Source organism: Oncorhynchus gorbuscha, linkage group LG19 (genome assembly GCF_021184085.1).
Source record: "Oncorhynchus gorbuscha isolate QuinsamMale2020 ecotype Even-year linkage group LG19, OgorEven_v1.0, whole genome shotgun sequence".
NCBI lineage: Eukaryota > Metazoa > Chordata > Actinopteri > Salmoniformes > Salmonidae > Oncorhynchus > Oncorhynchus gorbuscha.
In genome coordinates, this window is record NC_060191.1 from 6,813,755 (window position 1) to 6,941,699 (window position 127,945).

Below are 127,945 nucleotides of genomic sequence, written 5' to 3' on the forward strand. Positions count from 1 at the left end.
TGTTTGGAGGAAAAAGGGGAGGCTTGCAAGCCAAAGAACTCCATCCCAACCGTGAAGCATGGGGGTGGCAGCATCATGTTGTGGGGGGGCTTTGCTGCTGGAGGGACTCGTGCACTTCACAAAATAGATGGCATCATGAGGATGGAAAATTATGTGGATATATTGAAGCAACATCTCAAGACATCAGTCAGGAAGTTAAAGCTTGGTGGCAAATGGATCTTCCAAATGGACAATGACCCCAAGCATACTTCCAAAGGCGTGGCAAAATGGCTTAAGGACAACAAAGTCAAGGTATTCGAGTGGCCATCACAAAGCCCTGACCTCAATCTTATAGACAATTTGTGGGCAGAACTGAAAAAGCGTGTGCGAGCAAGGAGGCCTACAAACCTGGCTCAGTTACACCAGCTCTGTCAGGAGGAGCATTTAAAGTTAATGCTACCAAATACTAATTGAGTGTATGTAAACTTCTGACCAAATGGGAATGCGATTAAAAAAATACAAGCTGAAATAAATCGGTCTCTCTACAATTATTCTGACATTTCACATTCTCAAAATAAAGTGGTGATCCTAAATGACATAAGACAGGGAATTTTTACTAGGATTAAATGTCAGGAATTGTGAAAAGCTGAGTTTAATTGTATTTGGCTAAGGTGTATGTAAACTTCTGACTTCAACTGTATGTTAACATTGCCAAAGCAAGTGAAGTAGATAATAAACTAAAGTGAAATAAACAATACAAATGAACAGTAACAGTAACTCACAGAAGTTCCAAAAGAATGTCAAATGTCATATGTCTACATACAGTGTTGTAACGATGTGTGAATAGTTATTGTACAAAAGGGAAAATAAATAAGCATAAATATGGGTTGTATTTACAATGGTGTTTGTTCTTCACTGGTTGCCCTTTTCTTGTGGCAACAGGTCACAAATCTTGCTGCTGTGATGGCACACTGTGGTATTTCACCCAGTAGATATGGGAGTTTATCAAAATTGGGTTTGTTTTCTAGTTCTTTGTGGATCTGTGCAATCTCAGGGAAATACGTTTCTAGTATGGTCATACATTTGGCAGGAGGTTAGGAAGTGCAGCTCAGTTTCCACCTCATTTTGTGGTCAGTGTGCACATAGTCTGTCTTCTCTTGAGAAGCAGATCTGCCTACGGTGGCCTTTCTCAATAGCAAGGCTAGGCTCACTGAGTCTATACATAGTCAATGTTTTCCTTAAGTTTGGGTCAGTCACAGTGGTCAGGTATTCTGCTTCGGGCCAAATAGCATTCTAGTTTGCTCTGTTTTGTTAATTCTTTCCAATGTGTCAAGTAATTATATTTTTGTTTTCTCATGATTTGGTTGGGTCGAATTGTGTTGCTGTCCTGGTGCTCTGTGGGGGGTGTTTGTGCTTGGGTCATGCGGAGCGGAACAGGTGAACCCAAGAGCAGACTCAGACGAGGAGACTGGGATGAGGTAACCAAGTTATTTATTGAAATACGGGGGGGAGATTGAGTGCAGACCAGGGGAAGCTCGTTCGGGTTGCTGGAAACCAGGTGCGGAGGCTGAGGCTGGAGTGAGAGGTGTGGGGACAGGGTAAGCAGATCCGGAGGGGAATCCAAGGGAGCGTAGAGTGGGGAATCCAGGACAGAGTAGCAGGACTGATGAGAAGTCAGACTGGAGACAGGGACCAGAGTCAAAACGGGCAGAACTGTAGCGGAGTGGAAAACAGTGTCAGCCAGGGAAACCAGGAACAACAGGAACAAACGGCTAGAAACATGGACTGACTGGGCAGAGATTACAATCTGGCAGTGTGGAACTGGCAGGACTGAGTATTTGTAGAGGTCTTGATTATGGAACAGGTTGAAGCTGGTGGGAATCTGCTCTGACTCCAGCACACCTGTCTCCGCCCACACAATCACACACACACACAGAGAGAGAGAGCACTGGGGCAGTGGCGGCAGGTCAAGGAGACACTGGATGAGCACTAGTTGGCGTAGCAGGAGCAGATGTGACAGTTCGTGAACAGAGGACCAGCTTGCTTAGGGGACTCTTCTCCAGGTTCATCTCTCTGTAGCTGATGGCTTTGTTACGGAAGGTTTTGGAATCGTTTCCTTTTAGGTGATTGTAGAATTTAACATCTCTTTTCTGGAATTTGATAATTTGCGGGTATCGGCCTAATTCTGCTCTGCATGCATTATTTGGTGTTTTACGTGGTACACAGAGGATATTTTAGCAACATTCTGCATGCAGATTCTCAATTTGTTGTTTGTCCCATTATGTGAATTCTTGGTTGGTGAGCGGACCCCAGACCTCACATCCATAAAGGGCAATGAGTTCCATAACTGATTCAAATAGTTTTAGCCAGATCCTAATTGGTATGTTGAATTTTATGTTCCTTTTGATGGCACAGAAGGTCCTTCTTGCTTTTTCTCTCAGCTCGTTCACAGCTTTGTGGAAGTTAGCTGTGGTGCTGATGTTTAGGCAGAGGTATGTATCATTTTTGTGTGCTCTAGGGCCACGATGTCTAGAAGGAATTTGTGTTTGTGGCCCTGGAAAGTGTACATTTTCTGGAACACCATTATTTTTGTTTTACTGAGATTTATTGTGCTCTTGAGTGGCGCAGTGGTCTAAGGCACTGCATCTCAGTGCTAGAGGCGTCACTAAAGACCTGGTTCAATTCCAGGCTGTATCACAACCGGCTGTGATTGGCACTAGGGCCCGCACACAATTGGCCCAGGGTCGACCACGTTAGGGTTTTTGCCGGGGTAGGCTGTCATTGTAAATAAGTATTTTTCTTAGCTGACTCGCCTAGTTAAATCAAATAAAATACTGTCGGGCCCAGGTCTGACAGAATCTGTGCAGAATATCTAGGTGCTGCTGTAGGCCCTCCTTGGTTGGTGACCGAAGCACCAGATCATCATCAAACAGTAGACATTTGACTTCAGATTCTAGTAGGGTGGGGCCGGGTGCTGCAGACTGTTCGAGTGCCCTGCCAATTTGTTGATATATATGTTAAAGAGGGTGGGGCTTAAGCTGCATCCCTGTCTCACCCCACAGCCCTGTGGCAAGAAATGTGTGTTTTTTGCTCATTTTAACCGAACACTTGTTGTTTGTGTACATGGATTTGATAAAGTTGTATGTTTTTCCCTCAACACCATTTTCCATCAATTTGTAAAGCAGACCTTCATGCCAAATTAAGTCAAGGGCTTTTTTTAAATCAACCAAGCATGAGAAGACTTTGCCTTTGTTTTTTACATTTATTTAACCTTTATTTAACTAGGTAAGTCAGTTAAGAACAAATTCTTATTTACAATGACGGCCTACCCCGGCCAAACCCGGACGACGCTGGGCCAATTTTGTGCCGCCCTGTGGGACTCCCAACCATGTGTTTCAGCCTGGATTCAAACCAGGGACTGTAGTGTCGCCTCTTGCACTGAGATGCAGTGCCTTAGACCGCTGCGCCACTCTGTATGTTTGTTTGTCAATTAGGGTGTGCAGGCTGAACGCATGGTCTGTCAGACGGGAATTTGGTAAAAAGCCAATTTGACATTTGCTCAGTACATTGTTTTCACTGAGGAAATGTATGAGTCTGGTGTTAATGATAATGCAGAGGATTTTCCCAAGGTTGCTGTTGACGCATATTCCATGGCAGTTATTGGGGTCAAATTTGTCTTCACTTTTGTGGATTGGGGTGATCAGGCCTTGGTTCCAAATATTGGTGAAGATGTCAGAGTATGATGATGTTAAAGTATAGATAGTTTAAGTATTTATTTCGTTGAGGATACCATCAACACCACAGGCCTTTTTGGGTTGGAGGGGTTTTATTTTGTCCTGTTGTTCATTCAATGTTATTGGAGAATCCAGTGGGTTCTGGTAGTTTTGAATAGTTGAGTCTAAAACTTGTATTTGATCATGTATATGTTTTGCTGTTTATTCTTTGTTATAGGGCCAAAAAGATGGGAGAAGTGGTTTATCCATACATTTTAGATAGATAACTCTTTGTGTTGTTGTTTGATTAGTGTGTTCCAATTGTCCCAAAGTCTATGGATTCTTCAATTACATTGAGCTCATTTCTGACATGATGTTCCTTCTTTTTCCGTGGTGTATTTCTGTATTGAGCCCCGCCTTATCTCAGCTCACTGGTCACCATAGCAGCACCCACCCGTAGCGTGCGCTCCAGCAGGTATATTTCACTGGTCACCATAGCAGCACCCACCCGTAGCGCGCGCTCCAGCAGGTATATTTCACTGGTCACCATAGCAGCACCCACCCGTAGCGCGCGCTCCAGCAGGTATATTTCACTGGTTACCATAGCAGCACCCACCCGAAGCACCCGCTCCAGCAGGTATATTTCACTGGTCACCATAGCAGCACCCACCCGTAGGGCGCGCTCCAGCAGGTATATTTCACTGGTCACCATAGCAGCACCCACCCGTAGCGCGCTCCAGCAGGTATATTTCACTGGTCACCATAGCAGCACCCACCCGTAGCGCGCGCTCCAGCAGGTATATTTCACTGGTCACCATAGCAGCACCCACCCGTAGCGCGCGCTCCAGCAGGTATATTTCACTGGTCACCATAGCAGCACCCACCCGTAGCGCGCTCCAGCAGGTATATTTCACTGGTCACCATAGCAGCACCCACCCGTAGCGCGCTCCAGCAGGTATATTTCACTGGTCACCATAGCAGCACCCACCCGTAGCGCGCGCTCCAGCAGGTATATTTCACTGGTCACCATAGCAGCACCCACCCGTAGCGCGCGCTCCAGCAGGTATATTTCACTGGTCACCATAGCAGCACCCACCCGTAGCGCGCGCTCCAGCAGGTATATTTCACTGGTCACCATAGCAGCACCCACCCGTAGCGCGCGCTCCAGCAGGTATATTTCACTGGTCACCATAGCAGCACCCACCAGTAGCGCGCGCTCCAGCAGGTATATTTCACTGGTCACCATAGCAGCACCCACCCGTAGCGCGCGCTCCAGCAGGTATATTTCACTGGTCACCATAGCAGCACCCACCCGTAGCGCCCGCTCCAGCAGGTATATTTCACTGGTCACCATAGCAGCACCCACCCGTAGCACGCGCTCCAGCAGGTATATTTCACTGGTCACCATAGCAGCACCCACCCGTAGCGCGCGCTCCAGCAGGTATATTTCACTGGTCACCATAGCAGCACCCACCCGTAGCGCGCGCTCCAGCAGGTATATTTCACTGGTCACCATAGCAGCACCCACCCGTAGCGCGCGCTCCAGCAGGTATATTTCACTGGTCACCATAGCAGCACCCACCCGTAGCGCGCGCTCCAGCAGGTATATTTCACTGGTCACCATAGCAGCACCCACCCGTAGCGCGCGCTCCAGCAGGTATATTTCACTGGTCACCATAGCAGCACCCACCCGTAGCGCGCGCTCCGGCAGGTATATTTCACTGGTCACCATAGCAGCACCCACCCGTAGCGCGCGCTCCAGCAGGTATATTTCACTGGTCACCATAGCAGCACCCACCCGTAGCGCGCGCTCCAGCAGGTATATTTCACTGGTCACCATAGCAGCACCCACCCGTAGCGCGCGCTCCGGCAGGTATATTTCACTGGTCACCATAGCAGCACCCACCCGTAGCACGCGCTCCGGCAGGTATATTTCACTGGTCACCATAGCAGCACCCACCCGTAGCACGCGCTCCGGCAGGTATATTTCACTGGTCACCATAGCAGCACCCACCCGTAGCACGCGCTCCAGCAGGTATATTTCACTGGTCACCATAGCAGCACCCACCCGTAGCACGCGCTCCAGCAGGTATATTTCACTGGTCACCATAGCAGCACCCACCCGTAGCACGCGCTCCAGCAGGTATATTTCACTGGTCACCATAGCAGCACCCACCCGTAGCGCGCGCTCCAGCAGGTATATTTCACTGGTCACCATAGCAGCACCCACCCGTAGCGCGCGCTCCAGCAGGTATATTTCACTGGTCACCATAGCAGCACCCACCCGTAGCACGCGCTCCAGCAGGTATATTTCACTGGTCACCATAGCAGCACCCACCCGTAGCACGCGCTCCAGCAGGTATATTTCACTGGTCACCATAGCAGCACCCACCCGTAGCACGCGCTCCAGCAGATATATTTCACTGGTCACCATAGCAGCACCCACCCGTAGCACGCGCTCCAGCAGGTATATTTCACTGGTCACCATAGCAGCACCCACCCGTAGCACGCGCTCCAGCAGGTATATTTCACTGGTCACCATAGCAGCACCCACCCGTAGCACGCGCTCCAGCAGGTATATTTCACTGGTCACCATAGCAGCACCCACCCGTAGCACGCGCTCCAGCAGGTATATTTCACTGGTCACCATAGCAGCACCCACCCGTAGCACGCGCTCCAGCAGGTATATTTCACTGGTCACCATAGCAGCACCCACCCGTAGCACGCGCTCCAGCAGGTATATTTCACTGGTCACCATAGCAGCACCCACCCGTAGCACGCGCTCCAGCAGGTATATTTCACTGGTCACCATAGCAGCACCCACCCGTAGCACGCGCTCCAGCAGGTATATTTCACTGGTCACCATAGCAGCACCCACCCATAGCACACGCTCCAGCAGGTATATTTCACTGGTCACCATAGCAGCACCCACCCGTAGCACGCGCTCCGGCAGGTATATTTCACTGGTCACCATAGCAGCACCCACCCGTAGCACGCGCTCCAGCAGGTATATTTCACTGGTCACCATAGCAGCACCCACCCGTAGCACGCGCTCCAGCAGGTATATTTCACTGGTCACCATAGCAGCACCCACCCGTAGCACGCACTCCAGCAGGTATATTTCCCTGGTCACCCCCAAAGCCAATTCCTACTTTGGCCGCCTTTCCTTCCAGTTCTCTGCTGCCAATGACTGGAATAAATTGCAAAAATCACTGAAGGTGGAGACTCATATCTCCCTCACTAACTTTAAGCACCAGCTGTCAGAGCAGCTCACAGATCACTGCACCTGAACATAGCCCATCTGTATATAGCCCATCCAACTACCTCATCCCCACACTGTTATTTTTTTGTTTGTTGCTCCTTTGCACCCCAGTATCTCTACTTGCACATTCATCTTCTGCACATCTATCACTCCAGTGTTTAATTGCTAAATTGTAATTACCACTATGCCACCATGGCCTATTTATTGCCTTACCTCCCTTATCTTACCTCATAGGCACACACTGTATATATACTTTTTTCAATTGTTTTATTGACTGTATGTTTGTTTACTCCATGTGTAACTCTGTGTTGTTGTTTGTGTCGCATTGCTTTGCTTTATCTTGGCCAGGTTGCAGTTGTAAATGAGAACTGGTTCTCAACTAGCCTACCTAGTGAAATAAAAAATAAATGGTTTTTAGTGAGACTCAGGTTTTCTGAGTATCTATGTTTTTAGTGAGACTCGGGTTTTCTGAGTATCTATGTTTTTAGTGAGACTCAGGTTTTCTGAGTCTCTATGTTTTTAGTGAGACTCAGGTTTTCTGAGTATCTATGTTTTTAGTGAGACTCAGGTTTTCTGAGTATCTATGTTTTTAGTGAGACTCAGGTTTTCTGAGTATCTATGTTTTTAGTGAGACTCAGGTTTTCTGAGTCTCTATGTTTTTAGTGAGACTCAGGTTTTCTGAGTATCTATGTTTTTAGTGAGACTCAGGTTTTCTGAGTCTCTATGTTTTTAGTGAGACTCAGGTTTTCTGAGTCTCTATGTTTTTAGTGAGACTCAGGTTTTCTGAGTATCTATGTTTTTAGTGAGACTCAGGTTTTCTGAGTATCTATGTTTTTAGTGAGACTCAGGTTTTCTGAGTCTCTATGTTTTTAGTGAGACTCAGGTTTTCTGAGTATCTATGTTTTTAGTGAGACTCAGGTTTTCTGAGTATCTATGTTTTTAGTGAGACTCAGGTTTTCTGAGTATCTATGTTTTTAGTGAGACTCAGGTTTTCTGAGTATCTATGTTTTTAGTGAGACTCGGGTTTTCTGAGTATCTATGTTTTTAGTGAGACTCAGGTTTTCTGAGTCTCTATGTTTTTAGTGAGACTCAGGTTTTCTGAGTATCTATGTTTTTAGTGAGACTCAGGTTTTCTGAGTATCTATGTTTTTAGTGAGACTCAGGTTTTCTGAGTATCTATGTTTTTAGTGAGACTCAGGTTTTCTGAGTCTCTATGTTTTTAGTGAGACTCAGGTTTTCTGAGTATCTATGTTTTTAGTGAGACTCAGGTTTTCTGAGTATCTATGTTTTTAGTGAGACTCGGGTTTTCTGAGTATCTATGTTTTTAGTGAGACTCAGGTTTTCTGAGTCTCTATTTTTAGTGAGACTCAGGTTTTCTGAGTATCTATGTTTTTAGTGAGACTCAGGTTTTCTGAGTATCTATGTTTTTAGTGAGACTCAGGTTTTCTGAGTATCTATGTTTTTAGTGAGACTCAGGTTTTCTGAGTATCTATGTTTTTAGTGAGACTCAGGTTTTCTGAGTATCTATGTTTTTAGTGAGACTCAGGTTTTCTGAGTATCTATGTTTTTAGTGAGACTCAGGTTTTCTGAGTATCTATGTTTTTAGTGAGACTCAGGTTTTCTGAGTATCTATGTTTTTAGTGAGACTCAGGTTTTCTGAGTATCTATGTTTTTAGTGAGACTCAGGTTTTCTGAGTATCTATGTTTTTAGTGAGACTCAGGTTTTCTGAGTATCTATGTTTTTAGTGAGACTCAGGTTTTCTGAGTCTCTATGTTTTTAGTTGGATATGTTTCTCAATTGCTTTCTTAGGTTTTTGCATTGTTCATCAAACCATTTGTCATTGTTGGTCATTTTCTTCTGGTTTTATGTTTGACATTTTTAGATGTGATGGGCAAATTTACTGTTTAGGTTTTCTAGTGCCAAGTTTATACCTTCACTATTTTTTGTCTTTGTCTGAAATTGTCTGAAAGGAATTTAATTTGTTATTGCCTAATTGTTTTTTGGTATATTTCCACACTACATTCCTTCCATCTAAAGCATTTCTTAATAGTAATTCAGTTCCTTTGGCTTTGATGCCTCATGCTTGATTATTGCTCTGTTCAAATAGACTGTGATTTTGCTGTGATCTGATAGGGGTGTCAGTAGGCTGACTGTGAACGCTCTGAGAGACTCTGGGTTGAGGTCAGTAATAAAGTAGTCGACAGTACTACTGACAAGAGATGAGCTATAGGTGTACCTACTCTCTCCCACCCTCCACCTCTCCCTCCCTTTCCATCTCTCTCTCCCTCTCACCACTTCTCTCTCCTCTCTTTATTTCTATCTACCCAGGCTAACGTCCTGTCCCTCTCTAGAGGGACTATATATTTATGATGGGCTGTTTCTGTTTCTATAAGTGTTTGTCTGCCAAATGACGCAGGGCTAGCACAAGCAGCAGGCATGGCCAATCATGTTTCCTTGAGTTCACACACACAGAGGAAGGCAGACAGAGGGAGGAGAGAGAGGGGGAGGGACAGATGGAGACAGAGAGCATGAGGGAGGCAGATGGGGGGAGGTAGTGAAAAAGAGCGGGGGATGCTTTGAGTCATGGAAGGCTGAGCAGAGGTGAAGACGAGACACTCAAACTAGTATTCCAGGTGGGATGGAGAGAGGGATGGAGGGAGAGAGGGAGGAGATAGGGAAGGAAAGAGGGAGGGAGGGAGGGAGGGAGGGAGGGAGGGAGGGAGGGAGGGAGGGAGGGAGGGAGGGAGGGAGGGAGGGAGGGAGGGAGGGAGGGAGGGAGGGAGGGAGGGAGGGAGGGAGGGAGGGAGAGAGGGAGGGAGAGAGGGATGGAGGGAGGGAGGGAGAGAGTGAAGGAGGGAGAGAGGGAAGGAGAGAGGGATGGAGGGAGAGAGGGAAGGAGAGAGGGATGGAGGGAGAGAGGGAAGGAGAGAGGGAAGGAGGAGAGAGGGAAGGAAAGAGTGAAGGAGGAGAGAGGGAAGGAAAGAGGGAGGGAGGGAGGGAGAGAGAGAGGGAGGGAGAGAGGTAAGGAGAGAGGGAAGGAGGAGAGGAGAGAGGGAAGGAAAGAGGGATGAGGGAGAGAGGGAAGGAGAGAGGGAAGGAGGAGAGAGGGAAGGAAAGAGGGAAGGAGGAGAGAGGGAGGGAGGGAGGGAGGGAGGGAGGGAGCGTTGGACTAGTAACCGAAAGGTTGCAAGTTTGAATCCCTGAGCTGACAAGGTACAAATCTGTCGTTCTGCCCCTGAACAGGCAGTTAACCCGCTGTTCCTAGGCCGTCATTGAAAATAAGAATTTGTTCTTAACTGACTTGCCTAGTTAAGTAAAGGTAAAAAAATACAAATACAAATAAATGTTATTTTTATTTTGTGCAGTTAAACGTGTGTTAAGTGTGTGTGTTTGTGTACAGTGGAGACAACCAATTTACAGTAAAGGGTAATGTGAACTGCTAGATGGAGGAAGGTTGGGGTTAGATGTGATGTCACAAGGTGACCACGAGGGGGTGAATAAGGTAGGAGTTAAATGTGATGTCACAAGGTGACCACTAGGGGGTGAATAAGGTAGGAGTTAGACGTGATGTCACAAGGTGACCACCAGGGTTTTTTTGTGGGTTTTTTTTCACCTTTATTTAACCAGGTAGGCTAGTTGAGAACAAGTTCTCATTTACAACTACGACCTGGCCAAGATAAAGCATAGCAGTGTGAACAGACAACAACACAAGGTTACACATGGAGTAAACAATAAACAAGTCAATAACACAGTAGAAAAAATAAAAAAAGAGTCTATATACATTGTGTGCAAAAGGCTTGAGGAGGTAGGCGAATAATTACAATTTGGCAGATTAACACTGGAGTGATAAATGATCAAGTAAATGTGCAGGTAGAGATACTGGTGTGCAAAAGAGCAGAAAAGTAAATAAATAAAAACAGTATGGAGATGAGGTAGGTAAATTGGGTGGGCTATTTACCGATGGACTATGTACAGCTGCAGCGATCGGTTAGCTGCTCAGATAGCAGATGTTCAAAGTTGGCGAGGGAGATAAAAGTCTCCAACTTCAGGGATTTTTGCAATTCGTTCCAGTCACAGGCAGCAGAGAACTGGAAGGAAAGGCGGCCAAATGAGGTGTTGGCTTTAGGGATGGTCAGTGAGATACACCTGCTGGAGCGCGTGCTACGGGTGGGTGTTGACATCATGACCAGTGAACTGAGATAAGGCGGAGCTTTACCTAGCATGGACTTGTAGATGACCTGGAGCCAGTGGGTCTGGTGACGAATATGTAGCGAGGACCGGCCGACTAGAGCATACAGGTCGCAGTGGTGGGTGGTATAAGGTGCTTTAGTAACAAAACGGATGCCACTGTGATAAACTGCATCCAGTTTGCTGAGTAGAGTATTGGAAGTTATTTTGTAGATGACATCGCCGAAGTCGAGGATCGCTGGATAGTCAGTTTTACTAGGGTAAGTTTGGCAGCGTGAGTGAAGGAGGGGTGAATAAGGTAGGAGTTAAATGTGATGTCACAAGGTGACCACCAGGGGGTGAATAAGGTAGGAGTTAGACGTGATGTCTCTCTCTCTCGCTCTCAATTCAATTCAAAGGGCTTCATTGGCATGGGAAACATATGCTTACATTGCCATAGCAAGTGAAATAGATAATAAACAAAAGTTAAATAAACAATAAAAAAATAACAGTAAACATTACACATTTCAAATGTTATAATATTGGCTAAGTACAGTGTTGTAACAATGTGCAAGTAGTTGAAGTATGAAAAGGAAAATAAATAAATAGATAAATATAGGTTGTGTTTACAAAGGTGTTTGTGCTCCTCTGGTTGCCCTTTTCTTATGGCAACGGGCCACAAATCTTGCTGCTGTGATTGCGCACTGTGGAATTTCACCTAACGTATTGGAGTTTATTCATGTTTGATTTGTTTTCTAATTCTTTACGGGTCTGTTTGATCTGTGGGAAATATGTGTCTTTAATGTGGTCATACAGTTGGCAGGAGGTTAGGAAGTGTAACTCAGTTTCCACCTCATTTTGTGGGACATGGGCACATGTCTTTTCTCGAGAGCCAGGTGTGCCTATGGCGGCCTCCCTCAATAGCAAGGCTATGCTTACTGGTTGGTGAGTGGACCCCAGACCTCACAACCATAGAGGGCAATGGGTTCGATAACTGATTGAAGTATTGGGATGTTTTATGTTCCTTGTGATGGCATAGAAAGCCTTCTGGCCTTGTCTTTTAGATCCTTCACAGCCTTGTAGAAGTTACCTATGGTGTTAATGTTTAGGCCAAGGTAGGTGTAATTCTTTGTGTCCTCTAGGGCAAGTGTCTAGACAGAATATGTATTTGCTGTCTTGGCTACTGGACCTTTTTGGAACACCATTATTTTAGTCTTAGATTTCTGAGATTTACTGTCAGGGCCCAAGTCTGACAGAATCTGTGCAGAAGATCTAGGTGCTACTGTAGGCCCTCCTTGGTTGGGGACAGAAGCACCAGATCATCTGCAAACAGGAGACAGTAGACAGTAGACAGTAGACAGTAGATGCCAATTAGACATTTGCTCAGGACATTGTTGTCACTGAGGAAATGTTGGAATCCAGTGTGTTCTGGTGGTCTTTAATAGCTGATTCTAAGTTTAGTAAATGATCACGTATATGTTTTTGCTCTTGGTTCTTGTTATCCTCTTTGGCCAAGGAGGCGACCCACCTTGACAACATCTGGTGAAAGTGCAGAACGCCAAATTCAAATTACAGAAATAGTAATACTAAACATTCATGAAAATACAGGTGTTATACATCGGTTAAAAGATTAACTTCTTGGGCCTCCCGGGTGGAGCAGTGATTAAGGGTGCTGCAATGCAGCGTCAGCTGTGGCACCAGAGACTCTGGGTTCGTGCCCAGGCTCAGTCGTAACCGGCCTTGACCGGGAGGTCCGTGGGGCGACGCACAATTGGCCTGGCATCGTCCGGGTTAGGAAGGGTTTGGCCGGTAGGGATATCCTTGTCTCATCGCGCACCAGCGACTCCTGTGGCGTGCCAGGCGCAGTGCATGCTAACCAAGGTTGCCAGGTGCACAGTGTTTCCTCCAACACATTGGTGCTTCTGGGTTGGATGCGTGCTGTGTTAAGAAGCAGTGCGGCTTGGTTGGGTTGTGTATCGGAGGACGCATGACTTTCGACCTTCGTGTCTGTACGGGAGTTGTAGCGATGAGACAAGATCGCTACAACTCCCGTACAGACACGAAGGTCGAAAGTCATGCGTCATGCGTCCTCCGATACTTGGTTGGAAAATGTTTGTAAGCGGAGCGCTGTCCTCAGCATCGTATGCTTTCTCTGTAAAGCCTTTTTGAAATCTGACAAATCAGCTGGATTAACAAGAAGTTAATCTTTTTTTATTTTATTTATCCAATTGTTAGTAGCGCGTTTTGTTCAGTAATCCACTGGCTCAAAGAAGGTCAAAACATGCAGACGAATACGTCCTAATAGTACCGGTAAAGTTCGTCAAAACATGTCAAACGATGTTTATAATTAATCCTCAGGTTGTCAATTATCTAAATAATCTATAATATTTCAACCGGACAATAGCATATTCAATAGAAAGGAAAAACAATGAAGAGTGCGCACACTGTCACACTTGTAAACCAGTACTGCATAATTCCGTAGTCCCCTGGCCAAAAGGTCTAATTTTTCTTAATTTTTCAGAAAACAAGCCTGAAACCATGTCTAAAAACTGTTGACATCTAGTCCAAGCCATAGGAACTGCAATCTGGGCCCTAACCACTTACATAGTCAATAGGCTTTCAATATAAAACCACTCACATAAAAAACAATCTCATTTCCTGGATGGATTTTCCTCTGGTTTTCACCTGCCATATCAGCTGTGTTATACTAAACAGACATTATTTTAACAGTTTTAGAAACTTCAGAGTGTTTTCTATCCAAATCTACCAATTATATGCATATCCTAGCTTCTGGGCCTGAGTAACATGTAGTTTACTTTGTCCTAGCTTCTGGGCCTGAGTAACATGTAGTTTACTTTGTCCTAGCTTCTGGGCCTGAGTAACATGTAGTTTACTTTGTCCTAGCTTCTGGGCCTGAGTAACATGTAGTTTACTTTGTCCTAGCTTCTGGGCCTGAGTAACATGTAGTTTACTTTGTCCTAGCTTCTGGGCCTGAGTAACATGTAGTTTACTTTGTCCTAGCTTCTGGGCCTGAGTAACATGTAGTTTACTTTGTCCTAGCTTCTGGGCCTGAGTAACATGTAGTTTACTTTGTCCTAGCTTCTGGGCCTGAGTAACATGTAGTTTACTTTGTCCTAGCTTCTGGGCCTGAGTAACATGTAGTTTTCTTTGTCCTAGCTTCTGGGCCTGAGTAACATGTAGTTTACTTTGTCCTAGCTTCTGGGCCTGAGTAACATGTAGTTTACTTTGTCCTAGCTTCTGGGCCTGAGTAACAGGTAGTTTACTTTGTCCTAGCTTCTGGGCCTGAGTAACAGGTAGTTTACTTTGTCCTAGCTTCTGGGCCTGAGTAACATGTAGTTTACTTTGTCCTAGCTTCTGGGCCTGAGTAACATGTAGTTTACTTTGTCCTAGCTTCTGGGCCTGAGTAACATGTAGTTTTCTTTGTCCTAGCTTCTGGGCCTGAGTAACATGTAGTTTACTTTGTCCTAGCTTCTGGGCCTGAGTAACATGTAGTTTACTTTGTCCTAGCTTCTGGGCCTGAGTAACAGGTAGTTTACTTTGTCCTAGCCTCTGGGCCTGAGTAACAGGCAGTTTACTTTGTCCTAGCTTCTGGGCCTGAGTAACAGGTAGTTTACTTTGTCCTAGCTTCTGGGCCTGAGTAACAGGCAGTTTACTTTGTCCTAGCTTCTGGGCCTGAGTAACATGTAGTTTACTTTGTCCTAGCTTCTGGGCCTGAGTAACATGTAGTTTACTTTGTCCTAGCTTCTGGGCCTGAGTAACATGTAGTTTACTTTGTCCTAGCTTCTGGGCCTGAGTAACATGTAGTTTACTTTGTCCTAGCTTCTGGGCCTGAGTAACATGTAGTTTACTTTGTCCTAGCTTCTGGGCCTGAGTAACATGTAGTTTACTTTGTCCTAGCTTCTGGGCCTGAGTAACATGTAGTTTACTTTGTCCTAGCTTCTGGGCCTGAGTAACATGTAGTTTACTTTGTCCTAGCTTCTGGGCCTGAGTAACATGTAGTTTACTTTGTCCTAGCTTCTGGGCCTGAGTAACATGTAGTTTACTTTGTCCTAGCTTCTGGGCCTGAGTAACATGTAGTTTACTTTGTCCTAGCTTCTGGGCCTGAGTAACATGTAGTTTACTTTGTCCTAGCTTCTGGGCCTGAGTAACATGTAGTTTACTTTGTCCTAGCTTCTGGGCCTGAGTAACATGTAGTTTACTTTGTCCTAGCTTCTGGGCCTGAGTAACATGTAGTTTACTTTGTCCTAGCTTCTGGGCCTGAGTAACATGTAGTTTACTTTGTCCTAGCTTCTGGGCCTGAGTAACGTGTAGTTTACTTTGTCCTAGCTTCTGGGCCTGAGTAACGTGTAGTTTACTTTGTCCTAGCTTCTGGGCCTGAGTAACGTGTAGTTTACTTTGTCCTAGCTTCTGGGCCTGAGTAACGTGTAGTTTACTTTGTCCTAGCTTCTGGGCCTGAGTAACGTGTAGTTTACTTTGTCCTAGCTTCTGGGCCTGAGTAACGTGTAGTTTACTTTGTCCTAGCTTCTGGGCCTGAGTAACGTGTAGTTTACTTTGTCCTAGCTTCTGGGCCTGAGTAACGTGTAGTTTACTTTGTCCTAGCTTCTGGGCCTGAGTAACGTGTAGTTTACTTTGTCCTAGCTTCTGGGCCTGAGTAACGTGTAGTTTACTTTGTCCTAGCTTCTGGGCCTGAGTAACGTGTAGTTTACTTTGTCCTAGCTTCTGGGCCTGAGTAACGTGTAGTTTACTTTGTCCTAGCTTCTGGGCCTGAGTAACGTGTAGTTTACTTTGTCCTAGCTTCTGGGCCTGAGTAACGTGTAGTTTTCTTTGTCCTAGCTTCTGGGCCTGAGTAACATGTAGTTTACTTTGTCCTAGCTTCTGGGCCTGAGTAACATGTAGTTTACTTTGTCCTAGCTTCTGGGCCTGAGTAACATGTAGTTTACTTTGTCCTAGCTTCTGGGCCTGAGTAACATGTAGTTTACTTTGTCCTAGCTTCTGGGCCTGAGTAACATGTAGTTTACTTTGTCCTAGCTTCTGGGCCTGAGTAACATGTAGTTTACTTTGTCCTAGCTTCTGGGCCTGAGTAACATGTAGTTTACTTTGTCCTAGCTTCTGGGCCTGAGTAACATGTAGTTTACTTTGTCCTAGCTTCTGGGCCTGAGTAACATGTAGTTTACTTTGTCCTAGCTTCTGGGCCTGAGTAACATGTAGTTTACTTTGTCCTAGCTTCTGGGCCTGAGTAACATGTAGTTTACTTTGTCCTAGCTTCTGGGCCTGAGTAACATGTAGTTTACTTTGTCCTAGCTTCTGGGCCTGAGTAACATGTAGTTTACTTTGTCCTAGCTTCTGGGCCTGAGTAACATGTAGTTTACTTTGTCCTAGCTTCTGGGCCTGAGTAACATGTAGTTTACTTTGTCCTAGCTTCTGGGCCTGAGTAACATGTAGTTTACTTTGTCCTAGCTTCTGGGCCTGAGTAACATGTAGTTTACTTTGTCCTAGCTTCTGGGCCTGAGTAACATGTAGTTTACTTTGTCCTAGCTTCTGGGCCTGAGTAACATGTAGTTTACTTTGTCCTAGCTTCTGGGCCTGAGTAACATGTAGTTTACTTTGTCCTAGCTTCTGGGCCTGAGTAACATGTAGTTTACTTTGTCCTAGCTTCTGGGCCTGAGTAACATGTAGTTTACTTTGTCCTAGCTTCTGGGCCTGAGTAACAGGTAGTTTACTTTGTCCTAGCTTCTGGGCCTGAGTAACATGTAGTTTACTTTGTCCTAGCTTCTGGGCCTGAGTAACATGTAGTTTACTTTGTCCTAGCTTCTGGGCCTGAGTAACATGTAGTTTACTTTGTCCTAGCTTCTGGGCCTGAGTAACATGTAGTTTACTTTGTCCTAGCTTCTGGGCCTGAGTAACATGCAGTTTACTTTGTCCTAGCTTCTGGGCCTGAGTAACATGTAGTTTACTTTGTCCTAGCTTCTGGGCCTGAGTAACATGTAGTTTACTTTGTCCTAGCTTCTGGGCCTGAGTAACATGTAGTTTACTTTGTCCTAGCTTCTGGGCCTGAGTAACATGTAGTTTACTTTGTCCTAGCTTCTGGGCCTGAGTAACATGTAGTTTACTTTGTCCTAGCTTCTGGGCCTGAGTAACATGTAGTTTACTTTGTCCTAGCTTCTGGGCCTGAGTAACATGTAGTTTACTTTGTCCTAGCTTCTGGGCCTGAGTAACATGTAGTTTACTTTGTCCTAGCTTCTGGGCCTGAGTAACATGTAGTTTACTTTGTCCTAGCTTCTGGGCCTGAGTAACATGTAGTTTACTTTGTCCTAGCTTCTGGGCCTGAGTAACATGTAGTTTACTTTGTCCTAGCTTCTGGGCCTGAGTAACATGTAGTTTACTTTGTCCTAGCTTCTGGGCCTGAGTAACATGTAGTTTACTTTGTCCTAGCTTCTGGGCCTGAGTAACATGTAGTTTACTTTGTCCTAGCTTCTGGGCCTGAGTAACATGTAGTTTACTTTGTCCTAGCTTCTGGGCCTGAGTAACATGTAGTTTACTTTGTCCTAGCTTCTGGGCCTGAGTAACATGTAGTTTTTTTGTCCTTTGTGGGCCTAGCTTCTGGGCCTGAGTAACGTGTAGTTTACTTTGTCCTAGCTTCTGGGCCTGAGTAACGTGTAGTTTACTTTGTCCTAGCTTCTGGGCCTGAGTAACGTGTAGTTTACTTTGTCCTAGCTTCTGGGCCTGAGTAACGTGTAGTTTACTTTGTCCTAGCTTCTGGGCCTGAGTAACGTGTAGTTTACTTTGTCCTAGCTTCTGGGCCTGAGTAACGTGTAGTTTACTTTGTCCTAGCTTCTGGGCCTGAGTAACGTGTAGTTTACTTTGTCCTAGCTTCTGGGCCTGAGTAACGTGTAGTTTACTTTGTCCTAGCTTCTGGGCCTGAGTAACGTGTAGTTTACTTTGTCCTAGCTTCTGGGCCTGAGTAACGTGTAGTTTACTTTGTCCTAGCTTCTGGGCCTGAGTAACGTGTAGTTTACTTTGTCCTAGCTTCTGGGCCTGAGTAACGTGTGTAGTTTACTTTGTCCTAGCTTCTGGGCCTGAGTAACATGTAGTTTACTTTGTCCTAGCTTCTGGGCCTGAGTAACATGTAGTTTACTTTGTCCTAGCTTCTGGGCCTGAGTAACATGTAGTTTACTTTGTCCTAGCTTCTGGGCCTGAGTAACATGTAGTTTACTTTGTCCTAGCTTCTGGGCCTGAGTAACATGTAGTTTACTTTGTCCTAGCTTCTGGGCCTGAGTAACATGTAGTTTACTTTGTCCTAGCTTCTGGGCCTGAGTAACATGTAGTTTACTTTGTCCTAGCTTCTGGGCCTGAGTAACATGTAGTTTACTTTGTCCTAGCTTCTGGGCCTGAGTAACATGTAGTTTACTTTGTCCTAGCTTCTGGGCCTGAGTAACATGTAGTTTACTTTTGTGGGCCTAGCTTCTGGGCCTGAGTAACATGTAGTTTACTTTGTCCTAGCTTCTGGGCCTGAGTAACATGTAGTTTACTTTGTCCTAGCTTCTGGGCCTGAGTAACATGTAGTTTACTTTGTCCTAGCTTCTGGGCCTGAGTAACATGTAGTTTACTTTGTCCTAGCTTCTGGGCCTGAGTAACATGTAGTTTACTTTGTCCTAGCTTCTGGGCCTGAGTAACATGTAGTTTACTTTGTCCTAGCTTCTGGGCCTGAGTAACATGTAGTTTACTTTGTCCTAGCTTCTGGGCCTGAGTAACATGTAGTTTACTTTGTCCTAGCTTCTGGGCCTGAGTAACATGTAGTTTACTTTGTCCTAGCTTCTGGGCCTGAGTAACATGTAGTTTACTTTGTCCTAGCTTCTGGGCCTGAGTAACATGTAGTTTACTTTGTCCTAGCTTCTGGGCCTGAGTAACAGGTAGTTTACTTTGTCCTAGCTTCTGGGCCTGAGTAACATGTAGTTTACTTTGTCCTAGCTTCTGGGCCTGAGTAACATGTAGTTTACTTTGTCCTAGCTTCTGGGCCTGAGTAACATGTAGTTTACTTTGTCCTAGCTTCTGGGCCTGAGTAACATGTAGTTTACTTTGTCCTAGCTTCTGGGCCTGAGTAACATGTAGTTTACTTTGTCCTAGCTTCTGGGCCTGAGTAACATGTAGTTTACTTTGTCCTAGCTTCTGGGCCTGAGTAACATGTAGTTTACTTTGTCCTAGCTTCTGGGCCTGAGTAACATGTAGTTTACTTTGTCCTAGCTTCTGGGCCTGAGTAACATGTAGTTTACTTTGTCCTAGCTTCTGGGCCTGAGTAACATGTATTACTTTGTCCTAGCTTCTGGGCCTGAGTAACATGTAGTTTACTTTGTCCTAGCTTCTGGGCCTGAGTAACATGTAGTTTACTTTGTCCTAGCTTCTGGGCCTGAGTAACATGTAGTTTACTTTGTCCTAGCTTCTGGGCCTGAGTAACATGTAGTTTACTTTGTCCTAGCTTCTGGGCCTGAGTAACATGTAGTTTACTTTGTCCTAGCTTCTGGGCCTGAGTAACATGTAGTTTACTTTGTCCTAGCTTCTGGGCCTGAGTAACATGTAGTTTACTTTGTCCTAGCTTCTGGGCCTGAGTAACATGTAGTTTACTTTGTCCTAGCTTCTGGGCCTGAGTAACATGTAGTTTACTTTGTCCTAGCTTCTGGGCCTGAGTAACATGTAGTTTACTTTGTCCTAGCTTCTGGGCCTGAGTAACAGGCAGTTTACTTTGTCCTAGCTTCTGGGCCTGAGTAACAGGCAGTTTACTTTGTCCTAGCTTCTGGGCCTGAGTAACAGGCAGTTTACTTTGTCCTAGCTTCTGGGCCTGAGTAACATGTAGTTTACTTTGTCCTAGCTTCTGGGCCTGAGTAACATGTAGTTTACTTTGTCCTAGCTTCTGGGCCTGAGTAACATGTAGTTTACTTTGTCCTAGCTTCTGGGCCTGAGTAACATGTAGTTTACTTTGTCCTAGCTTCTGGGCCTGAGTAACATGTAGTTTACTTTGTCCTAGCTTCTGGGCCTGAGTAACATGTAGTTTACTTTGTCCTAGCTTCTGGGCCTGAGTAACATGTAGTTTACTTTGTCCTAGCTTCTGGGCCTGAGTAACATGTAGTTTACTTTGTCCTAGCTTCTGGGCCTGAGTAACATGTAGTTTACTTTGTCCTATGTAGTTTACTTTTCTGGGCCTGAGTAACATGTAGTTTACTTTGTCCTAGCTTCTGGGCCTGAGTAACATGTAGTTTACTTTGTCCTAGCTTCTGGGCCTGAGTAACATGTAGTTTACTTTGTCCTAGCTTCTGGGCCTGAGTAACATGTAGTTTACTTTGTCCTAGCTTCTGGGCCTGAGTAACATGTAGTTTACTTTGTCCTAGCTTCTGGGCCTGAGTAACATGTAGTTTACTTTGTCCTAGCTTCTGGGCCTGAGTAACATGTAGTTTACTTTGTCCTAGCTTCTGGGCCTGAGTAACATGTAGTTTACTTTGTCCTAGCTTCTGGGCCTGAGTAACATGTAGTTTACTTTGTCCTAGCTTCTGGGCCTGAGTAACATGTAGTTTACTTTGTCCTAGCTTCTGGGCCTGAGTAACATGTAGTTTACTTTGTCCTAGCTTCTGGGCCTGAGTAACATGTAGTTTACTTTGTCCTAGCTTCTGGGCCTGAGCAACATGTAGTTTACTTTGTCCTAGCTTCTGGGCCTGAGTAACATGTAGTTTACTTTGTCCTAGCTTCTGGGCCTGAGTAACATGTAGTTTACTTTGTCCTAGCTTCTGGGCCTGAGTAACATGTAGTTTACTTTGTCCTAGCTTCTGGGCCTGAGTAACATGTAGTTTACTTTGTCCTAGCTTCTGGGCCTGAGTAACATGTAGTTTACTTTGTCCTAGCTTCTGGGCCTGAGTAACATGTAGTTTACTTTGGACACGTTTGTCATCCAAACCTCTAAATACTGCCCCCTAGCGCAGAGAAGTTTTAAATGACTGAAAAGGTTGGAGAAGTGGTTTATCCATACATCTCCATTTTTGATAGATAGCTCTTCGTGTTGTTGTTTGTTTAATGTGTTCCAATTTTTCCAGAAGTGATTTGATTCCATGGTTTTTTCAATGAGCTGTTTTCTGAACTCCTGTTCCTTCTTTTTCTGAGTGTATCTTGATTGTTTTAGTGTTTCACCATAGTGTTTGTCTCTCTCTCTCTGTCTGTCCATCACTCTGTCTCTCTCTGTTTGTAAGATAGTGTTTCTGACTCCTCTCTGTCAGTCTCTTTCCTTTCCCCTCCAGGTCACACCTCTGAGACCTTTATCCTCTCTTTCTCCTCTCTTAATCTCCCGTTATCTCTCCATCAGTCTGTCTCTCTTTGTTTGTAAGATAGTGTTTCTGACTCCTCCTCTCTGTCAGTCTCTTTCCTTTCCCCTCCAGGTCACACCTCTGAGACCTTTATCCTCTCTTTCTCCTCTCTTAATCTCCCGTTATCTCTCCATCACTCTGTCTCTCTTTGTCGATAAGTGCGTGTGACTCTTCCTTTATACCTCCATCTTGTTCTCTCACTCTCTCTCAATGTAGGATATATCATGTGTTTAATCCTGCTGGTGGCGGAACATGCACCCAAACATTGCTGTGACAGTGCTGTGATCTACAGTACGACATGGCTGCTGTTACTGTGAGGCAAGGTCAGCCACAGAGGGAACAAAGACTTGACAATAATCTCACCTGTAATGCATTTGCCCATGCAAAAATGGCCATCACACACACACACACACACACACACACACACACACACACACACACACACACACACACACACACACACACACACACACACACACACACACACACACACACACACACACACACACACACACACACACACACACACACACACACACACACACACACAGAGGGATGAGATATTCCACCTGCATGGTTAACACAGCGAAGGTTAAAACACACTGAGTGACATTGCAACTGGCTCTGCAACATCCAACACAGATGACTTCCACATACCTGTCAGTCTTATTGAGCCTGTGTGGAGCGACAGTTGTAACAGTCTTTCAGCGTGCTTCCTGTTTAGAGCAGCGTGCAACATGCTTCTAATCATTGGTTGCCATGTTCCTGTTAATCTGACTGTCATGTTCCTGTCAATCTGACTGTTATATGTGCTGTTTGTGATGTTGCTGATGTTGAATGATAATGGATTGCATTTGAGTGCTGCGTATTTCTTAACATCCAAACCAAATCACTCACGTATCTCGCTGTCTCTCTCCATCAACTGATGGAAGGGGATGTTCTTGACTGCTTTCATGTTTTAAGACAATGTGTTCATTCATTTTAGATATGACTTGTTGAAATCAAAGATTAACAAATGTATTTATATAGCCCTTCGTATATCAGCTGATATCTCAAAGTGCTGTACAGAAACCCAGCCTAAAACCCCAACCAGCAAGCAATGCAGGTGTAGAAGCACGGTGGCTAGGAAAAACTCCCTAGAAAGGCCAAAACCTAGGAAGAAACCTAGAGAGGAACCAGGCTATGTGGGGTGGCCAGTCCTCTTCTGGCTGTGCCGGGTGGAGATTATAACAGAACATGGCCAAGATGTTCAAATGTTCATAAATGATCAGCATGGTCGAATAATAATAAGGCAGAACAGTTGAAACTGGAGCAGCAGCACGGTCAGGTGGACTGGGGACAGCAAGGAGTCATCATGTCAGGTAGTCCTGGGGCACGGTCCTAGGGCTCAGGTCAGTTGAAACTAGTAAATTATCTCCCTCTCTGTTTCACTCTTTCTAACTTCACTTTCTCCCCATCACTATCCCTTACTCTCTCTTCTTCTCTCTATCACTATCCCTTACTCTCTCTCCTTCTCTCCATCACCATTCCTTACTCTCTATCACTATCCCTTACTCTCTCTCCTTCTCTCTATCACTATCCCTTACTCTCTCTCCTTCTCTCTATCACTATCCCTTACTCTCTCTCCTTCTCTCTATCACTATCCCTTACTCTCTCTCCTCTCTATCACCACCACTTACTCTCTCTATCACTATCCCTTACTCTCTTTCCTTCTCTCTCACTATCCCTTACTCTCTCTCCTTCTCTCCATCACCATTCCTTACTCTCTATCATTCTCTCTATCACTATCCCTTACTCTCTCTCCTTCTCTCTATCACTATCCCTTACTCTCTCTCCTTCTCTCTATCACCATCCCTTACTCTCTCTCCTTCTCTCTATCACTATCCCTTACTCTCTCTCCTTCTCTCTATCACTATCCCTTACTCTCTCTCCTTCTCTCTATCACCATCCCTTACTCTCTCTCCTCTCTATCACTATCCCTTACTCTCTCTCCTTCTCTCCATCACCATCCCTTACTCTCTCACCTCTCTATCACTATCCCTTACTCTCTCTCCTTCTCTCCATCACCATCCCTTACTCTCTCTCCTTCTCTCTATCACTATCCCTTACTCTCTATCACTATCCCTTACTCTCTCTCCTCTCTATCACTATCCCTTACTCTCTCTCTCCTTCTCTCCATCACCATTCCTTACTCTCTCTCCTTCTCTCTATCACTATCCCTTACTCTCTCTCCTTCTCTTTATCACTATCCCTTACTCTCTCTCCTTCTCTCCATCACCATCCCTTACTCTCTCTCCTTCTCTCTATCACTATCCCTTACTCTCTCTCCTCTCTATCACTATCCCTTACTCTCTCTCCTTCTCTCCATCACCATCCCTTACTCTCTCTCCTTCTCTCTATCACTATCCCTTACTCTCTCTCCTCTCTATCACTATCCCTTACTCTCTCTCCTTCTCTCTATCACTATCCCTTACTCTCTCTCCTTCTCTCTATCACCATCCCTTACTCTCTCTCCTCTCTATCACTATCCCTTACTCTCTCTCCTTCTCTCCATCACCATCCCTTACTCTCTCTCTATCACTATCCCTTACTCTCTCACCTCTCTATCACTATCCCTTACTCTCTCTCCTTCTCTCCATCACCATCCCTTACTCTCTCTCCTTCTCTCTATCACTATCCCTTACTCTCTCTCCTCTCTATCACTATCCCTTACTCTCTCTCCTCTCTATCACTATCCCTTACTCTCTCTCTCCTTCTCTCCATCACCATTCCTTACTCTCTCTCCTTCTCTCTATCACTATCCCTTACTCTCTCTCCTTCTCTCTATCACTATCCCTTACTCTCTCTCCTTCTCTCCATCACCATCCCTTACTCTCTCTCCTTCTCTCTATCACTATCCCTTACTCTCTCTCCTCTCTATCACTATCCCTTACTCTCTCTCCTTCTCTCCATCACCATCCCTTACTCTCTCTCCTTCTCTCTATCACTATCCCTTACTCTCTCTCCTGTCTATCACTATCCCTTACTCTCTCTCCTTCTCTCTATCACTATCCCTTACTCTCTCTCCTCTCTATCACCATCCCTTACTCTCTCTCCTTCTCTCTATCACTATCCCTTACTCTCTCTCCTTCTCTCCATCACCATTCCTTACTCTCTCTCCTTCTCTCTATCACTATCCCTTACTCTCTCTCCTTCTCTCTATAACTATCCCTTGCTCTCTCTCCTTCTCTCCATCACTATCCCTTACTCTCTCTCCTTCTCTCTATCACTATCCCTTACTCTCTCTCCTTCTCTCTATCACTATCCCTTACTCTCTCTCCTTCTGTCCATCACCATCCCTTACTCTCTCTCCTTCTCTCTATCACTATCTCTTACTCTCTCTCCTTCTCTCCATCACCATCCCTTACTCTCTCTCCATCACTATCCCTTACTCTCTCTCCTTCTCTCTATCACTATCCCTTACTCTCTCTCCTCTCTATCACCATCCCTTACTCTCTCTCCTTCTCTCTATCACTATCCCTTACTCTCTCTCCTTCTCTCCATCACCATTCCTTACTCTCTCTCCTTCTCTCTATCACTATCCCTTACTCTCTCTCCTTCTCTCTATAACTATCCCTTACTCTCTCTCCTTCTCTCCATCACTATCCCTTACTCTCTCTCCTTCTCTCTATCACTATCCCTTACTCTCTCTCCTTCTCTCTATCACTATCCCTTACTCTCTCTCCTTCTGTCCATCACCATCCCTTACTCTCTCTCCTTCTCTCTATCACTATCTCTTACTCTCTCTCCTTCTCTCCATCACCATCCCTTACTCTCTCTCCATCACTATCCCTTACTCTCTCTCCTCTCTATCACCATCCCTTACTCTCTCTCCTTCTCTCATCACCATTCCTTACTCTCTCTCTCCATCTTATCTCCCTGTTCTCGCTCACTGTATGTGTCCTGAGGACAGAGTGAGTGTGTGTGTGTCACATATGGTGCTGGTGGTGGGAGGAGGGAGGTTTGTCCTTAGGCTCTGATGTATCCAGAGGAGGCTGGTGGGGGGAGCTATAGGAGGATGGCTTAATTGTAATGGCTGGAAAGGAATAAGTGGAACCGAGTCAAACGTGTGGTTTCCATATGTTTGATGTATTTGATATCGTTCCATCGATTCCAATACAGCCATTACAATGAGCCCGTCACACCAAAGCTCCTCCCACCAGCCTCCTCTGGATTTAACCTCACACCACCATTTGGAGAGGGAAAAGAAGGACGAAAACAGCCCTTGGGAGGGAGAGAGGAAGATGGGAGGGGAAGGAGAACTTGTAGTAGGGTCAGAGGGGAAGGTGTGTGAGAGAGAGAGAGAGAGAGAGAGAGAGAGAGAGAGAGAGAGAGAGAGAGAGAGAGAGAGAGAGAGAGAGAGAGAGAGAGAGAGAGAGAGAGAGAGAGAGGGAGAGAGAGAGAGAGAGAGAGAGAGGAAGGAGGACAGTGAGAGAAAGAGGGGAAGTTGTTGTGTTATTGGGGAAAGAGGCTGTTTATGTCTGATAAGCTGTTCTGTTTTGCCTGGCCATGCTAATGGAAATATGATTGTATGAGTCTGGTGCAATGTAATCTATGTAACGTTTCTCGAATTTATATCATGTACTGGTATGTGTAATATTTGGGGTTAGTTTTCACCTTGTAAATGTGCAATGTTTGAGTGTGATTCATGTAAATGTCAATGAGGGCATGCAGTATGTGTGATGTGTGTAAAGGTCTTCGAGGAGATATATTAAACAGGCTGGCCCACACCAGACAGCTCTAATAGACAGCACACATGGCAGTGGGCGGAAAGCACACATAACTCATGTCACGTGAGTAAGTCTCAAGGTCTCTGTGTGTGTTAAGAGATCCCAGTTCTCTTCTATAATTCAGTATTATTTTCTCTCTCTCTCCCTCTCTCCTCTTACCCTCATCTCTCTCTCTCTCTCTTTACTCTTACCCTCATCTCTCTCTCTCTCTCTTTACTCTTACCCTCATCTCTCTCTCACTCTCTAATCTTACTCTCATTCTCTCTCTACTCTTACCCACATTCTCTCTCTCTCTCCTCTTACCCCATTCTCTCTCTCTCCTCTTACCCTCATTCTCTCTCTACTCTTACCCTCATTCTCTCTCTCTCTCTCTCTTTACTCTCTCCCTCTCTCCTCTTACCTTCATATCTCTCTCTCTCTCTTTACTCATCTCTCTCACTCTCTAATCTTACTCTCATTCTCTCTCTACTCTTACCCACATTCTCTCTCTCTCCTCTTACCCTCTCTCTCTCTCTCTCTCTCTCTCTCTCCACTTACCCTCATTCTCTCTCTCTCCTCTTACCCTCATTCTTTCTCTCTTAACTCTTAACCTCATTCTCTCTCTCTCTCTTTACTCTTAACCTCATTATCTCTCTCCCTATCTACTCTTACCCTCATTCTCGCTCTCTACTCTTACCCTCATTCTCTCTCTCCCTCCCTACTCTTACCCTCATTCTCTCTCTCTACTCTTACCCTCATTCTCTCTCTCCCTCTACTCTTACCCTCATTCTCTCTCTCTACTCTTACCCTCATTCTCTCTCTCCCTCTACTCTTACCCTCATTCTCTCTCTCCCTCTCTACCCCTACCCTACATTCTCTCTCTCTCTCCCTCTCTACTCCTACCCTCATTATCTCGCTCTCGCTCTCTCTTTACTCTTACCCTCATCTCTCTCTCTACTCTTACGCGCATTCTCTCTCTCTCTCTCTACTCTTACGCGCATTCTCTCTCTCTCTCTACTCTTACCCGCATTCTCTCTCTCTCTACTCTTACCCGCATTCTCCCTCTCTCTTTACTCTTACCCTCATCTCTCTCTCTACTCTTACTCTCATTCTCTCTCTCTCTCTACTCTTACCCGCATTCTCTCTCTCTCTCTACTCTTACCCGCATTCTCTCTCTCTCTTTACTCTTACCCTCATTCTCTCTCTCTCTCTTTACTCTTAACCTCATTCTCTCTCTCCCCCTCTACTCTTACCCTCATTCTCTCTCTCTCTCTTTACTCTTAACCTCATTCTCTCTCTCCCCCTCTACTCTTACCCTCATTCTCTCTCTCCCTCTCTACTCTTACCCTCATTCTCTCTCTTTACTCTTACCCTCATTCTCTCTCTCCCTCTCTGCTCTTACCCTCATTCTCTCTCTCTACTCTTACCCTCATTCTCTCTCTCCCTCCCTCTCTACTCTTCCCTCATTCTCTCTCTCCCTCCCTCTCTACTCTTCCCTCATTCTCTCGCTCCCTCCCTCTCTACTCTTCCCTCATTCTCTCTCTTCCTCCCTTTCTACTCTTATCATACATTCTCGCTCCCTCCCTCTCTAGAAACTGAAGATCTCGTACAACGTTGTGTACTACTCCCTTCACAGAACAGCGCAAACTGGCCCTAACCAGAATAGAAAGAGGAGTGGGAGGCCCCGGTGCACAACTGAGCAAGAGGATTTATAATGATAAATTAGCCTTTTAAAATGATCAACTTGGATTAGCTAACACAACGTGCCATTGGAACACAGGAGTGATGGTTGCTGATAATGGGCCTCTGTATGCCTATGTAGATATTCCATACAAAATCAGCCGTTTCCAGCTACAATAGTCATTTACAACATTAACAATGTCTACACTGTATTTCTGATCAATTTGATGCTATTTTAATGGACAAAATGTTTTGCCTTTCTTTCAAAAACAAGGACATTTCTAAGTGACCCTAAACTTTAGAATGGTAGCGCATATACTATAGATGTTTTGAAATCACAGAGAGTTCAGTGAACATTGTGTAGAAACGGCTCTGTAGACTTACAGTGAATTTGAGATGGTCTGTGTTGGTGCCAGGTGAGGTAGAAATACAGTGTTTGAGTAATATAGAATGTTGGCTCCCTCACTCAGTTCTGTGTGTGTGTGTGTGTGTGTGTGTGTGTGTGTGTGTGTGTGTGTGTGTGTGTGTGTGTGTGTGTGTGTGTGTGTGTGTGTGTGTGTGTGTGTGTGTGTGTGTGTGTGTGTGTGTGTGTGTGTGTGTGTGTGTGTGTGTGTGTGTGTGTGTGTGTGTGTGTGTGTGTGTGTGTGTGTGTGTGTGTGTGCCTCTTTCATCACGTCATGAATCAGCCCTGGATGCAGAGCAGGATCAGGATATTAACTCTGCACCAAGATAGGAACAGGTAATGACTCACTGTAACAGAGGGAGGGAGGAGCAGAGAGAGAGGTAGAGGGAGGGAGAAGGTGGGGTAGAGAGGAGTGATTGAATGAGGAGGAAGAAAGAAAGAAAGAAACTAAGTGGTAGAATATAGAGATTTGGGAAAAGAGGTAATAATTGAATGAGACAGGGAGAAGGAAAAATAGTGAGTGTGAGAAAAAAGAAGGGAAGAGAGAGAAAAATATCGGGAGGGGGAGGGGCAGACTTTTCATACCGGGTTTGGCGACATTCCAGCCTGTCTGGCTGTGATTCTGACACTCTTCTGTGGTTTTAGGCTCACCTCCATGCAGGCTGCAGGACCCCACAGCTGCCCTACCACTGCCTGACTCCAACTACAACCTCCTTGTGAGCCCAGAGATATTTCTGACCTAGAGAAACTGGGGCCTACATATAGGCAATAGGAATTGTTCCTGGTCAGGTCACATGGTAAGAAAAACAAACTACACATGAGACCAGGATGTCTCTATCTAGCCATGCTGGAGAGTATGGCTAGTGGTGTATAATTACAAACAGGATTGCATGACCTGTCCCTAACCTTAAATAACGATCAAATAGCTCACATGCTTCTCTCTGGCATGACCATCTAGTGATACGCTGGGAGGGACAGATTTCTCAGGCCTGCACCTGTGGAATGCTATGTATGGAAACATTGCTTTATTTTCCTAATGGAAGTGGGGAGGGCCTGGAAAGTTTCCATAAGGGACAATAGGCAATCCCATGACCACACCCCAAGGATCCCCATGACCACACCCCAAGGATCCCCATGACCACACCCTCTGGTTTATGGATTAGCCCTAAGAGTGGTGGGTTACACAACACAACACTTTACAACACAACAGAACACTACAATGTATAACACAACAGCATACATTATAATCCCGCCACATACTACTATATAAAATAACACAAGTTAAAGTGCTGCTTGTTGACTTGTCACACTGGATTCTTGGAAGATTAGCCCTATTGTGGGCTAAAAGAGAATCAAACTACCTAGCCCCTAGTGTGTGACAGACAGCAAAGAGCACATCAGTGATAATAGAACAAGGAACTACTATAAGGTGTACAACGCATTCCTGTACCAGCTGTAAAACACACCTGAAAGCACGATAACTAAGACGCTGGAAGGTGAGGGCAAAAGGTGTGTGTGTGTATTGGTTCTTCATGTGGGGATCTAAAATCCCCCACAAGGACAGTAAAACAAGGAAAAGTCTACCTTATGGGGACATTTCCCATGTCCCCATGAGGACAAAGGCTATTTTAAGCTTAGGAGTTAGGTTTGGGTAAGGGGTTAGTGGTTAGGTTTAGGATTTAGGTTTGGGTAAGGGGTTAGTGGTTAGGGATAGGAGGTAGGTTTGGGTAAGGGGTTAGATGTTAGGTTTAGGAGGTAGGTTTGGGTAAGGGGTTAGTGGTTAGGGATAGGAGTTAGGTTTAGGGTTTGGGTAAGTGGTTAGGTTTAGGAGTTAGGTTTAGGGTTTAGGGTTTGGGTAAGGGGTTAGTGGTTAGGTTTAGGAGTTAGGTTTAAGGTTTGGGTAAGGGGTTAGTGGTTAGGTTTAGGAGTTAGGTTTGGGTAAGTGGTTAGTGGTTAGGGATAGGAGTTAGGTTTAGGGTTTGGGTAAGGGGTTAGTGGTTAGGTTTAGGAGTTAGGTTTAAGGTTTGGGTAAGGGGTTAGTGGTTAGGTTTAGGAGTTAGGTTTAAGGTTTGGGTAAGTGGTTAGTGGTTAGGGATAGGAGTTAGGTTTAGGGTTTGGGTAAGGGGTTAGTGGTTAGGTTTAGGAGTTAGGTTTGGGTAAGGGGTTAGTGGTTAGGTTTAGGAGTTAGGTTTGGGTAAGGGGTTAGTGGTTAAGTTTAGGAGTTAGGTTTGGGTAAGGGGTTAGTGGTTAGGTTTAGGGTTTGCGTAAGGGATTAGTGGTTAGGTTTAGGGTTTGGGTAAGGGGTTAGGTTTAGGAGTTAGGTTTGGGTAAGGGGTTAGTTGTTAGGTTTAGGAGTTAGGTTTGGGTAAGGGGTTAGTGGTTAGGTTTAGGAGTTAGGTTTAGGGTTTGGGTAAGGGGTTAGTGGTTAGGTTTAGGAGTTAGGTTTGGGTAAGGGGTTAGTGGTTAGGGATAGGGTTTGGGTAAGTGGTTAGGTTTAGGGTTATGGGTTAAGGTTTCTGGTTAGGGAAAATATGATTTTGAATGAAAATGAATTTTAGGTCCCCACGAGGATAGAAAACATAACGTGTGTGTGATAGGGAAGCTGTGTCAGAGGTAGCAGATGTGCAGGATGGGAGGGGTCATTCTCCGTGGTTGTGATATTACTGTGGGTTAGGCTCACATCCTCATGTCAGTAGGAACAGTTAGGGTCTATGAGGTACCATGTCCTTTTTTTCACTCAATCAAACTGAGTAACAGAGCCACAGCAATGTATTACTTTATATTTCAAGGAAATAATGGTTATGCATGTATGTGATACCTGAACCAAACTGCATGGAAATGCCTTTTACACCAGGACAGGATCAGGGCTTTCAGCGAGTGCAACAGCACTGTGATGTGGCCTTTCTCTTTCCCTTGTGTCCCCCAACCATTTTAGTGTCTGTACCTAATCAAGCCTCTACCTCCATTATCTCTCTCCTCCCTCCCTCGTTCCCTCTCTCTCTGACCTTACAAGGAAAGGCAGGCAGCGTTGATGTCATAGAATGAAGAATGTTGCAGGAATCCAGAGAGAGAGAGAGACAGGGAGAAACAGAGAGGAAAGACAGGGGCTACTGCCTCACAGCAGTTTATGAACATACAGGATGAGAGAGAGAGAGAGAGAGAGAGAGAGAGAGAGAGAGAGAGAGAGAGAGAGAGAGAGAGAGAGAGAGAGAGAGACAGGGAGAAACAGAGAGGAAAGACAGGGGCTACTGCCTCACAGCAGTTTATGAACATACAGGATGAGAAAGAGAGAGAGAGAGAGACAGGGAGAAACAGAGAGGAAAGACAGGGGCTACTGCCTCACAGCAGTTTATGAACATACAGGATGAGAAAGAGAGAGAGAGAGACAGGGAGAAACAGAGAGGAAAGACAGGGGCTACTGCCTCACAGCAGTTTATGAACATACAGGATGAGAAAGAGAGAGAGAGAGAGACAGGGAGAAACAGAGAGGAAAGACAGGGGCTACTGCCTCACAGCAGTTTATGAACATACAGGATGAGAAAGAGAGAGAGAGAGACAGGGAGAAACAGAGAGGAAAGACAGGGGCTACTGCCTCACAGCAGTTTATGAACATACAGGATGAGAAAGAGAGAGAGAGAGAGACAGGGAGAAACAGAGAGGAAAGACAGGGGCTACTGCCTCACAGCAGTTTATGAACATACAGGATGAGAAAGAGAGAGAGAGAGAGAGAAAGGGAGAAACAGAGAGGAAAGACAGGGGCTACTGCCTCACAGCAGTTTATGAACATACAGGATGAGAGAGAGAGAGAGAGAGAGAGAGAGGGAGAAACAGAGAGGAAAGACAGGGGCTACTGCCTCACAGCAGTTTATGAACATACAGGATGAGAAAGAGAGAGAGAGAGAGACAGGGAGAAACAGAGAGGAAAGACAGGGGCTACTGCCTCACAGCAGTTTATGAACATACAGGATGAGAAAGAGAGAGAGAGAGAGAGACAGGGAGAAACAGAGAGGAAAGACAGGGGCTACTGCCTCACAGCAGTTTATGAACATACAGGATGAGAAAGAGAGAGAGAGAGAGACAGGGAGAAACAGAGAGGAAAGACAGGGGCTACTGCCTCACAGCAGTTTATGAACATACAGGATGAGAAAGAGAGAGAGAGAGACAGGGAGAAACAGAGAGGAAAGACAGGGGCTACTGCCTCACAGCAGTTTATGAACATACAGGATGAGAAAGAGAGAGAGAGAGAGAGAGAGACAGGGAGAAACAGAGAGGAAAGACAGGGGCTACTGCCTCACAGCAGTTTATGAACATACAGGATGAGAAAGAGAGAGAGAGAGAGAGACAGGGAGAAACAGAGAGGAAAGACAGGGGCTACTGCCTCACAGCAGTTTATGAACATACAGGATGAGAAAGAGAGAGAGAGAGAGAGACAGGGAGAAACAGAGAGGAAAGACAGGGGCTACTGCCTCACAGCAGTTTATGAACATACAGGATGAGAAAGAGAGAGAGAGAGAGACAGGGAGAAACAGAGAGGAAAGACAGGGGCTACTGCCTCACAGCAGTTTATGAACATACAGGATGAGAAAGAGAGAGAGAGAGACAGGGAGAAACAGAGAGGAGAGACAGGGGCTACTGCCTCACAGCAGTTTATGAACATACAGGATGAGAAAGAGAGAGAGAGAGAGAGAGAGGGAGAAACAGAGAGGAAAGACAGGGGCTACTGCCTCACAGCAGTTTATGAACATACAGGATGCGAAAGAGAGAGAGAGAGACAGGGAGAAACAGAGAGGAAAGACAGGGGCTACTGCCTCACAGCAGTTTATGAACATACAGGATGAGAAAGAGAGAGAGAGACAGGGAGAAACAGAGAGGAAAGACAGTTGCTACTGCCTCACAGCAGTTTATGAACATACAGGATGAGAAAGAGAGAGGTGGTGTTTACATAGTAATATACACATCCTGAGAGAAAGTCCAACGAGAAAGAACTTGTTTGGAAGGATGGTGTCATTCCTTTTCCATGGAGAGGGGGAGGAGAGAGAGAGAGAGGAGGGGAGGAGAGAGAGGTAGGGAGGAGAGAGAGATAGGGAGGAGAGAGAGAGAGAGAGAGAGAGAGAGAGAGAGAGAGAGAGGGGAGGAGAGAGAGGTAGGGAGGAGAGAGAGAGGGGAGGAGAGAGAGGGGGATCTAACAGCTGTAGGGGAACTGAGAGAGAGGGGGGTAGAGGAAAGTTAACCAGCACACTTTCTTTCTGTGTGGGTTTGGATCTACAGCTAGGGAAAAGGAGAAGGAATAGAGATACTGTAGGGGAGGGTAATAGTTTGCTCTCCCAACTGCACACATAGGTAAGAACAGATGTTACACTGATTATGAGTTATTCAATATTTTGTAGCCTTATCATTTCAGTCTAAGCAATGCTATAATCAGATTATGTGATATATAGGTTTGGTCCATTGCAGAGTTTCAACAGTTAAGAAGATGTATGAAAGAACAATAGCAAAGTGCCTGGTACGATTATTACTCATCTACCGGGGCGGGTGTTCTGCTTTTTAGTCCACTGAGCAGTCCTTGTGCAAGGGGCGCATTTACACTTTTACAGCTTTTGATAGATTCCCGCTCGCTCACGACAAAGAAAAATTCAGAGGCTGTAACCGGAAGTACAGTTTAGGAGGAATAGTTAGCTGGCTGATTAGTCAGACAGAAATCTCACATTCCTTTGAAAATATACAGGGAAAGGGTGATGGCAACATCCATTTAGGGTACAGATAGACCTGCCGTTGAAGAATAAATAGAAAGGGGCCGGTTGAGAACGATAAACCGTGTCATCGACGTAGAGAGGCGAGGAAGTAACGTTAGCCCTCTACAACCTCTGGCTAGCTACCAACTGTAGGGAGGCTGCTAGCCAGCAAAAATATAGGTGAGTGCACAAACTAACTAGCCAGCATGTCTAGACAGATTGCGCTTTTATATGTAGCTATTATATACATTTGCCGTTCTGAAGTTATTTCAACACTGGGTTGTATGCAGGTGAATGCTAGACCAGGGCTGTCAATACGGATTTACACACACTGCAATTCTCTTGAATCAGGGTTAGATAGACTTTACCTAGCTATGACTACATGGATGATTCATTGATGATCGTCGGATATTTTGTATATTATGTGTTCTTAGCTGTCTTGAGCTTAGCAGACCTACCATAGCTAATCATAGGCATGTTAAAAGGTGGGTGGGGCGCTAATGTAATCCAGTGGATCTTGGTTATCCATCAAGTTCCTACCAGCTGTTATTTCATCCAAAATGGGATTCCATTGTTTCACAAGATGGTTGTTCTCACGCAAACCCACTGACTAAAATGTAAAGAGAGAATATAGATTTAAAACTGAGTGCTGTGGTAGTTTTCCAGCCCCATAGACAAAAGTGCAATTAAAGGGGAAATCACCTCAAACTCTTTTTGGTATCCCCCCCCCTTTCAAGAAGCAAAGTGTCACTGGCCAAATCAAATGTTATTCATCACATGCTTCATAAACAGCAGCTGTAGACTGACAGTGAAATGGGTGATTAACACGTGTAACATTCCTACAGGAATCTGTTCCAAAAACGTTGTAAAGTACAAGGTTGCCAACAACCAACGCATACAAAGTAGCATGATCAATTAACCTAGCTGCCGAATAGGCATCAACTCACCACGCGTGTCTGTGCTGAAACTCAGGGACAACAATGGAGCTTTAGCAACTGTAGGGTATTCACTAGATGGCCATGCTAGAGAGGACAACACTGGCGTCAGAGCTGATGAGCTAGTAGGGAAGTATTTTTGTTGTTGATTTGGGGCTAGGGTCATGGTAACGATAGGGTTAGGTGTTAGGGTCCAAGATAGTGTGTGTGTGTGTGTGTGGGGGGGGGGGAGGGTTGATACAGTTATATATGAGGATATTATTTTTGACAATGTAACGTTTTGACAATATCGCAATTTTATCAAATAATAATTTTTCCTTCATAGCTTCTACTCAATCTTTTTAAATAAGGAGCCAATTTGTTTTCAGCACATTTATTTCCACGACTGATCAAAACTTGTTTTCTCATGACTCTCTCTTGTCCTTCTGCAGTAGATGTATGGTGAGCAGCATGTTTGGCACATTGAGTGGCAATAAAATCACAGTATCGCATCGTGATACATATAGAATCGTGAGAATCGCAATACATATAGTATCGTCACCTAATTATTGTGATAATATTGTATCGTGACGTCCCTGGCAATTCTCAGCCCTAGTTCAAGAGTGGCTTTCAGAATCAAGTGCTTCTGCCTGTTTTCTACTCCCCATCTGGATTCCAAAGCGATTGCCCCCAAGCAGTGTGTTGGCTTGTCACTAGTGTTCTTATTGGTCTGGCACAGTATCTATTGTTGGTGTTGTTTCTCTCAGGTAAACACTTACAGACCAGCAGCCAGTGGTAAAACAACAGTGTACTGTAAGTGTTTAGTGTTATAGTCCATCCATCCGCATCCAACACAGAAAGATGCTTCAATCGATGTCTGGGCCTTGATACCATCTCAAATATCATCTCCTCTACCAAATGAATTGTCTTCTAACCCTCCTTTGTAGACCGATGACCAACTGACCATGTGGAAATCATAACGTACTCGATAAGCTATGAGCTATTATTTACAGTAGACGGTTTGCATGAGTTTAGCGCTCTCTCTGCACACATGATGTCGCCTCATAGCCAAGCTGTAAAACTAGTTAAGATGATGAAATACAGGCCGTGGTGATGTCATCCAACTGAAATGACAGGAGGGAGCTTTGGGGGGGGGGGGGGGGGTGTTGAGGTAGGAGTGATTTAGTGAGTGAAAGGGGGAGCAGATTGGAGATGGAGGGAAAGGAAAAAGCAGACCATGGTGTTGATGTCATTCAACTGAAGTGCCAAACGTTCTCACCGTGGGTCTCATCATCTCTGGATCCAATTTCACAATAGTTTACTTTAGTTAGGCTTAGGGGACTGTCTGGGAGGAGCCTGCAGCTGACCTCACCATATAAAACCATTATCCAGGTCTACAGCCACATGGAATCTGTGGGGAATGTTTTTTGTTGTCAATGCCTTTACAGTTGGTTGAGTAGTGAATTAAATAATACATCATAAAAAATCACTTGACTTTTGTAGGATGACGTTTACAGCGGTATTTGTTTTTTAATTCCTCAAATCAGGTGGTCTATTTCCAGGGGCACCATGAGGAACGTTTGCTCCTAGCATGTCTCAGTCCCGTGACCGTCTCATGCATTATCCCCAGAGCTTTTCTACAGTCGGCTAATATTATGAACCACTTTTAAATGAGCACTAGAACCAATAAGCCAAGTTCTCTGCCTCCATTTAGTGTAGAGCGCTGGCTCTCTAGAAAGCCTTTAGATCAAAGCCTCGTAATATTTCCCTCACAACTGAACAGTCTGCTGGTATCCAATGCACTGGCCCTCATTAGCAGAGGTTTCAACAGGGTTCTATTAGCCAAGGAGAGCAGGTTTCTGTCTGACTGAGGATATTACAGGGGAGGTCTGCTCTGCTTGATGCAGGCTCTTTCATCACAGAGAGGAGCCAATGCTTTGTCAGTGGAGCGTTGGACTCTTACTAGGTTGGACTTTTACAGACAGTTTCCAAGACTGTTCTGTGTGGTCTTGGAAATATAAGACAGCTAGCTAGCCTACAGGCTGTAGCAAGCTGTGGTAGGGTGGGCAACCAGATTGGTTGATGTCCCCTTTGGTCATTTGCCTTTAATATTTCATCCTGCTCTTCTCTGCATTATTTAACAGTAAATCCATTTTGAAAATAGAAAAGTTTTTAACAGTTTGTGGCTTTTTGTTGCTCACTTTGAAGGGGCTTGAGTGCAAATATGATATCTTCTCTCTTTGGCTTCCTGTCAGCATTTTAACTGTTAAAGTACGAAGTTAGGAGTGAAATGTTGAAACCGCTGTGTTTTACAGAGAATCCTAACAAACAGTTAGCTTACTTACGCTGTTTTTTTCTTCATACTGTGTTGAGGCCTGAGTCAGCATTTCCGGAATACTTTCACCCACGGTTGATGTCTTTATCTTGTCAGAACTTGTGTCAAGGCCCCCAAGTCACAGCTACATGCAATGTGGAAACCTCAATTTCAAACTGAAAAACTATTTAAGAAATGTGTCTTAAGGTAACTGTCAAGTTTAAATCTCACTTTTTAAAGTTCATATTCTGTTAACTCGTCCTGTACTCGTATTTGCGACCAAAGCATGAATTGGAGAAAAAACAGTTTAAAAAAACCTACCAACCAACTTGTATCACACAGACCCTTTAAAAAGGTGCCTGCTATTTACTCCTAGAACATGATGTCATGTTGGCTGATTGGCTGAGCTTGAGAGTCGGCCGTCTACTTGCCTTAATATTTTTAATGAACCGTATACACCACCCACACCATTCTGTTGCTGGGGTACAACCACACCATTCTGTCGCTGGGGTACACCCACACCATTTTGTCGCTGGGGTACACCCACACCATTCTGTCGCTGGGGTACACCCACACCATTCTGTCCTTGGGGTACACCCACACCATTCTGTCCTTGGGGTACACCCACACCATTCTGTCCTTGGGGTACACCCACACCATTCTGTCCTTGGGGTACACCCACACCATTCTGTCCTTGGGGTACACCCACACAATTCTGTCCTTGGGGTACACCCACACAATTCTGTCCTTGGGGTACACCCACACAATTCTGTCCTTGGGGTACACCCACACCATTCTGTCCTTGGGGTACACCCACACCATTCTGTTGCTGGGGTACAACCACACCATTCTGTCGCTGGGGTACACCCACACCATTCTGTCCTTGGGGTACACCCACACCATTCTGTCCTTGGGGTACACCCACACCATTCTGTCCTTGGGGTACACCCACACCATTCTGTCCTTGGGGTACACCCACACCATTCTGTCCTTGGGGTACACCCACACCATTCTGTCCTTGGGGTACACCCACACCATTCTGTCCTTGGGTTACACCCACACCATTCTGTCCTTGGGGTACACCCACACCATTCCAACACAGAAAAGCTGCTTTTTAACCTACTTAATACAAATTAAATAACTTTCACTCATATAATTAATTATAGGTCATATTTCACAGAAATCTGGTAACCCTGGGAAGGAAGTTACGTAAAGTTTCTCATGAAACTGACATGGCGTAACATAGTCAAGCCTGGGTGGTAAATCATTCCCTGTCTAAGGGCTGATTCTGATCATAGCGAAAGAAATCAGTCACCCGCATCACAAGCCCACATCGGAGCATGTACTAGGCTAGTTCTAGGGCATTGCTTTTCCTCCCAAAGCAAACAAGGCCTGAGGAAACTCATTTATATTATCACTATGGCAATGGTTCTTAAATATATTGTTGCTCTAACAAAAGCATTTCACATGATGGACAAAAGCATGTTTCTAGACATAAGCCATTAGGCTTGTTAACGGTGAGATACTGACTAGGACCCATCAAGCCATTAGGCTTGTTAACGGTGAGATACTGACTAGGACCCATCAATGTCGTTATATACAGTGTATTCTAAAAGTATTCAGACACTGACTAGGACCCATCAATGTCGTTATATACAGTGCATTCTAAAAGTATTCAGACACTGACTAGGACCCATCAATGTCGTTATATACAGTGTATTCTAAAAGTATTCAGACACTGACTAGGACCCATCAATGTCATTATATACAGTGCATTCTAAAGGTATTCAGACACTGACTAGGACCCATCAATGTCGTTATATACAGTGCATTCTAAAGGTATTCAGACACTGACTAGGACCCATCAATGTCGTTATATACAGTGTATTCTAAAAGTATTCAGACACTGACTAGGACCCATCAATGTCGTTATATACAGTGCATTCTAAAGGTATTCAGACACTGACTAGGACCCATCAATGTCGTTATATACAGTGCATTCTAAAAGTATTCAGACACTTGACTTTTTCCACATTTTGTTAAATTACAGCGATGTTGCCAGGTTTCCTCCAGACGTGACGCCTGGCATTCATGCTAAAGACTTCAATCTTGGTTTTATCAGATGAGAGAATCTTGTTTCTCATGGTCTGAGAGTCCTTTAGGTGCCTTTTGGCAAACTCCAAGCGGGCTGTCATGTGCCTTTTACTGAGGATTGGCTTCCACCTGGCCACTCTACCATAAAGGCCTGATTGGTGGAGTGCTGCAGAGATGTTTGTCCTTCTGATTGCTCCGTTTGGCTGGGCGGCCAGCTCTAGGAAGAGTCTTGGTGGTTCCAAAACTTCTTCCATTTAAGAATGTTGGAGGTCACTCTGTTACCCTTCCCCAGATCTGTGCCTCGACTCAATCCTGTCTCAGAGCTCTATGGACAATTCCTTCGACCTTATGGCTTGGATTCTGCTCTGACATGCACTGTCAGCTATGGGCCCTTATGTAGACAGGTGTGTGCCTTTCCAAATCATATCCAATCAATTGAATTTACCACAGGTGGACTGCAATCAAGTTGTAGAAACATCTGGATGTTCAATGGAAACAGGATACACCAGAGCTCAATTTGGAGTCTCATAGCAAACAGTGTGAATGCTTATTTACACAAGGTATGTCTTTAAAAAAATATATATATACATTTGCAAAAAAACTGTTTTCCTTTGTAATTATGGGGTATTGTGTGGATTGATGATGGGGGGGGGGGATTATTTAATCAATTTTAGAATAAGGCTGTAACTTAACAAAATGTTGAAAAAGGAAATCCGAATGCACTGTATACTCTGTAGGGCACGATAACAGCCTAGCGTCTAGCTGAAAGTAACGTTAAGACAGGTACTGAGAGAGAGGGCCCACGTCTCTGTTTAACCAGGGGTCACCTACAGGGCCACGTCTCTGTTTAACCAGGGGTCACCTACAGGGCCACGTCTCTGTTTAACCAGGGGTCACCTACAGGGCCACGTCTCTGTTTAACCAGGGGTCACCTACAGGGCCACGTCTCTGTTTAACCAGGGGTCACCTACAGGGCCACGTCTCTGTTTAACCAGGGGTCACCTACAGGGCCACGTCTCTGTTTAACCAGGGGTCACCTACAGGGCCACGTCTCTGTTTAACCAGGGGTCACCTACAGGGCCACGTCTCTGTTTAACCAGGGGTCACCTACAGGGCCCACGTCTCTGTTTAACCAGGGGTCACCTACAGGGCCACGTCTCTGTTTAACCAGGGGTCACCTACAGGGCCCACGTCTCTGTTTAACCAGGGGTCACCTACAGGGCCACGTCTCTGTTTAACCAGGGGTCACCTACAGGGCCACGTCTCTGTTTAACCAGGGGTCACCTACAGGGCCACGTCTCTGTTTAACCAGGGGTCACCTACAGGGCCCACGTCTCTGTTTAACCAGGGGTCACCTACAGGGCCACGTCTCTGTTTAACCAGGGGTCACCTACAGGGCCACGTCTCTGTTTAACCAGGGGTCACCTACAGGGCCACGTCTCTGTTTAACCAGGGGTCACCTACAGGGCCACGTCTCTGTTTAACCAGGGGTCACCTACAGGCCCACGTATCTGTTTAACCAGGGGTCACCTACAGGGCCACGTCTCTGTTTAACCAGGGGTCACCTACAGGGCCACAAGCGTTTGGGGAATCTGAGATAGAGCCGCTGTGGTAACGTCAGCATGTTTAACCACAAACACGTGAGGTAAATATTTGAGCTAACGTTGAATGACCCTCTCCTTGACGTAGCTCACATGAACATGTTATGGTGGTTTTACCCGTCTCAGGTCCGACCCGGTCAGCCCTATAGTAAACCATGCTGTAGTTCTCAACTGCTTTTATTACAATGAACGGTTTCATACTGAGAGTGGACCTTGAAGCAGCTGTAAGTGCTGCTATGGTTACGGTATACCTCTCTCCATACTGAGCCTAAGGAGTGGCTAGTGTGTATTTACAATCTGGGGTGAGGTACTGTGTAAAGCAGTCAAGCTCTATCAGAGGTGTGTGTGTGTGTGTGTGTGTGTGTGTGTGTGTGTGTGTGTGTGTGTGTGTGTGTGTGTGTGTGTGTGTGTGTGTGTGTGTGTGTGTGTGTGTGTGTGTGTGTGTGTGTGTTTCTATGCATGCATGCTTTGGAGTTTCTCTCCTGTAGTTAGGCTGCAGGGTTGTTAGATCCTTTGTTGATGTGTCCCCACTAATTCACCAAGGAGAAATATTCCCCTACTGTTTCAAAAGCTCTGTGTGCTCTCCTCAGATAAGCTAATGCTCGATGGTTCATTTCTATATCAAAGGTTTATTTTATCTTCTCTGCTATCCTTTCTACAGCTGGCCTCCAGGTTTGCTAGACCTCCTCTGTAACACAGCCATCTCCTTAACAGTTGGCAGCCTCCCTACCACTCATTTCAGTTTGTGTTGATTTGGATGGCTTGTGTTTGTCCTCTTCTAAATCTTCTTCTCTCCTCAGACAGTAAAAAGACAACATGGCTGACTCCAGCGGCAGTAAACCCTTCATGGTGACTTCCTCCATCAACCTCAAAGTCACCACCCCCTCCTTCTACAACCAGCCAAAGAAGTTTGCCTCGGTCAACCCGCCACGCCCCAAAAGCCAGTCCGACCCGTCGCCTTCCCCGGGCTCGACTCCTCCCGCAGGTCCCTCTCCTCCCCCCAGCCTGGTCTCAACACGTGGTGTCGGCACAGCTGTCATTGGTCGAGTTGGAGTGATGCCTCCACCCCCACCATCGCTCTGCGAAGGTGATTAGCCGTTTTCGTTTGTCATTTTGTAAGCATTTATCCCATGCATCTAGTTGTCTGGTTCAATGTGACACCTAACTTCTTCACTTAATCTTTTTCCCTTCACAGTGCAGATGTGAAGTAACTGGATAGGTGTAAAAATATGGTGGTAGGGGTTAGGGGAAGTGGCTAGGGGTTGTTTTAGAACCGAACTTATCTCGCAACAGAAGCATCAAGCATGTTATTATTTAGTTACAAGTATTTATATTTGTTTCTGATAAAACAAGGATGTTGGATCCCAGAGTTTGAGCCTGGTGTTGGCAACCCAACAGATTGGTAGACTGCAACATTGCCTTTATCCCGTCAATGAAACTCACCTTTCCTGTTTCTCACACACTCTCTAATTACTGCATTTAAAGGGATACTGCGAGATTCTGGCAATTAAGCTGTTTTTCTACTTACCCACCTACTTATCCCTTCAAGTCTATTTTCTGGACAGTATCATTTCACTGTCTCTGTGTGTAGAAACTGTATTGTCATCGGGTTCACTTGAATGAGTGTCTGGGTGGGTGCAGTGAATAGATGACAGGTTTTGAATGAGTGTCTGGGTGGGTGCAGTGAATAGATGACAGGTTTTGAATGAGTGTCTGGGTGGGTGCAGTGAATAGATGACAGGTTTTGAATGAGTGTCTGGGTGGGTGCAGTGAATAGATGACAGGTTTTGAATGAGTGTCTGGGTGGGTGCGGTGAATAGATGACAGGTTTTGAATGAGTGTCTGGGTGGGTGGGTGCAGTGAATAGATGACAGGTTTTGAATGAGTGTCTGGGTGGGTGGGTGCAGTGAATAGATGACAGGTTTTGAATGAGTGTCTGGGTGGGTGGGTGCAGTGAATAGATGACAGGTTTTGAATGAGTGTCTGGGTGGGTGGGTGCAGTGAATAGATGACAGGTTTTGAATGAGTGTCTGGGTGGGTGGGTGCAGTGAATAGATGACAGGTTTTGAATGAGTGTCTGGGTGGGTGCAGTGAATAGATGACAGGTTTTGAATGAGTGTCTGGGTGGGTGCAGTGAATAGATGACAGGTTTTGAATGAGTGTCTGGGTGGGTGCAGTGAATAGATGACAGGTTTTGAATGAGTGTCTGGGTGGGTGCAGTGAATAGATGACAGGTTTTGAATGAGTGTCTGGGTGGGTGCAGTGAATAGATGACAGGTTTTGAATGAGTGTCTGGGTGGGTGCGGTGAATAGATGACAGGTTTTGAATGAGTGTCTGGGTGGGTGCGGTGAATAGATGACAGGTTTTGAATGAGTGTCTGGGTGGGTGCGGTGAATAGATGACAGGTTTTGAATGAGTGTCTGGGTGGGTGCGGTGAATAGATGACAGGTTTTGAATGAGTGTCTGGGTGGGTGCGGTGAATAGATGACAGGTTTTGAATGAATTATAGAACGTTTAGTAACCATTGGATTGCCATGCCTTTGATTTAACCAATCAACCCTCCCCGTTTCTATTAGACTTCCCGCCCCCTCCTCCTCCGTTGGACGATGAGCTGCCAGCCCCTCCCCCTAACTGTGCAACCACACCCCCAGCCTCCGATGCCCCTCCCCCGCCTTCCCTCCCCCTCCCGCGGTGGATGACCTGCCCCTCCCCCCGCCCCGCTTGAGGAGAATGCCTGTCTCCCCGTTCCCCGTCTCCCCCTCCTCCACCACCCCTCCCCCTCTCCCAGTCTCTGGTCCCAGCAGTGTCCCAAGTGCTGGGGAGAACTTTCAGGTAAGTCAGGGTTAATAATCATAAGAATGGAATGCTTTCTGTATTATAAACTGGGTGGTTTGAGCCCTGAATGCTGATTGGCTAACAGCTGTGGTATATGAGATCGTATAACACGGGTATGACAACATGTATTTTTACTGCTCTAATTACGTTGGTTACCAGTTTATAATAGCAATAAGGCACCTCGGGGGTTTGTGATACATGGCCAATATACCATGGCTAAGGTCTGTCCAGGCATTCCGCGTTGCGTCGTGCATAAGAACAGCCCTTAGCGTTGGTATATTGGCAATATACCACACCCCCTCGTGCCTTATTGCTTAAATATAGAACTTTCCATAAGGTCCCAAAGCACATTGTATTGGTGTAGTTGTGTTGGATGACAGCCAGAACTCTCATCCACACATCTACTACCATGGTGGATGTCCCCAGTAAACAGATGTGGAAGTCTATTGCCTAACGTGATGTGAGTGCTTAAGTTCTGATCCATGCAAATCAGTTACATTCTGTTCTCAGTACACTTCTGTGCACATTCCCCATTGACACAAGTGTATGATTTAGGTGGCAGTTGGAGTTTGCTACATTTTTCAAGTCAAGATTCAGCCTGTTGATCAACCATCTCTTTTCCCCCCCCCCCACCCACACAGCGTCTGGCAAAGCAGACTAGTTTTGACAAACAGCTGGATTCTCTGACTGACCTGCTGTCTGAGATGGAGACCAGAGGACCCTTCAACCCCAAGGTACAGAGAAGGACAAGGGGGAGGAGGGAAAGTATTTCATATACTGTAGAGCGTCGTATACTGTAGAGCGTCGTATACTGTAGAGCGTCGTATACTGTAGAGCGTCGTATACTGTAGAGCTTCGTATACTGTAGAGCGTCATAGACTGTAGAGCTTCATAGAAGCACACAACGTCAGTTAACCAACAGGGAAACTGACTGTAACAAAAGACTGCAGTAGACATGGTATGATACAGAGAGAGTAGGAAAGACTTGGGACTGAGAAGATGGAGGGAAATAAAAATGCGATGTGGAGGGGAATAAATGGAGGAGTAGGGAGAGGGAATAAATGGAGGAGTAGGGAGAGGGAATAAATGGAGGAGTAGGGAGAGGGAATAAATGGAGGAGTAGGGAGAGGGAATAAATGGAGGAGTAGGGAGAGGGAATAAATGGAGGAGTAGGGAGAGGGAATAAATGGAGGAGTAGGGAGAGGGAATAAATGGAGGAGTAGGGAGAGGGAATAAATGGAGGAGTGGGGAGGGGGAATAAATGGAGGAGTGGGGAGAGGGAATAAATGGAGGAGTGGGGAGGGGGAATAAATGGAGGAGTGGGGAGGGGGAATAAATGGAGGAGTGGGGAGGGGGAATAAATGGAGGAGTGGGGAGAGGGAATAAATGGAGGAGTGGGGAGAGGGAATAAATGTAGGAGTAGGGAGGGGGAATAAATGGAGGAGTGGGGAGGGGAAATAAATGGAGGAGTGGGGAGGGGGAATGAATGGAGGAGTGGGGAGGGGGAATGAATGGAGGAGTAGGGAGGGGAAATAAATGGAGGACTGGGGAGGGGGACTAAATGGAGGAGTGGGGAGGGGGAATAAATGGAGGAGTGGGGAGGGGGAATAAATGGAGGAGTGGGGAGGGGGAATGAATGGAGGAGTGGGGAGGGGGAATGAATGGAGGAGTGGGGGGGGGGAAATAAATGGAGGAGTGGGGAGGGGGAATAAATGGAGGAGTGGGGAGGGGGAATAAATGGAGGAGTGGGGAGGGGGAATAAATGGAGGAGTGGGGAGGGGGAATAAATGGAGGAGTGGGGAGGGGGAATGAATGGAGGAGTGGGGAGGGGGAATGAATGGAGGAGTGGGGAGGGGAAATAAATGGAGGAGTGGGGAGGGGGAATGAATGGAGGAGTGGGGAGGGGGAATGAATGGAGGAGTGGGGAGGGGGAATGAATGGAGGAGTGGGGAGGGGGAATGAATGGAGGAGTGGGGAGGGGGAATGAATGGAGGAGTGGGGAGGGGGAATGAATGGAGGAGTGGGGAGGGGGAATGAATGGAGGAGTGGGGAGGGGGAATGAATGGAGGAGTGGGGAGGGGGAATGAATGGAGGAGTGGGGAGGGGGAATGAATGGAGAGAGAGCAGGGAGGGAAAAAGAGGGGAGAGAGAGCAGGTCAGGATAAACCGTTTGGCCAGATGCCAGGCTGTTTTGTGTCTGTTCAGGCTGATGGCTCTAGGATGAGTAAGCTGTTCGTTACTGTACACAGACAGACAATGAGAGAGTGATGTACAAAAACAGAGGAAGTGAGTGATGCAGAGAAACTTACACTGAATGATGTTTATAAAGAAAGATGGCGATGCAAATAGAAAGAGGGACCAAGCCAGACAGAGAGAGACGTGGTGCACAATGCATACTCCATTGTGATCAGGCCTGTGTGTGTGGGGCCAAGCCAGCGGTCTGGGGAAACGGCCATAAATGGAGAGTGTTTTTATCCTCCTGGGAGGAACTGGATCAGAATAGAGAAATGTTGGCACAAGCTCTTGATAAGAATGTCAGAGACAGATTACTACTGATGAGCTCAAGTTCCCCTGTATGACTCAGAGCCTGTGCTTTGTGGAAGTTGAACATTTGATACGATAGAAAATCACTACCTGCAACCTTTTAAAATGTTTGAATTCTGTACTTGAATGATACTAATAGCCGTTTTCACCGTTCCTAAAAACACAGTCGGCTTGTTAAGGAGGGTGGATTGTTTAAAATGTTTCAAACTTCCAAAATAGCTGAAGGGACACTCAGTTCCTAATGCTTTTAGTGTAAAAGCTTGTTGTGTGTTGTCTCATAGTTCTCTTCAACTCTTCAGTACATATAGCCTGTAATGTTTTCTTGTCTGATCTTGTCTCCCCAGTTGCCCAGTCAGTACTCAGCTCCTCCTCCTCCTGCCCCCAAGCCTGCAGGTCCTCCCCCCACTGCTCCCAAGCCCAACCTCTCCTTCCTCCCCCCTCCAGAGATGGGAGACAAGCCCCCTCCCGCTCCCTGGGCCGAGGAGCTCAAACTCCGGACGACACACAGACAAGCCAATAACCCTATATCCACCCCAGTTCCTGCTCCTGCCCCACAGCCATTTGCTAAAGCCCCAGTCGTGGCTCCTAAAGCTTTTGGGGGCATGAAAACGGGGACATCCGTGCCTCCTGTGGGGCTGAAGAACCAGAACCACGCCCCGGCTCCATTTGGTGTTGCTCCTAAACCTTCCCCTGTAGCCAGCTCCTTCCCTCCTCCTCCTGCCGCTCCTCCTGCCGCTCCTCCTGCCGCTCCTCCTGCCGCTCCTCCTGCCGCTCCTCCTGCCCCACCAGCCAACAAAGTGGCTCCCCCAGCCTTCAATCACTCAAAGCCCTCTTCCATTGACTCTCAGATGACTGTGAGCCCGCCCCCTCCTGCTCCCGTGCCCCCTCCTCAGCCCAAAGTGATGACATCACCACCTTCTTTCAGCCAGCCAATGAAATCTCCCCCTTCATCAAAGGTATGTTAGGAGACCCTTTGGGGTGAGTGTGTGTGTGTGTGTTTAGTACTCCCCCTGTTAGATGTGTGTTTTCTGTCCCCCAGCCCTCGCCTCCTGGGCCTGTCTCTGTCCCAGGTGGAGGTGTTCCTCTCTCCATGAGGGAGGTGGAGGAGCTGGAGAGAATGACCAATGCATTCATCAAAGACATGGACACACACGCTCCCGTCATCACCTCAGCACCTACAGGTACACACACACGCTCCCGTCATCACCTCAGCACCTACAGGTACACACACACCCTCCGCTCATCACCTCAGCACCAACAGGTACACACACACCCTCCGTTCATCACCTCAGCACCAACAGGTACACACACACCCTCCGCTCATCACCTCAGCACCAACAGGTACACACACACCCTCCGTTCATCACCTCAGCATCTACAGGTACACACACACCCTCCGTTCAGCACCTACAGGTACACACACACCCTCCGTTCAGCACCTACAGGTACACACACCCTCCGTTCATCACCTCAGCACCAACAGGTACACACACACACACCCTCTGTTCAGCACCAACAGGTACACACACACACACCCTCCGTTCATCACCTCAGCACCAACAGGTACACACACACACACCCTCTGTTCAGCACCAACAGGTACACACACACACACCCTCCGTTCATCACCTCAGCACCAACAGGTACACACACACACACCTTCCGTTCATCACCTCAGCACCAACAGGTACACACACACACACCCTCTGTTCAGCACCAACAGGTACACACACACACACCCTCCGCTCATCACCTACAGGTACACACACACCCTCCGTTCATCACCTCAGCACCAACAGGTACACACACACACACCCTCTGTTCAGCACCAACAGGTACACACACACACACCCTCCGCTCATCACCTACAGGTACACACACACCCTCCGCTCATCACCTCAGCACCAACAGGTACACACACACACACCCTCTGTTCAGCACCAACAGGTACACACACACACACCCTCCGTTCATCACCTCAGCACCAACAGGTACACACACACACACCCTCTGTTCAGCACCTACAGGTATACACACACACCCTCCTTTCATCACCTCAGCACCTACAGGTATACACACACCCTCTGTTCAGCACCTACAGGTACACACACACCCTCTGTTCAGCACCTACAGGTACACACACACCCTCTGTTCAGCACCTACAGGTATACACACACCCTCTGTTCAGCACCTACAGGTATACACACACACCCTCCTTTCATCACCTCAGCACCTACAGGTACACACACACCCTCTGTTCAGCACCTACAGGTATACACACACCCTCTGTTCAGCACCTACAGGTATACACACACCCTCTGTTCAGCACCTACAGGTATACACACACACCCTCCTTTCATCACCTCAGCACCTACAGGTATACACACACCCTCTGTTCAGCACCTACAGGTATACACACACCCTCTGTTCAGCACCTACAGGTATACACACACACCCTCCTTTCATCACCTCAGCACCTACAGGTATACACACACCCTCTGTTCAGCACCTACAGGTATACACACACACCCTCCTTTCATCACCTCAGCACCTACAGGTACACACACACCCTCTGTTCAGCACCTACAGGTACACACACACCCTCTGTTCAGCACCTACAGGTATACACACACCCTCTGTTCAGCACCTACAGGTATACACACACCCTCTGTTCAGCACCTACAGGTACACACACACCCTCTGTTCAGCACCTACAGGTATACACACACCCTCTGTTCAGCACCTACAGGTATACACACACACCCTCCTTTCATCACCTCAGCACCTACAGGTACACACACCCTCTGTTCAGCACCTACAGGTATACACACACACCCTCCTTTCATCACCTCAGCACCTACAGGTACACACACCCTCTGTTCAGCACCTACAGGTACACACACACCCTCTGTTCAGCACCTACAGGTACACACACACCCTCTGTTCAGCACCTACAGGTACACACACACCCTCTGTTCAGCACCTACAGGTACACACACACCCTCTGTTCAGCACCTACAGGTATACACACACCCTCTGTTCAGCACCTACAGGTACACACACACCCTCTGTTCAGCACCTACAGGTACACACACACCCTCTGTTCAGCACCTACAGGTATACACACACACCCTCCTTTCATCACCTCAGCACCTACAGGTATACACACACCCTCTGTTCAGCACCTACAGGTACACACACACCCTCTGTTCAGCACCTACAGGTATACACACACCCTCTGTTCAGCACCTACAGGTATACACACACCCTCTGTTCAGCACCTACAGGTATACACACACACCCTCCTTTCATCACCTCAGCACCTACAGGTACACACACACCCTCTGTTCAGCACCTACAGGTACACACACACCCTCTGTTCAGCACCTACAGGTACACACACACCCTCTGTTCAGCACCTACAGGTATACACACACCCTCTGTTCAGCACCTACAGGTACACACACACCCTCTGTTCAGCACCTACAGGTATACACACACACCCTCCTTTCATCACCTCAGCACCTACAGGTACACACACACCCTCTGTTCAGCACCTACAGGTACACACACACACCCTCCGTTCAGCACCTACAGGTATACACACACACGCTCCATTCATCACCTACACTAGTTCATTGTTTCATACTACCATACCCATCGTGTCAGAACGAACTCTATTATCAGAGCGTCATTATCTTGTCCAGTTCCTGCCTGAAAACACTCTCAGTATGCTATTGGTTCTGATTGATTGGGCTGTAGTTCTAGTTGACTGGGCTGTAGTTCTAGTCGACTGGGCTGTAGTTCTAGTAGACTGGGCTGTAGTTCTAGTAGACTGGGCTGTAGTTCTAGTAGACTGGGCTGTAGTTCTAGTCGACTGGGCTGTAGTTCTAGTAGACTGGGCTGTAGTTCTAGTTGACTGGGCTGTAGTTCTAGTTGACTGGGCTGTAGTTCTAGTTGACTGGGCTGTAGTTCTAGTTGACTGGGCTGTAGTTCTAGTCGACTGGGCTGTAGTTCTAGTCGACTGGGCTGTAGTTCTAGTCGACTGGGCTGTAGTTCTAGTCGACTGGGCTGTAGTTCTAGCCGACTGGGCTGTAGTTCTAGTCGACTGGGCTGTAGTTCTAGTCGACTGGGCTGTAGTTCTAGCCGACTGGGCTGTAGTTCTAGCCGACTGGGCTGTAGTTCTAGTCGACTGGGCTGTAGTTCTAGTCGACTGGGCTGTAGTTCTAGTCGACTGGGCTGTAGTTCTAGTCGACTGGGCTGTAGTTCTAGTCGACTGGGCTGTAGTTCTAGTCGACTGGGCTGTAGTTCTAGTCGACTGGGCTGTAGTTCTAGTCGACTGGGCTGTAGTTCTAGCCGACTGGGCTGTAGTTCTAGCCGACTGGGCTGTAGTTCTAGTCGACTGGGCTGTAGTTCTAGTCGACTGGGCTGTAGTTCTAGTCGACTGGGCTGTAGTTCTAGTCGACTGGGCTGTAGTTCTAGCCGACTGGGCTGTAGTTCTAGCCGACTGGGCTGTAGTTCTAGCCGACTGGGCTGTAGTTCTAGTCGACTGGGCTGTAGTTTTAGTAGACTGGGCTGTAGTTTTAGTAGACTGGGCTGTAGTTTTAGTAGACTGGGCTGTAGTTCTAGTCGACTGGGCTGTAGTTCTAGCCGACTGGGCTGTAGTTCTAGTCGACTGGGCTGTAGTTCTAGTCGACTGGGCTGTAGTTCTAGTCGACTGGGCTGTAGTTCTAGTCGACTGGGCTGTAGTTCTAGTCGACTGGGCTGTAGTTCTAGCCGACTGGGCTGTAGTTCTAGTCGACTGGGCTGTAGTGCTGATGGGCTAGGGTGCTGCTGGGCTGAGGTGCTGATTGGCCTTTCATCAAAATGATTGATCAGGGTAATTAGGCAGTAAGGAGCCTCCTCCCTCCTCTCTCTCATTGGTGCTAGACCAGTATGTCTGTGGTAATGACTTAATGACTGTGTGGAATAGGATTGACTGGGCTCTGCCTCTGTCAGCGTCAACCAACTATTATCCCCTCTCTCTTCGTCCTCTCCTCTCTCTTTGTCCTCTCTCCCTTTCTATCTCTCTCTCTCCCTCCCTCTCCTCATCTCTCCCTCTCCACTCTCCTCATCTCTCCCTCTCCACTCTCCTCATCTCTCCCTCTCCACTCTCCTCATCTCTCTCTTTCAGAGGTATGTGGTAAGTGTGGTGAGGCTCTGTCTCGTTCCCAGCCTGCAGTGAGGGCCATGAACAAACTCTTCCACTCTGACTGTTTCTGCTGTATGAGCTGCCATCGCCCCCTGCAGGGCATGCAGTTCTACGACAAGGACGGGACGCCACAGTGTGATGACTGCTACACTGTGAGTACACACACAGAAATTGCATGCATAAAAAGCTTACAGTAATTAATTCACTCTCACACACAAAGACATGTAACGTGTTTGCTCTCTCTCCCACCCTCCTGTCTGTGTGTCTCTACAGAGTTCTCTGGCGGTGTGTTCTCGGTGTGGGGAGCGTATTACAGACCGTGTGTTGAAGGCGGTGGGCCAGTGTTTCCATGCCCATTGTTTCCGCTGCTGCACCTGCGCCTGCAGCCTGGAGGGGGCGCCCTTCATCACGGACGACAACAACAACCCATACTGTGTCCCAGACTACCACAGGTACGGCCTCTCATCTCCTTGTCTTTCTCTCTCTTAGGTATTGTCCTCTGTGTGTGTGGTACAGTCTAATGTCCTCTCTGTCGCCCTGCCTGTAGGCGTTTCTCTCCCCTGTGTGTGTGTGTGTGTGTGTGTGTGTGTGTGTGTGTGTGTGTGTGTGTGTGTGTGTGTGTGTGTGTGTGTGTGTGTGTGTGTGTGTGTGTGTGTGTGTGTGTGTGTGTGTGTGTGTGTGTGTGTGTGTGTGTGTGGTACAGTCTAATGTCCTCTCTGTCCCCCTGCCTGTAGGCGTTTCTCTCCCGTGTGTGTGGTACAGTCTAATGTCCTCTCTGTCCCCCTGTGTGTGTGTGTGTGGTACAGTCTAATGTCCTCTCTGTCCCCCTGCCTATAGGCGTTTCTCTTCCGTGTGTGTGTGTGTGTGTGTGTGGTACAGTCTAATGTCCTCTCTGTCCCCCTGCCTATAGGCGTTTCTCTCCCCTGTGTGTGAGCTGTAATGAGCCCATAGTTCCTGATGCCGGCAGTCAAGAGACCGTCAGAGTCGTGGCCCTCGAGAAGAACTTCCACCTCAAGTGCTACCGCTGTGAGGTAAGGACATCAGACCTGCTACATCTAAAGTAGTACCGCTGTGAGGTAAGGACAACAGACCTGCTACATCTAAAGTACTACCGCTGTGAGGTAAGGACATCAGACCTGCTACATCTAAAGTACTACCGCTGTGAGGTAAGGACATCAGACCTGCTACATCTAAAGTACTACCGCTGTGAGGTAAGGACAACAGACCTGCTACATCTAAAGTGCTACCGCTGTGAGGTACGGACAACAGACCTGCTACATCTAAAGTACTACCGCTGTGAGGTAAGGACATCAGACCTGCTACATCTAAAGTACTACCGCTGTGAGGTAAGGACATCAGACCTGCTACATCTAAAGTACTACCGCTGTGAGGTAAGGACATCAGACCTGCTACATCTAAAGTACTACCGCTGTGAGGTAAGGACAACAGACCTGCTACATCTAAAGTACTACCGCTGTGAGGTAAGGACATCAGACCTGCTACATCTAAAGTACTACCGCTGTGAGATAAGGACAACAGACCTGCTACATCTAAAGTACTACCGCTGTGAGGTAAGGACAACAGACCTGCTACATCTAAAGTGCTACCGCTGTGAGGTAAGGACAACAGACCTGCTACATCTAAAGTACTACCGCTGTGAGGTAAGGACATCAGACCTGCTACATCTAAAGTACTACCGCTGTGAGGTAAGGACATCAGACCTGCTACATCTAAAGTACTACCGCTGTGAGGTAAGGACATCAGACCTGCTCCATCTAAAGTACTACCGCTGTGAGGTAAGGACATCAGACCTGCTACATCTAAAGTACTACCGCTGTGAGGTAAGGACATCAGACCTGCTACATCTAAAGTACTACCGCTGTGAGGTAAGGACATCAGACCTGCTACATCTAAAGTACTACCGCTGTGAGGTAAGGACATCAGACCTGCTACATCTAAAGTACTACCGCTGTGAGGTAAGGACAACAGACCTGCTACATCTAAAGTACTACCGCTGTGAGGTAAGGACATCAGACCTGCTACATCTAAAGTACTACCGCTGTGAGGCATTTTTCCTATTTTGTTGCCTTACCTGGAATTAAAGTTGTATCATTTGATTTACACAACATGCTTACCACTTTGAAGATGCAAGAAATACGACAAAAAAACAGAACTTGGGTGTGCATAACTATTCACCCCCCCAAATTCAATACTTTGTAGAGCCACCTTTTGCAGGAATTACAGCTGCAAGTCTCTTGGGGTATGTCTCTAAAAGCTTGGCACATCTAGCCACTGGGATTTTTGCCCATCCTTCAAGGCAAAACTGCCCCAGCTCCTTCAAGTTGGATGGGTTCTGCTGGTATACAGCAATCTTTGTCATATCACATATTTCCAATTGGATTGAGCTCTGGGCTTTGACTAGACCATTCCAAGACATTTAAATGTTTCCCCATGAATATCTGGAGTGTTGCTTTAGCAGTATGCTTAGGATCATTGTCCTGTTGGACGGTGAACCTCCGTCCCAGTCTCAAATCTCTGAAAGACTGAAACAGATTTCCCTCAAGAATTTCCCTGTATTTAGCACCATCCATCATTCCTTCAATTCTGACCAGTTTCCTAGTCCCTGCCGATGAAAAACATCCCCACAGCATGATGCTGCCACCACCATGCTTCACTGTGGGGATGGAATTCTCGGGGTGATGAGTGTTCTCGGGGTGATGAGAGTTGTTGGGTTTGCGCCAGGCATAGCATTTATCTTGATGGCCAAAAAGCTCCATTTTAGTCTCATCTGACCAGAGTACCTTCTTCCATATGTTTGGGGAGTCTCCCAAATGCTTTTTGGCGAACACTTTAAGCAATGGCTTTTCTGGCCACCCTTCTGTAAAGCCCAGCTCTGTGGAATGTACGGCATAAAGTGGTCCTACAGGCAGATACTCCAATCTCTGCTGTGGAACTTTGCAGCTCCTTCAGGGTTATCTTTGGTCTCTTTGTTGCCTCTCTGATTAATACCCTCCTTGCCTGGTCCATGAGTTTTGGTGGGTGGCCCTCTATTGGCAGGTTTGCCATATTCTTTCCATTTTTTAAATAATGGATTTACTGGTGCTCTGTGGGATGTTCAAAGTTTTGGATATTTTTTTATAACCCAACCCTGATGTGTACTTCTCCACAACTTTGTCCCTGACTTGTTTGGAGAGCTCCTTGGTTTTCATAGTGCTGCTTGCTTGGTGGTGCCCCTTGCTTACTGATGTTGCACACTCTGGGGGCTTTCAGAACAGGTGTATGTGTATATCTATCTATCGATCATGTGACACTTAAATAGATTGCACACAGGTGGACTTTAACTAATTAAGTGACTTCTGAAGGTAATTGGTTGCACCAGATCTTATTTAGGGGCTTCATAGCGAAGGGGGTGAATACATATGCATGCAACACTTTTCAGTTTTTTATTTTATAGAATTTTTTGAAACAAGTCATTTTTCTGGGGACTATTTTGTGATGTATTAGATGTATTATGAAGAGATGGTTAAATATCTTAACAGTTGGAATGGAGTCCCTGCGTGTTTTGGATGTAACTGTTTTCCAGTGACCTTCTGCACATCCTGAAGTCTCTCTTCCTGGTTGCAGGATTGTTCCCGCCCCCTCTCCATAGAGGCGGACGCAGATGGCTGCTACCCATTGGACGGCAGGATCCTGTGCATGAAGTGCCACACCCAGCGGGCCAAGGCTATGCAGTGATTGGTGGACACATCTGTTATTCAAGTCTAACTTTGAACCAAATCCAAGATGGGATCCATTCAGCTTCCACCATTCTGTCTTTGCAACAGGGCTTTACTTGTGCGCTGTGAGTGAGTGAGTGAGTGAGTGAGTGAGTGAGTGAGTGAGTGAGTGAGTGAGTGAGTGAGTGAGTGAGTGAGTGAGTGAGTGAGTGAGTGAGTGAGTGAGTGAGTGAGTATGTTTGCATGCAGATGTCGTTATGTCTCTCTCCTCTTTCTGCTTATTTCCCCTCTCAGTCCAGAGGTAATGTACTGCACTGAGAGACTCCATTCCTCCTCCCCTTCTCCCCTTGTGTTAATGCCAGTGTTATCAAGGCCATTTTTTGTTTATGCTTAAATTCCCAGCATGACTTGCACAAGTATAGCTTAGTCATGGGCTGTCCCAACAGTCAAAGATGGTTTCCTCTCCTCTTCTCTCTCCACTGATAGGAAAACATGTTGAGAAGGTTTCAGCCTTAACTTTGATTTGTCTTTCACTTTTCAGTGGTACGGAAGGAAAAGAGTGGAAGTATTTCAGAGTGAGACATAGTAACAGTAAGATCAAGTTGACCCTAAATGCTGATCTTGGGTCAGTCTTGCAATCCCCCCTTACTGATTATGGTTAGATCTTAGATCTGTGCCTACTGGCAACTTTTCCCAGAAGTTTAGTGTAACCCCCTGACCCCAGTGCATGAGGAGTTGAACAAAAGTTTAAGGTGGACTAATTCATGTTCCCCTGCACCTCCCATAGGGCTGAGCTCTGCTGGGCTGGTGGCACCGGAAGCACTTTGGAGTGCCTGCAAACATACAAGTTACTTAACTGCCTTTAGAGAGTGCTTTCTAGAGAACTACATATCCCACCAGACACAATGTAGCAGAGCAGTGTGCTGTAGGAAATGTAGTTCCTCTTGGGCTAAAAACTGAGTGCAAAAAAAAACAACATAAATATGTGAATGTCGCTCTCGTTTGTTTTTGTTGTGTGCGTTTGTTGCTTTATAGGCATGCATAGCTACAGATCACTGTCAGTTACTCTCACCAGTTTGTCAAGCACAGAATGAGGGTACAATACGATCAAAATGACCATTTATTTCTTTGGCAAAAGAATAGAAGATTTAAGATCATGATTAGAGACACTACCTAGAACAAAGGTCAAAAGTTAGCCAAGCACAGATTCCATTCCTATGATCTCCTCATGTTAAATAGAGTGCTGTAGTTTAAAGAGGACCACATGGCTTAGAACAGAACCTACGCTACAGGCAGAAGTTGCTCTTAACCTCTAGGATCAGATTACCCTACCTCATCCCTAATCTTAATTTAAAGGGGATGGAGGGAAAACATCGGATCCTGCATCAGTAGTTAGGGGCAACTTCCAGGACCTACAGTACAGTATAATCCTATCATCCTCAATGAAGCGCTCTTGAACGCATACTTATGTAGTGTGCAGGTGAGTTAAGATATCTAATGAGTAACATAGAGATATTACCTCTCATTAATTCAATTCACCTAAAGGTTAACTCATGGATTTTTGCACTATACATCTGCATTTACAAATGCTTCGTATTTTGGGCATTTGCAGCTCTCTGAATAACATAATAGAACTGGCTCTGAATCAGGGTTTTAAGTATTATAAACATGCGACAGATCAAATGGCCAGTCTGTTTTCCAGTAGAGTGTAGTAAGTCATTGACTGTAGCAGTAGCATGTAGATCAAACCAATACAGTTCAAGGTGATGGTAACACGTCACTCAAACGCATCACACTTTAAATTCACTGCCAAGTTTTAATCATGTTTTTTGTGCTTTACACAGTATATTGTTCCTCTTCCTTTCTCATAATACTCCAATAAATACCACTGTTTTCATTATTCAGCTTGGTGTTCTTTTATGTCTCGATATCAGTTATATTTACTCTGCTTGTAATCTGACCATACTGTATTTCATTGATAAGTACTTATTTTCAGTGATTTTTTTCAGTGAAACTTTGTGAGTTGCCATTTCCACCCTAGTATTCCTATCTCTCCTGTTCAGACTGGTTTGGCACCAAACACCCATCCTTTACAATCCTCAGTCTGGCATAGCAACACAACCCTAATGACCAAACTAACATCCTAAACCATATGGCCAAACAGACTCCATGTGCATGTTATCTGGGTCGTCGGTATCATCTTTAGTATTCTCAGTTGTTTTCCTTTTTTATTTGCACAAATGATTCCACCCTTGTGACCATGCCTTTGTCTTCACTGTCAGACCATTGGTGTGTGATGATGCCTTTGTCTTCACTGTCAGACCATTGGTGTGTGATGATGCCTTTGTCTTCTGTCAGACCATTGGTGTGTGATGATGCCTTTGTCTTCTGTCAGACCATTGGTGTGTGATGATGCCTTTGTCTTCACTGTCAGACCATTGGTGTGTGATGATGCCTTTGTCTTCTGTCAGACCATTGGTGTGTGACCATGCCTTTGTCTTCACTGTCAGACCATTGGTGTGTGATGATGCCTTTGTCTTCACTGTCAGACCATTGGTGTGTGATGATGCCTTTGTCTTCACTGTCAGACCATTGGTGTGTGATGATGCCTTTGTCTTCACTGTCAGACCATTGGTGTGTGATGATGCCTTTGTCTTCACTGTCAGACCATTGGTGTGTGATGATGCCTTTGTCTTCTGTCAGACCATTGGTGTGTGATGATGCCTTTGTCTTCACTGTCAGACCATTGGTGTGTGATGATGCCTTTGTCTTCTGTCAGACCATTGGTGTGTGATGATGCCTTTGTCTTCTGTCAGACCATTGGTGTGTGATGATGCCTTTGTCTTCACTGTCAGACCATTGGTGTGTGATGATGCCTTTGTCTTCACTGTCAGACCATTGGTGTGTGATGATGCCTTTGTCTTCTGTCAGACCATTGGTGTGTGATGATGCCTTTGTCTTCACTGTCAGACCATTGGTGTGTGATGATGCCTTTGTCTTCTGTCAGACCATTGGTGTGTGATGATGCTTTTGTCTTCACTGTCAGACCATTGGTGTGTGATGATGCCTTTGTCTTCTGTCAGACCATTGGTGTGTGATGATGCCTTTGTCTTCTGTCAGACCATTGGTGTGTGATGATGCCTTTGTCTTCTGTCAGACCATTGGTGTGTGATGATGCCTTTGTCTTCACTGTCAGACCATTGGTGTGTGATGATGCCTTTGTCTTCTGTCAGACCATTGGTGTGTGATGATGCCTTTGTCTTCTGTCAGACCATTGGTGTGTGATGATGCCTTTGTCTTCACTGTCAGACCATTGGTGTGTGATGATGCCTTTGTCTTCACTGTCAGACCATTGGTGTGTGATGATGCCTTTGTCTTCACTGTCAGACCATTGGTGTGTGGTGATGCCTTTGTCTTCTGTCAGACCATTGGTGTGTGATGATGCCTTTGTCTTCACTGTCAGACCATTGGTGTGTGATGATGCCTTTGTCTTCACTGTCAGACCATTGGTGTGTGATGATGCCTTCAAAAACACCACGTTGCTCATTTAATGATGGTTGCCTTGTTCTTTTCATATAGTTTTTATAAATTCCTTTTATATTTGTGTGTATGTTTACGGTTCCAAACATGCCAACATTAATTACCTGTACATGTCATTCTTTTTCTTCTTTAATTTTACTCAAAATAAAACTGCTAATAGCCTAAATCCTGTGTGGTTTTATTTAGCCTGTTTGGCATTTGCAATAATTAAAGGTCTTTACCCCTGGAAGTTATTGTTGAGTATTATCCTCATTCTCTCACATCAAATATAGTATTTCTCTCTCAAATCGAATGTTATTTGTCACATGCGCCAAATACAACAGGTGTAGACCTTTACACTGAAATGCTTACTTAGAAGCCCTTAACCTACGATCTAGTTTTAAGAAAAACATTTTTTTTTAAATAAAGAAGAAAGTCAGAAAAAATAATTAAGAGCAGCAGTGAATAACAATAGCAGGGCTATATAATAGCAGGGCTATATACATGGGGTACCAGTGTCGAGGTAATTGAAATAATTATGTACATGCAGGTAGGGTTGTTAAAGTGGCAATGCATATATAACGGTAGTAGCAGGGTGGGGGGTGCAAAGTAGAAGCTGTTTAGAAGCTTCTTGGACCTAGATTTGGTGCTCCAGTACCACTTGCTGTGTGGTAGCAGAGAGAACAGTATATGACTATGGGGCCTTCATCTGACACCGCCTGGTATAGAGGTCCTGGATTGCAGGAAGCTTGGCCCCGGTGATGTACTGGGCCGTATGCATTACCCTCAGTAGTGCCTTGAGGTCGGAGGCCGAGCAGTTGCCATACCAGGCGGTGATGCTCTCAATGGTGCAGCTGTCAAATCTTTTGAGGATCTGAGGACCCATGCCAAATCTTTTCAGTCTCCTTAGGGGGAATAGGTTATGTCGTGCCCTCTTTACGACTGTCTTGGTGTGCTTGGACCATGTTAGTTTGTTGATGTGGACGCCAAGGAACTTGAAGCTCTCAACCTGCTCCACTACAGCCCCATCGATGAGAATGGGGGCATGCTCGATCCTCTATTTCCTGTAGTCCATAATCATCTCCTTTGTCTTGATCACATTGAGGGAGAGGTTGTTGTCCTTGCACCACATGGTCAGGTCTCTGACCTCCCTATAGACTGTCTCACCGTTGTCAGTGATCAGGCCTGCCACTGTTGTGTCATCAGCAAACTTAATGATGGTGTTGGAGTTGTGCCTGGCCGTGCAGTCATGAGTGAACAGGGAGTACATGAGGGGACTGAACACGCACCCCTACGGGGCCCCCATGTTGAGGATCAGCATGGTGGATGTGTTGTTACCTACCCTTACCACCTGGGGGTGGCCTGTCAGGAAGTCTATGATCCAGTTGCAGAGGGAGGTGTTTAGTCCCAGGGGCCTTAGCTTATTGATGAGTTTTGAGGGCACTATGGTGTTGAACGCTGAGCTGTAGTCGATGAATAGCATTCTCACATAGGTGTTCCTTTTGTCCAGGTGGGAAAGGGCAGTGTGGAGTGCAATAGAGATTGCATCACCTGTGGATCTGTTGGTGCGGTATGCAAATTGGAGTGGTTCTAGGGTTTCTGGGATAGCAGTTTTGGTGTGCCAGCCTTTCAAAGCATTTCATGACTACTAGACGTGAGTTCTCAGGGTCGGTGGTCATTTAGGCAGGTTACCTTAGTGCTCTTTGGCACAGATACATGTTGGTATTATAGACTGACAGGGAGAGGTTGAAAATGTCAGTGAAGACACTTGCCAGTTGGTCAGCGCACGCTCGCAGTACACGTCCTGGTAATCCGTCTGGCCCAGCGGCCTTGTGACGTGTCCTCCACTATGCTATCAGTGACGTGTTCCATTGCCAGATGACCTCTAGGACACCCTCGCTCTCTCTATCAATTCATACCAGACCCTCTGCTGCACAGATAGTGACGCGGGTAGATGGCTGTGTATGCACTGTTTTTGCATTTGAGAAAATGTTTGTCCTCTCGATGCAGGGTAACAATGTGTCCTCTTAACGTTTTGACTTTTTCTGTGTTTCAGAGTTGGGCGGATTTTATTGGCTCTGTACCGACCTGTTGCTTAGGGACATTATGTTGTCATTACATTTGAATGACATTTGAGTTAAAACTCAAAGTCATTTTAGGGTTGAAGAGGATTCCTCCTACACATCAAACACACCCACGTGCATGTCACAGTCTAAATGGATCCACAGTGCCACCTGATAATGTACCAGAGAGAGAGGTAGGCTGCCAGGGCAACTCTGTTTATCAAAACGTCAGAGGAGGAGGAGAGCAGTGAGTGATGAAAGAAGATAGAGAGCTGAGATGACAGCTGGCTGATGGGGGGAGAGATAGAGGTCTGGAGGCTACGTGTGAGGGAGAAATGAGAAACGTCAGTGGCTGCAACAAGCTAAACCCAGACAGACAGAACAAGACACAACAGAGTATGGCAGAAACCCCAGCAGAGCCTCAGGTAAAACCTGTAGAAGGACTTTTAATTATTTAATGAAATGTTATTATGAAGTTTATGCTGATTTATGCTTTAGGTGATGTCAAATCAATGTTGGCCTGCCACAGGCTCAACACTTTCTACTTATTGCATCAGTTGTTTTTGGGGGAGGGGGTGTTGGAGCAAGCTCTCAATTTTCCTGCGCCTCATAATGTACATTTCAAGTTGTATTCCTGTTTTTAATGCAGTATTAATTAAATGTATATAGAGGACAAGATAGGTTATAAGCCTGTCGTGTCAAATTAGTCTTAAATGAAGCAGAAATGTGCATCATGATAATCCTGATATGAAACTGACTATCATTCAATTTTGTTTTTAGATTGACTGTGAGCTGCAGCCCCCATCTAATACCCTTCCTGAGCCTCAGCTCCAGTACCAACTACATCCTCTATCTGAGCCCCAGCCACTACCCCAGCCTGATACCCTTCCCCAGCCCCTGCCCCAGCCTCAGCCGGATAGCCTTCCTGAGCCCCAGCTCCTACCCCAGCCTGATACCCTCCCTGAGCCCCAGCCCCAGCCTCAGCCGGATAGCCTTCCTGGGCCCCTGCTCCTACCCCAGCCTGATACCCTCCCTGAGCCCCAGCCACTACCCCAACCAGATACCGTTCCCCAGCCCCTGCCTCAGCCGGATAGCCTTCCTGGGCCCCAGCTCCTACCCCAGCCTGATACCCTCCCTGAGCCCCAGCCCCCGTCTGAAGAGGAGGTGAAGCCCTGGGTGTGGACACGTCACTGCGTACTCCTTCTCTTCCTCCTGGCATCCTCCTTCTGTGCCTCCATAGTGGGCCTGGCCTACTACTCCCAGCAGCACCTCCCACCAGAGAGCACACCGCCAGCCTCTCCTCCATGTACCTCCCCGGCTTGTCAGAGGGCTACCGCCCGTCTTTCCATCTCAGTCGACCCCTTCTCTCAGCCCTGTGACTACTTCCTGTTTCCCTGTGGGTCTGAAGGGGCGTCTCTGTCCAACAGGGGGAGACAGAGGGGCAAGGGCATGCCCCTACACCCACAGGGCCACAAGAGCAGGGCAGCACAGGCAGAGAAAGAGAGAGAAAGAGGGAGGAAGGAGAGAGAGACAGGCACGGACATAATAGAAAAGGCTCCAGCAGACAGAATGCCAGACAGACAGACTGCACTACTGCTGACAATGAGGGAGATTTTGGGTGAGAATCTAAAAATGTGTTTATCCTCTGTAGATTTTGTACCTGTTCTTTGGCACAACCATTTAAATAGAACTGCTGAAACCGTTTCCATAACAGGACCTTTTATCCTCACAATGAAACTTTGATATAATGTTCCTCTGTCAGAAGCTGAGGACCGCTCCAGCCCGGGTAACTCAGCGAAGCAGAAGGCCTGTATGTTCTACCGTTCCTGTATGGACACTGGCCCCACAGAGTCCGCCGGGCCAGAACCTTTTCTCAGGCTAGTCCACAAGGTCAGATCCCTGTAATAGATTGGTGGGGTATGGTGACTGATTACACCTTCTCTACTCTTATGGTAAAAACTATTTCCCTCTCTCTCTCTTTACCCCCCCCCTTAAGCTGGGTGGCTGGGCTGTATCAGGCCGGTGGAACCAGACAGATTTCAACTCCACTCTGTCTCTACTGATGAGAGACTATGGCACCTTCCCATTCTTTAGTGTTTATGTGGGCAAGGATCCTAACGACACTCAAGGAGACAAGCGATACATACAGGTCAGTTAGACTGGGATTCTGGGGCAGTGTAATACCTAATGGGTGTTCTACAGTATATACAGTAATGGATTATATTCATACAACACTTTTCACTGGAGCTTTACATAAAGGGTAACTTCCCCATCCACTATACATTTATAGCATATACTTTTTTTCTATAGATTGATCAACCGGATTTTCAGATACCTACTGAATGGAGCAGCAAGACTCAGAAGTCCAAAGCTAACACCCAGGTACACTAAGTCTATATCGGTTCTATAGTATATCATCTATCTGCTGATGTCAACATTTGGCATTATGTCTCTCATCCCCTCTGCTCCCGCTCTTTATTTCTCTCTTTTCCCCCCAGATCCTGCGTCTGTTCCTGGCCTCGTATCAGAGGTTGCTGGCCCTGTTGGGCTCTCCCTCCAGCAGCACCATTCTCCATATAGGCCTGTTCATCTCTCTGTCCTCTGAACTGGCTGTAGCTGCCTCTCCTCTGCCGCATCGCCTGCAACAGGGGCTGCTGTACCAGCGGATTACCATCAAAGAGCTACAGGTGCGGTTGTGTGTATGTACTTATGTGTGAGTGTGTGTGTGTCTAGTTCTCTCTCCTTTTACCCTAAGCTTCACTAACTCATAGAGCTATTGTATATGTGTACCTGTATTTCCCTATACAGAATGCATCTTTCTTATTTTGTGAACAGACCCTGGCCCCTGCCATTGATTGGCTGGGCTGTCTACAGACCACCTTCCATCCCCACCCTGTTAGCCAATCGGATCACGTCCTCCTGCACAACCTCCCTTACATAGTCCACATGTCCCGCATCATCGGCAAATGGCTGAACAAGCATGAATTGAGTGGCAGGTACTTTATATCCATCAAAAATATCATGCAAAAGACAGTAACAAATATAACAAGGTTTCTCATCACACAAGCTACCTCTGTTACTTACAGCATGGTGTATAGTAATCAGTACACGTTTGTTTGGTGCCTGTCCATCTTTCTGTTTAGTGGCCCTCTTCACACCTTCATGGTCCTCAGTCTCCTCCACACTGTCATACCCGCGCTGGACTCCAGGTTCACTCAGACAGAGAGGAATTTCTCCTTAGCTCTGGGGACTACAGAGGAGGTAACTGAATATGGACTACATTTCCCAGCTTGCTCTTGTAGTTGAATAGCACTGGCTTGTAGTGATTATATTGTCTGGGACTTGTAGTTCATTGCTACTTGCCTCTCTCAGGATGTCCCTCGCTGGAGGCAGTGTGTTCTGCAGACTGAGAAAGGGTTTGATACGGTACTAAAACACATGCTGAGAGAGAACACCGCATACACAGAGGTGAGAGGCACTGTGTGTGTGTGATTTGTGTGTGTGTGTGTGTGTGTGTGTGTGTGTGTGTGTGTGTGTGTGTGTGTGTGTGTGTGTGTGTGTGTGTGTGTGTGTGTGTGTGTGTGTGTGTGTGTGTGTGTGTGTGTGTGCATAGAGAAAGCAAAGACAGAAGAGGATGTAGTGTGTGAAATGTGTGATGAAGAATAGCAGCAACAAAATATAAATAGAAAAGGTTAATTGTGTCCTAGGCCTAATTGTCATGAGGAAGAGTTTAGAACACATTTTAGTGAAAGGGGGATACCTAGTCAGTTGTCCAACTGAATGTATTCAACTGAAATGTGTCTTCCGCATTTAATCCAACCCCTCTGAACTGCTACAGAGATAAAGAAATATGGGTTCTGATGAGAAGTATATTTTTTGATGTATGTATAAGTCTTTCAGGGTGTCTTCGATACTCCCATTTATGACATTACTAAAGAATTAAGGTGAACAGTAACATTTGGAAGACAAGATGCATTATGACTATAAAAAAATATTTTGATCGAATACAATTTATATTAATAAAAAAAATCTAAACATAACTAAAATAAATAAGATGGACTCCAAAAACTCCCATAGGCTATTACATTTGTAAATCATGTTATGTAATTATGAACTCAAATGTATTGATGAATTGTATTTATGTGAACTACAGTATTTATGATTTTCAAATGTGAAAATCTTCAGAAATATTATTTTTAGCAACAAAATACAAGATAACTAAGTGTGTTGAAATTGTACTATCTGTTTCCTCTAGGCAGAGGAGCTGATTCAGAATGTCTATTCCTCCATCATGTCCAAACTACCTGATCTCAGGTGGAGAGATGAGGAGTCTCGCATGTCTGTTTTGAATAAGGTAAAAAGTCAACAGTGGATGTAATTTACTGGAACCCTTATTTAAAAACAACTGTGTATTCATTGTCCACTTGAAATGAACAATCTGTTTTCCCAGATTCAGTCTCTAACTCCAAGACTTTCAACTAAAAACAACATTTTCAGTGAAGCTGAACTAAACAAACTGTATTCAAAGGTATAGTATTTTATTGTAGTGGAACTAGTCTACATTGCCAATAAGATATAGGATTTCTTAATCAATATCACTAATGAATCATATTACCAGTGATGATAATACATTGTACTATATACATACTGGTAGTTAATTTTCCCCCATTTATTTAATTAATAGGTGACAATTGACGAACACATGTATTTCTCCAACTACATCCAGTCTCTCTCCCTCCAGCGCCAGAGACCAAGCAAACTCTTTTCCCAGGCTGAAGGAGATGATATGTGAGAGCCCAGTTGTCATGAAAAGTCTATGTGATTTGGTTTGGGTAGATATGTGTTATTAATATGTGAATATGAGAATTGAGGATTCTCTCCATCTTCTCCTCCAGTTGGTCCCTCACTCCATTTATCTCCGGCAATGAGCTAGTCTTTCCCATGGGGATGTTTGTCCAGCCTCTCTTCCACCCTACCTATCCCAGGTAACCCAAACTCATATTTTTACTATCACATAAAGAACTATGAATAACAAAGTAGTCTTATTGAGATAAATAATCAAATCCCTCAAAGGTGTGTTTTGTTGAGTATTTGCATGTTTTTGTGTCAGGGCCATCAACTTTGGGGTTTTGGGATCTTTAATGGCCAAAGATATTCTCCATCTCCTTCTTCCCAACAGTAAGGCAAATAGTCTCAATGAATTACTCTATGATTGTAATGCAGTTAATGAAATTATGTGCAGAGTTTGCATTTTGCACATGTTTATTTGTGTGTATGCATGTGTGTGTAGGTTTATACATGATCCATGTGTGTGTAGGTTTATACATGATCCATGTGTGTGTAGGTTTATACATGATCCATGTGTGTGTAGGTTTATACATGATCCATGTGTGTGTAGGTTTATACATGATCCATGTGTGTGTAGGTTTATACATGATCCATGTGTGTGTAGGTTTATACATGATCCATGTGTGTGTAGGTTTATACATGATCCATGTGTGTGTAGGTTTATACATGATCCATGTGTGTGTAGGTTTATACATGATCCATGTGTGTGTAGGTTTATACATGATCCATGTGTGTGTAGGTTTATACATGATCCATGTGTGTGTAGGTTCATACATGATCCATGTGTGTGTAGGTTTATACATGATCCATGTGTGTGTAGGTTCATACATGATCCATGTGTGTGTAGGTTCATACATGATCCATGTGTGTGTAGGTTCATACATGATCCATGTGTGTGTAGGTTCATACATGATCCATGTGTGTGTAGGTTTATACATGATCCATGTGTGTGCCCTGACTGTTCACCCTGTGCTTTAGTCCATTCTCAGAGTGTGTCTCCCAGATCCATAGCAGAGTGTGTGCGGTACCAGTACCTGCGTATGACAGAGGGACCAGGGAGAGAGGGGGCATTCTCGCTGTCACCAGCACAGCAGCAGGAGATGTGGGTGCAGTACTCTGCTCTGCAGATCGCACTACAGGTCAGTTTTTGGGATTCCAAATCTATTCTAGGGTATCTAGGCTATTTCAATTTCAGCACCTTAGTTGTTTTGGTTGATATCAGAGACATACTATGTTTTGGTTGGTATCAGAGACATACTATGTTTTGATTGGTATCAGAGACATACTATGTTTTGGTTGGTATCAGAGACATACTATGTTTTGGTTGGTATCAGAGACATACTATGTTTTGATTGGTATCAGAGGCATAGTATGTTTTGGTTGATATCAGAGACATACTATGTTTTGGTTGGTATCAGAGACATACTATGTTTTGATTGGTATCAGAGGCATAGTATGTTTTGGTTGGTATCAGAGGCATACTATGTTTTGGTTGGTATCAGAGACATACTATGTTTTGGTTGGTATCAGAGACATACTATGTTTTGGTTGGTATCAGAGACATACTATGTTTTGGTTGGTATCAGAGACATACTATGTTTTGATTGGTATCAGAGGCATAGTATGTTTTGGTTGGTATCAGAGGCATACTATGTTTTGGTTGGTATCAGAGACATACTATGTTTTGATTGGTATCAGAGACATACTATGTTTTGGTTGGTATCAGAGACATACTATGTTTTGGTTGGTATCAGAGACATACTATGTTTTGATTGGTATCAGAGGCATAGTATGTTTTGGTTGGTATCAGAGGCATACTATGTTTTGGTTGGTATCAGAGACATACTATGTTTTGGTTGGTATCAGAGACATACTATGTTTTGGTTGGTATCAGAGACATACTATGTTTTGATTGGTATCAGAGACATACTATGTTTTGATTGGTATCAGAGACATACTATGTTTTGGTTGGTATCAGAGACATACTATGTTTTGATTGGTATCAGAGACATACTATGTTTTGATTGGTATCAGAGACATACTATGTTTTGATTGGTATCAGAGACATACTATGTTTTGGTTGGTATCAGAGACATACTATGTTTTGATTGGTATCAGAGACATACTATGTTTTGATTGGTATCAGAGACATACTATGTTTTGATTGGTATCAGAGACATACTATGTTTTGATTGGTATCAGAGACATACTATGTTTTGGTTGGTATCAGAGACATACTATGTTTTGGTTGGTATCAGAGACATACTATGTTTTGGTTGGTATCAGAGACATACTATGTTTTGGTTGGTATCAGAGACATACTATGTTTTGATTGGTATCAGAGACATACTATGTTTTGATTGGTATCAGAGGCATAGTATGTTTTGGTTGGTATCAGAGGCATACTATGTTTTGGTTGGTATCAGAGACATACTATGTTTTGGTTGGTATCAGAGACATACTATGTTTTGGTTGGTATCAGAGACATACTATGTTTTGATTGGTATCAGAGACATACTATGTTTTGATTGGTATCAGAGACATACTATGTTTTGGTTGGTATCAGAGACATACTATGTTTTGATTGGTATCAGAGACATACTATGTTTTGATTGGTATCAGAGACATACTATGTTTTGATTGGTATCAGAGACATACTATGTTTTGGTTGGTATCAGAGGCATAGTATGTTTTGGTTGGTATCAGAGACATACTATGTTTTGGTTGGTATCAGAGGCATAGTATGTTTTGGTTGGTATCAGAGACATACTATGTTTTGGTTGGTATCAGAGACATACTATGTTTTGGTTGGTATCAGAGACATACTATGTTTTGGTTGGTATCAGAGACATACTATGTTTTGGTTGGTATCAGAGACATACTATGTTTTGGTTGGTATCAGAGACATACTATGTTTTGTTGGTATCAGAGACATACTATGTTTTGATTGGTATCAGAGACATACTATGTTTTGATTGGTATCAGAGACATACTATGTTTTGATTGGTATCAGAGACATACTATGTTTTGGTTGGTATCAGAGACATACTATGTTTTGGTTGGTATCAGAGACATACTATGTTTTGATTGGTATCAGAGGCATAGTATGTTTTGGTTGGTATCAGAGGCATACTATGTTTTGGTTGGTATCAGAGACATACTATGTTTTGGTTGGTATCAGAGACATACTATGTTTTGGTTGGTATCAGAGACATACTATGTTTTGATTGGTATCAGAGACATACTATGTTTTGATTGGTATCAGAGACATACTATGTTTTGGTTGGTATCAGAGACATACTATGTTTTGATTGGTATCAGAGACATACTATGTTTTGATTGGTATCAGAGACATACTATGTTTTGATTGGTATCAGAGACATACTATGTTTTGGTTGGTATCAGAGGCATAGTATGTTTTGGTTGGTATCAGAGACATACTATGTTTTGGTTGGTATCAGAGACATACTATGTTTTGATTGGTATCAGAGACATACTATGTTTTGATTGGTATCAGAGACATACTATGTTTTGATTGGTATCAGAGACATACTATGTTTTGATTGGTATCAGAGACATACTATGTTTTGGTTGGTATCAGAGACATACTATGTTTTGGTTGGTATCAGAGACATACTATGTTTTGGTTGGTATCAGAGACATACTATGTTTTGGTTGGTATCAGAGACATACTATGTTTTGGTTGGTATCAGAGACATACTATGTTTTGGTTGGTATCAGAGACATACTATGTTTTGATTGATATCAGAGGCATACTATGTTTTGATTGGTATCAGAGGCATAGTATGTTTTGATTGGTATCAGAGGCATAGTATGTTTGTCAAAGCTTTATCTACTTATTTCTCCCTCTGTATCCTTTACTCTCTGTGTCTCAGGCTTACAATCAGAGTTTGAAGAAGTATCCTGGCGACTCCTCTCTCTCAGGCATCTCTCACACTCATCTGTTCCTTACTTCATTCACTCAGGTAAGGATAACAACAGTAACAGAACAACAATGGCAGATGTCTAAAAGGTTCACTTTAACATGCATATGAAGGTCCTACGAATGGATGTTTTCCTTCCTATAATTGTATTGATTTTATATTCTTTCAGATCAACTGCGACTCTGACCCGTACCACAAGTTCATGCCCTTTGAACCTTCCTTTCTGGTTACTGTCATCTGTGGGTATTCTAACCTCTGCCCTACGACCCTCTCCTGCCCCAACAAACCCCAGCAGCACCTCTTAGGGACATGCTGACCTACAGATCTACAGTAACATCTCCTACCAAAAATGCAGAGCCATTGATGAACACACAAGACTGTGATTTAAACAGATCAGTGTGCCCCCCCCCGCGGGACGGTTGAGCTAATGTAGGCTAATATGATTAGCATGAGGTTGTAAGTAACAAAAAAATAATAATCTCAGGACATAAACATATCTGATATGGGCAGAAGGCTTAAATTCTTGTTAATCTAACTGTCCTGTCCAATTTACAGTAGATATTACAGTGAAATAATACCTTACTATTGTTTGAGAAGAGTGCACAATTATGAACTTGAAAATGTATTAATAAACCAATTAGGTACATTTGGACAGTCTTGAAACAACATTTTGAACAGATATACAATGGTTCATTGGATCAGTCTAACACTTTGCACATACACTGCTGCCATCTAGTGGCCAAAATCAAAATTGCGTTTGGGCTGGAATAATACATTATGGCCTTTCTCTTGCATTTCAAAGATGATGGTACAAAAAAAATGCATGTTTTTTTTCTTTGTATTATCTTTTAATCTAAGTGTTTCCTTTCAAATGGTATGAAGAATATGCATATCCTTGCTTCAGGTCCTGAGCTACAGGCAGTTAGATTTGGGTATGTTATTTTAGGCAAACATTTATTTTTTAAAGGGTCAGATCTTTAAGAAGGCAATAGAACAGAACACTAAATCCAAATGCAACTGACAGGAGAGTTGATTATTCATTAGGCACATCCATCCAGTCTCTTGTGACATCTTGTGCATGGGAGATTTGTTTCTGGGTTCTGAGATAAAACTATGCACATTGTCTGTGTTTTATTTAAAACTGCAGTATGTAACAAGCACCTTGTTATCCATAAGGATGCTATTAGTTATGTTTGGCGGTTCTGGTCTGCTTACCTTTGTTAAATGTAGGAGAGTGGGTCTGCCAGTTTAGATGGTGCCAAAGACACAAACAGTGTTGGAAAAGTGTGTATGAAGTGTGTGGATGTAAATGAATATGGAAAGGGGGATATCTAGTCAGTTTTACAACTGAATGCATTCAACTGAAATGTGTCTTGCGCATTTAACCCAATCCCTCTGAATCAGAGGTGCGGTCATAGATATAGGGCTGATCATTCTACAAAATAAAGTTGATTTTTTAATGTGAAGGGAGTTGTATTTCTTATGGAGTAATAACGTATTGTAAAGAATTGCTATTTCTTATGCAAGTGACCAGCCTACTGCTAAATACATAGCAACGTATTTTACAGTAAAGCATGTTGGGTCCCCTACAGGATAGCTCACACACACACACACACACACACACACACACACACACACACACACACACACACACACACACACACACACACACACACACACACACACACACACACACACACACACACTAACTGCCGAGGACATACAGATAAGATTCCTACACACATTGGCAGGGAGAAACAGAATAGGGAGAGACAACCTTGACTTGGAGACAAACCAGCGCACACACATAACCTCTTTTTCTAGCTGAACATTGTGTGACTGAGAACAGGCATGGAGGGATTCTACGATGACGGACAGACAACTGAGCCAATGACGGAAGACTACACCCCAGCCTGAGCCTGAACCAATCCGAAGAACCGAACTTCTAGAATCAACCTACTTTCTATTCTGTATTAATTGCTTGTGCAAACGATTAGCGGGGCTTTTTCGTTGGTTCCTCATGAGCTAATAGAAGGGCCCGCAATTACGCTGTACTAGTTATCTTCACTCTGAATAAACTGTCGCTTGTCATAACAATTTACCACTTTGTCTGAATCGATCCTTAACCGGCTCACCCTTCTACAAATCCTATTATCAACAGTATACATGTAATATGTGATTGTTATACAACATGTTTCTAATAGCTAGGTCAAAACTGTGGACAGGTAAGCGGGTAGGACTAGTGATTGGGCGCTATTTAGTGTAGGCTATTTGATTGGAGTAACCTAATGTAAAACGTTTCCTTCTAACTACATTGTCATACATTTGATCTCCGGCCTGAAAGCTACAAAAAAGGCCACATACTCTTTCTACCATATGCTATATCTGCTACATGATTTACGTTAGATTCGTGTTTTGACTGAATGTTGGTGGAGCTCTGCAGCGATACGTCTCTCCAACATCACCCTGGAGAGGCGGCTAGGACTGGACATGATAGATATTTTCGCGTCCCTATCTTTTGACAAAGTGGGCACTGCTTATCACAGGGCGGCATCAGCGCTCACCCAAAAAGCCCATATGCCACTGGTTGAGAAACTGAATTATGTGAGCTTTTATCTGTTTGTTAGAGGTACGTCTTTGTCAGTTTAGCTCAGAAAATGCAGTCTTCGTCAATCTGCCGCCATAGACGGCCGCCTGCTGCATAATTATTCAAATGAGGGGTAGAACCTTGGCAAAACTCCATCAGTATGACGTGTTATTCCGGCGACTACCATCCCGAAGCAACATGGAAGCCCACAGTTGTGACAAGCGTGGTCTTGAGCATTTAGACGAATATGAACCCAAACCAGCCAAACATATGCGTAGCCTGCACGATCGCATGGTGGAAAGGCGACTAGTAGTTATTTTAGAGGGGGCAACGCTGGAAACAGTGAAGGTAAAGACGAGTATTTTGCTATTCACCTCCGCCACCCAACTGCTGTGTTGGGAAACTTAACGTTAAAGCTAATGTTAGCTGCGTCTCTTACTTCCTGCGTTATTGGATATAAACAATTTAGATAGCTTCCTGTTCAACCAGACTTGCCTGGTAGATTTGTGATATGAATATTGCATTCCACCCCCCTGTACACGTTTTTGTCCTAGCACTACACAGCTGATTTAAATAACCAACTCCTCATCAAGCTTTAATTATTCGAATCAGCTGTGTAGTGCTAGGGCAAAAACAAAAACGTGCCCCCAGGACCAAGTTTGGAAAACCCTGTTCTAAATAGTGGGCATGGAAGTTGCACCATAATCAAAGAAGGATGTTAATCATGTTCTACTCTTTCCCCTCAGGTTGGCAAGACATTTGAACTGCTGAACTGTGACCAACACAAGGGCATGATCATCAAAAGTGGACGGGACCCAGGGAAGATTCGACCTGACATTACACATCAGGTAAGCTGTCATTTTCACTTTGACCCTGGAATTACCAGTCATCTTTCTTCTTCGCTCCTCTAACCCAGCCATATCCTGTAATTGTCCCCCCCCCCAGTGTTTGTTGATGCTGATGGACAGTCCATTGAACAGGGCAGGTCTCCTACAGGTTTACATCCACACAGAGAGGAACGCCCTGATTGAGATCAACCCACAGACACGCATCCCCCGAACCTTCAACCGCTTCTGTGGCCTCATGGGTAAGCCTGCTAGGTTCTGCTGAAATTCTCTATATACCTTCTCTCCTACCATCCTCCTCTCCTACCCCTCTATTGTACTGTATTTCTCCCTCTCTCATTTCATCCCACTTGTATTTGTCTCCTCCTAGTCCAGCTCCTGCACAAGCTGAGTGTGAGGGCGGCTGATGGCCCCCAGCGCCTGCTGAAACTCATCAAGAACCCTGTGTCAGACCACCTGCCCCCTGGCTGCCCCCGTATTTGTACCTCCTTCTCCTCTGGGGAGGCAGTGGGCGCCCGCACCGTGGTACCAGAGGATGGGCCCGCCACTGTGGTGGTCGGGGCATTTGCACATGGAGCGGTGAGTTTAGCTTAAGGCTCTAGTGTAATGGCCCGTGTGCACTGATCCAGGATCAGCTTTACTTACCCACCCTCATTATAGACCTTAGATCAGTGTTATGGGGCATCTTCATCCTACTTCTCTGGGGCAGAAGCTGATTTAGGTGCTGTTGATGTAGGTAGTGTGTTAGAAATGTAGATGTTGGTTGATTTTATTCTCTACCAATTAAAAAAGGAGCTGGAATTTGGTAGATGATTATGTGCTGCTGCTCCAGTTTGAACTGTTCTGCCTGTGGCTATGTTTTCAACTCTCTGGTAGAGATACTCTGAATGATCGGCTATGAAAAGCCAACTGACATTTACTCCTGAGATGCTGACTTGCTGTACCCTTGACAACCACTGTGATTACTATTATTTGACCCTGCTGGTCATCTATGAACATTTTAGCCATGTTCTGTTATAATCTCCACCCGGCACAGCCAGAAGAGGACTGGCCACCCCACATAGCCTGGTTCCTCTCTAGGTTTCTTCCTAGGTTTTGGCCTTTTCTAGGGAGTTTTTCCTAGCCACCGTGCTTCTACACCTGCATTGCTTGCTATTTTGGGATTTTAGGCTGCTTTTTCTATACAGAACTTTGACATCAGCTGATGTAAGAATGGCTTTATAAATACATTTGATTGATTATGCATTTGTTTGAGCTCTGCTTGTCCTCTCCTGTCTTAGGTGAATGTGGACTACACAGAGAAGACTGTTTCCATCAGTAACTACCCTCTCTCTGCTGCCCTCACCTGTGCCAAGATGTGCTCTGCCTTTGAGGAGGTCTGGGGCGTGTTGTGATGAAGTTGACAGCGCACTGCTGCTCCAGCTAAAAAGGTTGTCAACATGAACATTGTCTTACAGGGACTAGAAATGGATTGGACAGTCAAGGAACATTGTACAGAAACGGTCCATTTCACCAATTACCCCCTGTGGATTTGTACGATACTATGGGTGTATATGTATTGTGTGTAAAAAATGGTATTTTACATGTCTTAATTAAGGTAGTTTCGATATGAAATGAATACTGTTTTGAATACACCATCTGTAAGGACTTGGCACCAAATATGGTCTTCCTACTTGTTTTTTTGTTGTGTTTTTTTGTACATGTGCATCATTGTTCCCATGGTTATACAGTGGAAATAATCTGTATAGTTTGTCCTCTGGTTTCTGTTGTTCCTTGTCAAAGAGACTGTAGGGAACAAAACAATTTAACACATGATGGGGACAAAAATCATGTTTTCATGTAATACTGGTCAAATAATCACTCAATATACATTACTGTTCAAAACTTTGGGGTCACTTAAATGTCCTTGTTTTTGAAAGAAAAGCCAATGTTTTGTCCATTAAATAAAATAACATCAAATTGATCAGAAATATAGTGTAGACTATTGTAGCTGGAAACGGCAGATATTTAATGGAATATCTACATGGGTGTACAGAGGCCCATTATCAGAAACCATCACTCGCGTTCCAATGGCACATTGTGTTAGCTAATCCAAGTTTGTTTTAAAAGGCTAATTGATAATTAGAAAACCCTTTTGCAATTATGTTAGTACAGCTGAAAACTGTTCTGATTAAAGGACATTTCTATGTGACCCCAAACCTTTGAACGGTAGTGTACATGTAATTTGTGAGTAACATTGTATTGGTTTTTATTACATTGACAAAATATAACAGTCATGCGTAAGGTTAATGTAATTTGCCAAATCTACTATGGACATATTATTCTTTTAGTCCATACTCAGTCCATTTCCACAAGGAAGCACATCTTTTAGCAACCCCAGGTCACTATATCCGTGGCTTTGTATTGCGGGTTACAACCATTTTACGAGTTTTCTTATTGGCTACTTTCAAGGACTTTCCTGCAGGTTTAGGGGCTTTGTAGCCTGTTTTTTGGACCTTGGCTGGTGATTTTGATGCTTGTCCTGCTGGTTTGTGGCTTTTGCCAACTTGTTTTGGTCTATCTCCTATTTCCCTTTGACCTTTTCCAGCAACTGTTTTGTTCTTGTCTGCTGGTTGAGCTGTTTTTCCTGCTGGTTTAGTTGTTTTTGCTCCTGGTTTCAGAACTTTTCCTGCTGGTTTAGTTGTTTTTGCTCCTGGTTTCAGAGCTTTTCCTGCTGGTTTAGTTGTTTTTGCTCCTGGTTTCAGAGGTTTTCCTGTTGGTTTCAAGGCCTTTCCTTTCTCTGCTGCTGGCTTCAAAATTCCTTTTTTCTGCTTGGCTCTCTCGACTGTTGCACGGTCTCTCTGCTTGGCTCTCTCAGCTGCTTCAAGGTCTCTCATGGCTCTTGTCTTAACTCTCTTCTCATACGTCAGTTTCTGTAGTTTTTAGAACAGGAGACGAGAGAGAAAACATCTCCATAATTCAAATTCCCAAATAACTGGTTGTGGTTTGACAATGACAACTTGAGCACCTTTTATCAATGAAGTATGCACCGTGGTGCAATTTGCTTCCTACTCAGGTGAAATGAGCCAGTGGAAAATCAAACTGCCAATGAGCTAAAACAAAAAAAACACAGACAAAAATGTATTACTTAAACAGTTACCTTGTTGAGTTTAAATGACCCAGATGCACCAACTCCAGTAGTCTGCACCAGTGTCTCCTTCCTCACCAGGCCTTTCACAGCTAAATTCACACGGGTATTGTTCTTGGTGACATCATAGCCACCAGCAGCCAGGGCATGCTTGAGGTCCACCATGGAGATGCCACCCCGGTGCTTGCACTGGGAGACTACCCGAAGGATGAGCTGGGAGACCCGGGTAGCCACACGCCTTGCATCGTTGGTTTTGGGTGCAGATGCAGCCTCAGCCTGGTACTTGAACAGGCGAACTGGGGTCGCTGGATACAGATTGAGATGAAGATGGGGATACACATTAGTTATTCAATATTTTATGACACAAACATCACATACTTCAAAATTGCTTTTTGCAAATCATTAAGATATTGTAGTGACCTTAACCCAACACCTAGCGACCTGGTCAAGAGCTTTGGATGTCTTGGCGCACCAGATGTGTTGGGTTGACAGTCCTGGGTTCAAGACCCATTTGTGACTACCCCCTGACTTTGCTGCATTGGTGTTAGAAATTAGATATCCCCTGGTTGCAGTCATCAAGAGTGCAGGCGCCGCAATTAACTAGTGAAGCACAAGAACGTGCTCTCTGAAGGATGGGGGTAGTGTAGCAACCTTGACCCAAAACCAAGTGACCTCGTCAAAATGTTCCGATCTCTTCGTGTAACAGCTAGGAGTTGACAAGATGCCATTCTGGCCCCGGTTCCCAGGTAACGTTAGCATCCACCTCTAGCCCACACCGGCCAGAGGTTTGTTTAAAGACAAAACTCTGTGGGTTTGTGCTACCTGGGAATGGGGGCAACCCCCCGAATTTGCTGCAATGGGATGCGCAAGCAAATATTGAACAAGCTAAAGAAATTGGCTAGCTAGATCACTCACTTGGCAAAGGCACTTTTTCGTTTCCTGTAACATTCTTCTTCTCTTGGATTGCACGCTTCAATAGCTGACCCAAACGTCTAGCCCCTGCTTTCCCAAGGCCCCGACCACCTGGGTTTTTTACTGGCTTCGTTTGCTGCTTCACGGGCGACTTGACCGGTGGTTTTACTGGCGGTTTACGTTTAACTTTCTCTTGTCCTCGGTTGATTACTGTAACTGTTCCCTTTGATTCTATGTTAACTTTCCCTTTTCTCTCTTGTTTGACATCTTCCTTTTTGCGGGCGTTTCTAGGCATATTGTTGATTACAAGTTGTGGTCGAGCAAATCACATAAAGTAAAGATAGCTAGCTAACGTTACTATATTTGGGTAAACAGTGAGTTGGGAAAGTGGGATACGTTAGCGAACGAAATGACGACGTTTTATCAATTTCAATTTACAAAAAACAACAATATCAGTTTTCAAACGGTCGTTCGAAACATTTTTTTTTTAAACGGTCGTTCGATAATTATATTGAACGCGGGTCGGGTCACCAGAAGCAAGAAAATCAACAAGCCAGCAACAACATACACTAGGTTTGAGCTAGCTCCTCACTGCAAGCAAAGCTTAGGTGTGTGCTGGTTGGTGGCGCTTATTTGCGTATAATAAAACTACCGTCTGTGAGTGTCATTGAAGGAGAACGAAACGTCTCCGCAATAAAGTCGTGTGGTGCTTGGTTGGTATTTGTTGTTCTTTGTAACTGTTAATTCACACTTTGAAAAATCATTTACATTTTGAGACATTCGTTTTTCTACATTATTTTAGCTCCCTTGTACACGGAACATGCAACAGTTTAAAATATTTTAGTTACAGTTCATGTAAGGAAGTCAGTCAATTGAAATAAAATCATTAGGCCCTAATCTATGGATTTCATATAACTGGGAATACAGATATGCATCGGTTGGTCACAGATACTTTAAAAAAAAGGTAGGAGACTGGATCTGAAAACGAGTCAGTATCTGGTAGAGTTGATCAGGCTGTTGGTTGTGGCCTGTTGAATGTTGTCCCACTCCTCTTCAATGGCTGTGCGAAGTTGCTGGATGTTGGTGGGAACTGAAACATGTTGTACATGTCGATCCAGAGCATCCCAAACGTGCTCAATGGGTGACATGTTTGGTGAGTATGCAGGCAGACCAAGGAAGTACAGGGACATTTTCAGCTTGATGTGATGACTGCGGATGAATGGCAGGACATTGGGCCTCAGGATCTCGTCACGGTACCTCTGCATTCAAATTGCAATTGATTAAATACAGTTGTGTTCACTGTCTGTAGCTTATGCCTGCTCATACCATAACCCCACACCACCAAGGGGCACTGTTCACAACGTTGACATCAGTTAACCGCTCGCCCACACATGCTGTCTGCCATCTGCCCGGTACAATTGAAACCGGGATTCATCCATGAAGAGCACACTTCTCCAGTGTGCCAGTGGCCATCGAAGGTGAGTATTCGCCCACTGAAGTTGGTTACGATGCTGAACTACAGGAATATGAGCACGCAGAAGAGCTTCCCTGAGATGTTTTCTGACAGTTTGTGCAGAATTCCCTGGTTGTGCAAACCCCCTTTGATCAGCTGTCCGTGTGGCTGGTCTCAGACCATCCCGCAGGTAAAGAAGCCAGATGTGAAAGTCCTGGGTTGGTGTGGTTACGTGTGGTCTGCGGTTGTGAGGCCTGTTGGACATTCTGATTCTCTAAAACCACTATGGACCTGGCTTATGATAGAGAAATTAACATTAAATTCTCTGGCAACAGCTCAGATTGACATTCCTGCAGTCAGCATGCCAATTGCTCCCTCAACTTGAGTAATCTATGGCATTGTGTTATGTGACAAAACTGTACATTTTAGTGGACTTTTATTGCCCCCAGCACAAGGTGCACCTGTGTAATGGCCATGCTATTTAATCAGCTTCTTGATATGCCACACCTGTCAGATGGATGGATTATCGTGACAAAGTAGAAATGCTCACTAACAGGGATGTAAATCAATTTATGCACATTTGAGATAAATACTATTTTTGTGCATATGGAACATTTCTGGGATCTTTTATTTCAGTTTCAAAATGTTCAAATTATATATTTTTTCATCCTAATTTATTATTGTATGTGTATGTATATTACAGTAAATATTGATCACATATTTTGATACATTGAATGTTAATATTGTGAACCTATGTTGTACATTTTTTACCACCTGTTTTAGGAAGTGATGTCACTGAGTACTACCCCTATATATGTAGGACCTTCCACCCCCACCTGGGATATGGATGCCTGATGAAGACTTAAGGGTCGAAACGTTGTTATAAATATCAACTGGGAGCATGAGCAGCAGTGTGCAGCGTTTTATCTGTTTTCCATCAGCTCATGAAAAATGGGACCAACACTTTACATTTTGCGTTTCTATTTTTGTTCAGTATATAATCGAATATTTTTGATTATTCTCTCTGATTGTCAATGTCCCAGGGAAATAACATATTATTAATCGGGACAACGCATCCAACTGAAAAATTGTCTTTTTTTAATTTTATTATTTTTTATTTATTTATTTTATTTATTTATTTAAAAAATATATATATTTTATTAACAACAAATCAATACATAAAGCACATGAGGGAACACAAGCAAACATAGATTACAAACAATGGACAATCGAGCTAGGGGGTACAATATCACATTACAATTACACAAGGACCTTAAGGGACATGCATATACTTACTTATTCTAACAGCTTTTTTGTTAGTAGAGCATTTAACCGTCTTAAAATACAGTTCAATTTCTTTTTGTAGGATACGAAAATGTGGTTTTCTGTTTGTAAATTTACATTTGTGTATATGAAATTTGGCCAAAATAATAATGTACTGAAAAATTGTCATGTAGGTCTACACGAAACAAAATTAGCATTTTGCCTTCGTATATCACATGCGCCGGAAACGCATGGTTGTTTCTTCCGGGAATCAACGTGTGCGAGGGAAAAACCACATGTGCGTAAATTTGATCTGTTAACTGGAATCAAGGATCGAATAAAAACATTATACTTTAACTATTGCAAAGGTGGGTTTTGGAGAGTTGTCGTAAAGATAAATGCTTTGATTGTTTGTGCCATACACAAGTGAATGAACAAGTCATGGTGACGGACTTGCACTGCGTATGTGATATCAAATTCCAGCGAACTAACATTCTTTACCGCTCATAGCAGCATCATTTGATGAATGTTGGGTTGTCTCTAGAATGCAACTCGTCTGTTTTTAAAATAAGTCAACGTGTCGTTAGCTAATTACCGGCACATCATCATACTTGAATATAGGGGGATACCATTGATGGATAACTTTAGCATTCGTGGAAAAGTGTACTATAACATTAACAGTTGTTAGCTCGATAGCTACATAACATTCGTATGACGAGAATGCCGATTTGTCATGTGAAAAGGCCTATTATAATAACTTACGTTACATGTTACACCGTGATGTAAAAGACAACTTTTTCTATTTCACATAGCTTTTTATTTCTCCACGTCAGTGCTGGTCAGAGTTGGGTGATATGTTCTCTGGAGCATTTTCAGTAAACACTTTTAAGTTAAGCTGATCTGTCGTCATGTACCATTTTGTTATTTGCAACATTCTTGGAACAGATTCTGAGCAACATGTTACTGAGAATATAGCTAGCTACCATCTTTCAGAGCTGCCAACAGTGCATAGTTATTAGTGACTACTTTAATTCCATTCTGATCCTATGCCTTTGTGTTTAAATCCAACATGATCACGAGCTATATCTTCTCTCCAGACTACCTGTGTAGGTGTCAGTCATGGGCAGGAAGTTGGATCCCACCACTTATGTGAAGAAGGGGCCGGGGCGGAAGTCCAGGAAGCAGAAAGGAGCAGAGACTGAGCTGGCCAAGTTCTTAACGGATGGTGAGAGGGATGCTATTATAACATACAGCTTCTGAAGACATGCTCAGTATTCCTTCACTTGCTGGGAGTACAGTGGCACTAAAGCAAAGATGCATGACTGGGAATGAGACATGAAGCTTTAGAGGTTGATGCTCATTAACTATGCTTGTCATTTGCAGAGGATACTGCACCAAAACGACTGTCAAGCAGGTCCAGGAAAAGGTCAGTTTGTAATCTTTTGTATGTTATGTCATCAATCCCTTTTTTAAAACCACTATGTAATGTGTCACACACTTTTTCTGAAGATGATGATGATGTTTTGTAGAGCTGGGAAGCGAGCTCAAGTGACCAAAAAGCCCAAGGAAAGCATTGAGAAGGAGGAGCCAAAAAAAGGTAAGTTACTGTTCATTTGTAAGCATTGGGGGGGGGTAGGTCACCCCAGTCCATGTGGATCCAGAGTCAGACAGCCCCATCCATTCACTGTGTTCTCAATACAATAGCCATGAATGTCTATGGGGATTTAATTGGTTTGTTTCCCCTGTTCTCAAGGATTCACAGATGAAAACAGTGAATGGCTGAAGCCAGCAAAGAGGAAGCGTGAGGTCGGCCAATCAGATAACGAGGACGACAGTGACAGCCAATGGGAGCAGGAAGAGGACGAGGGACAAGAGGGAGGGGAGAACAATAAAGGGAAAAAACTGCTAATTGAAGGAGACGGTGACGATGATGACCTGGTTGATGACTACGGTGCATTGGAGGACAGCAGTGAAGGAGAGGGAGAAGTAGACGGTGATGGAGAGGAGGTATGTGAAATTATTCACTGAATTTATGTGTCCAGGACATGTTCTAAATAGCAAAACAATGTTAGTCCTTCAAAGTTCTTACTGTTGTTTAGCAAGGTGCTGAATCTTTGTCTGTTGAATCATCTGTTCCGTACTCCTCTTTTCATCCCTCGTTCAGCTGCTCCCCATCGAGCGAGCTGCCAGGAAGCAGAAGAAGCTGCAGGAAGCAATGGGCCAGGAGAGTGATGATGATGAAAATAAGGGGAAGAGTGGAGATGAAGACATGGATGAAGATGACACGGTACAGGCTAATTTAGATGATATGGACAAATTCATACTACCTGGAGCAGAGGAGATTGCAAAAGAGGGTCAGTTTAAAGCTTAGATTTGTACTTTTTTAGATTTGACAGTTCTGCTTTTTGTTATGCCAGTTTACACATTGCTACATGTTCTTTATCAGTGCCTGTGGACTCGATCTGTAGTGAGTTTCTTTCTCTCTCCTGTGATTGCAGGTGTTTTGCTTGTAGACCTGCAGACCATCCACCAGAGAATAAAGGACAACGTGGATGTTCTCTCTCACTTTGCTACCAAGAGGGAGGAGGGGAAAGAGAGAACAGAGTACCTCTCTCTCCTCAAAAAGGATCTTTCCACTTACTACAGCTACAACAATTTCCTCATAGACAAACTGCTGGATATCTTCCCAGTGTCAGAGGTATGTGTCATTGCTTTGTTCTCCCAAATGTCATAGAAACACAAAATGAACAGGAATCTTTGGAACGTTACGTTTTGTTGTAACGGTTTTGTCATCATGCTGAACTTAGGCTTCCCTCGTTTTATGTGCTTTGTAGCTGATTGATTTCCTGGAGGCCAATGAAATTCAGCGACCTGTCACCATTCGGACCAATACACTGAAGACAAGGAGGAGGGACTTGGCTCAGGTAACAAATCTATTTCAAGTTGGATCAAATAAAGGTGCCCCAAATCCACCCCTAACCCCTAGGCATTTGTGTATCTCTGAAAGGATTAAGACTAAAGGTCCATTTGGAATTGACCAAAGGATAATTGGATGCTATTAGTAATGCCTGTTCCTCTGCCAGACTGACCAAGTGACATGTATGTTTGTCCCAGGCCCTGATCAACAGAGGGGTGAATCTGGATCCTCTAGGGAAGTGGTCTAAAGTGGGCCTGGTCATTTTCGACTCCTCGGTACCCATAGGTCAGTACCAGCACAGTGAAACCTTTTTATATTGTTATGAAAGATTAGAATGTTAATTCTCTATTTACTACTGTTATCCTGCTTTCTGTGTGTTATGAGTAAGTATACATTTATGAATTGATGTGTGTATACCCTAGCTGTGTTTTCTTGTTCCCAGGTGCGACCCCAGAGTACCTAGCTGGTCACTACATGCTGCAGGGAGCCTCCAGCTTCCTGCCTGTCATGGCTCTCTCTCCCCAGGAGGGGGAGACTGTGCTCGACATGAGCTCAGCTCCCGGGGGAAAGACCACTTATATGGGTGAGGATGTTAAAAATGAGAGTTGAATGACCATGATTACAATACTGTTAACTGCTGTTGGTCTCTCCAATTAGCCTAACAATCAAGGGCAGCCTTTCTTGTGTTTCGACATGGGAGTTAGAATAGAAGAAAACATCATTTTGACATGTGGTTGTGCAGCAGCTGTTTTTCTCTTGCTATGTCAGTCAATAACCATATTTCCATCCAGTTTTTAGATGAGTGAAGTCGTAATGTATAAATATATATATATTACTATAAATGCCGACATCATTTGTTCGGCTGACATGGTGGGATCTTTTTGTCTAAAATTAATTATGCGAGAAACTTCGGTGGAAACGTGACTTGGGGAAACCATGCAATTTATTAGGCTACAAATGAAATAAGTTAGGATCAACTTCACAGGGTGGTGAACTTGATGCTCCTCTCCAATAAATATCATGGGTCTTGTTCTGGTGACATGATGATCGATGCATGACTGCCGTTTGACAAATAAAACTATTCTCGCTCTCATCCATAAAAAACCCAATGTAGATTAGCCTACCCGGACTGCATCTGAGAGCGCACGTACCAAGGCCAGACTAGGCACATTTTCTGTGTAACGCAACCGTTTTTGTGACAGAACTATCAGCAGAGTTGAAAAGGTGATGGAAACTTTAGATATTTATTCAGAACATGAAAACCTAAGTGTGAAAGTACATTTTGTGTGCACTACGTTACGTCATCACGGAAGTCAGTTTAGTGAAAACACACCACTTGTGGGAAAATGTGCATACTTTCTTTATGCAGACTTTGGAATATTTGTATGAATCTGTTGACGATTGTTTGGTAACCTAGTTACTGACAGTTACTTAATTAGCCATGTCAGCAAACACTTTTTAGATTGGTAAGTTAGTCTAGCCAGCTATCTAATCATGGTCGAATACTGACCGTGCACATGCCCAAGGGCCCTGACCTCCAAGGGCCCTGACCTCCAAGGGCCCTGACCTCCAAGGGCCCTGACCTCCAAGGGCCCTGACCTCCAAGGGACCCCCCATTGATTTTGTTAGGCACTCACTCAGATATCATATTAAAATGGCATAAGTCATGGCAAAGTGTGTAGAATTGCAGGAAATTAACTTTAAAACTCAAATGTTTTGCCTGCGAGGTGGGGGAGCCCCCCAACCATATCTCGCTTAGGGCCCTCAAAAGGGGGCATGTTTTCATGTGCTTCGGTCTCAGGAAAACACTTAATTTCTCATTTGGGCCCGATCCTGAAAAATATAAAGAACCCCTGATCTGGTGGCTTGACAGGCAAGACTTGTCTTTTTATTGGATAACTTATTTATTGTGTATATGTGTGTGTCCCACAGCCCAGTTGATGAGGAACACAGGTGTGATTGTGGCCAATGATGCCAGTGCTGACAGACTGAAGAGTGTGGTGGGCAACATCCACCGTCTGGGAGTCACCAACTCAATGATCTGTAACTACGACGGGAGGCAGTTCCCCAAGGTAATGAGAGGGGTTCTTGCTCTACATGCAGTTTATACATGTACTGTATGACACAATATCAGTATGTATGTTAACCTGTTGGTTACTATATTTGCAGGTCATGGGGGGGTTTGACAGAGTGCTGCTTGATGCTCCCTGCTCAGGCACAGGAGTAATCTCCAAAGACCCTGCTGTGAAGACCAGTAAAGTGAGAAAAAACCTATTAAACACTACACGGGCCTTTAGATTTACAGTATACACTGGCCTTTAATGACAACTTCCTGTTCATGTCTTCCTAATCCTACAGGACGAGTCTGACATCCAACGGTTGGCCCACCTGCAGAAGGAGCTCATCCTGGCGGCCATCGACTCTGTCAACGCTGAGTCTCCCTCTGGAGGCTATCTGGTGTACTGCACATGCTCTATAATGGTGGGTACAGTGTCACACTGATGGCAAATAAACACAATCTAAATTGTGGGGCTTTACTTACAATAAATCATTGCAATTCACTTTATCGTAGACTTTTTGTTGTTGGTGCATGTACAAAATGTCTGGTTAAATTCATTTGGACTAGAATAGCTGAAATTACGTAATTGACTTCATCACCAGGTGGAGGAGAACGAGTGGGTAGTGGACTATGCTCTCAAGAAAAGAAATGTCAAACTCGTCCAGACTGGACTGGACTTTGGCAAAGAAGGTTTCACCAGGTAAAGGGGTTATAAGAACACCACATTTTTCACATTCATCCAGATATTTACCCATACCCCCAAACCCTTTTCTCGTGCAATATGAACAAATATATTTCCTCCATTTAGATTCAAAGAGAGACGATTCCATCCCTCTCTGAAACTCTCACGCCGGTTCTATCCTCATTCCCACAACATGGACGGTTTCTTTGTGGCCAAGCTGAAAAAGTTCTCCAACACGGTCCCAACCACAGCAGTTGACAAAGGTAAAGTAGATGTCATCTTGGATCTAATAAACCACAATGCTTTGTCTGGTGTCATGGAAACATCACTTTTGTTATGTAAAACTAACATCCTGTTATTGTCACTTTCAGACGGAGACGAGGAAACCAAGCCATCTGAGGCAGTAGAGGTTACAGCTGATTCCTCTGATGAGGACGGGCCATCTAAAGCAGGGTCTAAGAACAAGTCCAAGAAGCAGAAGCCAGTCCCTGGCAAGCCAGCTGTGTCACAGAAGGCCACAGCCAACGGGAAGCCAGACAAAAGCATCGGCAAGAAAACAACAAACCCAAGCACCTTGAAAAAGAATGAGAAACCAACTGGGCCGAAAAAGGCAAAGATCGCTAAGATGGATGGTGGGACTGTGAAAGTGGATGGAGAGCACAAGAAGTCCAACACAGTCAAAACAGAAGGGGAAACGACCAAACAGTCAAAGGAAGGGAGCAGGTTTGAGAAAAAGGGCGATAAACAGAGGAAATCCCCCATGCAGAGCAAGAAGAGAATGGGGAAGAACAAATTCAATAAGTTAAAGAAGCTGCTGAAAAAAGAAGAGGTTGGACAATGAACATGTATAAAATGTTTATGAAAATGAAGACATTATTTTTGCAGTTGTCGCTAGTCAGAGGTCTAAATTTCATGACAGATCAGTAATTTTAACAAAAGTTGAGCAGAGCATGTTAGCGTTGTTAAATATTGCCTCCCTTCAGACTGAAAATCTCTGCAGTAGGCCCTCCTTCGAGGGCCCTGAGCCTCAGCCCCTTTTGGAGTAGGTAGATGTCCCTAACCACACAGATACTGGATCAGAAATGTTTCATGGCCCTCGTGGATGATTGGTTCTAGGTTAGGTATATGGTAATATGATCCTAGCTCTGGTTGAGGGCAATGTTCTAACTTCAACTCTCATTAAGCATCACAATTTCACATTTTATTCTTTCCTTGCAATGTTATCGGTTTGTTTTAATTTCATTTTGTGTCTTTTGGTCAACTTGATATGTATTGTAAAGACTAATCCTTGAGACAATAAAATGTTTCAGATTGTTTGCCCCCATTTTGTGTTTTTATATTACTGCAGTATTGTTGGCTGTGAATGACATCAAATATGTTATTAGATAGTTTTCATAAACAGTATGTTTAATAAATTACATTCAGTCTATGACACGGTGCAAATACAATATCCGTATGCATTATCGATTGATAATAAAATACCGGTACTTAGATTTGATTTCGGATAAAACCAAAGAACACGTCCTCGCCGGAAGTTGTGTTGTTTACATTTTCCAAGATGGCGGCGGGAATGTATTTGGAACACTATTTGGACAGTGAGTTAATTTTCTATTTAAAGATACAAATCTGCTTATGTTTTCGATAGTTTAGCTATCAATTTGAAATTTTCTGTATGTTTAGTCAATGCATTGCAAGAAGGAATGCTTTATTTGGAGAATTAGGACGCTAGCTACCTAGCTAAGCAACACCAACGGTCGTTTTGCCTGCTAGGCAATAGCCTCGCTAGAGTATCATCACAAATTGAATATACATTTGTTATACCAATAGTTTGTATTTTTAGTGACTATTAGTCAAAAGTTAATGATGGTTAATTTCCCGCCACAGGCATAGAAAACCTGCCATTTGAACTGCAGAGGAACTTCAATTTGATGAGGGACTTGGATCAACGTACGGAGGGTGAGAAATAACACGAACTACAACTGTTACCGACCAATTCACTACTCTGCAGAGTATGTGTGAACCATGTTTACAATGCATAATAAAGTAGCAGTCAGCCCACCCACAAGTTGTGCATTTGAATTGCCCATGTTGAATGTATGCAAATGAAATCTGTCTAGCCTCCATAACATTCATGTCCACGGTCCTCAACAATTTACCATTCAATGATCTAATCTTCAAACATAGTCAGGTCATATAGACCAAAAGCTGCACTAGAATTCTGTGAGGCGTCTTTACATAGCAGTACTTTGTTGAGCTTTTGAAGGGCACAGGCATGGGATTTCTTAGATCCATTCATACTTGTAAAAGCCCTAGATGCACATACTTCATTAAAAAAAATACATGTTATGTGGAAGCAAGGGACAGTAACACATCACATAAGGCTGATATTCTCAGACAAGTGACACAGTAACACACATCACATAAGGCTGATATTCTCAGACAAGTGGCATCAATAAAATTGCTTATCCAAACTTCTCACTCAACCCATCTGTCTTTCTCTCAGATCTAAAGGGGCAGATAGACTCCCTGGCAAAGGATTACACTTCCAACGCCAGGACCCTCTCGTCTGAACAGAAGCTTACTATTCTGAGGCAGATCCAGCAGTCGTACAGCAAAAGCAAGGAGTTTGGGGATGACAAAGTGCAACTGGCCATGCAGACTTATGAGATGGTCAGTAGTAGTACTTTGGAGCTCTGTGCCTCCTTTGTATTGGAGCCTGTGTGGGTCAGTCAAATGAATCCTAAAGTGCAGTGGTTGTTCCCTAGGTGGACAAGCACATCCGGAGACTGGACACAGACCTGGCCCGCTTTGAGGCCGACCTGAAGGAGAAGCAGATAGAGAGCACAGACTATGATTCCACCTCCAGTAAGGGAAAGAAATGTACGTATTTGAAGTGTGTGTGTGTGTACGTTCGGTTTCTCATGAGTGTTTGCCTTGTAGCATCTTGACACACTTCAAAATATCAGATCATTCCGAGAAAAAACGATGGTAAAGGTATTGTCATTTTGGAGTCACTTTTATTGTAAATAATAATATATTTCTAAATACTCTACATTCATGTGGATGCTACCATGATTACGGATAGTCCTGAATGAATCGTGAATAAAGAGTGAAAGAGGCATAAATATCATACACCCCCCCACAAATAGCAAATACATCCAATAAGTTTGTACAGTCACAAGCTTGATGTAATCGTTGCGTGCTAGGAATATGGGACCAATTACTAAACGTTTTACTATTTTAATACACATAAGTGAACTTGTTCCACAGTTTTTGTTGCCCTAAAATGGGGGTGACTATGTACAAAAACTGTTGTAATTTCTAAACGATTCACCCGATATGGACAAAAATACCCTCAAATGAAGCTGACCGTCTGCACTTGAACCCCATAGTCATTGTATAATTAAAAATGTCACTTATCCAATACTTTCGGAGCTCACTGTATATTTAAAGCTATGTTCTGATATTTCAGGTGAGTCCAGGGGGCTGAAAGAGAAGAAGGTGGCTAAAACTCGGTCTAAAGTGAAGAGCTCCGATGAAGATGGCAGTCCGAAGAGTGCACAGAAGAAAGTCAAACTTCTCCAGCCGTACGTTTGTTATTGTGAACTCTATCACTTCCTTCCTTGAAGACACTCTTTCATTGGCCTTAATTGTGTGTGTGTGTGCTCGCGCGCTCACCCACAACTCTCATTGTCAGGGGGGAGTTCACTGCTCCAGTTGCTAATTTTGGGAATGTGCATCCCTCTGACGTTCTGGACATGCCAGTGGACCCCAATGAGCCCACCTACTGCCTGTGTCACCAGGTGTCCTATGGAGAGATGATTGGCTGTGACAACACAGATGTGAGTTTCCCCAGAAACCTCCTCTGAGTTTCCCCCAGTGTGTGCACTGACCTATATTGTTGTGTTGATCCTGGGTCTTGAAAGCTACAGTGTGTACAGACTTCATCAAATCCCTGTGTTGATTGTTTTTGCAGTGTTCCATCGAGTGGTTCCACTTTGCCTGCGTGGGCCTGACGACGAAACCAAGAGGGAAATGGTGAGAGAATCAGCCAACCTCCACAGACTAACCATACATACTACACTCACTGGCCAGTTCATTAGATACACACATCTAGTACAGGGTCAGACCACCCTTTGCCTCTAGAACAGCCTGAATTCTTTGGGGCATGGATTCTACAAGTCAGAAACATTCCACAGGGATGTTTGTCCTGCTGACGCAATGGCATCACACAGTTGCTGCAGTTTGGACAGCGGTATGCAGTTGACACCAGGCAGGATGGGTCCATGGACTGCTTATACTAAATCCTTACTCTGCCATCAGCATGACGCAACAGAAACCGGGATTCGTTGGACCAGGTGATGTTTTTCCACTCCTCAATCATCCGGTGTTGTTGATCACGTGTCCACTGAAGCCTCTTCTTGTTTTTAGCTGATAGGAGTGGAACCCGGTGTGGTCGTCTGCTGTAAAAGCCCATCTGTGACAAGGATCGATAAGTTGTGCATTCCTAGAGGCCGTTCTGCACAGCACTGTTGCACTGCGCCGTTATTTGTCTGTTTGCGGGCCCGCCTGTTATCTTGTACGATTCTCGCCCTTCTCCTCCGACCTCATCAACGCTCTGTTTTTGCTCACAGGACTGCTGCTGACTGGATGTGTTTTGTTTGTCACACCGTTCTCGGTAAACCGCAGACACTGCCGTGTGTGAAAAGCTCAGGTGGGCAGCTGTTTCTAAGATATTGGATCCGACGCACCTGGCAATGACGATCATACCTCACTCAATCGCTTAGGTCACTTGTTTTGGCAATTTTAACGTTCAATCAAACAGTAACTGAATGCCGGCTTTATATAGCAAGCTACGGCCACGTGACTCACTGTCTGTAGGAGCGATCCATTTTTATAAACAGGGTGGTGTACCTGATAAACTGGCTGGTGAGTGTGTATCTTACATAACGGAAATAATGATGGGATTTTAAGGTTTACAAACTGAGTATTTCCTTTTTTCTAACTCTGCAGGTATTGTCCACGCTGCTCTCAAGACAGAAAGAGAAAGTAAGCCCCTAAGGTAGAGGAGCCAACCGGTTGTAGAGTCAGGATACTACGTTAGTAATGAAGAGAAAGTAACATGACAGTTTCTGTCCCCAGGATAGTATTACATTGTTTATCGGTCTTCTAGCATAGAGCAATTGGTGCTTTCTTTTTTTGTTTACTTGATTGTTCTGTCTTGGTTTAATGCAGTGTGAAGGAGATATGTGGTTACAGATGTATTTAAAAATGTTTCAAAGGTTATGAGAGTTGATAGGTACGAGAGTTGCTTTGTTTTTACATTTTTATGTTTCTATTTTTTTGTAACTGAACAATAAACACTAAAATGTGACAGTTAGTGTCCATAATAATGTAGTGTGTGTTTGACTACATGTGATTGACTGGAGTGAAGTGGATTGACGTATTGTAATGGATGCAGTGTTGGACCATCGAGAACTGTTGTGCTTTCAAGTTTGTTACATAATTTTGGATTATATTGTGTGCGCTCTAAAACACATATTTTAGCCTGACAGAGTGAGTGAGTGGGGAAATGTTAATTTAAGACATTAGCGCTTTTATCTGTGTGGTAGTTAGTTGATTGAACTACATTTTACTTTTTACATTTTCAAAATGATAGATCTGGTTAAGAGTGAATACATTGCATAATGGGAAATATCAATACTGTAGCTGACACCTGGGTACATGTGAGGAAAATTGTATTTTCAGTTTGAATACAGCTACTACCTCAAATCAGTCTTGTCCTTTTTGTCCTTTATCATGTAGATTGGTTCTGAACAGCATAGCTACAATTGTATGCTGCATGAGGTTATCAGCTTTACTGTACTTGATATTGCAATATTTGAGTTTGCAGTAATAAAGTATCAATAAGATTGTAGCATCAGTTATCTGCAGACAGATGGCGTAGTTTGTTCACGGAAGAGGGTCAGTGGGAGGAGGGGAGCGATGCCGATGACGTAGTCCTTTGGCGCGCTGCTGTTAAAATTCAAAACCCTTCGCCACAAACCGTTTAGAGCAGAACCGTGCTGTTTCAATCTGTTCAACAGTTTCTAAAGATCCGAAATTGTGGCTGAGAGCGCTAAAAAAAATATTGGTAAGTGTGTAATACTTGGTTAACGTTACTTATGTCTGGACTTTTTCTTAGTTGTGAAATATAGCTAGTCAGTTAGTTGACTAAAAACAACGTTAAATACGGTAGCTATCTTAAAATAAATTAACGTAGCTAGCTAAAGTTATCTTGTGGCTAACTAAGGTAGCTTACTGACGTTAAATAGTTCGCGAGTAAATCGAAACAAACACGTAACTAATAGCTAGCTTTCTTTTGACCAAGTTAACTTCGTTAATAAGTTAGTGTGATTGGGTCGTTTCTAGCTACATTGAATGAACTTACCTTACTATAATTAACGATACCTAGAATGTCAACCACTCGGCTAACAAGTTGTTTTTTCGTGTATAGTGATGTCGTGGGACTTCTTTGTGCCTGTGTGCGTGGGTGACCTGGTGAAGACTGGGGGCATTAACCAGTACGTGGTTCAGGATGTCGTCTCCCCTAAACAACTGCCCTCCCATCTCAACAGTAAATATCCCATAGTTTGTTACAGACTTACAATTGTTAGACTATTGTCATCCTGAAATCTGACCAAGCAACTCCTTTACTATTCTATATATTTTCCAGGTTTCAAGGCTGCACTGAGAAGCCAGGGTCCATTGTGTATCCTGGAACACTTTGACACGGGTTACACTGTGCTGCAGTGAGTAGCTACATTTACCCAAATTATTGTATTTTTAATTTCTTAAACCTACCACAACTATGATGTCATTTCTCGAATTTTGACTCATGTTGCATTCTACTGTATGTCACAGGCATTGCCATAAAGTGGACATGAGTGTGAAAGAGGACACCCTGGAGTTACTCATACAAGGTCAGTGTTTGTGATGGTGTGTTGAAATGTCTTTCAACTTATACACATGATGGCATACTTGTGCCTGCTAGTGCTCACTATTCAGCCGAAGTCCTCATCCGTATTTCATTGCGTTCTCTATTAGTGGTGAGTGGCCTGTCCGTCTCCCTGCCCTCCCTCCTCCTCAACGCCTCACTCTCTGCCCCGGACCGCAAGGAGCAGCTCAATGCTGTCAAAATGAGTGTATTCCTCCTCTGCAAGCTCACAGAAATCCTGGAGAGTGACTCTTACAGGCAGAGTATTGTCACTGCACCCAGTAAGGTAGGTCCTTCTGCACCCAGTCATACTTGAATATGTAGTCTCATAGCATGCTCTATAGTAAATTCATACATCATTAATGCCCAGTGATGAGATCATGGCAAGTATGAGCCTATCAGGCTGAGAGTGTGCTCCTTCCTCCTGATTGGTGGGTAATCTTGGCAGAGTGGTGAAGATTGGCTGCTCTGCTGTAAGGGCCCACCTATAGTAAACTAGCAGTCCTCCTCATCCTCTGCCCATCCCAGAGACATGGGAGAAGGCAGGATGGAGGCTGCTGAAATGCTTTGTGTGAGAATATGTTTCAGTTGGCATGGAGACACAACTCTTCATTGATGGCCTTTGCTATGGCTATGACATTTTTCTTTGGTAATCTGAGGGCATTCAAAAACCACACCCAGATCTTTGTGACTGCTATGCATAGTGGACTCATAAACAAGGAGTCACTCTAACTGCATAAGGATAGTGCAGTATACCCTTTCAGTCAATCTAGAATCTCAACCCACCCCAGTCCTGTACTGTGTTGACAGTTTGAAGTGAACTTTCTGTCGACTCCCTCAGGGCAGTAAGAAGGGGAAGGCTGCAGGAGAAGGTCTACTACAGTGGGACTCTGAGAGGGAGACGGTGCTGCAGGCTCTAACCCAGCTCCTTCAGCTGGACATCCGCTCCCTTTGGAGCCTCTCTTTGGTCGAGGAGGAGTTCATCAGGTGAGAGGGCCAGCCTGTGGATGAGTGTGTGGGGCTGGAGGAAACATTGGTTTGTGGAGTTTCACTCTAGGTAGAGAACATAGTGAGCGATGAGCAGCAGTCTACATGACTTACAGTATACTTTATGTCCTCAGCTGTGTAACATGCTGCTGCTATAAGCTCCTGGAGAACCCAACCATCAGCCACGTGAAGAACAAGCCCACCAGAGACGCCATCATTCACCTGCTGGGGGTGCAGGTCAAGAAATACAACCACCTTCTGGGTCAGTAACTCGACACCACCAAACCACTGTTATTAGACAGCTCCATAGAACCTATACTGATGCATGCAAATGTTACTGCTCCACTGGCTTTGTATTAGTGGTATGGTGTTCAAGTGAAGCGTTGTACTGATGTCCTCTCTTTCTCCATCCACAGGTGCCAGTGTGAAGGTGATCCAGCTGCTGCAGCACTTTGAGCAGCTGTCGTCAGTGTGTGCCCAGGCGGTGTCTGTGTGGAGCACTGAGTATGGAGTCAAGGCTATTGTAGGAGAGGTCATGAGGTCAGTTGAAGAGATTACTTTCTGTATTGGTGTGTAATTTTCTGCTAGAATGTCTAAGGTCCTTGTGTCATGTCCTTTTTATCCCTGTTTATAAGGTGTTGCGAGAGAAACATATTAGCGACTTGAGTTGGAATGTGTATGACGTCTCTGTTCTGATGCCCTGTTTTCTATACTGAACCTCCTCTCTCAGGGAGATCGGTCAGAAGTCTAGTGAGGAGCTGGCCAGAGAGGGGTCAGGGGTCAAGGCCTTCTCCAGCTTCCTGTCTGAACTGGGCACCCTGGTCCCAGACATCATGATCCCCAACATCAGTGTGTTACTCACACACCTGGAGGGCGAGGTAACTCATACACCATGATCCATAACATCAGTGTGTTACTCACACACCTGGAGGGCGAGGTAACTCATACACCATGATCCATAACATCAGTGTGTTACTCACACACCTTGAGGGCGAGGTAACTCATACACCATGATCCATGACATCAGTGTGTTACTCACACACCTGGAGGGTGAGGTAACTCATACACCATGATCCATAACATCAGTGTGTTACTCACACACCTGGAGGGTGAGGTAACTCATACACCATGATCCATGACATCAGTGTGTTACTCACACACCTGGAGGGTGAGGTAACTCATACACCATCATCCATAACATCAGTGTGTTACTCACACACCTGGAGGGTGAGGTAACTCATACACCATGATCCCCAACATGATATTTTTTAGTACTACTTTTTCCCTTGAATTTGTGCTTCCTTTGATCAATCATTATGTCCTTAGTATCTTGTCATTACTGAATGTTCAAACCTCTCTGTGCCTGCAGAGCCCTAGTTTGCGTGTGGCAGTGTGTGAAGTGTTGGGAGAGGTTCTGGTCAGGGTCCTGAGTGGAGATGGACTGGATGAGTCTGGCAGAGCTGACAGGGACCGCTTCATGGACACACTGCAGGAGCACCTCCACGACACACACTCCTACGTCAGGGCCCGAGTGCTGCAGGTCTACACGCGCATCGTCAACAGCAAGGTGCGAGTGTGTGTGTGCTTACGTCTCAAAGTGTATCCCAAACAACTATGTTGATGTATGAAGCAAATTCCGGATGCTACTTGCACTGTTATGAAACTGCAGTATTATGTATTCACCAATGCCCAGTGATGAGATCATGGCAAGTATGAGTCAATCAGGCTGAGAGATTGTTCTCCTTCCTGCTGATTGGTGGGTAATCTTGGCAGTGTGGTGAAGATTGGCTGCTCTGCTGTAAGGGCCCACCTACAGTAAACTAGCAGTCCTCCTCACCCTCTGCCCATCCCAGAGACATGGGAGAAGGCAGGATGGAGGCTGCTGAAAGTCTTTGTGAGTGTGAGAATATGTTTCAATTGGCAAGGAGACAACTCTTGGTTGATGGCCTTTGCTATGGCTATGAACAATTTCTTTGGTAATCTGAGGGCATTCAGAAATCTTAGTGACAGCTATGCAGTGGCCTCAACATCAGTAAAGTCACCAACACTTCTGTGCTGGTTTGAAGTGAATTGTCCCTCGACATCAAATCCCTGTGGAAAGGTGACAAGGAGAGCATCACTTCTGCTGGGATTACTGAATGTTCCTCTAATGTCCTGTGTGATTACTCCCCCCCCCCCCCCAGGCTCTGCCCCTGAACAGGTACAGTGAAGTGATGGGGTTGGCAGTGGGAAGGCTGATGGACAAATCCATCAATGTGGTCAAGAGTGCCATCCAGCTACTGGCTGCCTTCATCGCACACAACCCCTACAGCTGCAAGGTGCACGCACACACTCGAACAACCACTACTGTGAAGTACACACACAACACAGTGTCTTACAATTGTTTTTTTCATCTGTAGTTGAGCAGTGCTGACCTGAAGAAACCCCTGGAGAAGGAGACGGATAAACTCCGAGAGCTTAGAGAGAGATTGCAGGAAAACGCACCTGGTAAATTATACACCACCTTTTAGATGTATCTTTTCTATAGTGCCCAATGATGAGACCAAGGCGAATGTGAGCCAACTGAAAGAGGGTTGGGATCTCTTGTCTCGATTGGCCGGTAATCTTGGCAGTGTAGCGAAGATTGGCTGCTCTGCTGTAAGGGCCGGCCTACAGTGACTTGGCCCCACCCACATGTTTCTCCCGTTAAAGAAACACTCTAGAGAATACTGGGAGGGTGCTGACAGTGTGACTGACGTGTGTTTGTCTGTATGTGTGAGGCATGGAGAACCTCTCCTCACTATTCAGTTGGCCTTGAGTGCTCTTTTTTGTTAATCTGAGGGCTTTGTAACAATAGAATTCATTCTGAGCTTCTCTACCTCTTCTGCCTCTTTTTTCCAAAACTATATTTATCATTAAAGGGAAACTCCACTCAAGCTCTATTTTATTTTTTCATGAATCCCCTGATACAGTCCCCAAAAAAATGTTTTGCATGTCAGCAGTCAAGCTTTCAAGATATTGGCCTTTCGAGAAGCAGTGTCACCAGCCACATCATCATGATGCAAAATGATTTTAGGGTTGATTTTTCATTTAACCATATTCCTTTGGTCTCTCCGTCCAGTGGCAGTGATCAAGGCCTCCGAGCTGTGGGCCGCTATGGAGCCTGAGCTGCTCCTCACCGTCAGAGCCGAGCTGGAGCCCACCAATGAGGGGGAACAGCAGGAGAGGGAGGAGGACGAGGCTGGAGAGGACGACGACAGGGCCACCGCCGTACAGATCGCCCAGTTCCTCCGCGTCAACAAATACCGGTAAGTGGGGGGGCTCGTTCTATTCATTCTATTTCTATCCATTTAATCCTATCCAATAGGCAAAATTAAATAACTTTGAAACACTGCCCACGTGACTAGATTTGTATTAAGTCAGGATCAAATGTTTATAGAAATGAGATACCAATTTGCATTCCAAGCTGAACTCTACAGTCATCGCATAATAACTGATTGTTGTTTGTGTATCAGGAATGCAGTGCGTCTGTGTGTGCGAGCCCACAGCCTGTTCCCAGAGTCTGAGATGTTCTCATCTCTGTCCACTCTCACCCCCGAGACTCTCTTGGACACACTGGCCCTGCTCTTCAAAGGTACTGAACTCTGTCTGTCAATCACATCATGAAGAATGTGTATTGGTTAAGTGTAGGAGATAGGAGGGGGGAAAGTTAGCATTCTGAAAATTTTGGGTCATTTAGTGCACTTTGAAAGAACCGCATAATACAAGTCTAGTAAGTAAACTATTCAGAACTAACCAGCACTCTGCTGAAAGAGTCGTAATCACTCAATCAAAACACTTTCATATCGATTAAACAAATGATTCAGTACCAAGCCTTCAAAAACAAGTGGTGAAATCAGTGCTAGAATAAGAGTATGATATAACCAATCAAAATGTAATTAAGGTCAATCTAGTGCTGTGGGCTTTCAGCAGTGTAGGAGGTGTAGTTCTAGATGACAGCATTACTGATGGGGTGGGTGATAATGTTTTCTACTGGTAAATCACCCAACCCTAGCTCTAACACCTGAGAACTAACACTGGTCTTAATTTTAGACCACTATTTAGTTAAATCATATGGCCTGGAACAAATGTGTCCTCACACTGTGACAGGATTTAAGATGTTCACGTCTGCTCTCATTAGAACATTTTTCTTCTTCCCCAGGTCCTGACCAGGACACCTCTGAGATCAGAGAGGACCTGCCTTCCACCCCCCAGAAGGAGAGAGCAGGGGATGGGGGGAAGGAAGGGGTGGAGGAGAGTGAGCTGAAGAAACAGGAGATGCTGTTGCAGTATCTGAAAGACACTGAGAGCTTTGCCCTGCAGGTGGAGAGAGCCATCGCTGTCATCAACACCATGCTCTACTGGAAGACTACCTCAGGTACAAACACACCTCATCTTACCTACACCTGCATTACCATACCTTTATCACCTGCACAGTCAACATCTCACCCCAATGACTCCATGCATGTGTTCTGAGACAATGTAATGTGTGGGGTATTGAGGAATGAATGTGTCTCAGTGGTCCAGGAGGCAGTGCAGTTCTGTGTGACAGTATGCGAGTTCAGTGTGGCAAACTCTCTGACTGGCGTGAGGAAGATGCTGCCTCTGGTCTGGTCTACTGACGCTGCCATTAAAGATGCTGTGGTGCAGGCCTACAGACGCCTCTACCTCAACCCCCAGGGAGACAACACCAGGTACGCTGTCACACCTTCAAACTGTTGCCACAGGCACGTTCTATCAACCCATCAGGTCCCTTGATCCCACTACCAATTTGCACTGCCTCCTGGACCCGCGGTTTCAACTCTCGGGCTGCGTTTATAGACATGCAATCCCATTCTGATCTTATTTTCACTAATTGGTCTTTTGACTGATCGGATCAGCTCTGAAATGATGTGAAAAAAATTGTGATTGGTCAAAAGACAGAATTGGGCTGCCTGTGTGAACACATCCTGTACTACATTTTCTGCTGTGCATTTGTTAATCTTGCTCCCGCTAGCACATTGCTGCTGAAAGAGATGCAGACTCAAGGTAGAAGTTGAGGTGGGAAATTGCACAATTGACCGTAGAACAATGTCTTGGAGCAACTTCATCAACCTCCAATGGGCTCTGCTCTGGTGCCTGACACTCTCTCCCTCTCAGGGCTAAAGCTCAGACTCTAGTGGACAGTCTGTCTGAACTGATGGTGGATGCCTCTCTGGGGACAATCCAGTGTCTTGAGGAGATAGTGAGTTTCTCTTATTATAGTCTTTTATTATCCATTCAGTCATCAGTACTTGCCAGTGATTGTTAGCCCTTACTCTTTACTGATTACTCTACCCATCCTGTCATCAGTACTACCCAGTGATTGTTAGCCCTTACTCTTTACTGATTACTCTCTATCCATCCTGTCATCAGTACTACCCAGTGATTGTTAGCCCTTACTCTTTACTGATTACTCTACCCATCCTGTCATCAGTACTTCCAGTGATTGTTAGCCCTTACTCTTTACTGATTACTCTCTATCCATCCTGTCATCAGTACTACCCAGTGATTGTTAGCCCTTACTCTTTACTGATTACTCTCTACCCATCCTGTCATCAGTACTACCCAGTGATTGTTAGCCCTTACTCTTTACTGATTACTCTCTATCCATCCTGTCATCAGTACTTCCAGTGATTGTTAGCCCTTACTCTTTACTGATTACTCTCTACCCATCCTGTCATCAGTACTACCCAGTGATTGTTAGCCCTTACTCTTTACTGATTACTCTCTACCCATCCTGTCATCAGTACTACCCAGTGATTGTTAGCCCTTACTCTTTACTGATTACTCTCTATCCATCCTGTCATCAGTACTTCCAGTGATTGTTAGCCCTTACTCTTTACTGATTACTCTCTACCCATCCTGTCATCAGTACTACCAGTGATTGTTAGCCCTTACTCTTTACTGATTACTCTCTACCCATCCTGTCATCAGTACTACCCAGTGATTGTTAGCCCTTACTCTTTACTGATTACTCTCTACCCATCCTGTCATCAGTATTACCCAGTGATTGTTAGCCCTTACTCTTTACTGATTACTCTCTCCATCCTGTCATCAGTATTACCCAGTGATTGTTAGCCCTTACTCTTTACTGATTACTCTCTCCATCCTGTCATCAGTATTACCCAGTGATTGTTAGCCCTTACTCTTTACTGATTACTCTCTACCCATCCTGTCTTTCAATAATTAACCCCGTTCTCTCTCATCTAATTTGTTCCAACACCACCTCTCTCATGTCATTCCAGGTCCAGGAGTTTTTTGGTGGTGGCAGCAGCATGCAGTCCACGGTGGTGCAGGTTCTGTGGGAGAGGTTCACTGGCAAACGAGAGACCTCCAGCCTGCACAGACGAGCAGCAGTGCTGCTTCTGGGAATGGCTGCACGGTAAGGCCCACACACAAACACAAGTTCTAACTCCACACCTCTATCTTTAAGTCCCCTTTGACTTCTTGCCCAATGATGAGACCAAGGCGAATGCGAGCCAACTGAACGAGAGTGTTGGGTTCTCCTTTGTCTTGATTGGCCGGTAATCTTGGCAGTGTAGCGAAGATTGGCTGCTCTGCTGTAAGGGCCGGCCTACAGTGACTTGGCCCCACCCACATGTTTCTCCCGTTAAAGAAACACTGTAGAGAATACTGGGAGGGTGCTGACAGTGTGACTGACGTTTGTCTGTATGTGTGAGGCAGGGAGAACCCTACCTCTCCTCAATATTCAGTTGTCCATGAGCGCTCTTCTTTGGTAATCTGAGGGCTTCTACACCTGTATGAGTCTTTCGGAGGGGTTGAGTTAAAAGTGGAAGTAAAATTTCTGTTGGCCTTGTGGCCATTTGACTATCTTAATCTCTTGATCTTTGTTTAATATGAGACTGATCCAAGTCCAGTTTAGCTGTTAACCTCCCATTGACAAGGTTCCCTTATTGATGTATGGTAAACTGTTCCTAGGCCTGCACCTATTGGCAACTCCTACCTGTGGCGCTTGGCTTTGTCTCAAGTCTGGTGTTGGTTAATTTGTCCACTGAACCTCATTAAGGCGCCTGCATGCTTCCCATCTGTAACACTTCAGAAGACGTCACAAGATGTAATAATATATGCACATGTTTATTTTAGACTTAGGTTTTTTCAGTTCGGGGGCACCAACTCTACACCCCGTTGTCGGTGATTGGTCAACAGTAGGGATTCTTCAATAGTCTGTCATTCAGAGACGACTTGTTTTCGTGCAGGTTTTTTCATTGAGAAATACTGCTGAAAACATCTTAGTTGCAAAAACAAACAAAAAAGATATCCTCAGCATAAATGTGAACTTTGTCATTAATTTCTATCTTAGATTAATTCAGACTATTTTGAGGAAGTGTACTGGCTACGCTGTCTCAAAATGGACAAACAGTACTATTGACTCTTTTGTTTTGTCGTTAAAGTGAATGTCTTAAGAGTATGCTAGCATACTCATTTGGTTAGCCGAACTGAAGCATGCTGGTGCCTTTATTCTGTCAGTAGGAGCACAGCAGAGTACAGACTTCTCTCCATTGAGTCTAAGTCACGACCACACACATCTGGGCTCACCGCCAGGGCTTTCAATGAAGAACGAGCGTTTTAAACACACATTCTGTCTCCTTCAAAGACAGCCACTGCCGGTGGAGGGGTGAGGGGGACTATCTGCAGTCCACCCACACTGTAATGGACAATACCGTGCCACTCTTTCCGTAACCTGTTTAATCCTCCCCTCACTTCCTCTAACCCTCCCTCCTACACACAATCCCCCGTAGACTGTATGTGTTCTGCGCAGGGCCCGAGCACCGACGAGATGATTAATTAATCTGGAGCCTGGGCATAATTTAAATGACGTAGCCTACTACTCTGTGTGTAGACATGGCAGTATGTACATTTACTGATAAGAACATTTGTGCACCCCACACTAAAGTTGCTGTGTGTAATAGCATTTTTGTATGTGTGTTCTTGTATCAGATTAGATGTGGCATTTTAGATTATTCAGTGTGTAGACTAATGTAATTGTGTATTTCTCTGTGTAGAGCAGAGAGGGAGGTGGTCCTCAGTAACCTGGACACTCTGTGCTCTGTGGCTCTGGGAGAGAAGTTGACTGAAGACTTCCTATTGGCCAGAGACTCAGTTATCACCATCTGTAACATCACTGACCATGTCAGGGTAAGAACCCACACGTAGATTCCTGGCCTAGACTTTCTAGAGGTCTAGGGTTGTCCCAGACAAACAGTATCTTGGTTGACCAAAAGTCACATGTTCTTTCAACATGTTCTATGGTTGAAATTTAAAGTAATGTCTTCATTTATACATACATACACACACATACACACACACCCAATGTGTTTGAATAAACTTAACTATACTGAACAAAAATCTAAACATGTAAAGTGTTGGTCCCATTTTTCATGAGCTGAAATAAAAGATACCGACACATCCAGCTTCTTTACCTTTGGGATCGTCTGAGGGGGAGGCTGGATGCTGAGCAGTATTTCTGTTTTTAATTGTTCCGGAAAATGTATTCTGATTGGCTGGGCCTGGCTCCGTAGTGTGTGGACCCAGGCCCACCCATCATGACTGCACCTCTGCCCAGTCCTATTAGATTTCAATATTTTCTGCTTGTTTGAAACTGTGTAAACAACTCTGGTATTTTTTCTAACAAAAATCTACATCCTTTATTACAGCAAAGATTAAAAACAGCCACATTTGAAGTTGCTTTATCTGCCATTCTGTGGTTGTTAGAGGCTTGGTGCTCACGGAATCAGTAGGCTATTAAACACTCAAACTGGCAACAAACAGGATCCGTTTTATTTCTGTAGAAATTGATTTATAAAGCCAGGGACATTTTAACAGTTATGCTATGGATTATATATCGAAGTTAGTTTCCTCTCAAGTTTCTTAGACAATTAAGGCTAGGGCTAATTTCTCTTCTCCTTGCTCTGCTTCTGCCGCATTGTTCGCAACAACAATATGCTGGTTAACTTTGCTATTATGCACATAGCAACATAAAGGGAAAGGTGCCAATTCAGCGGCGCACTGAAGATTACGTTTCAGAACCGCGGACAGCGCTTTCTCCCGCTATCCATCGTGTGAAAAACTGCATTTGTTATAAAATAATATATTTATTACTGTTGCACCATTTTCTTACAACATATAATCACTTACAAGTTCAGTAGCTCATGTCTTAGAGTGATGAACTGTGCCATCCCCGTGGCCTCTGCAATGGATTAGTCCACTGAGACAGGTGGGAATCAGACAGGAGTCTTGTGCACCATGAACATTTTTTTTTTAACTTCTTGACTAAAATCTCAGTCAACCAACAGCCTGAACTAAACAATCTACCAGGTGACTAAATGGGGTCAACCCTATACAGTTTGAATTGTGTAAAGTGATTTGAGTTGAATTGTCCCCCCCAGCAATGCAAAGGAGCTCCATTCAGACTGCCTCAGGACAACCAGCTCTTTACCTGCCTCACTCAGGCCATCGCTGAAGGTGTGTACACACACGGTCTCTTGAGTGGAAGAATGTAGTGTATCTGCCCCTGACTCTTAACTGACTATCTGTCTGGTCCCGCCCCAGGTGTGGTGATGGCGGACCCTCATTGGCAGAGCTTCATGGAGCAGGCTGTCCGTCTGCTGTACTTCCTGTCCGAGTCCCCAGACCAGCTCTGCTCCCGCCTCCTCCAGCGCTGCTCTCGTCTGCTATTGGACCAGATCACGGAGGGCGGGGAGATGTTAGCAAACAAGGATGTCAGCCAGTCGCCGGGTGCATCTCAGGACCCTGAGGAGCAGGGAGAACAAGGTAAGCGACAGAGTGGATATCTGTCTCTCACCTATTTTTATGTATTATGATGACCAGTATTTTGTACTTTATGATCAGTACGGTGTTCTTGTCCCTCTAGTCCCTGCAGTGAGCTGCGTGTCCCTGGCCCAGCTGCTGTCTCTGTGTGGCTGCGTGGCGTTCTGGCAGGTGTCCCACCTGGAGCGCAGCGTCAGCACTGAGCTGCGGAGGAGGAGAGGAGAAACAGAAGAGAGGGAGGAGAAGGCGAAGGTACCCTCCCGTAAGGCCAAGGTCAGTCTGGACATGGAATTTATTTATTTTATTTTACCTTTATTTAACTGGGCAAGTCAGTTAAGAACAAATTCTTATTTTCAATGACGGCCGAGGAATAGTGGGTTTAACTGCCTGTTCAGGTGCAGAACGACAGATTTGTACCTTGTCAGCTCGGGGATATGAACTTGCAACCTTTCGGTTACTAGTCCAATGCTCTAACCACTAGGCTACCCTGCCGCCCTGAGAACACAATGTTTATGATGTCCAGTATTTTTAGGCAATCCAAGCCAATGATGCAATAATTCACATAATGGTCAGTCATGAGATTAGGATACTGCAAACCTAGTGGTAATGAGACTGCTGGGATATACACATGTTCTGTGTTTCAGAAGCTTTTACTATACGTGTCAAATTGATTCTCATTGCATTTCATAAACCAAATGTTATCAGAACAGGATGTTGATTAGTAAAGAGACCATGTGAGTCTCCTGGTGAGCAGGATTGTCTTGCCAATCAGTTACTTTTCTCCCTGGGAAACGCTTGATGAGTTTAATTTTGGTCACGCAACACGGTGATTGACAGGTCTTGATGATTCTTCCCAACGGGGCTAAATTCAACAGCAAACTTTTTCCTAATTACTCCTTTAGTTTAAATCACTAACTTTCCAGTAGACTAGACTTGAACAGGGAGTTCTTAATCAACTGTCATGATCCATGTTTCCCACAGCAAGTGGCCAATGACAGTTCTGTGGAGGAAGAACTTGGGTTGATGGGTGCTTCTGCTGAGGACACCGAGGCAGAGCTGATCAGGAAGATCTGTGAGACTGAGCTGCTGGCTGGTAAGATAGACCGAACTTTTTCAAAAACGGTGTCATTTTTCCTGGTGTGATTTTAATTGCCTTGACAACCACATCTCCTCCCCCCAGAGGAGAACCTGTTGTGCTCGTTCCTGCCCCTGCTGGTGAGGGTGTGTAGTTCCCCAGGGAGATACTGCCACCCCCAGCTCACCACTGCTGCCTGCCTGGCCCTCTCACAGTACATGATGATCAGGTCAGACTACACCTCAGGCTACATTGTTTTTCTATAATTTTCCTTTGTGTGGTGTGTGTGTGTCTGTCAACCTCTATCCCCTCTCCTGCTGTCAACCTCTGTCAGTCCGTCAGTCTGTGAGGAGCACATCCGTCTCCTGTTCACGGTGCTGGAGCGCTCCTCTCTGCCCGTCGTCAGGGCCAACGCCATCATCGGCCTGGGAGACCTCACCGTCCGCTTCCCCAACATCCTGGAGCCCTGGACCCAGAACCTCTATACCAGGTAATCCAAACACCTGGACCCAGAACCTCTGTACCAGGTAATCCAAACACCTGGACCCAGAGCCTCTGTACCAGGTAATCCAAACACCTGGACCCAGAGCCTCTGTACCAGGTAATCCAAACACCTGGACCCAGAGCCTCTGTACCAGGTAATCCAAACACCTGGACCCAGAGCCTCTGTACCAGGTAATCCAAACACCTGGACCCAGAGCCTCTGTACCAGGTAATCCAAACACCTGGACCCAGAGCCTCTGTACCAGGTGTGAACCCCCACAATCCACTTTCATTCAGTGACTAAATATTAACCAAGCAGCTAATAGAACTTGTTTAGAATATAGAAGGAGCAAACAAGCTGATCTTTATTTAATTACCCAGCTGTGTGTGTACTATGGATTGTGTGGCTTTTTTAAATTTAGGCAAACATGGCCATTAGATGAGGATGGCTGAGGGCTACAAGCTCGTTCCATATCTGGTTGTCTGCTAATGTTCCTTCAGACGCTCCAGTCCTGCTGCTGCAGTCTACTGAACCAGTTTATCGAAAACCTATTTCCATATGTTCAGAACAGAAAAAAACAATAGGAAGCATTGTAAAATGCTGTCATGTCCTCCACTAGCATTCTGACCTCTGCTATAGCGTGACAGTACATTGTACTGTGCTCTTCAGAACTCCAACTGCACTTCTGGACTGTGGCAACCATGGGCTGCTCGCTCGTGCACTCAAATAAAATTTGAGCAGAAAGGCCTAGAACAGCTTGAAGGTTCTGATTGTGTCCAGAACTACATGTTGGTGGTATAATTATACAATGAGTAGATCGGAGGGCGAAGGGGGATAATTTCAGGTCATGCCATTTGTTATACTCCGTAGGAAGGATGGGGACTTCATTGAAGAAATCTTAATGATGATTGCTGGTTGTTCCTCCCACATTGAGATGCACTGAAGCCATACCCCTTCCCCATTAAGTTTAATTACAATTCGTTATCTCTTTACATTCCACTAGTTCCATTTGTCTTTGTATAGTGCTAATTATGATGCTTGGTTATTCTTACGTTTGAGGTGTTTCAGATGAATAGTGTTTTCCAGGCTTTTCACCATGAACACTAATCCTCAGGTTCTTCCTCATGGTAAAGTGTTTTGTAGTGGTCAGTAATTGTCTCCCACACACCTCCATTGTGTTGGGTCTCCACAAAGACAGACAGCCCTCCCTGGGAGAGGACTGATAAGGGTATTAAACATGATTTTTACTCTAATGGTAATGCACTGTTTTACAGGCGTAGTTAATTATACTGAAGCTGTGGCTTATGACCATCTACTGTATAGCAGACTACACCCCCGGCGAGTCTGGTTCCTCTGCAAAATGTCCTAATCCACGGCAGGAGGAGAAGTTGCATATTGTTTGTTTTTTTCACCTGGCCTCAAATCCCTTCCTAGTGTATGTGGTTAATTAATTCTCCTGTTTAGAACAATGGAGGCCAGGGAGACCCTGCAGTCATTTTGTGTCAGCTTCCTCGGGGTAGAGGCCTTCTGTACATCTGAAATGACTGCATAGCAGAGGATTATGGTCAATGCCAGTCAGGGGTATTGGCATCGAAGCCTCCGGGTCCAATGTATAGCTGGTCGTATTTTCACCCAGGTAGTCGATTGCTTAATGTCATGTCATTGATTAGCCAGAGTCTCTTACATGGTATCCCAGCTGATCCTGATTAGAGCAGAAACCTGCATGCCATTTAAATGTTGTTTCTTCATCATAACATGTCCCTATCTCCCCTGCCTAGGCTGAGTGACGACAACCCGGCGGTGAGGCAGACTGCGGTGACTGTTCTGACCCAACTAGTGCTGAAGGATGTGCTCAAGGTCAAAGGTCAGGTCAGCGAGGTGGCTGTGCTGCTCATCGACCCCCAGACACACATCGCCAGCCTCGCACTCAACTTCTTCAATGAGCTCGCCTCCAAGGTACACACAGTATTATTTCCAGGCATTTGTATTTGATTGGGATATACAGTGCCTTCGGGAAATATTCAGACCCTTTTGACTTTTTCTACATTTTGTTATGTTACAGGCTTATTTGAAAATGTATTTTTTTTTTTATCCCATCTACACTCCATAATGACAAAAGCAAAAACAGTTTTTTTTAAGACTCCTTATTTACACAAGTATTCAGACCCTTTGCTATGAGACTTGAAATTGAGCTCGGGTGCATCCTGATCAGCCTTGATGTTTCTACAACTTGATTGGGATCCACCTGTGGTAAATTAAATTGATTGGATATGATTTGGAGAGGCACACACCTGTCTACATAAGGTCCCACAGTTGACAGTGGATGTCAGAGCAAACACCAAGTCATGAGGTTGAAGGAATTGTCCATAGAGCTCTGAGACAGGATTTTGTTCGAGGCACAGATCTGGGGAAGGGTAACAAAAACTTTCTGCAGCATTGAAGGTCCCCAAGAACAGTGCCCCCCATTCTTAAATAGAAGTTTGAAACGATTAAGACTCTTTCTAGATCTGGCCACCCAGCAAAACTGAGCAAGTGGTGGTGAAGGGCCTTGTTCAGGGAGGTGACCAAGAACCTGATGGTCACTGACAGAGCTCCAGATTTCCTCTGTGGAGATAGGAGAATCTTCCAGAAGGACAACCACATCTGCAGCACTCCACCAATCAGGCCTTTATGGTAGAGTGGCCAGACGGAAGCCACTCCTCAGTAAAAGGCACATGACAGCCCACTTGGAGTTTGCCAAACGGCACCTAAAGGACTCTGACCATGAGAAACAAGATTCTCTGTTCTGATGAAATCAAGATTGAACACTCTGGCCTGAATGCCAAGTGTTATGTCTGGAGGAAACCTGCCACCATCCCTACGGTGACGCATAGTGGCAGCAGTATTTTTTTCAATGGCAGGGACTGGGAAACTAGTAAGAATCGAGATGAACAGCGCAATGTAGGGAGATCCTTGATGAAAACCTGCTCAGGACGAGTCTCTAAATGTCCTTGAGTGGCCCAGCCAGAGCCCGGACTTTAACCCAATTGAACATCTCTGGAGAGACCTGAAAATAGCCAAGCTTGTAGCATCATACCTAAGAAGACTCGAGGCTGTAATCGCTGCCAAAGGTGCTTCAATAAAGTACAGAGTAAAGGTTCTGAATACATATGTAAATGTCCTATTCCAGGTTTTTATTTTTAAATTAGCAAACATTTCTAAACCGGTTTTTGCTTTGTTGTTTTGGGATATTGTGTGTAATTAGGAGGGGGGAAACAATTTAATCAAATTTAGAATAAGGCAGGAACAAAATGCTGAAAAGGTCAACGGGTCTGAATACTTTCCGAATGCACTGTAAATCTGAGTTGGTGTATTGGGGAACTTTTTACATAGACTGAGGGTCATGGATCCTCCAATGTTCTAAACCAGACAGTGGCCTCCTCTCCTCCCAGGACAATGCCATCTACAACCTGCTCCCAGACATCATCAGCAGACTGTCAGACCCAGAGAGAGCCATGAACGAGGAAGACTTCCACACCATCATGAAGTGAGTGGTGTCCACACTGAGCTGTGTGCCTCTTCTGCTCTCACGGTGTATATTGTGTTGTGATCAGTATAGTGTGTCTTGCAGGGAGTTATTCAAATACCCGCAAACTTTAATAATCTAAGGGCAACTTAATCTGTGTCTGTGGCCCACTGTGTTCTCTCCCAGGCTTTACACTCTGGATGACTTGGCATGCTGGGGTCACATTGTGACTCTGGTTTGAAACCTGTTGTGCTGAATAACATGAAAATGGGATGCTAATGTGTGAGTAGTGTTTTAATGCCTTATTTTAAATGTTCCTCTTTGTCTCTGTTTTCAGGCAGCTGTTTTCCTACATCACTAAGGAGAGACAGACTGAGTCTCTGGTGGAGAAGCTGTGTCAGCGCTTCAGGACAGCAAAGTGAGCAGCCCGTCTTCCCCTCGCTCTTCCTTCCCATCTCCTCATTTCTGTTCTCCCGCTCTGTGTCATAACGGCTAGCATTAGTTCCTCTCAGTCTCAGGAGTATTCGAGGCCTGGGTCGTCTGTTCGGCGAACGCAGGGCTAACTCTTTCCCTCTTTCTGGCTCGTCATTCAAAGCACAGACCTCCATAGAAAGGGCATTTTAGATTAAGCCACAGACAGACAGTGAATCATCGAGACCATGGGCGGAGAATGATTTCTTCAAATGTCAGGCTTCCTCTGTTCTTGAAATACTATTTGTTTTAAGTGAATAATCAAATTCCCCCCCCCCCCATTCTCTCTCCAGGACTGAGCGTCAGTGGTGTGACCTGGCCGTGTCTCTGTCTCTGCTGTCTATGTGTGAGCGAGGGCTGAAGAGGCTCCAGGAGTGTTGGGACTGTTACAGTGACAAGCTGACTGAGACAGGAGTCTACCAGCCTCTCCTCTCCATCACTGCTAAGCTACGCCGAGGAGCCAAGCCACAGCTCAAGGTACAGTTCAAACCACCTAAGAAAGCCCTTAGCCCCCCCCTCCGGAATTCAGATATACATAACAAACTTGGGACAAGTGAGAGACTATAGACTATCCTGAGTCTTTATGACTATCCAGAATGATTTCTTGACTGTGCCTCAATGAATACACATGCTGGGTCTTATTCTGATTCTTCTCTCTGTCCCCAGGTCCAGGTAGAGGAGTTTGAGAAACGTCTGACGGCGGTCCACACCCGGGGGCTGGAGAACGTAGAGAGCCCTGAGATGGAGACAAAACGGCCTGAGGGAGCTGGGTCCAGCCAGAACGCCACTCGTACGCCACTACCCAACAAGGGACGGGGTGGCAGGCCCAAGAGAGGTGAGCGCACACACGCGTGTAGTGCCTTTTCTGCTAGACAGTGAATTTTCCCTCCTGAATGTATTTATTTTTTCCTATTATATAGACTTTAGCTAATGTTCCATGATTCTTCTTTCTCTCCCCTCAAAGGTCAAGCCAAGCCCTCTGTATCCAGTTGCCATGATGATAGCTTTGTGACCCCTAAACCAACCCGGAAGTCCTCCAAGAAAGCTGTTATCACCTTCAGCAGTGACGAAGAAGAGGAGGAGGAGGAAGAAGGTATCTGTACTGTTAGAAAATGCAATCTGTTTGAGTTCTGCCAGTGCTTTTCAGTTAAAGTGATGGAAAGCATTTAAACTGATTCATGCTCTCAGTAGATTGTTGGTGCTGGCTTCCCAGGATGGTATCATGAAGTACATTTGAGCCCAGTGAATGAAATTAGGTTTATTTTATTTTAATCTTTTGCAATTTCATAGGAACATCTGCTTAGTTGCTTGTCAAATTAACAATGTTACTGATTTGTTTTTTACCCAATCAGATGCTGTCATGGCAGAGAGTGAGACACCTAAGGTGACCACACCCATCGCCCGCACCTCTCGACGTGCTCGTCTCCGACACTGATCACTCTCTTCCTCTGCTTTTAGTTTATATGTCACATGTTCTATTGGTTTTGTCATCTTTTTAAGTCATGTTTTTAATTTTTTAAATAACTTTTTATCTTTTAATGTAGCTCTAGTCAGTACTAAATACTTTGTTTAAATACTCATCTTTTTTTGTAGCTGAATCCAGACTTTTAATAAAACTTTGGTGTGAACCACACAACCGCTGTCATCCATGTGTTTGCAAGTGGAGTCAGATTTATGCCCTCATTACAAGGAGAATTGAATGCCCTTCTCTTGCATTATGTGTGTTTGGTCAGTGAAATAGTGTGTGTTCAGGTTGGACTGTCCCAGCTTGGCTAGACACGGTTGCTACCATTCATACTCCTTCACTCTATCCTCCATGTTCCTATTTCTGCCAGTTTGAAATATTCTGTAATCCCACCTGTTGGAAGTTATTAAACCTGTTAACCTAAATCCTCCTGAGACCCAGCAGGTAATTTTATTCCTCTAGTGGACATTTAGATCTTGGTCTGTATCTGACGCCATACAAGCCTTTTTGAGAAGACATTTGGCCTTTCAATTATATCACGTGTGGGGGTGTTTATCATATTTACGTTTTGACCACTAAAGAGGACAATTTTGCACTTGCAATAAAATACTTTTGAAAACTTTTCTTAGTAACATGCTTTTCCACCCCCCCACACACTTGTGTTAACAATGTATCCCAAACTCTTTTCCCGGGTCTCACCTGGTATCTGATGTGCCTGACACCTGAACAAAATGGTAGCATGTTATTTTACACTTTAGACTTCACTCCCTATTTCTCCCTCTGCCCCTCAATACCTCCTGATATCGCCACGGTCTTCCCCTCTCCCACACACCTTCCCTTCTGTTCCATGCTTTTTCTCTGCCTGTTACATTCCTCGGTCGCTCTCCTCACTGACATCTTCATGTCTTGTAGCTTCACCCCCCCCTTTTGTAGCTAATCTCTCCCCTCTCGCCCACTCTACCTCCCACTAGCTCACTCTCCTTTTAATTGACACAGGAGTGCACTTCTGTTTTTGAGTTATGTAAAGGTAAAAAAAACACCTTTTGACTTCAGACTAACAATGTAAAGTTTGGGTTTATAAACTCTGCGTTGGCAGTCTGACAGACATTTTGTGTTGGATGACAACTCCTGAATATATTGTGAGAAACTAAAGATGCATGAAAATAAACTACTTCCATTTCAGGGACTGGTGAGTGATGGTGGTGGCTGGTTTCTGTGGGGTGTGTCTAATCCAAGTAGCTCAATGGATTCCTGTCCAGTTTTTCCCCTAGAGGTTCCCAATTCCCTGAAATGGAACCCCTAGGGAAAACGAGGTCAACCCTGGAACACTTAATGTTAATGCAGAGATAACCGAGAGGGGCCTCAACTGGTGTGACCAAGACAAACACCTGTACTAAGTGATATGGAAGATGTTTTTAGGAGACACGGGCTTGTCAAACTGCTTCATGATTTGTATTCATTATACTGTAAGAAGTACTACTGGAGAGTTGCTGAATTCGCAATTCCATCCACAGCCAGACCTTACTGTCTGTAGGCCAGTGTTTGAGACAGCCCCCGGGCTCAGTCTCGACTTCGTCTTAAAATTATATTTTTAATGATCTGATTCAATCTCTTCAGTTTTTGTTGGAAAGGGTTAACGCTGAAAATCCTGATTGGATATTTTTTTCTTTGCTGGTCTCTGGGGAGATAAATCTAACGACTACATGATTCCATAGGTGTTATTTCATAGTGTTGATGTTTTCACTATTATTCTACAATGCAGAAAACAGTAAAAACAAGAAGCTAGGTAAAGGCATCTGCCATTGACTAGGCCATCAGAAGCTAGGTAAAGGCATCTGCCATTGACTAGGCCATCAGAAGCTAGGTAAAGGCATCTGCCATTCAACTGTATTAGGGCAACATTTTGGAGTAACAGGGGAATCAACCAATCACTTTTTTTTGTTTACCTTTATTTTACTAGGCAAGTCAGTTAAGAACAAATTCTTATGTTCAATGACTGCCTAGGAACAGTGGGTTAACTGCCTGTTCAGGGGCAGAACGACAGATTTGTACCTTGTCAGCTCAGGGATTCGAACTTGCAACCTTTCGGTTACTAGTCCAGGCTAGGCTACCCTGCCGCCCCATTCTTACTTAATGAGTGGGACTGTTTTTACAAAAACGTGTAGAAACTTCTGCCTCCTTGAAGGCCAACAGGTCACTGCGCGATAGCGAGCAGTAGTTTTCCCACTAGCTTTTGTCAGCTAGTTCGCAGCTGATTCAGCAGGTGTTATCAAAGAGGATGTTGCTAATTTATTAGTGTCTCCCTTTTCAAGAATAACTTTCAAATGTCCATCTGGTGAGTGGAACTTTTTTTATTGAAGCGCTTGCGTGTTAGCCATCTCTTTGAAAATAAATGTGTGTGAAACACTTTCATTTAAAGCGGAACTGACAGTATTTTAGCAACATGAAATCTTAATATTTTCATATACTGCCCCAGGAAGAATGTGACACTTGTAAACATAATTCTGACAAGTGACCACTTCGATATGGTCATTTTCACATTTTAATCAATTCTATAGCAATATAGAGTGTGAAAGCGGCCTGTACGTTTGGGCAATTAATAGTCACTGCAGTAAATAAAACCAAATGACTTGTCCCGATCCGGAGGCAACACAGACCAGTGCAATAATAGTCAATCAGAGCTACAGTTTACAAACGAGCCATTTGCCACATGGGCCTGCCATCATTCACTTTGAACTATACTGTGTTTTCAGGCAGTTGCAACAGCGACTTTGGATCATTAGAACACATTCACCAAAACCCTAAAATACCCCTGGAATGGATTTCTGCAAATATATAAACATCACTGGAGTCCTCTTACATTTGGGAACTTTACAGTCCTATTGATCAAACAGCCATGAAAAGGTAGGCTCTCTCTCCCTTAGTTATACACATAACAATACACATAACAATATCGTCAACTAATGCTAGATAAAATCTAACAAAGGAACATTAAATAAACACAAACTTTTTCAGCTCATTTGTCAAAATTGCACTGATACATGACAGTGAATTGTAGCCTCATCCTTCTGCAGCTTGCCTACCAATGCATGCTTGTCCCAACCAAGCACCCAACTAACTGGCTAAAGTTGGCTCACTGACTATTTTACTCGCCCTAGCAAAACTGATTGGGTTGTTTTGTTTACCTGTTATCTAGAGCGTTCGTGACTAACTATTACTTTTTTTGCCTTTGTTTACTGGCACCTGTCATATTCAGCCATTCGTAAATGCATCAGTTGTTCTGCGCTCTGACACACTCAGACTCTGTAATCAGTAGATAGCCAGAGTGAATTTGCGAACGCAAGAGAAATGCTAACTGTATAACAGCTGTTCAAGTTCTTGCTAGCTAACAAAATGACACCTGCATCTCTAGCTGTGTAAAGTGTGATATAAAAGTAACATATTTACCTGATTTATTTGATATTAACAGTTGGGAATTAATGCTTAATAGATAGGATATTTCTGTCCTGTTAGTGTCTGTGTTTTTATGGTCTCCACTCTAGTTCCCTGCAGCAAATCTGGAGGCCAGAGATGGCTTGAGTTGACAAAATTGAAACATCTTTCATACCGGTTACTGATGTCATTCTTCTGTGAGTTGCTCCACGTAAAAAAATTTGAGAGGTGCCTGCAGATGTTATTCTGAAACTAGGCTGTGTGTGCGGCGCGCATGTGAATATATTTTTATTTTAGTCAGTTAAGACCTAATTCTTATTCATGATGACGGCCTACCGGGGAACAGTGGGTTAACTGCCTTGTTCAGGGGCAGAACTTTTACCCTGTCAGCTCGGGGACTCATCCAGCAACCTTTCGGTTACTGGCTCAACACTAGGCTACCTGCCGCCCCACGTTCTTCGCGATTGTGTAGGCTACTTTGTGCATGATTTATCTGGGTCATTGATAAATCGTATACATCCACTACACTACTTTGATACGCATCAATAGGGATTAATAAATGAGTATATGCTATGCCCACTGAAAACAAACCGGATATACGGTTTATACCCGCGTATACCTTACACTACACCGGCCCTTTTGTGTTTTACAAAAAGTGCAATCTCCTACATGAGTACGCTGGTATTACGGTTGATGTCCTTTCAGAATCACAAACCTTTCAGAATCACTGGAGGCCTATAGGTTTGCCACTGTGCAAACATATTGTCTATAATTAGGCATAAAGACTGTTAAGACATTCATGTTTCAAGAAAGGAGTGTATTTATGTGGCCTGGCGAAGCAGCTCTATGTGCTGACTGAATGGAAGCTGATAATTATGAGTTTTTTACTCTGGTCTCGGGAAGAAATTCCTCACTGTCCAAGACCGAGTACAAATAAACCCTACACCGGGACACTCAATATGTACTACAACACGGCTGTAGGGTATAGCCAAATAATATCTGCTGGTAGTCTCTTATGACAGACAACACCAGCATGTATGAGAGATTTGGTCCCGGGTGCTGAGATGAATCTGCAATGCCTGCTGGTGTTATGGCAGAGAGGCTGCAGGGGGCTGAGAGCAGATGGTACTGACAGATTGTAGCTCACTGTATGAGGGAGAGAAGGCACCACACACACAGGGTAGAGCGAGGCTATAAACACACAGGGTAGAGCGAGGCTATAAACACACAGGGTAGAGCGAGGCTATACACACACAGGGTAGAGCGAGGCTATACACACACAGGGTAGAGCGAGGCTATACACACACAGGGTAGAGCGAGGCTATACACACACAGGGTAGAGCGAGGCTATACACACAGGGTAGAGCGAGGCTATAAACACACAGGGTAGAGCGAGGCTATACACACACAGGGTAGAGCGAGGCTATACACACACAGGGTAGAGCGAGGCTATACACACACAGGGTAGAGCGAGGCTATACACACACAGGGTAGAGCGAGGCTATACACACACAGGGTAGAGCGAGGCTATACACACACAGGGTAGAGCGAGGCTATACACACACAGGGTAGAGCGAGGCTATACACACACAGGGTAGAGCGAGGCTATACACACACAGGGTAGAGCGAGGCTATACACACACAGGGTAGAGCGAGGCTATACACACAGGGTAGAGCGAGGCTATAAACACACAGGGTAGAGCGAGGCTATAAACACACAGGGTAGAGCGAGGCTATAAACACACAGGGTAGAGCGAGGCTATAAACACACAGGGTAGAGCGAGCAGAGATGCTATGACACAAATACAGTGCAGGGATATACACACTTACTGGTGGGGTGGTGGGGTTACCAGACCGATGGAGGACGACCTCCACTGTAGGTCGTTACAAAAATTGGTCCTCCCCAGCCACTGTACCCGTTGGGCGCTCTTGTCATGTTTCTGTTTGCCCTTTGACCCTGGCGAGTGTCCTCCCGTGACATCATTGTGTTCCGAGCAGGGGAGATGTGTGGCCACCGGCAACTTCTAGTCACCTTGGTGATGACAAACACTCCTACTGCCATGACATCATCCCAGTGATGAAGTAGGGGAGGGGAGATGGAGGGGGCCGGAGGGAGGATATTTGCCGCTATAAACCCACCGCATCATCCCAGCTGATACACTAACATTAAACCACTGCCAAGCGAACACAAGAGGCAAACTCATCCCTTCAATAACATCAGTGAGAGAGAGGGAAGAGGAGAAAAGGAAGGGCAAAGCGTGAGATAGTGATGCTTTCAGCAGGTGCCAAACAGTGAGAGGTAGCTGATAGAGAGGGAAAGACTGAGAGAAAGACAGATGCAGCCAGCCTAGAGAGCACACAGTGACCCACAGCATCGGAGACAAGAGAAGAAGACAAAGTGTGAGTTGTTTCATGCATTCTTTATTTGTTCGTTTAGCGAAAGGGTGAGAGGTTATGCACCTGTACTTTCAGGTTGATTAGGTACATAGGAAGATGGAATTTGTACCAAAAAGTAGGTATTGCTGCATATTTCATCATATACAATGAATGTTTTTATTTGATTTAGTACGTTGTCATGTAATAATTATTATTTTTGAGTAAATACTTAAATGCATCCATGTCTATTTGATCATGAAGAACCAGGAAGTATAATGTACTGATTTGTTATAGAGGAATCAGGGGCTCATTTGTAGATCTGATTTTTTATAAGTTATTAAATGAAAAATCACTACTCATCTCACAGACATAATGTCACAATTTCTACCTCGTCTCAGCTTTTCATACAGCAGTATATTGTGTGTACAAGGCCATTTCTCCCTTGGCGAAAATGAAGTTTTTCTCATTTATTTGATTATTAACATCAGAGTATTAAAAGCCATCATAAAGCATGATCATGGATTTACCTTTATGGTCAGTAGAGTCGTGGTCATTGCTCTGTGTGATGTGTAGTCATAAACATTTTTCTGTATGGTTTTAGAGATGTATTATAGTTGTATCAATAGTCACTGTATTATCTATAGTGGCATATTAATATGAATTCCTCTCTGTTTTTACAGAATCCTGTTGTCATTGCAGTGTCAGTGTAGTCGTGTCCAGCCAGTCTCCTGCATTACTGTTCCTGCTCTCCCTCTACTCACTGCTGCCATGTTGTACCCAGCTCTGCTATGTGCTGCTCTGCTCCTGATAGCACCCCTGGGGCACACAGAGGGGCGCACCCTGCACCCCTCACCTGATGCCATCCAGGTAAGGAGGGTGAAGGGAGAGGGGTAATGGGTAATGGGAGGAGCATAGGAAAAGAGGGGATGGGGATGGAGAAAGGGGGAGTGGAAAGTTAGGGGGGGTAGGGGGAGCTGGGGAGAGTGGGACAGAGGGGAGATGGGGAGAGTAGGGGGAGCTGGGGAGAGTAGGGGGAGCTGGGGAGAGTGGGACAGAGGGGAGATGGGGAGAGTAGGGGGAGCTGGGGAGAGTAGGGGGAGCTGGTGAGAGTGGGACAGAGGGGAGATGGGGAGAGTAGGGGGAGCTGGGGAGAGTAGGGGGAGCTGGGGAGAGTGGGACAGAGGGGAGATGGGGAGAGTGGGACAGAGGGGAGATGGGGAAGAGGGGAGTAGAGGGTATATTTGGATCATCAATAACTTTTTTACTGAGCTCATTACTTTTCTGCGTGGTAATTATAACATGTTTATTGCATAATAATAACAGCATATTTGTTGTTCCTGCCTAGTTTGTTGAGCAGTTTCTAGATCGCTACAACGACCTGACCCTGGATGACCTGGAGAACCTGGTGAGCAGCCAACCAGAGGAGCCCTCCTCGGCTTTCACTTCCGGGGTCAAAGTCGCTGAGTACCCCAAATGGGCTGACATACCAGCACAGGGTGACAGCACCTGGCTCCGCCTCCTGAAGGGGACACTGGCCAATCAGAAAAGAGCTGTGACGGACCGGTCGAGAAGGGGGTGGAACCGAGGATGCTTCGGACTCAAACTGGACAGGATCGGGTCAATGAGTGGACTGGGCTGCTAGTGGAGAGAGAGGAAGAGACTGACGCCCCTCAGGGGATATGAGGACGAACACACAGTAGGCTGCTACACAGCACACAGTCATTTACACACATGTGGTGAATACAAGGATGTTAATGTGAGTACAAAGGAGGTCTACATGTAGCGTAGCTGTAGTGTACTTGCTGTATTGCTAATGTGGTTCCATCGAGCTTAAAGAAAGTTACTCTATATGTCTCCTGGCTGTTGGAAGGGGTTGGCTGTACTTATATTGTACATCTATTCATTTGAATCTTGAAAGTATCAGAGTTATGTTTACATCAAGCTGTTATTCTATTTTAAGTCTCTGAGTGTTGTTTTGACAGTAAATCTGCACTTTATTTAAATCTAGGTATTTAAAAGTTGTCTTTTTTGACTAATATTGTCCGTGTTAATCCTGCAGGAATAGTTGTGTTATGGCATGATTCATGGAAATAAATATTTAAAAAAATATAATTAAAGTCAAGTGTTTCTTCTCTCTGATATTGGTTTTACATTTGGCATGAATAAATGTACACTGAACCACGTTGTATTGATTAGACATTTGGCATGAATAAATGTACACTGAACCACGTATTGATTTGACATACATTTGGCATGAATAAATGTACACTGAACCACATTGTATTGATTAGACATTTGGCATGAATAAATGTACACTGAACCACGTATTGATTTGACATACATTTGGCATGAATAAATGTACACTGAACCACGTATTGATTTTACATTTGGCAAGAATAAATGTACACTGAACCACGTTGTATTGATTAGACATACATTTGGCATGAATAAATGTACACTGAACCACATTGTATTGAGTGTTCTTCTATTAAAGTCCTGACACCTTCCAGTGGCAGATTCATCCTCAAATCCTCGACTCCATTTGTTCATTTCACATTGGCACGCGCCATCTACATATTCATGCATTTCCATTCAATTTGAAGGTTCAATTTCTCACAGCAGATATTTATACCTCTGTTTCCATGGTCGTTTTTATTCAATCTGCCACAGGCAGCTGAGGGAGAGAGAGAAGGTACATGTCTTCCTCAGAGCTAAATGAAATGCCTGCATTAAATGGTGGGGTTGTGTGGGAGGACCAATTAGGGCTTGGAGCTACGCTAATCAAGCTACCACTGATGCTTCCAAACTGAATTTACTATGTCGTTAGTATCTCACTTATAGAAGGGAGTTAACTTGTCTATATGACAAGTACTTCCCAACAGAACATCATCTCTCTTTAAATACAGTTCTGGGTTGGGGAAAGAGGGCATTTCACCAGGGTCAATTCTGGGTTGGGGAAAGAGGGCATTTCACCATGGTGAATACTGAGTCTCTAGAGCAGGGGTACTCAACTCTGACCCTACGAGGTCTGGAGCCTGCTGGTTTTCTGGTCTACCTGGTAATTAATTGCACACACCTGGTGTCCCAGCTCTAAACAAGTCCCTGATTAGAGGGGAACAATGAAAACATGCAGTGGAAGTGACTTTGAGGTCCAGAGTTGAGATTGGGGGCTCTAGAGAGTCAGTAGTGTGTTCCTCACAGGAAGAGGTTAACTCAGGTTAAAAGACTGGATGCAGTCCCTAAAGTAAACCACAAGAGGTCAGTCTGAATTAGTCTGTCATGTTACAAGGTCCAAACCGATGTGCATTCCAGACTCCAGACTTAGTGCTGGACTCTGTTAATGGACATTATGAGACTGATGATAATTCAGCAGCATATGAACCCAGGTGTACACATTCCTGAAGCATGTTTTACCAGAGGTCAAATATAAAGATATTTCAGATAACTCAAGTTAGTCGGAGCATGAACAGTGCTGGCAACACCAGGGTTGTAGGATTGCTCTATTAAAGCAGTAAAAGTTTAATATTTGGCCTCATATTCATAGCACCAATGATTACATCAAGCTTGTGACTCTACAAATTTGTTGGATGCATTTTCAGTTTGTTTTGGTTGAGTTTCAGATTATTTTGTGCCCAATATAAATTAATGATAAATAATGTATTGTGTCATTTTGGAGTCACTTTTATTGAAAATAAGAATATAATATGTTTCTAAACACTTCTACATGAATGTGGATGCTACCATGATTACAGATAGTCCTGAATGAATTGTGTAAATAAAGATGAGTGAGAAAGTTAGACGCACAGTTATCTTGTTACTACTTTAATACACAAGTGAATTTGTCCCAATACCTTTGCTCCCCTAAAAATGGGGGGACTATGTACAAAAAGTGCTGTAATTTCTAAACGGTTCACCTGATATGGATGAAATAAACTCTAATTAAATCTGACTGTCTGCACTTTAACCTCATGGTCATTGTTTGATTTCAAAATCCAAACTATTAGAGTATAGATCCAAAAGAAGAAAAAATGCTTCACTGTCCCAATAATTACGGAGAGCACTGTATATTTAACACATAGTCTACAGCAGTAGTCTTCCTTTACTCTCAGCCTCGCACCGTCTGGTCTAGGGTCTTCTGGGTCGAGATTTAGGGCCAGACCATGGCTCCTCTTTAGTATTCTAAACTACTTTTGTCTTCTTCTGATTTTCTCAAAATCACTTGAGATGTTTAGTTAATAGACACAAATGGAACATTTTCTTACAGAAATCTGTAGGCCTACATGAAAACCCTCAATTAAGGGAGAAGTTGGCCATTATATGAGCCTACCATGGAATACAGTATGACCTATGAGGACTGTGTGATCATGTGGTGTGATATTAAGCAGGGTCAAGTACAGTACACAGTATCACCAGTGTATACCATCCACCGAGGAGTAGATTCTGATTCTATTTATAGAACGACCTTTACTTCACCTCTCTGACCTTAAGCTGTGCAGCGGTGTCCAAGAGCAGTGCGTGTTCACATGGGGTCGTGGTAGTTCAACTATGCCTAGGTCATTGGCTCGTCACCACCCTAAATCACAACACCTGTGACAAAAATATTAGTTCATGCTGTTCATGGGTCATGGCATGTCGCGCTGTGTTGGAGAACATGTTCATGCTGTTCATGGGTCATGGCATGTCGCGCTGTGTTGGAGAACATGTTCATGCTGTTCATGGGTCATGGCATGTCGCGCTGTGTTGGAGAACATGTTCATGCTGTTCATGGGTCATGGCATGTCGCGCTGTGTTGGAGAACATGTTCATGCTGTTCATGGTTATAATAATAATAATAATATATGCCATTTAGCAGACGCTTTTATCCAAAGCGACTTACAGTCATGTGTGCATACATTCTACGTATGGGTGGTCCCGGGGATCGAACCCACTACCCTGGCGTTACAAGCGCCATGCTCTACCAACTGAGCTACAGAAGGACCACGTCGCGCTGTGTTGGAGAACATGTTCATACTGTTCATGGGTCATGGCATGTCGCGCTGTGTTGGAGAACATGTTCATGCTGTTCATGGGTCATGGCATGTCGCGCTGTGTTGGAGAACATGTTCATGCTGTTCATGGGTCATGGCATGTCGCGCTGTGTTGGAGAACATGTTCATGCTGTTCATGGGTCATGGCATGTCGCGCTGTGTTGGAGAACATGTTCATGCTGTTCATGGGTCATGGCATGTCGCGCTGTGTTGGAGAACATGTTCATGCTGTTCATGGGTCATGGCATGTCGCGCTGTGTTGGAGAACATCAAATCAAATCAAATGTTATTTGTCACATACACATGGTTAGCAGATGTTAATGCGAGTGTAGCGAAATGCTTGTGCTTCTAGTTCCGACAATGCAGTAATAACCAACAAGTAATCTAACTAATCATTCCAAAACTACTGTCTTATACACAGTGTAAGGGGATAAAGAATATGTACATAAGGATACATGAATGAGTGATGGTACAGAGCAGCATAGGCAAGATACAGTAGATGGTATCGAGTACAGTATATACATATGAGATGAGTATGTAAACAAAGTGGCATAGCTAAAGTGGCTAGTGATACATGTATTACATAAGGATGCAGTCGATGATATAGAGTACAGTATATACGTATGCATATGAGATGAATAATGTAGGGTAAGTAACATTATATAAGGTAGCATTGTTTAAAGTGGCTAGTGATATATTTACATCATTACCCATCAATTTCCATTATTAAAGTGGCTGGAGTTGAGTCAGTGTCAGTGTCAGTGTGTTGGCAGCAGCCACTCAATGTTTGTGGTGGCTGTTTAACAGTCGGATGGCCTTGAGATAGAAGCTGTTTTTCAGTCTCTCGGTCCCAGCTTTGATGCACCTGTACTGACCTCGCCTTCTGGATGATAGCGGGGTGAACAGGCAGTGGCTCGGGTGGTTGATGTCCTTGATGATCTTTATGGCCTTCCTGTAACATCGGGTGGTGTAGGTGTCCTGGAGGGCCGGCAGTTTGCCCCCGGTGATGCATTGTGCAGACCTCACTACTCTCTGGAGAGCCTTACGGTTGAGGGCGGAGCAGTTGCCGTACCAGGCGGTGATACAGCCCGCCAGGATGCTCTCGATTGTGCATCTGTAGAAGTTTGCGAGTGCTTTTGGTGACAAGCCTAATTTCTTCAGCCTCCTGAGGTTGAAGAGGCGCTGCTGTGCCTTCTTCACGATGCTGTCTGTGTGAGTGGACCAATTCAGTTTGTCTGTGATGTGTATGCCAAGGAACTTAAAACTTGCTACCCTCTCCACTACTGTTCCATCTATGTGGATAGGGGGTGTTCCCTCTGCTGTTTCCTGAAGTCCACAATCATCTCCTTAGTTTTGTTGACGTTGAGTGTGAGGTTATTTTCATGACACCACACTCCGAGGGCCCTCACCTCCTCCCTGTAGGCAGTCTCGTCGTTGTTGGTAATCAAGCCTACCACTGTTGTGTCATCCGCAAACTTGATGATTGAGTTGGAGGCGTGCGTGGCCACACAGTTGTGGGTGAACAGGGAGAACAGGAGAGGGCTCAGAACGCACCCTTGTGGGGCCCCAGTGTTGAGGATCAGCGGGGAGGAGATGTTGTTGCCTACCCTCACCACCTGGGAGCGGCCCGTCAGGAAGTCCAGTACCCAGTTGCACAGGGCGGGGTCTCGAGCTTGATGACGAGCTTGGAGGGTACTATGGTGTTGAATGCCGAGCTGTGGTCGATGAACAGCATTCTCACATAGGTATTCCTCTTGTCCAGATGGGTTAGGGCAGTGTGCAGTGTGGTTGAGATAGCATCGTCTGTGGACCTATTTGGGCGGTAAGCAAATTGGAGTGGGTCTAGGGTGTCAGGTAGGGTGGAGGTGATATGGTCCTTGACTAGTCTCTCAAAGCACTTCATGATGACGGAAGTGAGTGCTACGGGGCGGTAGTCGTTTAGCTCAGTTACCTTAGCTTTCTTGGGAACAGGAACCATGGTGGCCCTCTTGAAGCATGTGGGAACAGCAGACTGGTATAGGGATTGATTGAATATGTCCGTAAACACACCGGCCAGCTGGTCTGCGCATGCTCTGAGGGCGCGGCTGGGGATGCCATCTGGGCCTGCAGCCTTGCGAGGGTTAACACGTTTAAATGTCTTACTCACCTCAGCTGCAGTGAAGGAGAGTCCGCATGTTTTCGTTGCAGGCCGTGTCAGTGGCACTGTATTGTCCTCAAAGCGGGCAAAAAAGTTATTTACTCTGCCTGGGAGCAAGACATCCTGGTCCGTGACTGGGCTGGATTTCTTCTTGTAGTCCGTGATTGACTGTAGACCCTGCCACATGCCTCTTGTGTCTGAGCCGTTGAATTGAGATTCTACTTTGTCTCTGTACTGACGCTTAGCTTGTTTGATAGCCTTGCGGAGGGAATAGCTGCACTGTTTGTATTCGGTCATGTTACCAGACACCTTGCCCTGATTAAAAGCAGTGGTTCGCGCTTTCAGTTTCACGCGAATGCGGCCATCAATCCACGGTTTCTGGTTAGGGAATGTTTTAATCGTTGCTATGGGAACGACATCTTCAACGCACGTTCTAATGAACTCGCACACCGAATCAGCGTATTCGTCAATATTGTTATCTGACGCAATACGAAACATATCCCAGTCCACGTGATGGAAGTAGTCTTGGAGTGTGGAGTCAGCTTGGTCGGACCAGCGTTGGACAGACCTCAGCGTGGGAGCCTCTTGTTTTAGTTTCTGTCTGTAGGCAGGGATCAACAAAATGGAGTCGTGGTCAGCTTTTCTGAAAGGGGGGCGGGGCAGGGCCTTATATGCATCGCGGAAGTTATGCTGTTCATGGTTCATGCTGTTCATGGGTCATGGCATGTCGGGCTGTGTTGGAGAACATGTTGCGCTCGTTCTGTGTTATTTCCTTCGCTCTGATATTTAGGTACAAGTCGTTGTGTGTTTTGCTTGTAGAGGAATATGGGCCAAAGCCCTAAGGGTTCAGACTCTACTAATTGGTTGTTTTATATTCCTATAGAGAGCAGAAAGAGGAGATCCCTGATGCCCCTCCCTGGTTCCAACAAGTCTTTATTGACCTAATGGGACATGTATGATCAGAAGAAATGATTGAAAACCAATTTATATTTTGCAATATAGTAATTACTTGGGTGTTTACATTTGTACTATTTCACACATGTACAAGTGTGTTTCAAATTCGATTTTTGATGGGGATTTTTTTGGACAACCCTCAGAGATTGTGATCACGGCCAGAGATCAGCCATTATTAGGGTTAAGTGCCTTGCTCAAGGCCACATCTACTGATTTTTCACCTACAGTAGTCGGTTTGAGGATTCAAACCATTGTCCTTTGAAACCAGCGACCGCATAGGCAGTAATGGCATCCAGCATTCTTTATTAACCATAGATGTGTCCTGTCACGTGTCCTTTCATAGCTCATTGCTTTAAAAAAGGAAGGTAATCATAAATGGACAAACGTCACTGAATGTGTTTCAGGGAAAAAAGGATTTGACCCCAGAATTGACCCGAGGGACACCATCGCGAATAGGTGCTGGGGATGATACTGAACCACATATGTTCACTGAGAAATATTTGTTACATAAATATGACCTGAACCAATCGAGGGCAACGCCGGGGATTCCCATCCACCTCTACAGCTACCGTGACAAGAATATTATGATCAATAGTATCAAACACGGCACTGAGATCCAAAAGCACTACTAGGGTAGAGCATTTGCCAGGATCGGCAGCCAACAGAAAGTCATCACTGACTTTTAATAGTTTCCGTGCTGTGAAGTGAGCGGAAGCCAGACTGGAATTTTTCAGATAAGTTGTTCATACTCAAATAAGCTTGAAAAGCTTGACTTTTTCAAAAAATCTTGGAGAAAAAGTTTAGAGATAAGTCTATAATTACTCAGTGAGGAGGGGTCTATATTGGGCTCTTTAAGGGGAGGTTGGACCAGATCAGTTTTAAAATAGGCTGAAAAGGAGCCAGAAGTCTGGGATCTACTTACAACAGGCAGAATGTAAGGGCCAACCCAACAGTAGGCGTGATCTAGCAGGGATCATGCCCAAGGGGCAGGATTAGGTCTTCAGGTGACCTACAGTATCAAGGAGGGACTCAAAGGATATTTGCTCAAAGGAGAAAAAGGAAGCAGTAGACAGTCTCAGAGTAGTTGCCTCAAGTGGCTCCTGGCCAGCAATGCTGGTATGGAGTCAGCTACTGTCAATCTGGGATCTAATATTTTCTAAAGTTGGGGGAGTTCTCAGAGATCAGGGTAGAGAAGTAGTTCGCTCTTGCATCTTTAACCCGTAACTTATATTCTATTATCTCATAGAATACTTGAAGTTTACAGGTCTTCCATTTACGTTCAGCCTTTCCAAGTTCACTTTTGAAGGCAGATGTGTGGTCATTTAATCGTGGTGAGATGCTGGCCCGGCACTTTATTTCTGGTTTTAACTGGTGCCACTGAGTCTAAAGTAGCCTCACATATATCATTGAAGCTTTCCAGAAAATCATCGTTGTGACGACAAATAACAGGAGTAGTAGAGGATCAGAAGGCTTTGGTAGAGGAACTTACTAGGAGTTGTGGAGATAATGATGTGAAAGCGAGTGGCGACAAACACATTTTTAGGAGGAGTAGGAGGAAGCATTTTAAAAAGAACACTGAGATTGTCAGAGACACACACATCAATAGTTGAATCAATATTCAGACCATAGGACAGCACCTGATCAACGGTATGGCCTTGAATGTGTGTCGGCCCTGTGGCATGTAGCACAAAGTTAAAGGTTCCTAACGGGTCCAAAACTTCCTAGCTAGTGCATTATTTGGGCTAAACACATGAATGTTTAGATCTCCAAGAATAACCCTGTCATATAAGCAAAGACAGAGGTCAGAGAATTCTGCAATGAACCAACTATTAGGTTTAGGTTTAGGAGGGTGGTACACTGGAATATACAAGGTGGTTTAGGTTTAGGAGGGTGGTACACTAGAATATACAAGGTGGTTTAGGTTTAGGAGGGTGGTACACTGGAATATACAAGGTGGTTTAGGTTTAGGAGGGTGGTACACTAGAATATACAAGGTGGTTTAGGTTTAGGAGGGTGGTACACTAGAATATACAAGGTGGTTTAGGTTTAGGAGGGTGGTACACTAGAATATACAAGGTGGTTTAGGTTTAGGAGGGTGGTACATTGGAATATACAAGGTGGTTTAGGTTTAGGAGGGTGGTACACTAGAATATACAAGGTGGTTTAGGTTTAGGAGGGTGGTACATTGGAATATACAAGGTGGTTTAGGTTTAGGAGGGTGGTACATTGGAATATACAAGGTGGTTTAGGTTTAGGAGGGTGGTACATTGGAATATACAAGGTGGTTTAGGTTTAGGAGGGTGGTACATTGGAATATACAAGGTGGTTTAGGTTTAGGAGGGTGGTACACTAGAATATACAAGGTGGTTTAGGTTTAGGAGGGTGGTACACTAGAATATACAAGGTGGTTTAGGTTTAGGAGGGTGGTACATTGGAATATACAAGGTGGTTTAGGTTTAGGAGGGTGGTACATTGGAATATACAAGGTGGTTTAGGTTTAGGAGGGTGGTACACTGGAATATACAAGGTGGTTTAGGTTTAGGAGGGTGGTACATTGGAATATACAAGGTGGTTTAGGTTTAGGAGGGTGGTACATTGGAATATACAAGGTGGTTTAGGTTTAGGAGGGTGGTACACTAGAATATACAAGGTGGTTTAGGTTTAGGAGGGTGGTACATTGGAATATACAAGGTGGTTTAGGTTTAGGAGGGTGGTACACTAGAATATACAAGGTGGTTTAGGTTTAGGAGGGTGGTACATTGGAATATACAAGGTGGTTTAGGTTTAGGAGGGTGGTACACTAGAATATACAAGGTGGTTTAGGTTTAGGAGGGTGGTACATTGGAATATACAAGGTGGTTTAGGTTTAGGAGGGTGGTACACTAGAATATACAAGGTGGTTTAGGTTTAGGAGGGTGGTACATTGGAATATACAAGGTGGTTTAGGTTTAGGAGGGTGGTACATTGGAATATACAAGGTGGTTTAGGTTTAGGAGGGTGGTACATTGGAATATACAAGGTGGTTTAGGTTTAGGAGGGTGGTACATTGGAATATACAAGGTGGTTTAGGTTTAGGAGGGTGGTACATTGGAATATACAAGGTGGGCTGTTTCATGTTCAAGCAAAAGATAAGGCTTTCAAATTAGGCAAAGTTGCCACATGACACAGGGCTACATATATACTTGTCCCTACCACGGCCAGACAGAATAGAATTCTGTACGTAAGACAAGGCTGGCGAGGTAGCTTCATTTAGAGAACTAAAATCCTTGTGTTTTCTTGTTCCAAATGTTCCTTTGAGACTCCTTCCACAGACCCCGTCTTGTGTTATAACAAGACTTGCCATTCGGTTACTCTGACATAGATAGAACTCAACTCCTTAGACACAGTCACTTGAGTAGACAGACAAAAACACACCCACACAAGTTACTTCTGTGAGAACTGTGTCTTGGCTTCAGAACGTGCAAAATGTGGTGTGTTCAGACTCTATAGACTGACCTGACCAGGACATGGCCATAGGTCCACACAGCCCTCCTCACACCCCAGGCAGGAGAAGGAGAGGAGAGAAGGAGAGGAGAGAAGTTGAAAGTGAAGGGTCATGGTCTTTGGACTGTAAATGTCACACTGTGGAGGAAAGGGATTTGATCCTCGGTTGCTCTCGCTGTCTGGCTCTCCCTATCTAGTGAGAAGGTCACACGGGAACAGACCCTCTATTATATCATTTGGCCATCCAAGGACTTATTATATCTGTGT

At 44.7% G+C, this 127,945-nt stretch overlaps 8 protein-coding genes and 4 non-coding genes across 18 annotated transcripts; 11 read left to right on the forward strand and 1 right to left on the reverse strand.

The window, feature by feature from the left end:
• The first annotated feature begins 33,476 nt into the window (after nt 1-33,476).
• LOC124005111 (zyxin-like) lies at nt 33,477-58,965 on the forward strand. Of its 3 annotated transcripts, none has more exons than XM_046314050.1 (10): nt 33,477-33,657; nt 41,773-42,059; nt 43,550-43,805; nt 44,450-44,542; nt 46,697-47,308; nt 47,392-47,533; nt 51,526-51,695; nt 51,817-51,995; nt 52,454-52,574; nt 55,168-58,965. In XM_046314050.1, the coding sequence occupies exons 3-10, from the start codon at nt 43,704-43,706 to the stop codon at nt 55,276-55,278; spliced, it is 1,530 nt and encodes a 509-aa protein (XP_046170006.1). In that variant the 5' UTR covers nt 33,477-33,657; nt 41,773-42,059; nt 43,550-43,703; the 3' UTR covers nt 55,279-58,965. The 3 variants fall into 3 exon arrangements, with proteins under 3 accessions (XP_046170006.1, XP_046170008.1, XP_046170007.1); XM_046314051.1 differs by lacking the exon at nt 33,477-33,657 and adding an exon at nt 33,751-34,229; XM_046314052.1 differs by lacking the exon at nt 43,550-43,805 and having other exon boundaries at nt 33,479-33,657.
• Nucleotides 58,966-60,302: 1,337 nt separating this feature from the next.
• Nucleotides 60,303-71,099, forward strand: kel (Kell metallo-endopeptidase (Kell blood group)). Of its 3 annotated transcripts, none has more exons than XM_046315112.1 (17): nt 60,303-61,266; nt 61,622-62,459; nt 62,604-62,731; nt 62,838-62,990; nt 63,152-63,223; nt 63,340-63,528; nt 63,677-63,837; nt 63,985-64,102; nt 64,214-64,309; nt 65,097-65,195; nt 65,292-65,369; nt 65,526-65,629; nt 65,737-65,826; nt 65,952-66,019; nt 66,668-66,828; nt 69,586-69,675; nt 69,803-71,099. In XM_046315112.1, exons 1-17 carry the CDS (start codon nt 61,177-61,179, stop codon nt 69,947-69,949), a joined length of 2,682 nt encoding a protein of 893 aa, XP_046171068.1. In that variant the 5' UTR covers nt 60,303-61,176; the 3' UTR covers nt 69,950-71,099. The 3 variants fall into 3 exon arrangements, with proteins under 3 accessions (XP_046171068.1, XP_046171070.1, XP_046171069.1); XM_046315114.1 differs by having other exon boundaries at nt 65,583-65,629; XM_046315113.1 differs by having other exon boundaries at nt 62,607-62,731.
• Nucleotides 71,100-72,076: 977 nt separating this feature from the next.
• On the forward strand, nt 72,077-74,810 carry emg1 (EMG1 N1-specific pseudouridine methyltransferase). Of its 2 annotated transcripts, none has more exons than XM_046315116.1 (5): nt 72,077-72,568; nt 72,967-73,068; nt 73,217-73,307; nt 73,436-73,644; nt 74,346-74,810. In XM_046315116.1, exons 1-5 carry the CDS (start codon nt 72,347-72,349, stop codon nt 74,457-74,459), a joined length of 738 nt encoding a protein of 245 aa, XP_046171072.1. In that variant the 5' UTR covers nt 72,077-72,346; the 3' UTR covers nt 74,460-74,810. The 2 variants fall into 2 exon arrangements, with proteins under 2 accessions (XP_046171072.1, XP_046171071.1); XM_046315115.1 differs by having other exon boundaries at nt 72,108-72,568; nt 73,166-73,307.
• A 486-nt stretch (nt 74,811-75,296) lies between these two features.
• LOC124005832 (histone H1-like) lies at nt 75,297-77,729 on the reverse strand. The gene is made up of 3 exons (XM_046315435.1): nt 77,108-77,729; nt 76,205-76,497; nt 75,297-75,977 (listed from the first exon to the last, which is right to left on the reverse strand). The coding sequence occupies exons 1-3, from the start codon at nt 77,397-77,399 to the stop codon at nt 75,450-75,452; spliced, it is 1,113 nt and encodes a 370-aa protein (XP_046171391.1). The 5' UTR covers nt 77,400-77,729; the 3' UTR covers nt 75,297-75,449.
• A 2,326-nt stretch (nt 77,730-80,055) lies between these two features.
• On the forward strand, nt 80,056-86,802 carry nop2 (NOP2 nucleolar protein homolog (yeast)). Its single transcript, XM_046314407.1, has 16 exons — nt 80,056-80,188; nt 80,918-81,045; nt 81,204-81,246; nt 81,350-81,417; nt 81,574-81,827; nt 81,985-82,174; nt 82,319-82,518; nt 82,655-82,744; nt 82,935-83,022; nt 83,180-83,320; nt 84,670-84,809; nt 84,907-84,996; nt 85,096-85,218; nt 85,399-85,496; nt 85,605-85,741; nt 85,850-86,802. Exons 2-16 carry the CDS (start codon nt 80,940-80,942, stop codon nt 86,317-86,319), a joined length of 2,238 nt encoding a protein of 745 aa, XP_046170363.1. The 5' UTR covers nt 80,056-80,188; nt 80,918-80,939; the 3' UTR covers nt 86,320-86,802.
• Nucleotides 86,803-87,012: 210 nt separating this feature from the next.
• Nucleotides 87,013-90,852, forward strand: LOC124005608 (inhibitor of growth protein 4-like). Its single transcript, XM_046315020.1, has 8 exons — nt 87,013-87,073; nt 87,363-87,434; nt 87,982-88,148; nt 88,244-88,358; nt 88,951-89,065; nt 89,176-89,320; nt 89,455-89,516; nt 90,492-90,852. Exons 1-8 carry the CDS (start codon nt 87,037-87,039, stop codon nt 90,529-90,531), a joined length of 753 nt encoding a protein of 250 aa, XP_046170976.1. The 5' UTR covers nt 87,013-87,036; the 3' UTR covers nt 90,532-90,852.
• A 621-nt stretch (nt 90,853-91,473) lies between these two features.
• ncapd2 (non-SMC condensin I complex, subunit D2) lies at nt 91,474-110,437 on the forward strand. The gene is made up of 32 exons (XM_046314405.1): nt 91,474-91,611; nt 91,975-92,094; nt 92,194-92,269; nt 92,382-92,440; nt 92,565-92,740; nt 93,296-93,441; nt 93,576-93,703; nt 93,858-93,981; nt 94,172-94,319; nt 94,811-95,008; nt 95,625-95,759; nt 95,841-95,928; nt 96,542-96,728; nt 96,936-97,054; nt 97,622-97,837; nt 97,979-98,153; nt 98,599-98,683; nt 99,726-99,862; nt 101,505-101,637; nt 102,888-102,963; nt 103,051-103,272; nt 103,373-103,542; nt 104,251-104,362; nt 104,450-104,573; nt 104,679-104,834; nt 106,607-106,784; nt 108,260-108,354; nt 108,671-108,751; nt 109,098-109,281; nt 109,471-109,639; nt 109,769-109,897; nt 110,157-110,437. The coding sequence occupies exons 2-32, from the start codon at nt 91,977-91,979 to the stop codon at nt 110,237-110,239; spliced, it is 4,227 nt and encodes a 1,408-aa protein (XP_046170361.1). The 5' UTR covers nt 91,474-91,611; nt 91,975-91,976; the 3' UTR covers nt 110,240-110,437.
• LOC124006550 lies at nt 92,819-93,117 on the forward strand. The gene has a single exon (XR_006833804.1). It is a non-coding gene; the product is annotated as a small nucleolar RNA U85 (small nucleolar RNA).
• On the forward strand, nt 95,129-95,431 carry LOC124006548. The gene has a single exon (XR_006833803.1). It is a non-coding gene; the product is annotated as a small nucleolar RNA U85 (small nucleolar RNA).
• LOC124006551 lies at nt 95,970-96,265 on the forward strand. Its single transcript, XR_006833805.1, has one exon. It is a non-coding gene; the product is annotated as a small nucleolar RNA U85 (small nucleolar RNA).
• On the forward strand, nt 99,930-100,230 carry LOC124006552. Its single transcript, XR_006833806.1, has one exon. It is a non-coding gene; the product is annotated as a small nucleolar RNA U85 (small nucleolar RNA).
• A 2,114-nt stretch (nt 110,438-112,551) lies between the features above and the next one.
• Nucleotides 112,552-118,307, forward strand: wu:fj39g12 (C-type natriuretic peptide-like). Of its 2 annotated transcripts, XM_046313378.1 has the most exons (4): nt 112,552-112,604; nt 113,023-113,173; nt 116,758-116,944; nt 117,423-118,307. In XM_046313378.1, the coding sequence occupies exons 2-4, from the start codon at nt 113,166-113,168 to the stop codon at nt 117,717-117,719; spliced, it is 492 nt and encodes a 163-aa protein (XP_046169334.1). In that variant the 5' UTR covers nt 112,552-112,604; nt 113,023-113,165; the 3' UTR covers nt 117,720-118,307. The 2 variants fall into 2 exon arrangements, with proteins under 2 accessions (XP_046169334.1, XP_046169335.1); XM_046313379.1 differs by lacking the exons at nt 112,552-112,604; nt 113,023-113,173 and adding an exon at nt 116,093-116,101.
• The last annotated feature ends 9,638 nt before the right edge of the window (nt 118,308-127,945 follow it).

Excerpts from the sequence above, each read along its gene's own strand:
- LOC124005111 (XM_046314050.1), top strand. The coding sequence starts at position 43,704 with ATGCCTGTCTCCCCGTTCCCCGTCTCCCCCTCCTCCACCACCCCTCCC. Across the intron at positions 44,543-46,696 it reads GAGGACCCTTCAACCCCAAG|TTGCCCAGTCAGTACTCAGC; the intron begins GTACAGAGAAGG and ends TTGTCTCCCCAG. Across the intron at positions 51,996-52,453 it reads TGTGTCCCAGACTACCACAG|GCGTTTCTCTCCCCTGTGTG; the intron begins GTACGGCCTCTC and ends CCCTGCCTATAG.
- kel (XM_046315112.1), top strand. The coding sequence starts at position 61,177 with ATGAGAAACGTCAGTGGCTGCAACAAGCTAAACCCAGACAGACAGAAC. Across the intron at positions 61,267-61,621 it reads AAACCCCAGCAGAGCCTCAG|ATTGACTGTGAGCTGCAGCC; the intron begins GTAAAACCTGTA and ends TTTTGTTTTTAG. Across the intron at positions 66,020-66,667 it reads CCATCTCCTTCTTCCCAACA|TCCATTCTCAGAGTGTGTCT; the intron begins GTAAGGCAAATA and ends CCTGTGCTTTAG.
- emg1 (XM_046315115.1), top strand. The coding sequence starts at position 72,347 with ATGAGGGGTAGAACCTTGGCAAAACTCCATCAGTATGACGTGTTATTC. Across the intron at positions 73,308-73,435 it reads CCGCTTCTGTGGCCTCATGG|TCCAGCTCCTGCACAAGCTG; the intron begins GTAAGCCTGCTA and ends GTCTCCTCCTAG. Across the intron at positions 73,645-74,345 it reads GGGCATTTGCACATGGAGCG|GTGAATGTGGACTACACAGA; the intron begins GTGAGTTTAGCT and ends CTCCTGTCTTAG.
- LOC124005832 (XM_046315435.1), bottom strand. The coding sequence starts at position 77,399 with ATGCCTAGAAACGCCCGCAAAAAGGAAGATGTCAAACAAGAGAGAAAA. Across the intron at positions 76,498-77,107 it reads CGAAAAAGTGCCTTTGCCAA|CGACCCCAGTTCGCCTGTTC; the intron begins GTGAGTGATCTA and ends ATCTGTATCCAG. Across the intron at positions 75,978-76,204 it reads GGTCATTTAAACTCAACAAG|AAACTGACGTATGAGAAGAG; the intron begins GTAACTGTTTAA and ends TAAAAACTACAG.
- nop2 (XM_046314407.1), top strand. The coding sequence starts at position 80,940 with ATGGGCAGGAAGTTGGATCCCACCACTTATGTGAAGAAGGGGCCGGGG. Across the intron at positions 83,321-84,669 it reads GGGAAAGACCACTTATATGG|CCCAGTTGATGAGGAACACA; the intron begins GTGAGGATGTTA and ends TGTGTCCCACAG. Across the intron at positions 84,997-85,095 it reads CTGCTGTGAAGACCAGTAAA|GACGAGTCTGACATCCAACG; the intron begins GTGAGAAAAAAC and ends CTAATCCTACAG.
- LOC124005608 (XM_046315020.1), top strand. The coding sequence starts at position 87,037 with ATGGCGGCGGGAATGTATTTGGAACACTATTTGGACA. Across the intron at positions 89,066-89,175 it reads AAAGTCAAACTTCTCCAGCC|GGGGGAGTTCACTGCTCCAG; the intron begins GTACGTTTGTTA and ends TCTCATTGTCAG. Across the intron at positions 89,517-90,491 it reads ACGAAACCAAGAGGGAAATG|GTATTGTCCACGCTGCTCTC; the intron begins GTGAGAGAATCA and ends CTAACTCTGCAG.
- ncapd2 (XM_046314405.1), top strand. The coding sequence starts at position 91,977 with ATGTCGTGGGACTTCTTTGTGCCTGTGTGCGTGGGTGACCTGGTGAAG. Across the intron at positions 106,785-108,259 it reads TCAATGAGCTCGCCTCCAAG|GACAATGCCATCTACAACCT; the intron begins GTACACACAGTA and ends CTCTCCTCCCAG. Across the intron at positions 108,752-109,097 it reads CAGCGCTTCAGGACAGCAAA|GACTGAGCGTCAGTGGTGTG; the intron begins GTGAGCAGCCCG and ends TTCTCTCTCCAG.
- wu:fj39g12 (XM_046313378.1), top strand. Across the intron at positions 116,945-117,422 it reads CCTCACCTGATGCCATCCAG|TTTGTTGAGCAGTTTCTAGA; the intron begins GTAAGGAGGGTG and ends GTTCCTGCCTAG.